The 129,076-nt window shown below is 43.5% G+C and overlaps 5 protein-coding genes across 16 annotated transcripts; 1 reads left to right on the plus strand and 4 right to left on the minus strand.

The window, feature by feature from the left end:
- Positions 1 to 14,208: 14,208 nt before the first annotated feature.
- On the minus strand, positions 14,209 to 22,621 carry LOC118374538 (protoporphyrinogen oxidase-like). Of its 4 annotated transcripts, XR_008088017.1 has the most exons (14): positions 22,470 to 22,621; positions 20,779 to 20,886; positions 20,477 to 20,611; positions 20,258 to 20,373; positions 19,986 to 20,118; positions 19,748 to 19,892; positions 19,430 to 19,623; positions 19,224 to 19,284; positions 18,964 to 19,082; positions 18,754 to 18,867; positions 16,735 to 16,884; positions 15,879 to 15,988; positions 15,713 to 15,755; positions 15,480 to 15,557 (listed from the first exon to the last, which is right to left on the minus strand). XR_008088017.1 is itself a non-coding variant. In XM_052489905.1 (13 exons), exons 2-13 carry the CDS (start codon positions 20,863 to 20,865, stop codon positions 15,424 to 15,426), a joined length of 1,431 nt encoding a protein of 476 aa, XP_052345865.1. In that variant the 5' UTR covers positions 20,866 to 20,886; positions 22,470 to 22,621; the 3' UTR covers positions 14,209 to 15,423. The 4 variants fall into 4 exon arrangements, 3 of the variants coding, with proteins under 3 accessions (XP_052345865.1, XP_052345867.1, XP_052345866.1); XM_052489905.1 differs by lacking the exon at positions 15,879 to 15,988 and having other exon boundaries at positions 14,209 to 15,557; XM_052489907.1 differs by lacking the exons at positions 15,879 to 15,988; positions 20,258 to 20,373 and having other exon boundaries at positions 14,209 to 15,557; positions 19,986 to 20,072.
- A 17,142-nt stretch (positions 22,622 to 39,763) lies between these two features.
- Positions 39,764 to 47,056, plus strand: LOC118374543 (uroplakin-1a-like). Of its 2 annotated transcripts, XM_052489916.1 has the most exons (8): positions 39,764 to 39,864; positions 40,327 to 40,433; positions 40,701 to 40,901; positions 41,066 to 41,140; positions 41,272 to 41,379; positions 41,990 to 42,166; positions 42,641 to 42,724; positions 42,910 to 47,056. In XM_052489916.1, exons 2-8 carry the CDS (start codon positions 40,368 to 40,370, stop codon positions 42,952 to 42,954), a joined length of 756 nt encoding a protein of 251 aa, XP_052345876.1. In that variant the 5' UTR covers positions 39,764 to 39,864; positions 40,327 to 40,367; the 3' UTR covers positions 42,955 to 47,056. The 2 variants fall into 2 exon arrangements, with proteins under 2 accessions (XP_052345876.1, XP_052345875.1); XM_052489915.1 differs by lacking the exon at positions 39,764 to 39,864 and having other exon boundaries at positions 40,234 to 40,433.
- A 3,077-nt stretch (positions 47,057 to 50,133) lies between these two features.
- LOC118374539 (rho GTPase-activating protein 33-like) lies at positions 50,134 to 99,452 on the minus strand. Of its 5 annotated transcripts, XM_052489898.1 has the most exons (24): positions 98,686 to 99,452; positions 88,637 to 88,705; positions 83,411 to 83,502; positions 79,359 to 79,443; positions 75,569 to 75,655; positions 75,158 to 75,295; positions 74,715 to 74,807; positions 74,091 to 74,213; positions 73,437 to 73,514; positions 72,821 to 72,887; positions 71,141 to 71,191; positions 69,690 to 69,839; positions 69,241 to 69,343; positions 68,949 to 69,093; positions 68,765 to 68,847; positions 65,243 to 65,350; positions 64,921 to 65,069; positions 60,858 to 61,014; positions 60,583 to 60,722; positions 60,325 to 60,399; positions 59,071 to 59,819; positions 58,763 to 58,949; positions 58,237 to 58,607; positions 50,134 to 57,828 (listed from the first exon to the last, which is right to left on the minus strand). In XM_052489898.1, exons 3-24 carry the CDS (start codon positions 83,419 to 83,421, stop codon positions 55,390 to 55,392), a joined length of 5,589 nt encoding a protein of 1,862 aa, XP_052345858.1. In that variant the 5' UTR covers positions 83,422 to 83,502; positions 88,637 to 88,705; positions 98,686 to 99,452; the 3' UTR covers positions 50,134 to 55,389. The 5 variants fall into 5 exon arrangements, with proteins under 5 accessions (XP_052345858.1, XP_052345857.1, XP_052345859.1 ...); XM_052489897.1 differs by lacking the exon at positions 88,637 to 88,705 and having other exon boundaries at positions 98,686 to 99,451; XM_052489899.1 differs by lacking the exons at positions 88,637 to 88,705; positions 98,686 to 99,452 and adding an exon at positions 84,194 to 84,271.
- LOC127914317 (uncharacterized) lies at positions 65,943 to 68,614 on the minus strand. Of its 2 annotated transcripts, none has more exons than XM_052489904.1 (4): positions 68,045 to 68,614; positions 67,612 to 67,899; positions 66,778 to 67,539; positions 65,943 to 66,305 (listed from the first exon to the last, which is right to left on the minus strand). In XM_052489904.1, exons 1-3 carry the CDS (start codon positions 68,601 to 68,603, stop codon positions 66,848 to 66,850), a joined length of 1,539 nt encoding a protein of 512 aa, XP_052345864.1. In that variant the 5' UTR covers positions 68,604 to 68,614; the 3' UTR covers positions 65,943 to 66,305; positions 66,778 to 66,847. The 2 variants fall into 2 exon arrangements, with proteins under 2 accessions (XP_052345864.1, XP_052345863.1); XM_052489903.1 differs by having other exon boundaries at positions 65,943 to 66,487; positions 66,740 to 67,539.
- Positions 99,453 to 100,052: 600 nt separating the features above from the next.
- On the minus strand, positions 100,053 to 107,723 carry LOC118374536 (RNA-binding protein 42-like). Of its 3 annotated transcripts, none has more exons than XM_035760967.2 (11): positions 107,584 to 107,722; positions 107,258 to 107,318; positions 106,945 to 107,080; positions 106,723 to 106,792; positions 104,596 to 104,667; positions 104,284 to 104,456; positions 102,679 to 102,855; positions 102,334 to 102,480; positions 102,032 to 102,149; positions 101,161 to 101,355; positions 100,053 to 100,751 (listed from the first exon to the last, which is right to left on the minus strand). In XM_035760967.2, exons 2-11 carry the CDS (start codon positions 107,311 to 107,313, stop codon positions 100,639 to 100,641), a joined length of 1,257 nt encoding a protein of 418 aa, XP_035616860.2. In that variant the 5' UTR covers positions 107,314 to 107,318; positions 107,584 to 107,722; the 3' UTR covers positions 100,053 to 100,638. The 3 variants fall into 3 exon arrangements, with proteins under 3 accessions (XP_035616860.2, XP_052345869.1, XP_052345871.1); XM_052489909.1 differs by having other exon boundaries at positions 107,571 to 107,712; XM_052489911.1 differs by lacking the exon at positions 100,053 to 100,751 and having other exon boundaries at positions 101,168 to 101,381; positions 107,584 to 107,723.
- Between the last annotated feature and the right edge of the window lie 21,353 nt (positions 107,724 to 129,076).

A 129,076-nucleotide genomic window follows, 5' to 3' on the forward strand; every position in this document is an offset into this window, starting at 1 on the left:
AGTATGTCCTTCCGGTATAAAAAACAAAAAAACAATCATAATAATAATTTAACTAGGCACGTATACCCTACAGTCCTTGGTTCTTACTAGGAAAAACACTGTACTGGCATTGAATGAATGCCTCTCTCAGGACCTCATAGGGACTCTCTCTGATTAGATTTTAATTTCTCTCACATCCATCCTCTCCTACCCTCTCAGTCTTCTCCATAGACTCCTGATGTGACCAGTGAGAGAGAGCAGTAAAGATCTCTGCGGTCTCGTTTATTGCCAGCCGCGTCCCAGTCACTTCAGAGAGACCCAGTTAAGTGTAAATGCCAATGACTAGTGATTACCAGGGAAAGAGCTGCTATTTATTCTTGTCAATGCCCCTCAAATGTTTAATCTCGCAATCAATGACAGACTAGTGGCAAATTATGCAAACATTTCTCCCCTTGAGTTTCTGCCCCCCCTCCCATTTCTGATTCTTTCGGATCCCCTTAGCTGATTACAAGTCCAAGTAATATATGTGATTTAACATCACCCCACTGTCACACACTACAAACTCTTCAGACCTATTTGTAAAACAGACAGATTGAGTGCAGCTCAAACAAAACATGATGCCATTCAATTGATCCATTGGTCTGAAAGCCAACAGGACACAAAGGAATTCACATAAACACAGACAACCTCTCCAGTTTGTTACCTTGCATTTGGGTACATAGTTAAATGTATTTGAAGAGGGGCTTTGGTGAGGCCCAAGTCCTCCTCGTGATTTGGCTAAGGACATGGATAGCTGTTAAGCAACTCCAGCTCTCTAAGGAAGCAGGCAGGCTGGCAACATGCTGTACTGTTACTACACTTCATCCATGAATGCCTCCTCAGAAAATGCCATCCATGGCAAAAGATACAGACCATAATATAACACGTCTTATGTTTATAACAATTCATACTCATAACAATTTTACAAAGTAATTACACGGATGAAAACACCCATAGGGCTACATTTCATTCAAACAAATTAGACAGTTGAAGAGATCATCAGGAGGCTTGGTTTGGCCTTACTTTACCCAATTATAGTACTTTGAATGAAGTAATGAAACTAGAATTGCCAGATATGAAAACAGAAAAGGTGGGTGTTTTATAAAGCCTTTAGGTCACAGTGAGTTTTATTAAAAAGCCTTGGCTGATATCAGAGGTACTTAAAGATTAAGAATAGCAATTTTAACCTCACCCGCATGCCAGACAGGAATTGAATTGAAGCCACAGAAGGGCTTAAGGAGAGGATGGGGGAGGCAGCCGCAGCACTGCACTTAAAGACTCCAGGCTAAGCACAAAGTCAACAGAAAACCCACTGCTAGCACAGCTTCTCAGGAGATACAGATTTAGGAGAGTATTTTCAGAAATGTTCTCAAAGACTTGAAAGCTAGTCACTGCTTCAACTCACAGAGGCTGTTTGATGTAGATTAGTCATGTTTGAGACGGTCCAGTTTGAGGAAAATAAAAAACAGCATTTAAATTGGACATTTTCTGACTTTTGAGTTAACATTGCAAGAAAACGTAATAATTGTTTAATCCCATAGTCATATAATGCAGCGCTCAATTGGGTGACTTGAAACAATTCTGCTGTAGTTCAAATGGAAAAGATTGATATCTACAGCACTTGGTGGATCCAACAGGGAATTAATCATACCTCCATCCCTGTGTATGTCTGCATGCACCTTTGTGTGTCTGTGCGTATACCTGTGTGTGTGCACTGCAATATGTGTCCATCTATCTTGCTCAGCCTCATTCAGGGATAAACAAGTTGATTATCCTGTTAGTGACGCACAGGGATGGTGCAAACTGTGGTAGAAAAGCATTAATAAAGCTACACAAACACCGCTCTGTTATCTGACATCACCAGTGTAGTTGGGGCTGGGGCCACGCTGCAGGGTGGGGACTCAGGTCCGCTCTGTTATCTGACATCACCAGTGTAGTTGGGGCTGGGGCCACGCTGCAGGGTGGGGACTCAGGTCCGCTCTGTTATCTGACATCACCAGTGTAGTTGGGGCTGGGGCCACAGGTCCGCTCTGTTATCTGACATCACCAGTGTAGTTGGGGCTGGGGCCACAGGTCCGCTCTGTTATCTGACATCACCAGTGTAGTTGGGGCTGGGGCCACGCTGCAGGGTGGGGACTCAGGTCCGCTCTGTTATCTGACATCACCAGTGTAGTTGGGGCTGGGGCCACGCTGCAGGGTGGGGACTCAGGTCCGCTCTGTTATCTGACATCACCAGTGTAGTTGGGGCTGGGGCCACAGGTCCGCTCTGTTATCTGACATCACCAGTGTAGTTGGGGCTGGGGCCACGCTGCAGGGTGGGGACTCAGGCCCGCTCTGTTATCTGACATCACCAGTGTAGTTGGGGCTGGGGCCACGCTGCAGGGTGGGGACTCAGGCCCGCTGTTATCTGACATCACCAGTGTAGTTGGGGCTGGGGCCACGCTGTAGCTAGGAGCACTGTTTTGAGTGTCAAGAACTGCACCGCTGCTGGGTTTCACACTCAACAGGTTCCTGTGTGTATCAAGAATGGTCCACCACCCAAAGGACATTCAGCCAACTTGACACAACTGTGGGAAGCATTGGAGTCAACATGGGCCAGCATATATTGCTCCTATATTCCAACCACACGGCTGGAGTTATTATATGGCTGTTAAAAGCACTACTCTACATGAAGACCATTACAGCCATGCTCAACAGGCGGATTGCGGACACTTTGGTCTTTTTTTTGGAACTCAGTTGAGCTTTGACCCCTGGTATATGAACATACATAAGGAATGGCAAAATGTGTAGAATTGCAGGAAATTAGCTTTAATACTGCAATTTCTTTCTGCCAACATGAGGGGTGTGAACAGTTTGAGGTTGAATGGGTTGTGAGGTGGGGGCTTGTTACTATGCTGATAAATCACTATCCATTCGGGTCTTTGCCCCTTAGGACATTTGTGTGACCAGACCTTCTCAAATAGTACTTGAATACCCCTGCCATAGAGCATTGTGGAGCACAAAGAGCATCTAATAAAAATATATTTTATAAAAAGTACTCTTGAGCCTTTCTGGAACCCCCCCATACACACACAATGGACCCTCTTACAGGCAGGATCCTGATTCAAAGGACATACAGGAGAGATACCGAGTTAGTTAGTAATGTATGGTATCACGGTCTTCACCTCTACACCAGGGTTAAACTCCATGAGTCCTGATGGGGGCTGTTGGCTAGGGTGAGTTGCAGGGCGTCTAATTGAAACTGTTCATATCTTTTCCTCTGGAAACATCCCGAATGGCTTTCCCTTCAATTAGTCTCCATTTCCATCAGTCACTTACGGCCTCTAAAATATATATAAGATAAGCGGGGGAGAAGATGAGTGGAGGAGAAGATGAGTGGAGGAGAAGATGAGTAGAGGAGAAGATGAGAAGATGAGTAGAGGAGAAGATGAGTAGGGAAGATGAGTGGAGGAGAAGAGAAGATGAGCTGAGGAGAAGAGAAGATGAGTGGAGGAGAAGAAGATGAGTGGAGGAGAAGATGAGTAGAGGAGAAGATGAGAAGATGAGTAGAGGAGAAGATGAGTAGAGAAGATGAGTGGAGGAGAAGAGAAGATGAGTGGAGGAGAAGAGAAGATGAGTGGAGGAGAAGAAGATGAGTGGAGGAGAAGAGAAGATGAGTGGAGGAGAAGAGAAGATGAGTGGAGGAGAAGATGAGTAGAGGTGAAGATGAGTAGAGGAGAAGATGCGTAGAGGAGAAGATGAGTGGAGGAGAAGAGAAGATGAGTGGAGGAGAAGAAGATGAGTGGAGGAGAAGAGAAGATGAGTGGAGGAGAAGAGAAGATGAGTGGAGGAGAAGAAGATGAGTGGAGGAGAAGAAGATGAGTGGAGGAGAAGAGAAGATGAGTGGAGGAGAAGAGAAGATGAGTAGAGGAGAAGATGAGTAGAGGAGAAGATGAGTGGAGGAGAAGAGAAGATGAGTGGAGGAGAAGAGAAGATGAGTGGAGGAGAAGAGAAAATGAGTGGAGGAGAAGAGAAAATGAGTGGAGAAGATGAGTGGAGGAGAAGATGAGTGGAGAAGAAGAGAAGATGAGTGGAGGAGAAGATGAGTGGAGGAGAAGATGAGTGGAGGAGAAGATGAGTGGAGGAGAAGATGAGTAGAGGAGAAGATGAGTGGAGGAGAAGATGAGTGGAGGAGAAGATGAGTGGAGGAGAAGATGAGTGGAGGAGAAGAGAAGATGAGTGGAGGAGAAGATGAGTAGAGGAGAAGATGAGTGGAGGAGAAGAGAAGATGAGTGGAGGAGAAGATGAGTGGAGGAGAAGAGAAGATGAGTGGAGGAGAAGATGAGTGGAGGAGAAGATGGGTGGAGAAGAAGAGAAGATGAGTGGAGAAGATGAGTAGAGGAGAAGATGAGTGGAGGAGAAGATGAGTGGGGAAGAAGAGAAGATGAGTGGAGAAGATGAGTAGTGGAGAAGATGAGTGGAGGAGAAGATGAGTGGAGGAGAAGAGAAGATGAGTGGAGGAGAAGATGAGTGGAGGAGAAGATGGGTGGAGAAGAAGAGAAGATGAGTGGAGGAGAAGATGAGTAGAGGAGAAGATGAGTGGAGGAGAAGATGAGTGGGGAAGAAGAGAAGATGAGTGGAGAAGATGAGTGGAGGAGAAGATGAGTGGAGGAGAAGAAAAGATGAGTGGAGGAGAAGATGAGTGGAGGAGGGAAAAGGAGTAATGATTAGGGACCATTAGTAACGCATGGTGGGAGGGGCGCTGGATGAGCGGGTGAAGGGTTATAACACATTCATTAACGGGACGTAAAACCACGCGTTAAAGACGAAGGAAAGTCATTATTATTTCAGATCTACCAGAGTGAGTGTAGGCAGCTTGGGTAAAAAGCAGAGAGACTGTCACACATGAATGGCACCTCCTCTCTCTCAGACAGAGATAATGCTATTAGCTGATTAATTAGACTCCTGTGGATCATGTTTATGAAGAGGTTGGATGCAAACTCGACAACAGTGTTTTTTTTATGTTCCTCGTAGACGGCCTGGTAATTGCATGCAGTGGTAATAAGTTTGTCAATATGATCCCTAACATGAAAGGAAACAGGGAGAGTGATATATAACCCCACTAAACACATACAGCCCAACAGCACTCAACGGGGGTTTGAGGGCGATGTTGATGAGTCAATTGCCTAGATACATTTACAACCGTCACAACCCACTGAGCACAGACGTCAACTCAACATCTATTGAAACAACGTTGATTCAACCAGTGTGTGCCGAGTGGGAATGGTCTTTCTCCTCCCCTCTGTCTTGATTGCATGTTAAACATGGATAAGATGGTAAGGGCTGTGGAAACGGCAACCTCTTAGCCGCATTTCAAAGGAGTGGGACATTGTCTTTGGTTTTAATTGCTGAGAAACTTCATCTCATGTGCTGCACTGCAGACCATATCCACTCTAGTGCTGCTGGGGCCCTTTTCTTCTTCCAGCAATCAGACTCGGCTGCAGTGAAGCAGTTAGCTCCCCAGTATTTTACATAATCTAGCCCTAATGAGGCTCATAGGGAATGTTCTCTCTCTCTCCTCTCCTGTCCATGGTGTGGCCTGACAGACTCTGTGTACTGCAGCAGAGCAGAGATCATTGTATAGTAATGGTCTGACTGAAACAGAAAGTGTGGGTTATGAGGGGAAGCCCAGATAAACTGGCTGTCCAGGGCACTGACAAACTAGTCCAACTGAATCCTCTTAGGAGACCCGCAGAGAGAGTTGGTTGAGCTGAAAACAAGGCTCCACACAAATGGCCATTTACAGGTTACAGCACTGATGTGTCTCTTAGACAGTTCTGATTGATTGGGAAATACAATACAATCTCGAGCTAACAGAAAACTAGCAGCCAAAATGGAAATCAAACCATCACTCAGAAAGCGAAACCTTCTGGATTATCAGCTTTATGAAAATGTGTTATGGTTCACACCACCATATTATATAATGCAATGCATCTCCCCTTTCCACTGTGGCAGCTGCAAATATTTTTTCAGCCATAATTACTGTAGTACTCAGATAATCTTAAGTGCACAACACCTGAGGGCCTTTTTATGACCTTCAACTTTCCAAAGAACACAGTGCAAATACACCAGCTATCAATCACCTACGCAGACTTCACAACGATATTAATACCAACTCGAGTGCAATAACCTGGTCGACAACCTTGGCCAACTGCTATCAATATTTGTATTCTAAATAAAAGGGAAGGAAAACTCATTTTGGATAAGGGCAGTAAATTTCAAATGTTCACCTTCACACAGGGAGTCAGAATTAAGAGCATGATGACAATCTTCATTTGTTTTCCACTCCCACAGAAAGTCAATGATTCTCTCATAATGCAGAATGTTTTACAACAGGCTTTAGTAAAGAAATAGTAAATATACAGTATATATCTCTCTCATTGAGACACAGTAAGGGAATATAGTCAGGCAAAGTGAAAGGATACATATTTGATTGGCAGTTAAAGAGGAGACAGTAAACCATTACAATTTGCTCATTTAGTCGACGCCTCAGAAGATAGAGGGTTAGCGCTAAATTAATGAAAGCAGGTGCCTAACCACCAGATTGTGATAATGAAAAACAAAACTCTTCAAAGTGATGCAAAACAACCAATTAAGTTGACTTAAAAACTTGTGCAGAGTATCTGAACCTGAAATCAACTAATAAAGTATAACCTTTCAAGTATTCTCATTTCAGTATAACCATTCAGATGAGGGAGGACAAACATTGAAGAGGCTGACGTTTCATAAGCGTAATGAAAGTTGCATTCACAGACTGATTTTATATTCCAGAGGAGAGTCTGGAGTTGGCGGCCATGCGGCTCGCCGATATTGCCGTTTCTCTTTGCCAGACACCATTAAAGGAAAACTCCACCCCAAAACAATATTTTGGTATTTGTTTCATTAGTCCCTTATTGACATTAGTCCCTTGTTGATACTCTTAGAAAAAAGGGTTCCAAAAGGGTTCTTCAGCTGTCCCCATATGAGAACCCTTTTTGGTTCCAGGTAGATCCCTTATAGATTACAGGTAGAACTCTTCTGTGTTCCATGTAGAACCCTCTGTGTAAAGGGTTCTATCTGGAACCAAAAAGAGTTGTTCAAATGGTTATCATATGGGGACAGATGAAGAACCCTTTTAGGTCCTAGATGGCACCTTTTTTTCTAAGAGTGTAGTCCCAAAATGTTTTGCTTGTCAGCAATGAAGTTTTCAAGATATGTAACTTTCAAAATACAGAAATCATCCCCGTATTTTGAAAACTTGATTGCTGACAAACAAAACATTTTGAGACCATGTCAACAATGAACTAATGAAACCAATACCAAAACATGTTCCTTTAAGAGGGTGGTGGGGAGAGAATTAACCCTGTTTATCAGTCTTGTCCCCTCTTGGCTTCCTGCTACTCCACCAACATGTGAATTACAGAGCACTCAAAGCAGGGGATGAAGAAGAGGGGTCAGAGAGGGAGAAAGAGTACAAACTTAAGACAAACACATTGGCTACAAAAATCAAACCACCAACTTTAAACTTTCTTCACAAATCTAAAATAAAATCGTACTTTCTTGACAGCCTACATAATTTTAAATGCTGACACACTGCCCTAAGACTGATGGACAGGGAACAGAAAGCGAGGAAATTACCTTCAGCCTATTCTTGGAGACAGCAATACAGTAGATAGATGGAAAAATCTCATTGTCTTTCTGACTTCCTCCTCAATAGATTTTTTAATCAAATAGAAGCACAATCACTTCTCTCCTCCTCTTCGAGACAAGGGCCATCCGCTATGGAGGAAGCCAGTGTCCGGAACCATTTTAAAGTTTTCAACAGCAGCAGCAGTTGCCACTGCTCTCCATACAGTGGATGCCAGAAGCAGTAGGATAGTTAAGCAGGTTTTGTCTGGAATCCAAGAGAGGACGGTCGGTCCGCCAAATGGCCCTGATGAAATTTGAAGATGATCAAACATCAAATGATTCAACAACAATTCTAGGGCCCTATTCATGCAGTTCCACATTCTACCCCGCCGCCATGTCACATTCCTACAATGAATCGGCTGTGGCAATATGCTTGTCTGTTTTCATTCAGAAGCCAGCGACCCGGGATGATAAACAAGCAGGAATTATGGAACTGAAAAATGTGTCACTGACCTGTAATACACTATATATACACCCCTTCAAATTAGTTGATTCGGGTATGACAGGTGTATAAAATCGAGCACACAGCCATGCAATCTCCAAAGATATATATTGGCAGTAGAATGGCCTTACTGATGAGCTCAGTGACTTTCAACGTGACACCATCATAAGATGCCACCTTTCCAACAAGTCAGTTCGTCAAATTTCTGCCCTACTAGAGCTGCCCCGTTCAACTGTAAATGCTGTTCTTGTGAAGTGGAAACGTCTAGGTGCAACGTCGTCTCAACTGCGAAGTGGTAGGCCACACAACCTCACCAGAACGGGACCGCCGAGTGCTGAAGCTCGTAAAAATTGTCTGTCCTCGGTCGCAACACTCACTATCGAGTTTCAAACTGCCTCTGGAAGCTACCTGCCCCAATGCAAATATAAATACTGATTAATTGGGGCATTAGCCTAGATAACCAACATAATGGGGCTGTCACCAAAGGGCTCGGAATGTAATTTGAGCACCAATTTCTATTCGTAGAAGCGCGTGAAAAATGTCAGCATTCAGACGTCTACAGCGCATTGAACGATTGGCAGACGAATGCTAGATCCACATTCGGTGCGATGCGATTGGCCTTGGCGAGAAGGATCGAAAGGTAAGAAGCTGATTAAAAAAAACGAGGTCAAATCATGACGTCAGTGATCTTCAGGTTGGAGTTCTAGAAAGATGCCAGAGAGCCCTAAATTATTTTCCAAGTCGGAGCTCACAATTGTCTTGAACGCACTGAAGTCGGAAGTCAGCGATGTCAGAGTTCCACGTTGTTTAGAATCAGGGGCGGACAGTACTTCAGGCCGGGAATTCCACTCCATCCCAGGCCACGCAAACCACCAGACTGTATACCCTTGGGCCTTGCTTCGGATGGCAGGTTTTATGGTCACATCCTTTCAATTCTTTCCATAGTGATGACCACATCCGTGTAAAGTGCAAAACTTCCAAATACTTTCCTCAATTCCTCGTCTTTGGACCATCAGTGTGTTTCACCAATTACATCAAGCTGTCTGTGTTTCGTGTCCTCACTGGTTTCCTCCCATAGCTTCATGCGCTTGTAGGAATCTCGAAGGAACACTGCAATGTCATTCAGTAGTGAGAAAAGGGATTCACTTGCCACAACAACCCCAGTGGTGTCAGTTAGCACAAGGTTGAGGACATGTGAGTAACACCATATGTGTACCTGATTAGGAGACTCTCCTGTGAGCAATGCAGAGAAGCCCCTGTATTGTCCCTGCATATTAGCTGCCCCATCTGTTGCATTACCAACACACTGTTTGATATCTATGTCCATCTTCTCAAGGGTCTGTTTCACAAGGTCCACTAAGTACTGTCCAGTCGATGGCTCACAGTCAATGACCAAAATGAGTCTCTTGTGGACAACATCAGTGACATATCGCAAAACTACTACACACGGGTCTTTGGATGTTAAATCCTGTGTTGTGTCCATTTGTATTGAGGACATCATAGTTACCAAGGACCCTCTTCCTTTACTTCCCATCTGCTTCTTGCTCTTCTCAATGCAATCACTAACATGCTATTGTAGGCAGACATCATATTTGCTTAACAACAATATAAGCTCAGGAAACTTGCCATGATTAACAGCGATGTTTTCCAAGTTATATGCTGCTTCGTGTCTGTGTCCTCTGTAGCTAAGCCCACATTTCCCAATAACTTTATCAACATCAATCACACGTTCCATGACCTGCCTCCTCTTTCTGACCTGGTCTTGTTGAACTGACATTTGCTTATCACTCAGAAGGGTAGAGATGTCTGCTTTGCTGGCTCTGAGGAAAAAAATATTCTGTGCTTTTTCTATGGGTCTTGCTTCTCTCATGTTCCTGTACTCTCAGATGGGCATGTTTCCAGGCCTGCATGTCTCCTTTGACAAATGTACTATCACTGGCTGGAGGTTTTGCGAATGCAAGACATACTGAGCAGAACAAGGAGTGAGTTACTTCATTGTATGTCAGCCATTTTCTGTTTGTGCCATCGTTGGAGTGGAAAACATTGGGAATTACTCTTTGAGGGGGTTGTTTTGGGTGGGACTGGAAAAATAAGTAAAAATCCTTGGACTGAGGACGGGCAAAATATACAAATGGATTTTCAGTTCTTTCGCTGTCCCTTTCTATTTTCCCTGTACTGGGCTCTGAACCTCTCTCTGCACAACTGGTTGCTCTGCAGAATGAGATTAACATGGTAAATAACCTAAACTTAAACTTGTATTACTTGTGTAGTCATCAATTGTATGCCCCAGGATTACAGTCCTACTGATAATTTCATAAATAGAGCACATATTAATCTAAAATCATAGCCTACATGTTTATGTTAACGATTATATGTTAAAGATTGGAAAGCTGCCGCAGTCCTCCCCCTCTTCAAAGTGGCTGACACTCTAGACCCAAACTGTTATAGACCTATATCCATCCTGCCCTGCCTTTCTAAAGTCTTCGAAAGCCAAGTTAATAAACAGATCACTGACCATTTCGAATCCCACCGTACCTTTTTCGCTGTGCATTCCGGTTTCCGAGCTGGTCATGGGTGCATCTCAGCCACGCTCAAGGTACTAAACAATATAATAACCGCCATCGATAAAAGACAGTACTGTGCAGCCGTCTTCATCGACCTGGCCAAGGCTTTCGACTCTGTCCATTACCACATTCTTATCGGCAGACTCAACAGCCTTGGTTTCTCAAATGACTGCCTCGCCTGGTTCACCAACTACTTCTCAGACAGAGTTCAGTGTGTCAAATCGGAGGGCCTGTTGTCTGGACCTGTGGCAGTCTCTATGGGGGTACCACAGGGTTCAATTCTCGGGCCGACTATTTTATCTGTATATATCAACGATGTCGCTCTTGCTGCGGGTGATTCCCTGATCCACCTGTACGCAGACGACACCATTCTGTATACATCTGGCCCTTCTTCAGACACTGTGTTACTAACCTCCAAACCCGCTTCAATGCCATACAACACTCCTTCCGTGGCCTCCAACTGCTTATAAATGCTAGTAAAACCAAATGCATGCTTTTCAATCATTCGCTGCCCGCACCTGCCGCCAGAATAGCATCACCACCCTGGACGGTTCTGACTTAGAATATGTGGACAACTATAAATACCTCGGTGTCTGGCTAGACTGTAAACTCTCCTTCCAGACTCATATTAAACATCTCCAATCCAAAATGACATCTAGAATCGGCTTCCTATTCCGCAACAAAGCCTCCTTCACTCACGGTGCCAAACATACCCTCGTAAAACTGACTATCCTATCCCACCGATCCTCGACAATGTCATTTACAAAATAGCTTCCAATACTCTACTCAGCAAAATGGATGCAGTCTATCATAGTGCCATCCGTTTTGCTAAATCTGCTAAATGACTTAAATGTAAATGTTTTGTCACCAAAGCCCCCTATAAAACCCACCACTGTGACCTGTATGCTCTAGTCGGCTGGCCCTCGCTACATATTCGTCACCAGACCCACTGTTTCCAGGCCATCTATACGTCTATGCTAGGTACAGCTCACTGGTCACCATAGCAACACCCACCCATAGCACACGCTCCAGCAGGTGTATCTCACTGGTCATCCCCAAAGCCAACACCTACTTTGGCAGCCTTTCCTTCCAGTTCTCTACTGCCAATGACTGGAACGAATTACAAAAATTGCTGAAGCTGGAGACTTATATTTCCCTCACTAACTTTAAACATCAGCTATCTGAGCAGCTAACTGATCGCTGCAGCTGTACATAGCCCATCTGTAAATAGCCCACCCAATCTACCTACCTCATCCCCGTATTATTTTATTTACTTTTCTGCTCTTTTGCACACCAGTATTTCTACTTGCACATCATCATCTGCTCATCTATCACTCCAGTGTTAATTTGCTAAACTGTAATTACTTCGCTACTATGGCCTATATATTGCCTTACCTCCTCACGCCATTTGCACACACTGGATATAGACTTTCTTTTTTCCCCTATTGTGTTATTGACTGTACGCTTGTTTATTCCATTGTTGTTTATGTCACACTGCTTTGCTTTATCTTGGCTAGGTCGCAGTCGGAAATGAGAACTTGTTCTCAACTATCTTACCTGCTTAAATAAAGGTGAAATAAAAATAAAAGGTTTGTGCTCTTAAGTTGTGCCTGAAGGTTCCTGCTCTGAGTATGACTCTGAACTGACCACCACCTCCAGTTCTGCAGGAGCACGTGAAGCTTTAGTGCTGCTGCTTCCTTCTCCACCTTTACAAAGAAAATACTTTATTATCATACTCACTATCATTAGTGTATCAGTAGGCTACATTAATACAGCTCGGGAAAAAATTATGAGTGGTCTCTTAGTTTTTCCCAGAGCTGCATATTATTGTAGTAACTTGTAATGCTGGTACTAATGATCTTTGTCTGTGCTGTATCACACAGGCTACTGTGTTAGGTTCAGGGATGTATTCTGGTTAGGTTAGTGTAGCCTGGTTCGCTGTACAGTGTACGTGCACTTTCCCTAGCTTATGTGGCACGAGTCATGACTGAATGCTGGCAAGTCCATAGTCTAGGTTTACTATTTTTTTTACTAGTTGAAACTTATTGCATTCAATGCCATATTATTGTAATAAAACAGACAGGGAGCAGGCCTCGAACACTCGACCTTCTAGCCCGAAGTACTGCGAGTTATCGACTGTGCCCCAAAAACATGCTCGTGTGGCAGAGTCGATATCCGCGCTTATAAACCCAGGGTCGTTACATTATGATTGTAATGTTGCACTCATTGCTATGATATAATTCCTCCACGAACACGTAAGACGCGCAAACTGTTCAGCCTACCGGCCGTTGTGTCACTATTATTAGATAGGCTACTTAGCTAGCCATGCTAGGTATCAGTGTGTGTGTTTTAGCTAGTGTTTTTGACTGACCTAACATTTAGATTATTTTGCAGCATTTATCTGCGTCAAGGGCCTTTCTCTTTTTTTTCTGCCTCTCTACTCCACCTTTCCTTTTCCGACCGTCCATTTCACCATGCGACTTGTCTAAAATGTTATCCGTAGAGAAGCAGGTAGACGGTTGTTATGTGCGTCGCGGAGAGACGCGATGTCATTTTGGGCGCGGGGACACTGCAGCGAGAGACGAGCCTGATGCGTGGATTCGCCGTCAATTCATTCCTGTTTGCTATATTATCGCTGGTCAAGTTGACTATTCACGGCAAGCCAAAACGACCCTCATGCCACCGGGAAATGTCCCGGTGCTCCCGACGGCCAGCCGCCATTGTTTAGAATGCTGCATGCGTGCCGTCTGAAACCATTTAGTGCGCCCTGTCTGATTTTTGACTATAGTTCTGCAGCCTCTGCCACTCTTTTGGTGGGGTGCTGGTGAAGCACACCTTTTTCATGCAGTGCGCCAGAGCAGTTATTCCACTTTCGATAGGAATTGTAATGAATATTAATACCTGTTAATTGCATGCAAATAAAGGTTGCTTCGCTACCACACCCACAACTGAAAAAAATAATAGTCTCGGATTCGCAGGTGGAGGACTTCTGTGAGAGGCCGCTGTTATGCCTGAATTCGACTCCAAACCAACGAGGAAGTCTGCTCCAGCGTTGAGTGGTTACATGAAACCAATTTGTATGTCAAGCAAAGCTCTTAACCGTGCCAGGGCCGCTCAACATTTATATTCATTTCGACTCGCCCTAAATTTGGCGTCTAAACTGACCGCAAGATATCTAAGGAGAGGCAGCAGAGAGAAAAGCGATCTCTCGTTTATGCGACTGACTTTCAAGGTCTCAAGTTGTTTTATTTCATTCAGTGAAGCAGATCAGAGGGAAGTGACTTGTGGCCTAAATCTGTCATCAGCTCACTGTTGTAAAGCGGTTACTCTGCAGGATCTTTCCTCGGACCCTGGCTATGGGCATTGGGTAGTAAAACATATTGGTATTAACGGTCAGTTGAAAAGGACATGATGCAGGCCAAACACTTTTTTTACAGACAATTTGTCCTTCAATGAGACAGTCCATGACAGACAAGATAAAGCATCATATTTATTGCTCTGCAACATTCTCAAAATAATAAAGTTGTGTATAAAAATACATTATCAAGCCATCCCCTTGCCACTGTACATGCACTCTATAAATTAAAGTTTCCAATATCGTAATTAGATTCCAAATACATGATAGATCACCAGATTGAGATCACCACATCAGTCTGTGTGGTTCGTTTACCGTTTATAATAATAATATATTTTTGTCTGCTATATTCACAGAGAGGATAGGGTAAAACATGGATGGCTGGAAAGGACAGTTGGAGTAGGGTTATACACACCACTGATTATCACATCTTTAACATGTCTCCCACATAAAATATGCCTGTACATTCATGAAGGGGTGGTGATTTCTGTTAGCAAAAAGGCACCATAACTAAAATATGAAATCTCATCCTGAATGTAAAATGTTACTCTACATTTTGAACTACTGCCTAGAAAATTAAATCCTTGAAGTAAGGTTACGGGGACAAATCATCCTAAAACAGTTCAGATTGTGGTTCCATTTTACATAGTGACGACATATGACTTTCATCCAGCCCTTGAGTTCAAAAACAATATTTTATTAGAATGAGAACTGTTCTGTGGGTTACCCGTGGTTTCCAGGCTAGTGGTGAGGTCTCAGACATAATATAATAATAATAAATGCCATTTAGCAGACGCTTTTATCCAAAGCGACTTACAGTCATGTGTGCATACATTCTACGTATGGGTGGTCCCGGGAAACGAACCCACTACCCTGGCGTTACAAGCGCCATGCTCTTACCAACTGAGCTACAGAAGGACATAGAATCATCTCTAGAGGACCAATCTGTAATTTGTCCAAATGAGATAGAAATGGAAAACTTCATAAATATGCTGCTTATAAATTAGGAATATTGCGCAAAAAATGACATCCCTTTGCAGAGGGCTTAAATGCAGAGGGTGACTAGTAAATTGTATGTACATTTTTATTAGTATTTGTATTTAACTTGGCAAGTCAGTTAAGAACAAATTCTTATTTACAATGACGCCCTACACCGGCCAAATCTGGACCACGCTGGGCCAATTGGGCACCGCCCTATGGGACTCCCAATCATGGCCGGTTGTGATACAGTTGTGTAAAAGCAAAACTAAATGTAGAACGCAATGCGATGAGGGAAAAAAACAAGATCTCTTTCACAATATAAGCGTATATCCATGGTTGGGAACCTGAACGTCTGGTTAGACTTTTCCCACAAGGCCCTCTGCTGCCGTCTGTCCACTGAAGATGACATCATTGACCGAGACGCCATCATAAGAGGACCCAGCCAGACTAAGTGGTAGATTGTGGTCTCTGATGCATTGTCTCATATTTTCTGTTGATAGAAAAATCAAGCCCAATTCAACAGATACACGGTAGATAGGCATATTATAAAAATTATACATTTTTTTCAGTACAGGGCACAGAGATAAGACAGAACACACAATAGAAAAAGTCAAATCTATTAAATGAAGACTGTCCCCGTCTTACCAAGTCGTTTCCAGTGTCCAAGGTAATATTGAGGAATGCAGTCCTAAAGGAGATGAATTGCATATTAAGACAATTATTTAGCTGTCCTGATCCCAGACCTGTATGAGCTAAAGCCATCGCTTAACCATCATCGTAATGCCAAGGAGTTGGCTAAGCACATACAGACCTGGAACCAGCCTACAAATGGTGGAGGACGTTAAAACTAAGAGTGACTGGACAGGAAAGCAGGCACTCAGATCACATTTATGGAAGATAGCACTGAATGATGAATCCATCCTGTCAACAAATGTAAAAAAGAAAAGAAAAAAATAGGACATTTGTTCCCCTACAGTGTCAGTTCGGAAGTGATTATCGCGTCGTCTATCTATGCAGACCATACCATTCAAATTGAACTATTTGTCTTGCTCAAAACTTCATGCTATCTCTGCTGCCTGGTTGTTGGTTGACATGGGAGCGCAGAGATAACACAAATGGAAAATTATTTGTTGGTGCTGATGAAATAAATGACAAGAACGTCTGAGCATACAACAGGGGGAATGACATGGTGCAAGGGAAACATCATGATTTGAGCTAGAAACCGGGAGATGCAGCACTATGAATACTGATGTAGCTGACTTAGGGTAGTGTGTGTCTGAGAAGATGTGTGTAGGAAAAGGGGAAGAGGATCTAACATCCCAGTGCCTCTCTCCATCTTGCCTATCCAGTTCCATAGAGGGAATAATGGGGAGAAAGACCAATACAGAAACAGAGGAGCCATCCATCCGGTGAGATAGTGATCATCAACAGGCTTGTTGATCTGTTTTCTCCAGTCTTGCTCCCCTGGGACATTGATAAGTTATGACATAGTGGAGCTCAACTGAATACATCATTGGTTGGTTTGAATATTAACTGAATACAGGGCCCAATGAGGACCTCTGTTGACACAGTGGTTAAAGAATGAAATTGAACAAGAAGAGGCTTTTCATTCAAGTCTCTTGAAACACAAATGAAGACATGTGAAACAGTTCGCTCAAACGTCTTACCTTGAGCAGTGCAACAACGCTCCAGATGGGTCGTGAGGTAACGCCCAGGTGTGATGTCACCGCCTGGGTGGCCCTGTCCAGGAGGAGCTGCTCGGTCACTTCCTCTGAATTCCCAAACACTTCCTGGAACCAGGCCCCGCCCATCATCACCTAGGGAACACAGACAGTACACAGTAAGGCCATGACACCAACCATTTAGAGCAGGGTTTCCCAAACTCTGTCCAACATTTTGGTTGTTGCCCTAGCACTACACAGCGGATTCAAATAATCAAAGCTTGATTTTTTTTTTATCAGCTGTGTACTGCTAGGGCAAAAACCAAAGCGTACACCCAGGGGAGGCACCATGACTGAGTTTAGGAAACCCTGATTTAGAGAACTGTCTGTCTGCCAGCCAGCCAGTTAAATAATAAATTAATCATCAAACATCCTTTGTCCTAAAGGACATATAAGACCGTTGCTGAAGAAATAGAACAAAACTCATTAAAAAAAAAAGGAAACGTCCCTTTTTCAGGACCCTGTCTTTCAAAGATAATTCGTAAAATCCAAATAACTTCACAGATCTTCATTGTAAACGGTTTAAACACTGTTTCCCATGTTTTTTCAATGAACCATAAACATTTAATAAACATGCACCTGTGGAACAGTCGTTAAGACAGTAACAGCTTACAGACAGTAGGCAATTAAGGTCACAGTTATGAAAACTGAAGAGGCCTTTCTACTGACTCTGAAAAACACCAAAAGAAAGATGCCCAGGGTCCCTGCTCATCTGTGTGAGCGTGCCTTAGGCATGCTGCAAGGAGGCATGAGGACTGCAGATGTGGCCAGGACAATAAATTGCAATATCTGTACTGTGAGACGCCTAAGACAGCGCTACAGGCAGACCACGTGTAACACCTGCATAGGATCGATACATCCGAAAATCACACCTGCGGGCATCCTCCTCCCTCATATGGTACCCTTCCTGCAGGCTCATCCTGACATGACCCTCCAGCATGACAATGCCACCAGCCATACTGCTCTTCTGTGTATGATTTGCCATGGCCAACAAAGAGCCCGGATTTCAATCCCATTAAGCATGTCTGGGACCTGTTGGATCGGAGGGTGAGGGCTAGGGCCATTTCCCCCAGAAATGTCCGGGAACTTGCAGGTGCCTTGGTGGAAGAGTGAGGGAACATCTCACAGCAATAACTGGCAAATCTGGTGCTGTCTATGAGGAGATGCACTGCAGTACTTAATGCAGCTGGTGGCCACACCAGATACTGAATGTTACTTTTGATTTTGACCCCCCCTTTGTTCAGGGACACATTATTCAATTTCTGTTAGTCACGTGCCTGTGGAACTTGTTCAGTTTGTGTCTCAGTTGTTGAATCTTGTTATGTTCATACAAATATTTACACATGTTACGTTTGCTGAAAATAAACACAGTTGACAGTGAGAGGAAGTTTCTTTTTTTTGCTGAGTTTACATTCCACAACAGCCTAGTTCAGGGCTACTGAGACGTAGTCCCACGGATGGCTGCACCGTATTTGCCTTGGCAGCAGCTTGTCTGTTTGCATACATGTCTAGAGAAACAGGCATCTGCCCAGTAAACAAATAATGTCTTAAAGCAGCGAGGAGGAACATCAATAATGGAGTGACATTTGTTGTAGAAGTCAAGTCACCAGAGGCTATTTGCAGTTAGTTATACGTCTTCCACACCAGGGTATTCCAAACAGAAAACTCCTACCACCACCACCTGCTTGTGACATGACCCCATAAGCCTGACTGAGGCTGGACTGTGTTTGTAAGTGACTTGGAGATCTTTCATCCTGTTGTCTAAAGCATGTATAATTTACGCTGAGCGGAACACTGTATATCTTGATGGGTTCTACTGTAGTTTATACATGGAAGGTTGGTCCCTGCCATGCTGTGCATTATTAACATAGGAAAGCATTCTTGCACGGCCTATAACACAAACATTATGTAATTGTTTGTGTATGAGAGAGAGAATATAGTACATATATATTGTGTGTCTCTTACTGTTAGTCTGGTGGTGGGTCCTCCAGTGCGGTTGTGCTGGGGGAAGGGCACAGAGTCATAGACCACCCCTAGGAGACCTCTGTCTTCTGAGGATGGCACCAGGTGGCCAAAGCCCTGAGGCCACACAAAAAAACCCACTCACATTAGATACACATGCATATCCATAGAAAATAAAGAATCTTCAAAAAAACATTGCTTCATTGTTCTCACCGTGACAGGCAGGACGGAACCCTCGTACTCCAGGTTTACCACGGCAACGGTTACTGTGGCGATCTCACGTAGCTGCTGTGACAGGGGCTGTGCAGCAGTGAGAAGTGCTGAGGCCAGAGCTAAAACAACACACACAAGCACAACTGAAGACCAAAGGCTTCCAGGTCCAGAGGCAGAACGGCAGGGACTGAATTTAAGAATCACTGTGTGAAGTTAAAAGATTTAGGCTCAGTGATCAAGTTTAGTAAAAGTTCATTTACCTTTTGCTGGTAGAGCAGCAATGATATGATCAGCTTTGATGGTGCCGTCCTCCAGTTGAATCTGTGTTAAAAAAATCAATTGCACAGACATCAGTTGATTCATTTACTGGATTTAATGAACAACTTAAAAATACACATACCACAACTCCAGTGCAATGGCAGTACACATACATGTGTCCCAACCCCCAGATGTCCAGCAGTCTCACCTCCCAGCCGGTGCCATTAGTACTTAGCCCCATCACAGGGGTGTCTTTGTGCACCTCTACACGTCCCCCATTCCTCATCCTCTCCTCCAGGGCTTCCGGAAGGTTCTGTAAGCCCCTCTTCAGTGACCACTGGGCCCAGTTCTCCTGAGCAGCCCTCTTGGTCAGGGTAGAGGGGGGTACGTCTGGTCCAGGGCCTGGGGGGACAGTCACACTTGTTATTCATCTACTCAATTAGACAGGTCAGCAATATGACTATTATGGGGACATTTAAGATTCAGAATTCCTATGTAGCTTCGGTGTGGTGGCAGACTCTCTCACCTGGGCCCAGCAACATTCCCAGGATGATGGAACCTCTGGCCTTCTCTGCGTTGTAGAGTGGCGGGAGACAAGAGCGCACACTCAGCTTCCTGCAGTCCCCTGCAAACACTCCCCTGCACAGGCTGTCGATGGCAATGTCTGCAAGCTGCAGAGAGAGAAGAGGAGAATACTGTCACTCTGAAATGATGTGGAAGTTGTGTGGACATCATGCAGGGTATTGTTTTTAATGCCATCTCACCTCAGTGCCCAGCCTTCTCGACACGAAGGAATGAACAGACTCATCCTCCTCCTTTCCTCTGCTGATCAGTATCTCCTTCAGTACGCTCTGGACCAGAGGACGAGAGAACGGAGGGACTGTACGCACTACTCCACTGGATGGAGGGAGGCAGAGGGTGACTTGGATAGACAGACTACCTACAGTTGATTCAATTCACCATGTTGTGAATGCATGAACATAGCTGTTTGTGTCTAACGTGGTACTATTTTATCATTCATCCTTACCCCCCTTACCCTAAGCCAGAAGGCATCTTGTGTAGCTGGCCTCCCACATAGAGGTAACGGTTCTTAGAGGCTACGTGATCATAGGTGACTGGGAGGACCTCGCTCTCCAGCCCCAACTCTTCCACCTGTAGAAAACAGACTTAGATTTCTACCTACTATCACACACACACACACACACACACACACACACACACACACACACACACACACACACACACACACACACACCATGTTGAGTGTGTTTCGTCCCACGGCTCCTGCAGGTCGTATCCCTCTGGGTCCATGTTCAAACACAGCTCCATCCTCCCTACGAGTTGAACTTAGCCAGCCTCCGAACCGTCCATCCCCCTCCAGCAGCACTATCTACACAGACAGATAGGGAGAGATATTAATCTAATGGTGTACCTGTGCAGGGCCTAGTGGGCATCTCAATAGTGTAATAACAGCTTAATTACAGTATGTTTGGACTTACAGTAGAGATGTAGTCTACCTGCAGCATATGTGGAGATAGTTGTGGTAATGATATTTACCTTGGAGACCTGGTGGCTCTTGCTGAGGTGGAAGCAGGCTGACAGGCCCCCGATCCCCCCTCCCAGGACAGCCACCGTCTTCTGCATTCAGCCCTAGGATGCCCAGCTCTGTGCAATGGGACAGAACAGGGCTGTAATGTTTATTCTGTACCACACAAATCCCTCAAGCATCCATGTGTAAATGGCATTAAGAGCAACTGAGCAAGCCAAGTAATGTTAATAGAAACTTCAGTGAAGTGACCAAGCTTGGCTTTGGTTAAGGTGGGGGGAAAACAAGGACAGCTGCACACTGTCAGACCAGTAACTATCAAAGGCCTGGCTAAGCCTACTTGACCCCATGATGAAGTGTTTTTGAAGATGAGCTTCCCCACGGGGTGAAGCAGTGACAAGGGTTTGTGGAATTAAGCTATGACTACATTGATTTGCTCAAGGTCAATACTTCTAAAAATTGTAATTGTGAAACACTCACTGTAGTTGCGTGCCTGTTTGCTGAAATCCATACTTTGTAATACAACGTTCGTCAAATACAACCACCGACCATTTCCTCATTTGTGTTGCTCTAAAATGTGCCAATTGAATCTCAGATTAGGCAGGGTAATGTACGTTTTTGAGCAATAGAAAAGTTGAAATGGTTGTATTTGACCAATGTTTTGTTAAAGCATGGACAAAGGCACACAACTACAGAAGACAAACATAGGTACACAGAAAGTGTTTCATAATTGACATTTTTTTAAAAGTATTGACCTTGGGTGAATCGATGTAATCAGAGACTGACTTCCACAAAGCCTGGTCCCTGCTCAACTCCGTGGGTGGAGATAATCAGAAACTTCCTTCACCACAGAGTTTAGTTTAGTTAGCTACAAGGGCCCATTACTAAAACAATATGACGGTGTCTCTCACTCATCAAACAGATAACTGACTCAGAGAGTTGTAGCCCATGTCTCCCACTAATCTTGAGTGGAGAAGGAGGATTGGGTCTGGGTGGTGGCCCCTGATAAGATGACATAATGACAGCCCCTTTCAAACTGTTTGCTGTCTGGAGACTCGGAGACAAGAGAAATGTACTTTCTTGAAACAAATACTTTCTGTACAGTCAGTGACAGTTTTCACTCTGATCCAGTTGAGCAGTAGCTGGATCCAGTTCTAGCAGTAGCTGGATACAGCAATAGCCTAAATACAGCTAGCTTGAAGATGATCTTGTGTTACTTTTTATAATTTTTTACTTTAGTTTATTTGGTCAATATTTTTTTAACTCTTCTAGAACTGCACTGTTCGTTAAGGGCTTGTAAAGTAAGCATTTCACGTTAAGGTCTACACGTTGTATTCGGCGCATGTGACAAATAAAGTTTGATTTGCTAGCTAATAACTAGTTTGATAAGTAAGGCCAGTGAACGTGCAAAGGCATGATGCCAAATTACACTAGGGGCCAAAGGCAGTCATTCGGTTGTGTGCAGTTTTACTGTAAATTACAATACACCGGCAACATATCAGGTGGAACAAAGTAACGTTCGTTTTGAAGGAGTCTTCGCTCACAACACCTGTTCTCAGGAGTTACCCGTTAGCCGGTTAGCATGCAACACAACTGGGAAAAAGGTGTAGCATACGTTGCAAAGGAAGGCACAACTTCAAGAGAGGTAAACAGACATATCGATATGCTTATTGGAATAAATGTAGAAATGTCTAGAATTTACCTTTTGCGGTCTAAAGTTGGAGTCACAACTCATATGAACCTCCGTGACATACCATTGATGACAGCGGACTTCGTCGTTGCTGCTTTGAACAACCAATTCCAATCACCAATTTCGTCTTCTTTGCTGGAAATCCTTTGCTTGTTCTTTCTGTGTGGTTGCCATCTAGTGTACGGGAAAGCAATTACAACATGGCTTTCTTTTATTGCTATGTGGAGTTCATAATCATTCAAAAATTCAATGACTCATTTGCACCGGTATTTGTATTTAGTGTTTTAAAATGTTATTTTATCAACCATAATGACCCATAACTTCAAACTAGATACAACTTCCCCATACAATGATTATTACCGACCTTCATCAACCTGGCCAAGGCTTTCGACTCTGTCAATCACCGTATTCTTATCGGCCAACTCAACAGCCTTGGTTTCTCTAATGAATGCCTCGCCTGGTTCACCAGTGTTGCCAATTTAGGAACTTTGTCACTATATTTAGCGACTATTCAGACCCCTCTAGTGACAATTATTTTTTTTAATTGACTTGCGACAAATCTAGCAACTTTTTCTGGTGTTATTGGAGACTTATGGAGACTCTGACGTGAAAGCACGTATCGTTCTTACTCTTCTGAACAAGCAGCGGGTGCTGCCGTGGGCCCCACCCTGGTCCCAGAGTACTCCCAAAGTACTCCCAAAGTACTCACACGCGGCCCAGTCCTCGCGCAGCAGTCCCTCCCAGCTGCAGTCAGAGCAGGAGATGTTCACCAAATGATTTGCGCATGCGGGAAGCCACCGCTGGCTGATCCCGCCCTGGCTTACATTCAGGGCAGGTTGTAAATGTAAAATGTTCTTTGTCTAAAATAAATCACTGCACAAAGATAAATCACTGTATTTGACTCACATAGCCTCAGTCACTTACTCACCTTGTCCACTGTGTGTGTGCCTCTCTGTGACATAAGTTAAACATCTAGCTGGCTAGCTCATCATGTCTCAGTCTAAACTGTACACTCAAAAATACAGAAAGGAGTGGGAATCAAACTCTGAATTCAAAGGCTGGTTGAAGCCATTTATTGGAGATGATAAATGGACATACTGCCTGTAACCCAAACCGGCTGCGCGCATGCGCAAACATTTATTTTGTCCCCCTACACCAAACGCGATCACCACACGCAGGTTAAAATATCAAAACAAATTCTGAACCAATGAAATTAATTTGGGGACAGGTCGAAAAGCATTAAACATGTATGGCGATTTAGCTAGTTAGCTTGCACTTGCGAGCTAATTTGTCCTATTTAGCTAGCTTGCTGTTGCTAGCTAATTTGTCCTGGGATATAAACATTGAGTTGTTATTTTACCTGAAATGCACAAGGTCCTATACTCCAACAATTAATCCACACATAGAACAGCCAACCAAATCGTTTCTAGTCATCTCTCCTCCTTCCAGACTTTTAAATCTTTGATCTTATATGGTGATGGCATCTATACTTTCATAGTATTACCACGACAACCGGCAAAACAGTTTGTCCTTCAATCACCCACGTGGGTATAACCAATGAGGAGATGGCAAATAAGTACCTGCTTCTATAAACCAATGAGGAGATGGGAGAGGCAGGACTTTGTTAAGGGATTTTTTTTAATCAATAATGACTAATTATGTATACATTTCAAATCAGGACTGACTAATCAGAATACTATTATGTTAGTGTATAGATGTATGAATTTTATTTTAATCCTAGTACTGAATATAATGTGTCTAATTATAATCAAGAATTAGAACAATGACTGTCTGTTCCTTGGTAGAAACTAATTGACATATCGTCAGACTGGCTAGAATGGTTATCTACACAGGGAGGCCTTGGCCTAATCTGATCGACAGTCAAAGCTATTGATAAGGTTTCCAAAAAGGAGAAAACACAAATAGAAATCCATACACATAGATTGTAATCATTAAAGAGACACACACATAGTCAGGCAGTAGAACAACCATAGTGACTAGGTAATGGTAAACAGCACATACATAGATCATAGAAATATATGCACATAGATAGTGATAAATTCCATAGCTACTAGGAGCGGCAAGGATTTATTAAACATGAGTAGTAAATCCTCAGAGGAGGTCCCGAAATTAACGGGAGATGAGAAATATATGCAGGAAGAAGATGAGAGGAACACCTATTTTAGCCAGACATGGAGGAGTAAGTACGAATTTGATGAACGTTTAAATAAAGAAAAACTGGAATCAATGATTAAACAAATAAATAGGGTTAGTGGAGACAAGGCAGATAAACAACAGGCAGAGGGGCTAAATATAGCTAGGATATGGTTAGCCGAGGCGAGGAAGAGAGCTGAGTACAAAGGGAAATGAAGAGAGGCGCCCAAAGTCTGACTCAGACAAAGACGATGATGAACCCTGAATGGAAACTGATACTGCTAAAATAGTCAGGAAGGGTTTAAATTAGGACTATTTTCTGGGAATTCTCGGTGCCGGAGTTTGCGACTACAGAAAATTATAATAATATGGTCATTGGCGGGGGGTTTCTGTCATTTCAAATAGTGTTGGTGGTTCAGTGGTTAAATAGCTGCCTTCCAAACTTGAGATATGAGTTCGCTTCCCGGTAAATTCTTTTGAATAAAATGTGAATTTTTTTATTGTAATTCAACTATGTATACGTTTTGCCTGGAAAAATACGGTCGCTAGTGTTTGTATAAGATATGAACTGAACGTTTTTAATAGGTTGTTTAGGTTGAATTGAGAGAATAATTCATTCAAATTTATCATAGAAGAGAAAGTTACCTAAACCTGATGAATTCTAAGGAATAACGGAGAGATACGATAAAGTTTTGTGCCATCATATATTTTTTTATGAATCGACTGACATACGATATAAATTTAGCAAAGAACATGGTACGTTTAAATTTTGGGGTATAGAAAGTTGGGAAGTTCGGTTGGTTTTACTTTTTCGATAGAATTTAAAGCAGAACTCAATCTGAATAGGGGATATATATTTGACAAGAGGCAGGCTGACTTGCTGCGTCATTACGTTGAATACACAATAACGTTCCTCAAATTATGACAGAGAAAATGGGTTGTGTCATTTACAGGGAAAATGCGTGCATTATAGCTTTGAGTCACTTTTCAAAAGTGGCTAAAAGTTCCATATACATTTTTAAAAAGTAGCTGAATATCGTCAGGATAGTCTGAAAAGATGCTACAGCTAGCAACAGAATTGCTAGGCGTTCCATTGGGCTATACTTGGCTATAAGATAGGGAGGTAAGAATAGTTGAATCGTAAAAAGTTGTGGTTGTTTCCCGGGTATTGATTTTTGGTTAGGTAACGCCAGTGAATTCGAACAAGAAGTTAACGTATTCTAAACATGATCTGTTTTCATTACGGAGAACAATGAAAGGTCTACAATAGGGTATGGCTGGCTGGTAGTGTTTTATTTTAAAGGGACAGTGCACGTTTATCACAGTTGTGTGAGTGTAATGGCAGGGTATAAAGTATTTTGGGGAGACAATTTGGAGAAAGACTGAATGAGTTACATGAAACATCGAATAAATTTAAAACGAATGATTTGAGGGTATTATCATAATTATTAGGTTTTGTTTTTGTAGTAAACGTTTGGGTTAAGGGGATTTCCATGTTCCCAGAGGCAAGATATCTTAAAGGGGTACACTCACATATGGAATTTTAGGAGTTTTATTTTCTGAGTTTGAATTAGACAAGTGAAATTTTTAAAAGATAAAGGGTTCTTTAATATGTCTAATATGGTATGGAACACGAATGTAAAGGGGTGGTGGAACTTTTTTCCAGTTTTCATGGCATTCTCAGGTGGTCTGATCAGGGGGGAGCCATTTGAATATGAATTTGTGGTCATGGGAGGTACTGGTTTTTATGGTAAATTAATTATAATGGAGTTTATAGCTCTTGGACATAATTATTAGTTCAGAACCACAATTATTAGTTTTGAAGATGGTCTTTTGAGGTTTGGACAGGACACAGTTTAAGCCAATAGGGCAGGAAAATACATGATAGAAAAGGTGATTTTATAAGCATTAAAATGATTTAGAAATAGAAATAAGTCGCAGTTCTTAGGGATGGTAAATTACGGTAGATAATGTATCTCAAACTATGCAACATATATTAAATTATTGATGTGACTGATTTTTAAGTTTAACCCATGTTATTTTTTTGATAAAATACAGTGGATTCCCGAAGGAGAGATTTCATTAACACAGGAAAGGGATATGATATGGTTAGCATTCGTTTTGGCTTTAATTAACCATTGAATATTTTTTATTTAAAAATAGATAAGACACTTGAAAGAGAAATGGTACAGGATAGATATGAATGGACGCCCAAGGGATAATTGGACAAGTGGAGAATGAAAGGGGCGTTCCTACATGATAATGTCAGAACATTGTTCAGGGTAGGCATGGCTGTTACCTGGGCATAGCCAGGTATCAAAGGGGAGATGGGTAAATTGTGGTCTAGGATAGGAAACTTAGTGGCCTATTGGATAATAAACTAATAATAAAAAAAATGTTTGCTAACAAGTAGGCATAGAAGTTAAAGATATAATCAGATAGAACATATGAGAAATTGTTTGTTAACCAAACCTGCATGTCCAAGATTTATGCACTACAGGTGAACTACAGGATAAGGAGATTCACTCAATCCAGTCCCCGAGGAGAATAGACGGGAAACAGCACATTGGAGCGGCCATACCAAGGACTCCTGGTGACAGCCTTCGCTGTGAGAATAGCTAAAATAACTACCTGGATTCATATCACACACTGCGGGAGGGTAAGATGAACTGACACTGTCGAACAATCACAGTATTCAAGAGGAGAAGTGGAATTAACAGAATTCCGGGGGCCATCTCTCGAACAAAGACTTCCTTTCCCGTCATTCCATCCCTGTGTTTGTTCATAAAAGTGGAGGTGTGTCTGGCCTCTGGCTGCTGATGTGTTTTCTGGGAAAGGGTGGGGCTTTACAGGTGTACTGATCTGTCATGAGCTGTCTGGTCATGGGAGCCATATTCCTGATACACCATGAACCTCGGGAAGGCCAAAGAGGGTAACTTGACTCGTGCTAGATGAGGAGACTGTGATATTACCATAGCATCTTAGCAGGTCACTGGAACTGAATAGTAAGGAAGGGAGAGTGAGATTGGAAAGGATGTCTCAGTGGAGTTTCATGTAGACCAACTGGGGTCATTCACTCCTTGGCAGTCTAGAACCATGGGTCTCTATGGAAGGTATTTGTGTAAATCACCGTGTAATTCATGGAATCAGGCCATAGCTCACACTGAAAGGGATGGCTATGTAAACCCATACACCCAATTTGGGACCAGATGGAGTATAGTAAGGGTTGGAGTTTCTGACTGTGTTCCCGAGCAGAGGGAGTATGGTATAAAGGTACGAATTAACTTTAAAACGGTAAAGACCCAGGACCCCGGGTTATGGTATGTTGGCTTTGACCAGTTTTCAACTGATACTATGGTACCGTTCCAGGTGGCAAAGGTTAAAGTTGGTAAGGAGAATATGGTCGCCCGGAGTTCAATCAATCTCCCTAACAACGAATAATTCAGGTTAAAGATATATAAAGCGTATTAACCAAAACCTTGAGAGAACAAAATCAAATCAAATCATGACATGTATTAAAGTGAATACTGTATGGTAAAGCTGTTCACGAAAGCAGGAATGTCAGATAATGACAGTTACATTGAGTTGCACTATTTATGTCCACAGGTTCCCTTTAAATCGAGACTACCTTCCTTTACAGTGACAGAAGGAGATAATACTCTTTGGCCGGTAAAGTACTTATGGGAAATATGTAGGGGAAGTTGTTACCTGCAATAGGACAGAGAATGTTGTTTCAATAAGGTAAAGTGGGCCAGGGCTGACATCTGGTGGTCGTGTGGAGGAATGATATTATGGGAAATAAAGAAGAAAGAAGAAAAAATCTACAGGTTGGACAGGCCCATGCGCTCTCGGGCATATGGGAATGCCTTTCACACTCATTCAACACCATGACATGAAGTTGGCCAAACTGGAGAAAAGAAGTACTCCATCTGGGTCTTTTGACGAGAGAGTATATATTGGTAACATTGGGGTTCCACGGGCGATACCAGACGAGTTCAAAGCAAGAAATCAGATCTTAGCAGGATTAGAGATTAGTATTTTCTAGTGGTCCACTCTCAAATAAGAATGTGAACTGGATCAATTATATTTAGGATAATCCACAGCGCTTCGTCAATTATACCAGAGATGTAATTAATGACTTGGCAGAATATAATTAATCTTGGATATGTTTGTTGGCAGGAAAGGGTGAGAGTGGGTCGAGGTGGTTTGTTCTCCGATGACAAAGCTCCGGACGGATCAGGGACCAAAGCCGTAGCTGGTTTGACCACCCTGGCTCACGAGTTGACAGAAAACTCTGGGGTGGATACTTCTCTGACTAATTGGTTTGATAGTATGTTTGGAAAATGGATAAATGTTATGATCACTGTGTTATGGGCTACCTTCACCTGTGTGTCTGTTTTAGTTTTGTGTGGCTATTGTCTAATTCCCTGTGTATGAGGTCTCATTTCCAGGACTCTGGAGAAGTCAATGAGAAAACAGATGGTGCGATACGGACTGATTCCAAGATCTGACCAGTGGAATGATGAATACATGCCTCAACCCTAAATAGATGAATGAATCCGGATTCTTCATATGCGATGAACTTAGGTATTGATTAGACCATTTTGATATTTAGAGATGTTAGGTTGTATCTTGTTTCGATGAAGATGTTAACGAAAATCCTCATAAGAAGAGTTATGATTCTGATGTAGGCCTAAAAACAGTCAGGGTGAATGCAAGTATTGGTTTATGTTAGAAGGTATTTTGATAACAATAAATATTTCTAATAAAAATAGATGTATGCTTTTTAATATTTTAATAAAACTGGATATGTGATTAGATGTATAATATTTAATCATTGGGTGGATATGTTAAGGGGTGTTTTTGTCAATAATGACTAATTATGTATACATTTCAATCAGGACTGACTAATCAGAATACTATTATGTTAGTGTATAGATGTATGAATTTTATTTCAATCCTAGTACTGAATATAATTTGTCTAATTATAATCAAGAATTAGAACAATGACTGGTAGAATGGTAGAAACGAATGAACTTATCGTCAGACTGGCTAGAATGCTTATCTACACAGGGAGGCCTTGGCCTAGTCATAAATTATCTAAACTAGTGAAGGATGAGGTAGGAAGGCTTGTGGAGGAGGGACGGGACAGTTTGAAACCGAATGACGTCATTTTCAGTTTATGACCTGTTGTAAATTGTAACATGTTCAGTACTCTCAAGAATAAACGCTAGTGCTTGATTTTGAGACTGGTCTCCGCCCATTTTATGCAAATAAGTTTCTTACAAATCCTTAGAAATGGGCTGAGTGTATTAATTTCATTGGGTAATAAACATATAGGAATTTAATTCCTCTAACAGACTTGCAGCGCAATCTGCATCAGAAATAGAGACAAGTTCTATTTTAGCCCTTGGCATCGCAGACAATCGTTGGTGCAATAATTGAATAACCTGGATTTCTAAATGTATTTTGCAACGCTCACGCACGCGACATGTCCGGTCTGGTCAGCATGTAAGGCTGATTTATACGCCAAACTTAGTGATGTAACAAGACACATGACAACTCATAAACATACTCAAAAGGCAAAGCCTTATAACAGTTCCACCCAAAACAAGCTGCCATTTATGGTTAAAAAAATTGACTCTGCAAAAAAGGTAAAGGCACCATGCCATTAGCTATCGCTGAACACTGTTCCATCTTGACATGTGATATTGACAGTGGCGTGCCGTGGGCCTGGGCCTTCAGTGAAGTCCTACACAGTCCCACCCGAATTAATCCACCTCTTATTACCATCATTATGATGCCATGGCTCTAGACACTATACTTTTAGACAGAAACGCAGTATAACCAGGCGTTGCGTCACCTTGAAATTGACATTTTTATTCAGAGAATTGCAGGGGAAGAGTACAAAACTTTTCATTGTGCAGCTTCGTTGCCCTGCACGCTTGTTCGTTGAGCTGTAGATCCACTAGGGTGTCCCCAAAAGTTTTCAAAAGCACCATTGCTTGTAAGTGCCCAGCTGTACTTTGGTGTCTCGTTGCTGCCTTGGTTAGACAACTCAGGTTTGCAAAGCCAGTGTGGCTCCAAACACCAAATCGATCACTTGCAAATAATAGGCATTCCCAGCAGTACAGTTTGCAGTGCTTCTCGGAGCCTGTGAGCCATTGATAGCGCTCGTAGTTGGAACTTTGAAAGTGGCGAATGAACCCCTTTCCCGCCTGTGACAAGCTTTGTAGCGTCGGCATCGACCTCTCCTGAGAATGTCTAACTTTTCTTGAAAAGTTTGTCTTGAGAATGGCGTTATAATTATATCCTTGACCAAATCGATATCTTCTCCTTCTGCCATTGTGGGTTGAAAAAAACAGCTTAGTAGTACGCAAATTAATTTGTTTATCAATTTCAGTTCCCTAGTTCTGAGACCTGCCCATATAGGACCTGCCTCTCAATATTGGTAATCCAATCAAAAGACATGCACGCACTACGCCCGCAAGCTGGCTCCTGTGTAACACTGGAGCCAGCCAGCAGGCGTACAATAGCTAACTCTAAAGCTGATTGGTTGACACTAAATTTTAAGTTCCATTCACTTTAAGCTACAAGCGCCCGCACTGTTGATTCTGAAGGCCTGAGGGCAGATTTTAGACCCCTGGCAACACATGATGGCTGAATATGATTGGATAAAAGATCTAACATAAAGACCAGCCCTCCAAATCTCAACCTGGGGCTAGAAGCAGTGCAACCAAGAGGAAAGCTATGAAATGAAGAGTGTAAGTCTTACTCTGGGGAATAATTTAATACATATTTGTGGGAAAATATATTTAAAAAAAAAGTATATTCTGATGATGTTTAGGCCAGCAGAGAAGGCCTTGCTGGCCCTGACGGCCCACCACTTGATATTGGAGATATTGGAGAAGCATGTAGACCTGCTTTCTCAGACTCCACTGCTGCTACCCACTTCAAAATGCACAGGACAAAGTGCACAGAAATTATTCATGGTGTTCTAGCACCATACTTTCGGAAAAAGTTGGTCGCAGATGTAGGTGATCAGCGTTTCAGCCTCCTCCTCGATGAGTCCACTGATGTAAGTGTTTCTAAGTACCTGGGGGTTGTGATAAGGTACTTTAGTTACACCAAGCAGACAATTGTATCAACATTTTCTGGGGCTTGTTGAGTTGGAGGGAGGAGATGCCAAATCTATAGCCCGTGCTGTTGTGGCTTTCCTCGAGAAGTGTTGTCTTAAAAAAGAGAAACTCCTGGGGATAGGGACTGACAATGCCTCTGTTATGACAGGGATTAACAATGGGGTCCATAAGGTGCTGAAGGAGGAGTATGTTCTTATTCGCTGTGTGTGCCACTCTCTGCAGCTTGCTCATTTGTAGTTCTAAACATATTTAGGGTGTTTTTTACTCACTTTTTGTCTCTCCCACGATGTTATTCCTCTCTCCTACAGCGTCCATCACAATTACATGCACATGACCAATTATGCAAATTAGGTGATGACGTTATTTAGCAACTTCTAGCAACTTTTAGGACAGCCAATAGCTACTTTCCTTACTGAGGAGTTGGCAACACTGTCACAAACTACTTCTCAGATTCAGGGTTAAATTCTCAGGCCGAATCTTTTCTCTGTATATATCAATGATTTCGCTCTTGCTGCGTGTGATTCTTTTATCCACCTCTACGCAGATGACACCATTCTGTAAACATCTGGTCCTTCTTTCTCTTTGGACACTGTTAATAACAAACCTCCAAACGAGCTTCAATGCCATACAACACTCCTTCCGTGTTCTAAAGCTGCTCATAAATGCTAGTAACACGAAATGCATGCACTTCAACCAATCGCTGCCCGCACCCACCCGTCCGACTAGCATCACTACTCTGGACGGTTCTGACTTAGAATATGTGGAAACTATAAATACCTAGGTGTCTGGTCAGACTGGAAACTCTCCTTTCAGAATCATATTAAGCATCTCCAATCCAAAATTACATCTAGAATTGGCTTCCTATTTCGCAAACAAAGCCTCCTTCACTTATGCTGCCAAACATATCCTCGTAAAACTGACCATCCTACCGATCCTTGACTTTGGCGATGTCATTTATAAAATAGCCTCCAACACACTACTCAGCAAACTGGATGCAGCCTATCACAGTGCCATCCGTTTTGTCATCAAAGCCCCATATACTACCCACCACTGTGACCTGTATGCTCTCGTTGCCTGGTACTCGCTACATATTCATCGCCAAACCCACTGGCTCCAGGTCATCTATAAGTCTTTACTAGGTAAAGCTCCGCCTTATCCCAGCTCACTGGTCACCATACCAACAACCACCCATAGCACGTGCTCCAGCAGGTATATTTCACTGGTCATCACCAAAGCCAACATCTCTTTGGCCGCATTTCCTTCCAGTTCTCTGCTGCCAATGACTGGAACGAATTGCAAAAATCACTGAAGTTGGAGACCTATATCTCCCTCACTAACTTCACACATCAGCTGTCAGAGCAGCTTACCGATTGCTGCAGCTGTACACAGCCCATCTGTCAATTGCCCATCCAACCAACTACCTACCTCATCCCATATTTGTTTTTTTCTGCTCTTTTGCACATCAGTATTTCTACTTGCACATCCTCATCTGCACATCTATCACTTCAGTGTTAATTGCTAAATTGTAATTACTTCGCCGCTATTGGCCTATTTATTGCCTTACCTCCTTACTTCATTTGCACACACTGTATACAGATTTTTCTTTTGTGTTATTGACTGTACGTTTGTTTGTCCCATGTGTAACTCTGTGTTGTTTTTGTCGCACTGCTTTCCTTTATCTTGGCGAGGTCGCAGTTGTAAATGAGAACTTGTTCTCAACTGGCCTACCTTGTCAAATAAAGGTGAAGAAAAATATATGTATATTTGTACTGTATTTGTGAGACATTCTACTGCACTGTTGGAGATACAGTTGAAGTCGGAAGTTTACATAAACCTTAGCCAAATACATTTAAACTCAGTTTTTCACAATTCCTGACATTTAATCCTAGTAAATATTCTCTTTCTTAGGTCAGTTAGGATCTCCACTTTATTTTAAGAATGTGAAATGTCAGAATAATAGTAGAGAGAATGATTTATTTCAGCTTTTATTTAATTCATCACATTCCCAGTGGGTCAGAAGTTTACATACACTCAATTAGTATTTGGTAGCATTGCCTTTAAATTGTTTAACTTGGGTCAAACATTTCGGGAAGCCTTCCACAAGCTTCCCACAATAAGTTGGGTGAATTTTGGATCATTCCTCCCGACAGAGCTGATGTAACTGAAAAGGTTTGTAGGCCTTGCTCACACACGCTTTTCAGTTCTGCCCACAAATTTTCTATGGGATTGAGGCAGGGGTTTGTGATGGCCACTCCAATACCTTGACTTTGTTGTCCTTGAGCCATTTTACCACAACTTTGGAAGTATGCTTGGGGTCATTGTCCATTTGGAAGATCCATTTGCAACCAAGCTTTAACTTCCTGACTGATGTCTTGAGATGTTGCTTCAATATATCTACATCATTTTCCTCCCTCATGATGCCATCTATTTTGTGAAATGCACCAGTCCCTCCTGCAGCAAAGCACCCCGACAACATGATGCTGCCACCCCCTGCTTCACAGTTGGGATGGTGTTCTTCGGCTTGCAAGTCTCCCCCTTTTTCCTCTGAACACAACGATGGTCATTATGGCGAAACAGTTCCATTTTTGTTTAATTTTTCCAAAAAGTACTATCTTTGTCCCCATGTGCAGTTTCAAACCGGAGTCTGGCTTTTTTTTATAGCGGTGTTGGAGCAGTGGCTTGTTCCTTGCTGAGCAGCCTTTCAGGTTATGTGGATATAGGACTCATTTTATTGTGGATATAGATACTTTTGTATCTTCACAAGGTCCTTTGCTATTGATATAGGATTTTTTTTTTTTTTACCTTTATTTTACTAGGCAAGTCAGTTAAGAACATATTCTTATTTTCAATGACGGCCTGGGAACAGTGGGTTAACTGCCTGTTCAGGGGCAGAACGACAGATTTGTACCTTATCAGCTCGGGGATTCGAACTTGCAACCTGTCGGTTACTAGTCCAACGCTCTAACCACTAGGCTACCCTGCCGCCCCTAGGATAGATTTTCACTTTTCATCTCTAGGAGACAGAACCCGTCTCCTTCCTGAGTGGTATGATGGTTATGTGGTCCCAGGGTGTTTATACTTGCGTACTATTGTTTGTACAGACGAACGTACCTCCAGGCGTTTGGAAATTGCTCCAAAAGATGAACCAGAGTTGTGGAGGTCTACAATTTTTTTCTATTGTCTTGGCTGATTTCTTTTGATTTTCCCATGATGTCAAGCAAAGAGGCACTGAGTTTGAAAGTAGGCCTTGAAATACATCCACAGGTACACCTCCAATTGACTTAAATTATGTCAATTAGCTTATCAGAAGCTACTATAGCCATCATTTTCTATATTAGAGTAATTATTTTCTGGAATTTTCCAAGCTGTTTAAAGGCACAGTCAACTTAGTGTATGTAAACTTCTGACCCACTGGAATTGTGATACAGTGAATTATAAGTGAAATAATCTGTCTGTAAATAATTGTTGGAAAATTGACTTGTGTCATGCACAAAGTAGATGTCCTAACCGACTTGCCAAAATTATAGTTTGTTGACAAGAAATTTGTGGAGTGGTTGAAAAACGATTTTTATTGACTCCAACCTAAGTGTATGTAAACTTCCGACTTCAACTATAGTAACAAGTGTTTCGATCCACCTGCCATAACACCGGCAAGTCTTGTAAGTATTTCACTGTAAAGTCTACCTACGCCTGTTGTATTCGGCACGTGACAATTAACATTTGATTTTACATCTGTGTATGCGACCAATAAACTTAGATGTTATCTAGATTTTAATATAGAACCTGGACCCAGTCATTCAGATTATCCAGAGCCTCTGACATCTCACATCATGGCTTTGATTACAACAGGAGACTAAAATAACGTATCTAGCTCCTTAAATAAAAAGGTTCAATAAAAATACAGTTTGTTGAAATGACATGTCACTAAAGCTTCCAAGGGTCTGTCTGTCTGTCTGCTTGCCCCCCTCCCTCTGATTCTAAAAGTTCTACAACATAATGAACAACGGCAGCCTTTCTGTGGGAAGCTAGTGCACTTACACAACAGCTCCTGCAGCCTGGTACCTCTTCAACAGCCCCCTCCCCCATTAAGTCAGCCTTGGAAAGGACCAGGTATCACATCCTCCCCTGAGCTGACAGACTCTGCAGCAGCTGGACACAGACCTGGCTAAGCCTGAGAGATGCGAGACCAGGATGTAGACATCACATGGTGGCTACAGAGGAGTCAGAGACATCGGAGGGTTTGGAGATTGAGGTTGCGGAGAAGATGAAGTAGCCTTCTGATCTGTCTTGGATGAGGAGGGAGCCAGATCCCCCACCCTGCCCGTGCCTGGTAGATCCCACAGCCAGACATAAGGCAGCTCAGGGTGAGAGAACGCAAAAGCCTCCATGGTGCGTGAAGGCTACGAGCAAAAGGATGCAATGATACAAATTAGTGTGATTTGGGTAAAAGAAAAATAGATATATACCTGGGAAATGTCCTTATCACACGATACTGTAAAACAAAGCATTACATCATTTGTATTATCTCCTCAATTGACAAACTTGATTATTTACTCTAAATCTGGAAAATTGCAATGTAGTTTCATCAATATTAATTATCTATACGCACACTGTTTGCACAATTAACCACAACATGAGACTAAACACACACTCACTGTTCGTCATTCCTCAGCAGTTTTGGAACTCTGTTTTCTCTGAAAACATCCACCATGAACTGACAGAAGGCTTTCTTTCTCAGCTCAGGCAGAGCTGTATTCATGGCCACTCCAATCTCTCTTAACTCTAGTAACGTTTGCTTCACATCCTCTGGGACCTCAACTCCTCCAGCTGTGGCTGCCAGCGTCTTCCTCTCAATCTCCATCTGACGCATTTTCATTCTCTCCCAGGCACCGGTCTTACAGGGTCAGGTGAGCTTCTCCTGGACCAGGTCCCACTCCTGTTCAGCTCTGACTAAGAACAGTGGTTGGTCCCTGTCTCGGAGCTCCGTGACAGTGCAGCACCAGGACAACCTCCCAGAGTCTGAGGTGAGGACCACCAACCCATCGAAGTGTTCAATAGGGTGGTTTTGGCCATCGAGGCTTGGAATTGTCCAAATCCAAATGTTGCGGATTTTAGGGTGCAAGACCATTGGTGATTTGGGGTGCAGGACGATCGGTTGGTTCTCAGTGAGAGGGTTATCTCTCTTATTGTCATCCTCCTCACCTTCCTTTACCTGTCCTTTTCCTTCTCTCAAACACTTTAGTCAGAGTCCCGGAAAACTCAATTTCATCATCTGCATCTCCATCACTAGCTTCCTCATCCTCACTTTTCTCCTAATCTCCTAACCCACACAGTGCTCTGGACAGCTGGATTCCCCCAGTAACAGCCACATCTAAAGGGAAGTGGTCATACAGTTCCAACGCCGCCACCAGCCTGCCCTCCAGTCCTGTCGCCCGTGGAGACGATCGCCATGGTGCCAGCAGCAGTTCCACCATTTCTTCACTCAGTTTCCCAGTCATGAGCTCAGTTTATCTCCCTGAGAAAAAACAAATGAGTATTAAAAAGGTATTTGTCACAATACTGTGTTCCTAAGACTTGATATTGCACACAATGCTCATTACAAAACCAATAACAAAACCAATAACTAGCCTACGAATATTGTTGCACTCTCTTTATCTAAGGGGTCCTAGGCTAACCGGAGTTAATGTACATCTATGTGAGAAATCAATGTATCTGCCTAGGTGTTGAATGTACATGTGCCCAGGGAGACAGCAATCTTACCTTGGTCCAGGGCTAGCGCTGTCTCTCTTGACCTGGGGGAATGGAGTGTGGAATGTATCATGTCAATGTGTTGCTTAACTGTGTGCTAACACTACGCTACCTACCACAAAACACTATGAAGTAAGAAACAATCAGATTTTAGGGTAGCACTACATTACAGCACTTTCTCCCGTCTACTGTAATGTAAAGTGATGCTGATTTAGTTGGACGGATAATACTTAAGCATAAATAATGACAGACTACTTACCTTGCAGAGATAAAATAAAAATGATATACAGACTTGACTTTAAGGCTAATATCACTAGAGTGGTTGTTCCTCTTGTATTGAGTAATCCTTCTCTTCTCTTCTGGAGGTTTCCCGATGTAGTAGGTTCTTTAGGAATAACATCTGAACCCCGTTCACTTCACTGTTGATCAAGTCAGTCACATGCTGCATCGTAAATACACCACAGATATAGATTTTTTTTCCAGGTGGAGCAAGGTGTGTGTCGTCTGGCTGGCCACGACCCACGGGACAATTCAATGAGCTAGAGAGGCTGGTGTTAGCAAGACTGCGGTGTGTGAATACAGAGAGACAAACTGGTGACTGTTATTGGAAACACAAGAACTGGCTGCTTTCATCACAAGAATATTACTTGGTATGAAACAAGATTATATTTGTTGTTTGATATTCAGGTCATAAGTATTACCATACAATTACAAATGCCACTTATTTTACTTTACATGTAGCTTTTTAGTGACAGAGGGCAGTATTTGTAAATTTGGATGAATGACGTGCCCAAAGTAAACTGCCTGTTACTCAGGTCCAGAAGCTAGGATATGCATATACTTGGTAGAACTGGATAGAGAACACTCGGAAGTTTCTGAAACTGTTAAAATAATGCCTGTGAGTATAACAGAACTGATATGGCAGAAGAAAAACCAAGGAAAATCCATCCAGGAAGTGGGATTTTTTTGATGTGAGTGGTTTTCCATTGAATGCCTATTGACTATGTAATTGGTTAGGGCCCAGATTGCAGTTCCTATGGTGTCCACTAGATGTCAACAGTCTTTAGACATGGTTTCAGGCTTGGTTTCTAAAAAACTACGAAGAAAAATACCTTTTGGTCAGGGGACTGGGGAAGCATGCAGTACTGGTTTGCGCACGTGACTGTGTGCACACCCTTCATTTTTCCTTTCTATTGAATACGCTGTTGTCCGGTTTAAATATGACTGATTATTTAGATAACTGGCACCCTGAGGATTAGTTATAAACATCGTTTGACATGTTTCAACAAACTTTACCGGTACTATTCGGATGTGTTCGTCTTCATGTTTTGACCACCTTTGAGCCAGTGGATTACTGAACACAATGCGCCAACAAATCAGAGTTTTAGGGATATAAAGATGGACTTTATCGAACAAAACAACTATTTATTGTGTAGCTGGGACCCTTCTGATTGCAACCAGATGAAGATCTTCAAAGGTAAGTGATTCATTTTATTGCTATTTCTGACTTTCGTGACTCATCTGCTTGGTTGGAAGATGTTTGTATGCTTTTGTGTGCGGGGCGCTGTCCTCAGATAATCACGTTATGCTTTCGCCGCAAAGCCTTTTTGAAATCTGACAAAGCGGCTGGATTAACAAGAAGTTAATATTTTAATCGATGTATAACACTTGTTTTTTCATGAATGTTTATTTTTACTATTTCTGTCATTTTAATTTGATGCTCTGCAATTTCACCGGAGGTTGTCGAGGTGGGTCACTAGCGGCACGCCTGCACCAAAGAGCTTATAAAACAATAACCTACAAGTTTCTTCATAGACCAAATGTAATGTAGAGCCTAACAAAAGCATTATTGTGACATAAAATTACTTTGTAGAGGTTTTTAATCATCCATTCATGAGAAACACCATTCTCAACAATGTAGCCTACTACCTAATGCAATTGTCCTGTATCCTGTTTGAGTGTGAACAGTTAAGAAGACCAATGGCACTTCTCCCCAGCAGATGTCATCATTGCTTTTCATCTCAACCTTCTAATAGTAACGCCACTCAGTCCACTGGAATAGTGTATTATTGAGCTATGTCAAATAGGCCTGTTGACAATCAATTCAATTCAACTACCCAATTAGTCAATATACAGTACACATATACAAAACAATGAAGATGCATGTAAATATACTGTACAAAGATTTGTATTCATTTTTAGGAACTTGGGATCAAGAGATGTGCAGACATGCCCCATGACATCATGGAAGTAGACTACATTTAACCGCAAGCTGAGACAGGTGCTGAGCACAGCAGGTGCAACAGAATGACAGGTGTTTGATCAACAGAAGACGATGCTCAGGGCCTGACATCACTGCAGGGGAGGTAATGTTTGTTGTGTGTAAAAATAGATAATGTGACGATTGCTCTAACTCTAACAGTCTTTAAACCTGCTAATTTAAGAGACTGCTGTAACCTAAAAAGGTCAAGAATGGTTAAATACCGGTTGCTATACAGCCTAGGGGTAGACTGAAGATTGATGGCTTCATGCAGAACTGCTCACTTTCTGTCTGGGCCAGATGTAGTCTAGGTTTATCATGAATCCATTTCTTTTGTCATATTTTGTAGTCAATATCTCAGTGTTTCCATTCAAAAGTACCACAATGCAATCTCTTGCTGCGCCAGACTGGTTGGACCACTTCTGTTGCTGCTAGTGTGAATAAGATCAAGCCACTCCCTGGACACATTCCCATGTCTACAATTCATTACATCCAGCCAGACCCTACATTCTCTTGGATCTGTTAGGAACACTGTTATTTCTTCACTGTCTTCTTCTTCTCTGCTCAGGAGCAGTGGGTTTAGAAGGAGCTGACAGAAGGACTGCTACCATGGCTGATGGAAAGGGATTCACCTGTCTTATGGTCATTCTCATCCTGGGGAATATATTTGGAGCTGTAAGAGTTGACCTTGATTTGATTCCTATAGTAGCTGTATTTTAAAAGTATTTGTTTAATCATATGTAATCATATAGTAGACAAATGGTGTGCAGATCTATGGTGTTGTCCTAGAAGTTTACTACAGTACATTCGATTTCTGGTCCTTTTCAGCACTATGCTATACGGGTTGTTAACACTTTAAATTGTAATGTAGGATCCTGTTATAATAATGGGTTACAATTTGTTATAACAACTCTTAATAAACCTGTTATTACCTTATTATAGGCAGCAGGTCTTGCCCTTTGCGCTCTGGCCATCTGGATTGCAGTAGATCAATTCAAGCTCTACCCTATATCTGGTGTGTCGGGGAAAGATGACATCTTTGCCGGGGCCTGGATTGCCATTTTCACAGGCTTTGCCTTCTTCTGCATGTGTGTCTTTGGTATCTTGGCTGCTGCGATGAAGAGCCGTGCCTTAATGCTAACAGTAAGACTTTGATACTAAATTCATCACAATCTCTTTGGTCACCGAAGTTCTTCATTTGTTCATCTGATAAAATATAATTCAAGTGGAATATACGGTATGCCTATATCTCTTTCTCTGTTGTTCTTTTCAAGTAAAGGAACATTTTTATTTTGTGATTTTGACAGTATCTGATCCTGATGTTGATCATCTACATATTTGAGTGTGCCTCGTGTATCACTGCAGTCACCCACAGAGACTATGTGAGTACATGGGAAATGGGCACCTTGGGGTACCTTCAGATCTTCACATTGTTTGACCAGCACAATTCTAGAAACACAACTTAAATGTATTCTCCTGTTTTGTCTCTTCCTCTGCTATGTGCTGTTTGTAGCTGGTTGGAAACAGTAATCTGGTGAAGAAGCAGATGCTGAAGTACTATGCAGCCGATGGTGACTCTGGCAGTCAGATCACACTGACATGGAACAAAGTGATGAAAGAGGTGACTGGTCACCAAATCAAAGGAATCTGTCAGGATAATCTGACTAATCAGAGCCACACCACACATTCCAAACAGATGACTAGCACGAAGACCAACTAAACCTAGGTTATTGTGTGGAATATCTGTTAGGGAAAGGTATCACATTCCACTTACACACAGTCACACACACGCACACACCCTTGGGAGTAGCAGATGAATTGTCAGCTCTGACATGACATAGCATGTCCCTCTCTCTCCATCATCAATGCCAGAGTCACGCTGCGTCTCTGCTGGGTGAACCGGTTTGGACAGCACCAATAGTGTGGGAAACACAAGGGATGGGATCAGTTTTCTGCACAGGGACAGAAACAACCACTGCAGGCTGTGTTGATGTAGCTAGGATAAAGAATGTAGAGCTGAGGGTCACAGTAGACAATTGTCACAGTAAACATGTGTATCAGTAACACGTTCTACAAATACTTATACAGTAGCTCGTTCAGTTTGAGTGAAGTGAGTTAAGTCTGTCACAACATCAGTTTGTCGACTGAACAACTAAACTATTCCTGCTTGATTGAAGAATATTCCTCACCCATGTATTGTTTCTACAACATCCTCTCCTCTCCTATTTCAGGTGGAGTGTTGTGGAACGGATGGCCCAGTGGACTGGATAGAGTACAACTCCACCTTCAGGGAGAAGTTTGGTACAGACTACCCCTGGCCCACCCACTGCTGCAAGAGGAAGAACAACTACGATGTGGTGAATGTGGAGGCCTGCAAGAACGGCCAGAACACCACCATGTTCACTAAGGTGAGAAAACACATTCCCATTGCCTAAAACCTAAGAGATTCTCTGGTTCTCTGATTTGCACTTGAAGGCTCAAGATTTAAGTAGCTCATAACCACAGATCTAGGATCTGATTATACAGTACCTGCCATGAATTATAACTGTACTGTAACTAATAACAGTATGGAAAATATCTGACCATGTACAGTATCAGTGGTTAGGGGTCATTTATACCTCCCACTTGAAAGTAAGCAGATTCTTGAAGCACAAGCACATTGGGGCGAAAGGTAGCCTAGTGGTTAGAGCGTTGGACTAGTAACTGAAAGGTTGCAAGATTGAATCCCTGAGCTGACAAGGTAAAAATCTGTTGTTCAACCCCTGAACAGGGCAGTTAACCCACTGTTTCCAGGCCGTCATTGAAAATAAGAATTTGTTCTGAACTGACTTGCCTAGTTAAATAGTGGTAAAAAAATAAAAAATGTTGCTCTTTCTACCCAGGGCTGCTTCAACCACATTGAGTCTGTGTTCAGTCGATATACATGGGCTATCAGCTGGTATGGTTTCGCTGTGCTAATGTTTATGGTGAGTTTTCAGCTGGTCTACTTAGGTTGGTAAATAGTTAAGTATTTAGTTGCAACAGTTTAATTACCTGAAAATTATTTATCAGACACTTTTGTCCGGTAGAGACATTATCATAAGATAAAGTCTAACAACATTTGTACTTTCTTGCTGTAAGTCTAATGTTCCCTTGTCTTTATTTGATTCAGTTCTTGCTGTTGATCCTGGCCATGGTGTACTACCTGATGCTGTGAGAAGTCTGGAGGTGATGTCTCTAACCCATGTTTTTGACTTTCTGCTGAAGCCACACCAACCCTCACTTCAGCCACCACAGTGCCTTGCAAAAGTATTCACCCCCTTGGCGTTATTTTGTTGCTTTACAACCTGTAATTGAATTTAAATTGATTTTTATTTGGATTTCATGTAATGAACATACACAATATAGTCCAAATTGGTGAAGTGAAATGTAAAAAATTACTTTTTACTTTTTTTACTTGTTTAATTTTTTTTTTTAAAGGTGGTGCGTGCATATATATTCAACCTCTTTGCTATGAAACACCTAAATAAGATCTGGTGCAACCAATTACCTTCATAAGTGACATAATTAGTTAAATAAAGTCCACCTATGTGCAATCTAAGTGTCACATGATCGGTCACATGATCTCAGTATATATACACCTGTTCTGAAAGGCCCCAGAGTCTGCAACATCACTAAGCGAAACCACCAAGCAAGCGGCACTATGAAGATCAAGGAGCTCTCCAAACAGGTCAGGGACAAAGTTTTGGATAAGTACAGATCAGGGTTGGGTTCTAAAAAAATATCTGAAACTTAAATCCCACGGAGCACCATTAAATCCATTATTTAAACATTTTAAGAATATGGCACCACAACAAACCTGCCAATAGAGGGCCGCCCACCAAAACTCACGGACCAGGCAAGGAGGGCATTAATCAGAGAGGCAACCAAGAGACCAACGATAAACCTGAAGGAGCTGCAAGCGGAGATTGGAGTATATGTCCATAGGACCACTCTAAGCCGTACACTCCACAGAGCTGGGCTTTTCGGAAAAAGAGTGGCCAGAAAGAAATAAGCAAACAGGTTTGGTGTTCGCCAAATGGCATGTGGGATTCTCCCCAAACATATGGAAGAAGGTACTCTGGTCAGATGAGACTAAAATTGAGGTTTTTGGCCATCAAGGAAAACACTATGTCTGGTGCAAACCCAACACCTCTCATCACCCCGAGAACCCAAGCAGGGTTGTGGCAGCATCATGCTGTGGGGATGTTAGTCATCAGCAGGGACTGGGAAACTGGTCAGAATTGAAGGAATAATGGATGGCGCTATATAGAGGGAAATTCTTGTTTCAGTCTTCCAGAGAGTTGAGACTGGGACGGAGGTTCATCTTCCAGCAGGACAATGACCCTAAGCATAGTGCTAAACCAACACTCGAGTGGTTTAAGGGGAAGCATTTAAATGTCTTAGAATGGCCTAGTCAAAGCCCAGACCTCAATCCAATTGAGAATCTGTGTTATGACTTAAAGATTGTTGTACTCCAGTGGAAACCATCCAACTTGAAGGAGCTGGAGCAGTTTTGCCTTGAAGAATGGGCAAAAATCCCATACAGACATACCCCAAGAGACTTACAGCTCTAACAGCTGTAATTGCTGCAAAAGGTGTCTCTACAAAGTATTGACTTTTTTTTTTTGGGGGGGTGTAGTTATGCACGCTAAAGTTTTCAGTTTTTTTGTTTTATTTCTTGTATGTTTCACAATAAAAAATATTTTGCATCTTCAAAAGGGTATGTTGTGGCATGTTGTGTAAATCAAATGATACAACCCCCCCCCCAAAATCAATTTCAATTCTGGGTTGTAAAGGCAAAAAAAAATGAAAAATGCCAAGGGGGGTGAATACTTTCGCAAGCCACTGCACCTAATTTCTTAAATAACAAATGTCTGTGGGAATGATGACAGAAAAGTGTTTCTGATATATAGACAATGAACACTGTGTAGTGATTTTCCATCTTTTTAGGTAAATGGTCTCAAATTTGTATATTTTATTTATGTTTTTTTTAATGGTTTATTGCACTGTAAATTCTAGATGAACAAATGGTGATTGGCCTGAAAACTTCAATGTCCTAACTGCTTTGGTAATAGGATAGATATATAGTTCTTATCATTAAATGTACAGTACCAGTCAAAAGTTCGGACACACCTACTCATTCCAAGGTGTTTCTTTATTTGGACTATAAGCTACATTGTAGAATAATAGTGAAGACATCAAAACTATGAAATAACACATATGGAGTCGTGTAGAATCTAAAATATATTTTGATTTGTTTAACAAATTTGTTTAACTTTTTTGGTTACTACATTATTCCATGTGCTATTTCATAGTTTTGATGTCTTCACTATTATTCTGCAGTGTAGAAAATAGTAAAAAATAAAGAAAAACCCTTGAATGAGTAGGTGTGTCCAAACTTTTGATTTGATACTGTAAGAGAAAATTTATATAAAAGAACATGATTTACATGGCTGTTGTACATTTCCATTTCTTGTTGAGTTGTGTTATATTATTAACAGAGATCCTTGCTCAGGGATTCTTGAAATTCAGGACAATCCTTGTTTATCCTAGCTTAAATATTTATTTGAGGTCATTTTCAAAATATTTTCAATATTATTGATTTCCATGTTGACTGTATGCCAGGAAATGCCCTTGTCCAGAGCAAACTCCCTGAAAGTGTCCCCAAAAAATGTATGGCAAAAATGAAATAACTTAAAGAATCTCATGTAGTTGCCTGACTTACAGTATCTGATATAGTTGCCTGACTTACAGTATCTGATATAGTTGCCTGACTTACAGTATCTGATATAGTTGCCTGACTTACAGTATCTGAAAACTGTGATTCCTAAAAAAATGTATCAGGTGTTTTGTTCATCTCCATCAGATTTGTCTATCTTTATTAAATGAATCAGAAATGAATGAGCAGGGTCAGCTATACCATGACAACCCTTTCTTCATCTCCTGATTGCATGTAGTGCAACAAGACAACGCATGGTCCTGAAAGTCCTCTACTTTTGATAGATTTAAACAAACAATATTGAAATCACCATGTTCACAACAATAACCTGTCAACTCCATCTCCCTTATAGGAATTATTTTGGTGCGCTATGACCCTTCACAGTTGAGCTCACTTAGTTTAGCTCAATGCTGATTGGCTATTATGTAATATATATATATATATCTCAAGAGAGGCCAAATGCTCGCTGGCTTCCCTTGTATTCAATGCTAGGGGCAGCAACAATATATTTTTTTTTTACCAGACAGCATCAAATAGATGGGCTCACATACAGTACAGAGACAGAGGGGCTTTGTTTCACTCACTCGGATGCTTTCGCCGGTGAGATACATTCAGCCTCTTGCAAATTGAAGGAAAATTATGACGCACAGAGAAAGAAAGATACATTATATATATTAAAAAAATGTCCATGTTTTGGGGAAGCCTGGCTTCTCTTGGCATTCATGACTACACGCCACTGAGACCAAGCTGAATTTAAGGGCATATAGCCCATTATTTTTCCTCAGTGCAAAATGTGATAATACACAAGCTAGAGAACAGGTGTGTCTGTTTAATGAAAATCTGGTAATATGTGGCCAATTAAATATTTCTTGTTGGTCTCAGGGAATGTAAAACAATAGGTAGACTTACATTTTAAATCATCAAATATGTTGAATGAGCAACTAATGAGCATAGAGACTGGAAAGCCTCACAAATTTGACGAAATTACCTTAGGCCTATATCTTTCATTATATTATTATTATTATTATAAACTGGGTGGTTCGAGCTCTGAATGCTGATTGGCTGACAGACCGTATACCAAGGGTATGACAAAACGCGGTACAGAGGGCCAAAACGTGGGACTGTCCTGTACAATCAGGGACATTTGGTCACCCTACTTATAGACAGAATATGAGTTATGGTTCAGATATGTTCATTTTAATTAGGTTTAAGAGTCATAAAATAACAGAGGAAAACTAAATTGCTGTTAAGTATACCACTTGAAGGTTGAAGAAAAATATGCAAATTCTCAACTCCATAAAACATCAACTCCGTCAGATTTATGTCTAATGTCAACTCTGCCAGGTTGCTGAAAGATTTGATAGAACAGTTATGTTTTTATTGGGGAATTTCTAATTAATTATTTTCCATTATTTAGAAAATGTTTGTATTGAACTTAAAAATGTCTGTTTTAAGTATCTGTACTCCATTAGAGGCATTTCAACTCTGTCACTAATGGGTAACCCCCTTAAGATCGATACTTTTGTCAATATTCTGAATAAATATTAATATGCTTAAACTGTTGAAATATTTGTATTGATATACCTAAGTGATACTTAAATGTTTTATGTTCTGCATCTATAGAAACATGCCCAAATGCTAACAAAATTAGCTCTGAAGCATTATATAGTGCAATAAATAAATAAAAAATTGGGAGATTTGAATAATCTCATGTTAGAATGAAACAAGCAAGGCCTTTAAACACTTGTTGGACAATACATGTAAAAAATAAAATGCCTTGAATTCAGTTTATTGCATTTTAAAATATATATATATATATATATATATTTACAAATGGTTGATCCTTTACAGTATTTAAAAAATATTATTTGTGAAAAAGTTGAGATTATTCCATCTTTCAAGAATCTCTAAGCTACAGTTCCTTGCAAAAAAGTATTCAAGACCCCTTGGATTTCTTCACCTTTTGTGCTACAAAATGGGATTAAAATGTATTTAATTGTCATTTTTTTGTCAACAATCGACACAACATATTCTGTACTGTCAAAGTGGAAGAAAAAGTGTATATATTTTTTTAGATTAACTAAATATAAATACCTGCTCTCTGATTAAATACATGTTAGAAACACCTTTGGCATTGATTACTGCCGTAAATCTTATTGGGTAAGTCTCTAAGAGCTTTGTACAAACCTTGATTGTAAAATATTTACACATTCTTTTAAAAATTATTCTAGCTCTGTCAAGTTGGTTGTTTATTTTTATTTATTTTATTTAACCTTTATTTAACCAGGTAGGCAAGTTGAGTACAAGTTCTCATTTACAATTGCGACCTGGCCAAAATAAAGCAAAGCAGTTCGACACATTGCTAAACATTCCTTTTTAAGTCTTGCCCTAGACTTTCAAGCCGATTTAAGTTAAAACGGTAACTAGGCCACTCAGGAACATTCAATGTCGTCTTGGTAAGCAACTCCAATCTATCTATATATGGCTTTGTGTTTTAGGTTATTGTCCTACTGAAAGGTGAATTTGTCTCCCAGTGTCTGTTTTAAAGCAGACTGAATCAGGATTTCCTCTATAATTTTGCCTGTGCTTAGCCATATTCTGTTTGTAAAAATAAATAAAAATCCCTTGCCAGTGACAAGAATACCCATAACATGATGAGCCCACCACCATACTTGAAAATATGAAGAGTGGTACTCCGTGATGTTTGGATTTGCCCAAAACATAACTCTTCGTATTCAGGACAAAGTTAATTTCTTTGCCAAATGTTTTACAGTTTTACTTCAGTGCCTTATTGCAAACAGGATGCATGTTTTGGAATAGTTTTGTTCTGTATGGGCTTCCTTTTCACTCTTTAATTTAGGTTAGTATTGTTGAATAATAACTACACTGTTGATCTATCCTCAGTTTTCTCCAGTCACAGCCATTAAACACGGGTTTAAAGTCTCCATTTAAAAAGTCCCCACTGTTTTAAAGTCACCATCGGCCTCAAGGTGAAATCCCTCCCCGGCAACAGAGTTAGGAAGGACGCCTCCATCTTTGGATAATGTATCAATACTCAGTCACGGCAAAGTGTAATTAATATATATATATTTTTTAATCCGTCTACCAAATCAGTGCCCTCCTTTACGAGGCATTGGAAAACCTCCCTGGTCTTTGTGGTTGAATCTGTGTTTGAAATTCACTGCTTAACTGAGGGACCTTACAGATAGTTTTATATGTGGGGTACAGAGATGAGGTAGTCATTCAAAAATCATGTTAAACACGGTTATTGCACACAAAGTGAGTCCATGCAACTTTTGTGACTTGGTTAGCAAATTTTTACTCCTGGACTTATTTAGGTTTGCCATAACAGAGGGGGTGAATACCTATCGACTCAAGACATTTACTTTTTTATTCATTTGTAAACATTTCTAAAAACATAATTCTACTTTGACATTATGGGGTAGTGTTTAGGCCAGTGACACAAAATCTCAATTTCAACCATTTTAAATTCACATCAAAATGTGGAAAAAGGGGTGTGAATACTTTGAAGTCATAGGAAGGGTTAATCATTCAAAAATCACACCAATCCCTATTATTTCACACAGAGTGAGTCCATATAACTTGTGATTTGTTAAGCCAAATTGCACTCCTGAAATCATAGGATCATTAGGATTTCCTGAACAAAGATTCGGAATACTTAGGCCACAACTACATTTTAGTTATGAATTTTGTATTGATCTTTAAAAAAATATACATTTTTCTTCCACTGTAAGAGTATTTTTTGTAGATTTGTACAAAAAATACAATTAAATCAATTTTAATCACACTTTATAACACAATAGAAATCCAAGGTGTCTGAATACTTTGCTAGGCACTGCATAACTGTTGTACTCAAATTATCCTAAATGGTTCAACCTTTCCTTTGGAAATTGTAATTATATATTTTTTACAGTATATGACAAAAAGGATGACAAAATATTTTAATTGTGCAATAGCAGGTATTGTTTTCTGGTTTTACCAGTATTTGCTGTCTGGGTGTGCCAAAAGCAAAAACGTGGAGAACTCCCTGCGCTGTGTTTTGTGTATGGACATGGCACACCTATAGAACCTTTTAGTTTCGGGTCTAATTTTATGAATCTTCATCAAAAAGTAGGATTGCCTTTTGGTCAGGATGTACAACCAACTTCAGGTGACATCACAGGTATAGGCAAGAGACTCCACAAACACACCCTGTACATTGAAGATAGCCCCATTGTTCACATTTCATTTGAAGAAATATCAGGACAAGGGACCAAAGACAACAAAATGGTGTCTCCTGGTATAAAGAACAACTGTTTGAAGGCCATCTATGCAGCTGAAGGTTAATGTTACCTTGGTTTTCTGCTATTCTACTCTCTGGGTTACAGCCAGAATTCAGAACCAGTTTAGTTTCAATCAAACAATGGGTAGAAGGTGAAATCCCAAGGCTGCATAATGGTAAAGTAAATATATGGATGAAGAATACATTTAATTTAACATTTCTGATGAAACTGCAACTTTAAATGTCTTAATCTTCAAAATGTCCATTGTATGTTTATACATTTAAATTGTTATTTTAGTATTCTATTCCATGACAAAATCTGTAGTTTAAGAAAAAAAAACGATTACAAATGGTTTCATCTTTGATGTAACCATCAGGTTGTTTTTAATTCACACCTTGGAAAATATTACAAAATAAGATAAACTGCCTTTTGCCAAGTGCTATAAGGCTGAAAGGGATCGTATTGGACTGAAAATGCAGGTTACACCCAAACACACACATAGGTAGTATAGCCATTTTAAGTCTTTCCAACTTGTATATGGGACTTCAATGTACTTGGTCACTGCATAGATAAAAGAGAAGAGGGAGGGAGGGATGCATGCTTGCTCACACAACAGGACCATACTCACACACATACAGTAACAGAACACATGCGTTTACACAAACAATTATCCTTCAAAAAGCCCAAGTCCAGAGTCATTAGGGAGTTCAATGAAAAATGTGCAATTTTCTTTCATCTAATCTAAGGAGTTTAGGGACAAAGAGTACCAGGTCCTGTATGCTGCCTTGTACCGTCATAGTAAAGAGCTATAGTGCACGTGGCAAGATACCATTTAATGTTACCAGCCTGGACCTAGAGAGAAAGTTACCACCTTAACATGCTTTATGAAACCAAATGATTGTTCATGAAAAAGGCACATTGAACAAAATCCAAAAAGTACATCTTAGAAGTGGTACCGTGAGGAATACCGACACCATATTTCACATTCTTACCCCCGTTACAAAACAGCTCTTCCTTCCCGTTCACTTCATTACAGTGGTATCACAGCATTACAACACAGTTGAGGAAACACCCCTGAAAAGATGTATAGTTCCCAATGTTCAATGGACAGCACTGCTAAGCTAAACAGCACTGCTAAGCTAAACTAGCCTAACACAACCTTGTCCTTTGTTTCGCTCTCCTATAATACAACTCCACTGGGACATTTGTCTATCTGCGATGGAAAAGTATCCACAAAGACATTAGTGAGACATATCAACGACTGGGAAAGGATTGAACCAGTTTTGTACCTGACACAGTCATAGCGACATTATTGAAGTGGTAAACATGTGCATGCGCGCACACAGTTTAATATAGCGGAAGTCTGTGCAAAACCCATTACAGTACAGTTAATGATCTACCAAGATGAAGTGTCTCCCCCTGCTGTCCAATACCAGTATTGCAGCCATAACGTCAGAATGGGGGAGACATGAATTAAGACATGGTGGTTTGTTCATGGAATGATATTAACACTACAGTATGTGGTTTCTGCCTATACTGAATCACCACATATTTAGTAATGTGTTGTACGTGTCAGGTATATGTTGCATAGGGGCAGGCAGTGAGTACAACTCCCAAAATGGAGGTAAGGACATGTGGGGTGCTTCTGTTGTATTCAACCAACACGGATACAGAAAAACAACAGAGGACCAGTGTGAGTGGTATTGTATTATCAGCACAGTACATTGCTTTGGATAAAAGCATCTGTTAGACTTTTTAACATGTACAAAAACATCCTTCAAGGATAAGTACATTAGATAAGACACACAGTACAAACTTTCTGCAGTCAGTCAGACAGAGACACACACACACACAGCATTCAGAATGACAGCACAAACTAGTGTAATACCACTAATCCTAAAATGACAAAGTACTGTCTGTAAAAACAGTTTCCCTAAAACAGAAGGCAATGTTTTCTTTCAGTTTTTCATTTGATGAATTATGTGCTTTTTAGCTGACCATGAGAGACCCTCGTCAGAGTAGAAATGCGTACATACATTCACACACACTCACATTCTGTCCAGGGATAAAAATTAAAACAATCAAATTCTACTTGGTTCGTTCCACGAAATAAGTGCCCTTTGCATCCCTTTGATATTTTAAGTACAACATTTAACAGCGTTATATTTGATGAAGTGCCCTTTAATATAGACCACATGGAGATTTCAATAAATATATTTTTTTATATGAATAAAGACTTACTAAATTGCCAAAATTAGAGTCAACTGCATCTCAGATTGCATTTGATGTCTCTCTGTGACTTCCAAGAAGATGAACATTTCTCCATCATTGTAAAGTCCTAGTTATTTTGTTGCTTTGAGTCATTTCTGAAGATTTTTATTCATTTAAAATGCAATGAGTCATTCAGTTTAAAGAAAAAAATAAACCTTTCCCTAATTGTAAGCTCAACCCGGTTATGAGAACTCTTGTTTTAATATGGTGAAACTTAAATAATATTGATTTTTAATAAAAACACATTGAACATGTATTAGTCCAAATAATTGAGTAAGAGCAGGTGAGCTGGTTCTTCTGAAAACATTTCTGGTGTTTTTCGGTAGAAAACTTAGCGGGCCGAGCAGAACACTTCAACCCTGTTAACCATAGATGCCCAGGCTTGACATTTTAGAAGAATTCTATTGTTTTGTGAAGCATGCATTCAATTTCCCCTCCCTGCTGCACACAACAAGCTCTGCCACAAGGGGATTTATGGCTGATTTAAGATAAAATTGTCAAGCTTGTTACTTTACTTGGCACTTACTATAGTAAAACAATTTACATTCAAACTCGAGATGGGAAAATGTGTTTTTTTAAATTAAGTTGAACATGTACTCTTTATGATAGAATGTCTAAAAGTAGGTGAAATCAACAAACAATATACAGATCAAAAGGCACCGAATTGGTGGAACGACAGACTTATTTCAATGCATTCCTCAAAACAGAATATAAAATAAATATAACATGTAAAATCAAGCTTCTGAAAACCACTAAACCAAATCAGCAGCATTTGAGGTTCTTCTTTTTAAAAAGGAGAAAGACTGCGGATATTTCCCTGTGTAGTCCTTTCTCAGTACCACAACCTTGTAAAAAACAACAAGGCAAACCCAATCAAACCACTGTGCAGAACACCAAATAATCTGTTAAAAAGTACAGCAGCCAGGGTTTTTTCTACATAGAAAAGTCTTGGGTAGGCTGCCTAAGTGCTTTTCTGGGCTGCTTATGTAAAACATAAAAATGACTATATATTATGATATATACAGTACCAGTCAACAGTTTGGACACATCTACTCATTCAAGGGTTTTTACATTTACATTACATTTAAGTCATTTAGCAGACGCTCTTATCCAGAGCGACTTAATTTGTACTTTTTCTACATTGTAGAATAATACTTAAGACATCCAAACTATGAAATAACATATGGAACCATGTAGTAACCAAAAAGGTGTTAAACAAATCAAAACATTTTATATTTGAGATTCTTCAAAGTAGCCACCCTTTGCCTTGATGACAGCTTTGCAGTGTCTTGGTATTCTATTAACCAGCTTCATGAGGTAGTCACCTGGAATGCATTTCAATTAACAGGTGTGCCTTGTTAAAAGTCAATTTGTGGAATTTCTTTCCTTCTTAATGCATTTGAGACAATCAGTTGTGTTGTGACAAGGTAGGGGTGGGATACAGAAGATGGTCTTTTACCAAATAGGGCTAAATCCATATTATGGCAAAAACAGCTCAAATAAGCAAAGAGAAACAACAGTCGATCATTACTTTAAGACATGAAGGTCAGTCAATACGGAACATTTCAAGAACTTTTAAAGTTTCTTCAAGTGCAGTCACAAAAACCATCAAACGCTATGATGAAACTGGCTGTCATGAGGACCGCCATAGAAGACCCAGAGTTACCTCTGCTGCAGAGGATAAGTTCATTAGAGTCAACTGCATCTCAGATTGCAGCCCAAATAAATGCTACACAGAGTTCAAGTAACAGACAAATCTCAACATCAACTGTTCAGAGTAGACTGTGTGAATCAGGCCTTCATGGTCGAATTGCTGCAAAGAAACCACTACTAAAAGGACACCGATAAGAAAAAGAGACTTGCTTGGGCCAAGAAACACAAGACATGGACATTAGACCAGTGGAAATCTGTCCTTTGGTCTGATGAGTCCAAATTTGAGATTTTTGGTTCCAACCGCCATGTCTTTGTGAGATGAAGAATAAAGTGAATAGATGGATCTCCACATGTGTGGTTCCCACAGTGAAGCATGGAGGAGGGCGTGTGATGGTGACACTGTCAGTGATTTATTTAGAATTCAAGGCACAATTAACCAGCATGGCTACCACAGCATTCTGCAGCAATACGCCATCCCATCTGGTTTTTGCTAAGACTATCCTTTGTTTTTCAACAGGACAATGACCCAACACACCTACAGGCTGTATAAGGGCTAATTGACCAAGAAGGAGAGTGATGGTGCTGCATCAGATGACCTGGCTGCCACAATCACCCAACCTCAACCCAATTGAGATGGTTTGGGATGATTTGGACCGCAGAGTGAAGGAAAAGCAGCCAACAAGTGCTCAGCATGTTGGAACTCCTTCAAGACAGTTGAAAAGGCATTCCAGGTGAAGCTGGTTGAGAGAATGCCAAGAGTGTGCAAAGCTGTCATCAAGGCAAAGGGTGGCTACTTTGAAGAATCTAAAATCTGTTTAACACTTTTTTGGTTCCTACATGATTCCATGTGATATTTCATATTTTTGATGTCTTCACTATTATTCCACAATGTAGAAAATAAGAAAAACCCTTGCTTGAGTAGCGGTGTCAAAACCTTTGACTGGTACTGTATGTATATATATTTAATTTTTATATAATAAATAGTTGTCGGGATAAAACATTTTCAGTGTAAACTTAAATTACTAAAAAGAGATAATGGACCTATATATTTTTTAATAAGATCATATTTGAGAACTAACCATAACTAAAATAAAAGCTAGACTCAGGGAGAATCTACAATTCATAAAATTATGCATTCAGGAGTTTTTGTCATGGCATGGGGCCACAATAGTTTTTTTGAATTGGAGAAAATGTGCTTTAAAACTGCTACATTCTGTCACAGAAGGGCCTCTAAAATGGTTGCTCGTCCACCGCACCATTGGCCACGCCCACCACCTAAGCACATTTTGATCCAGAAAAGACCCTGGCAGCCATTTGCCTTTCTTTCTCAACACTCACAACAACAGTCTGCTCTGGAATGTTTTCAAATCTAAGCCACTTTTCGGTTCATCTCTTTGATCTCTTCTTCCTCATGGGTCCAGTGGTTGCAGGTGTGAAATGGTGATAGGCCCCAGGGAATGTTCAAACAGGAAACTGGACTTTATGCTACCCCAGAATACCTTGCCCATGGTCCCATTTCTAAACATGACTGGTTGTCTCATGCTTCCAGGAAGGCTTTCTATCGTCCTGTTCCCTTTCTCTGTGGACCATGAGTGTTTTACACGGTCACTTCCTAGCTCTTTCTTTCTCTTTCACATTCAGTCTGATAGGGTACAGTGTGTAAAAGTCTACTTTGCGCTCCTCCTCAGCAGTAGCTGCGTGTCTGACCCTCAGTATGGATAGTCCAGTTGGGTGATGGTCCAGGTAAGCTGCCCTGCCGTGCCAGCCCTCTCTGGTTCCTCAGACCCTGCGGCCGCAGCACCGGCTCGTGGACCACATCTCTGCGGGGGGGAGGGTTGGGGTATTGGCCCAGCATCGGGCCAGGATGGAATGGGTACTGGCTGTACTGGGGGCCTCCTGGCTGGCCGGGGTAGGGCCTGGGGGCTCCCAGCATCAGGTTGGAGAAGGCTGCAGACGGGGAGTCTGAGGACTCCAAGAGCAGCTGGCTGGGGTAGCTGGAGGAGCAGGGGTCCTGGGGGCTCTGGATGGGGTAGGGGGGCTCTTGATAGTGCTGCCGAGGGGGGTAGGGGTTAGCGCCAGAGCTCTGATGCTCTCCCAGGGGCCCAGGGGTAAAGTCTTGGGTCCGGTAGTATTTGAGCACCTGATCGCCTGAGGGCATGACGTCAAAGGCCTGCCTGTACTGGCCCCCCGGCGAGGACCTCCGGAGCGGGTCTTGGCGTTGGAAGACTCCTGCCCCGGCCCTCTGAGGAGCCCTGATCAGTGAGGGGCCCGGTGTGTAGACATTATAGGCAGGCGGGGGCTGGTTGTGCTGCTGGCTGGGGTAGGGGTTGGCAGGGTGCTCCATGGCAGGGGAGGAGCTGGTGGAGGCAGAGGAGGAGGTGACTGTGGAGGGACCCTCAGCCCTCTCCTCCTCAGCCAGCTTCTCTATCAGCAGGGAGGCGATCTCCTTCCCCGACAGGCCCGGGATGGGCTCCGTACTGCAGCTGGAGCTCTGGGGGTCTGAGCGGCTGCGGTAGTGAATCCCTGTCGATGTAGACGCTGTGGGAGCTGGGAGGAAGTCGCTCTCCTGGATGCTCCCTGGGGTTGTTGCAGCCGAGTCGTTGTGGGCGGCTGGGCTGTCTGGGGTGGAGGGGGTAAGGCTAACACTGGTGGAGCCTCCCTGGTCAGGGGCCAGGCGGGGGGAAGATTGTCTCTGGTCCTCTGGTGGAGGGGGGTCGTTTGGCGTGGCAAGAGGTTCAGAATCCTGTGTAGAGTCTCCATCCAGGTCTGTGCTGGTCCAGTTCTTCGTGTTTTGGGCCCCAGTAGAGGGGCTGGGGAAAGGGAAGTTGACGTAGATGGGCTCAGACAGGTCCTTGGAGGTTGGTCTGTGGGCCTGGGGAGGGGAGGGCTGGGATGGCTGACCCTGGAGAGAGATGTCCTGGGGAGGCTGGCTCAGAGGAGCCTCCTCTGGCTTACGATAGCACACCTTCCCGTTTTCAAAATAGGGGTGTAGCTGGGAGGAGGTGAGGTCTGTGGAGGCTGACCTGTTGGAGCGGTGGAGGTTGCGTTGGTGCTGGTGGAGCGCCAGGGGAACCATGGAGGAGGAGGGGAGGGGGTGCATCTCACTACGGGCCAGCCGGACTGAGGAGAAGGTCTGGCGCTGGGGCCGGGAGTGAGAGGGGTGATGGTGGTGGGTGGAGCCGTCCTGGGAGTGGGAGTGTCCGTGGAAGAATGAGTGGGACTGGGAGTGGGCAGCTGCCCAAGCCCGCGTGGCTTCTTTGGACCAGAGCTGGGGCCCCCTCTCCCCTCTGGGTCCACCCTGGTTGTGGTGGAGAGGCTGGGGTTGGTGTTGGTGATGCCCCCGGGAGATGGGCCTTTTGTTGGCCTCTGGGTGGGGGGCCGGGCGGAAGTTACCCTCCAGGTCCAGCCTCATGTTCTGGTAGCTGTGGCGGGCATAGCTGGGGGGGCCCTGCGGGTTCTCAGGCCCGGCGATCTCGTAGTAGAAGTTCTCCATCTTTCCCTGGTCCTCTGAGGTGGAGGAGAGGGGAACGGGCCGGATCTGAGTCTGCTGAGGGGGCTGCTGACCCGGGGATGGTTGGCTGGCTGCGTGGTAGCGGGCGAGGTGGTCTGGAGCTCCACTCAGACGCTCTGAGAAGGCCCTGGCCAGAGGAGGGTTCCCCTGCTGACCAAAGATCCGCCTGATGCGCCCTGAGTCCAGGGAGCGACGCATCTCAGTCTGGGCCAGTGGTGCTCTGTGGGGACGCTCCAGATCCAGGGGCTTAGGGGGTACTTTGGGGCGGGTGGGCTGGAAGGCACGGACCTGAGTCAGAGGGGACTCTGACTTGGAGTGCAGGAGCTGGGGGTGGGCTGAGGACGGCTTGGACTGGGTGGAGGTTGATTTCTGTTGGAGGTGAGGGGCAGAGAACTGGCGTGAGTAGGCTGGGGGCCTCCTCTGAGACTGGGACTCAGTGGGGCTAGGTCTCTCCCCAGACTGGCCTGGTTTGGGGGGCTGTGACTGGGGCAGCTGCTTCTGGTTCTTGTAGATGGGGCTGGGGGTCTGGTCGTCTCCAGAGGCGCTCCCACCAGACAGCTCCGAGTTGGACGCCACAGAGTCAGACGTCTCAGAGGACAGGGTGTCCGTATCCTACAATAAAAATTTTTAGAAGTATAACTTTTTTTACCGCCATACATTAAGTTACAGTACTGGTTAGTCATGCATGCTGTAGCTACGTGCGGCCGGACATACTTTACTGTACTGTTCTCTAAGCCTGATTAACCAGCTGGGAACATGGGCTTTGTCAGTCTCATAACAACGACAGTTAAAAAAAAGAAATCAAATTTTGCCCAGGCAACTGTAAACATCTTGCTTGTTATGGTCAGGAAATGAAGGCTCTGCTGAAAATGACCTGACAGCACTGTTGTCGCTCTTCATATGGAGCCCAAAACTAGAACATCTCCAGCACAGTCAAAACAACATATCCACCACATAGAATTTACTACAGTACAAATGGACACAGTTTACACAAAGGTACACCTAAACAGTGCCACTTACAGACATGTGCACACTCCCACACACCTGTCCTGGAGTCCTCTCTCCCTGGCCGTGTCCTGTATCTGCTGCAGTCTCTGTCGCGTTTTCCTCTCCCTCGGTCATCCACACAGACAGGGGGCGCACTGTGGAGTAGAGCGGATTGGGGTCAGAGGACAGCAGCTCTCCTGCGTTGGCAGACAGGGACCTCTGGTAGTGGGTGTCGGCTACGTCCTGGGACCGGGACTGAGGGGGGCGGTAGGGGGGCGAGGCGCCCTGTCTCAGGGCCTTGTTGGCACTCTCAGCCAGGGCCAGAGCCATGAGGCGTGCTGGGTTTTTAGGAGGGGGAGGGGGAGGCTGGGAGAGCAGGGGGGCACCGGTGGGTTCCGTTATACCTGTAGAGGGGAGAGGAGGGTTAAATTACATGACTATGGTCTGCAGTAAAACCTTGAATCATTGAAAACAAACTCATTTTTGATGACTATAAATCAATCAACTAATACATTCAATCAATCAAACGTGTTGGCCGAGTCCATTCCTGTCTACTCACCCTGTCCTCTGATCTTGGCCTCGGGGCCCAGTTTGCTGCAGATCTCCTGCTGGCAGCTCTCCGTCAGCTGGAAGTCACATGACCTCAGCAGCATGGAGATCATCTGAGGAGGCTGTGACTGGGAGGGTCCACTGCTTGGGATGCCAGGCTGTAATTCACCAGCTCGGCCGCCAATCATGTCCAACACCTACGAGGGAGAAAGTCAAGTTTGGGGAGGCAAATTTATCATACAGAGTATATAGGAAAGTAATCTCCAATCATGAGAGACAGAAATACAGGGACAGGAGTGACAGAGAGGGAGGAATTACCTTAGCAGGGACGCTGATGGATACAGGGTCAGAGATGTCCAGTGTAGGGGACTTGGGGGCTTTTTGTGAGAAGGCATTCACCATCTTCCGGGTGAAAGATCTTCTCTCTGTTGGGGGCTGAGCAGAGGGGGCAGAGGTCACAGGTGTAGTGGGCTGGCCCTGGCTGTTTGAGGTACTCCGGTTGGAGCCATCCCCTGATTGGCCGGCAGATGGGCTGGTATTGGCCGGTCTGTGTTGACAGAACACCTGAAGGGGCGGGGCTGTGGCGGCGATGATCAGACTCCTCCTGACGGCCGCATCCGATTGGTTGAGCACCGAGTCGGGGTCCTCTGTGATTGAGCGCTGGCTGCTGGAGTGAGAGTGTCCTTGGTGGTTGAGGCAGCGGTAGGGAGGGGGCGTGGCAGTTGGCGGGGACTCCCTGCCGCCCGCGGTGACTGTGCTGCTGCCCAAGCCGATTGGTCCGTCCTCCAGGAAGGTGGGGCTGAAGTCAATGACGTCCTCGGCCATCCAGGAAGCAGCCGGGTCCTGGTTGGAGAAGTCAGGCAGCATGTAGATGCCTTCCTCGTCTTCATCCTGCTCATCGTCTCCATCATCCCTGGGCCGGTGGTCCTCAGGCAGCAGGCTGTCATATGAGCGGCTGGAAGGCAGGCGGGACGGGGGGCGCTGGGGCAGGTGCTGGGGGTCCATGGAGGCAGACAAAGACAGACCATCACTGCTGGAGCGGGGCCGCCGCAGACGGCTAGACTGTCCTGAGAGAGAGAGGAGGAGAGGTCGAAAGAAAAAGGAATAGTCAGGGTTTAAAATAAGCGTCTCTGTAGTGCTCGTCTTAGTGCTCCAACCACCTCCTAAACGATCCATTCTACTCCGACTGTCCCAAAATCAACTATCATCACTGCTTCCAGACACATTACTTCTCTTCCACAGCGTCCCCTGACAGAGACCTCTCATACTCTATACTTAACGGACGAGAAGAGAGAGGTTCTGCTATCGATCAGTCAATGGACTTAACCTGCTGTGGATGGGGCAGCATTGTTTTTAAGCTGTCCCATAAGGTAGACGTTGATGGCAGTACTGTTGTTTTTTGTTCCGGAATTCACTTGTAAATAAACACCTTTGCACAGAAGAACTTTTGCGGTTCCGCCATCTTTTTATTTTGATAGAGGTTAGGTTATCCAGTTTAGCCTTCTGGCCTACTCTACGTGACAGATGAGTATCAGTATTAGCGTCAGTGAGTTATGGCCTACTGTGGTGTACCTGCTCCACTGTGCTGGGACGATAAGGATTCCTCACTCTTAGCTGAACGCAGGGTCACACTGTCCACACGACAACCTGCAGGAGAAACCAAGGAGAGGGAGAGAAAATAGGGAGAAAGAGACAGCCAGAGAGAGAGAAAGGGAGATCTGTCATACAAAGAGAGAAGGGGATCAAAAAGGTTGACAAACTGTGGAGTTGGCATTTATTTTTCTTTCCACCTGCATCCAGGTGGTGGTCCAAATCAGACATGATATCTACCTGCGTGTGAGGTGGCGGGCTGGAACAGGGAGCTAATCCTCATTGGTTTACGTCTCCCCGCCCCCGGGGGCTTCCCGATCGCAAAGAATGTCTTCCAGCTCCCTCCAGCTGCCTTCCGTACCTTCATCCCCCTCTTCCTCCTGTAGGGGGAGGAGAGAGAGCAAGACAGAGAAGGAGAGAGAGATTTAGGTGGGTAAGACTGCTAAATCAACTGCATGTGATAGCAAAACTACAGAAACTTGCATGGTCTGGAATAAGCCTGGCCTCCCACTCACCTGTCGACAGGGTGGTCCAGCACGGTGTGGAACTGGCCCTGGAACTGGACTGGCGCCCCCTGGAGGAGCAGAGGAGCCTGTGTCCTGGCCTGGGCCTCTTCTAGGGAGAGCAGCCTGGCGGACACAAAGGACTTGGGCCTGGTCAGAGAGTGCCGCCCTACAGGCAGAGAGAGGACAGTTAGTAATAGGTAGAGGGTGGGAGAGTGAGGAAGCTTTGTTGACGGAGGCCAAAAGCTTTGTTCCAAATGAGATCCTATTCCCTGTATAGTAGTGTACTACCTTTGGCCAAAGCCCCTAAGTGGCACACTATGTGGCAAAAAAGATGTATATATATATATATAAAACATTTAAAGAGTACTATACGGGAAATAGGGTGTCATTACAGATTTGCCCAACGAGAGCGAATAAGAAATGGACACACTTGCAAATCAGAAATCACATGGAGTAAACAACACAAAGGGAGGGGAGGCTGAGGTATGCAGAGGATGTTGGACCTTTTCATTTGAAACTACAAATCAAAGAGCAACCAAAGTAACCTCAATGGCAAAGTTTGCTGAGGTTTGCTAAACAGGACACCCGTCAGGGGAGAGCAGAGCATGGGTCATCAGACAGGATTAACATCTAAACAAATATGTATTATTATAATGCAATTAACAGAGTACTGTAACAGAGTCTTATAGGGCAAGTACATGCCAGGAAAGCCCCAAAATATTTTTTCCACATTAATTTACTGCAATACAATTTTTCACATTAAATGTATTCAACATAAAAGTATTTATATTAATATTTCAAAAGTATTTATATTAATATTTCAAAAGTACCCTTTTTGATTTAGCATATTTTTGGGACAAATTGTTGGAACAACAAGTCAAACACTCTTCAAATGCGTCAAATTGTGCTCTGCTACTTTTAAACATAAAAATTGATCTAAGTCATTAAGCAATTACATTCAGCAAATCACCAGCAGAGGGAGGTCCATTTGAATCCATTTCCCCATTCACTGGTGGTGCTCACAATTTATCATAACTTCAAAAGTAGCAGAATGTTGAAAAGTTTGTGTACTTGTACAGTATATAGTTTAAAACAATGTCTAAAAATGTACAAAATCGAAATGGTACGAGATATTCACTAATATGTTATGTTGAATAAATGTGTTACAAAATCATAATCTAGACATAATCCATATTTTAGAGCACACTATCATGTACAGTTCACAGATCATAGGGTCTTAGAGGATTTTCTCACAAATGGTTTGTGATACAAATGTAAAAACCATATCAAACATTCATCCTGCCAATTAAGTTTCTGTGAGAAAAGCCAGAACAATCGGACACCCAAAATATGTTTGGGACTTTCCTGGCGTGGAGTCTGAGACACAAAGCAAAGCATCTAACTGAGCCCTGGCTGGGACGCTGACAGAAACTCTTCAGCGGGAGAAGCACACAGATACTGCTGATCTGTAGACAATACTGAGGTTAAACATTTTAGCTATAGGGCCTATTGATTATTTAGCTAGCTGACAAGACAAAACAGATCACGGAAGCTGGGAATAATCAATGCAACATGGTTGTTTTACCTGCTGGTTCTGGCTCAATGTAATCCTCTTAAAAGAAACATCCACAGCATTTGTGGCACATTGATCAAAACAACATCTATTCTTTAATAGTTTGAGCATTAAAACTGTTCATCATATATGCATCGTCACTTTAACGATACCTACATGTACATACTACCTCAATAAGCCTGACTAACAGGTGTCTGTCTGTATGTAGCCTTGCTACTCTTATTTTCAAATGTCTTTTTACTGTTGTTTTATTTCATTACTTACCTACACACACACACACTTTTTGGTTAGAGCCTGTAAGTAAGCATTTCACCTGTTGTATTCAGAACACATGACAAATAAACTTTGATTTGATTACAGCGCAAAACAACCTAAAAGTTACTTGAATAACTATTTAAAATGTCAAAAACAAATATTGGAGTAAACACAAAATGTAACCGACCACATTTACTTCAAGATGGGATGAATTTGAACCAGGATGGAAGTTTATTGCCTATTCAACTGTCAATATAGTAGAAAAATCATGTGAGAGTTTACAGCTGACCAGTGACTAAAATCATGAAGAGACACTGGGTTTATAGAAACACATGTCAGCATGTGCACACAAAACTTATATTAAATGTTGTTATATTAAATGTTGTTGATTGGTAGTTACAGTCTTGTCTCATCGCTGCAACTCCCGTAAGGACTCGGGAGAGGCGAAGGTGGAGAACCGTGCGTCCTCCAAAACACGACCCAACCAAGCCGCACTGCTTCTTGACACAATGCCCACTTAACCCGGAAGCCAGCCGCACCAATGTGTTGGAGGAAACACCATACACCTGGACAACCTGGTCAGTGTGCACTGCGCCCAGCCCGCCACAGGAGCTGCTAGTGCACGATGGGACAAGGACATCCCTACCGGCCAAACCCTCCCCTTACCCGGACGACGCTGGGCCAATTGTGCGCCGCCCCATGGGTCTCCCGGTCGCAGCCGGCTGCGGCAGAGCCTGGACACGAACCCAGAATCTCTAGTGGGTTTATACATGCCTTAGACCACTGCGCCACTCGAGAGGCCAACTTGGCTATACTTACTATCTACTGGAAAACAACAGACAAAAGCCCAATAGGATGAGACACATTCATCATGAACTCTTTCTTGTGCACATCGTACAGAGATCTCAGGACAAATGGGTCACACAGAAGCCAAAAGTAGACCAAGCCTAAACTAAACCAATCAACGCTAGAGCGCTTGTAAGCATCCAGCATAAAGAGATAGAGAGAGCGATAAAGAGAGCAAGAGAGGGAGAGATAGAGAGCGAGAGAGAGCGATAGAGATAGAGAGAGCAATAGAGAGAGCAATAGAGAGAGAGAGAGAGATAGAGAGAGATAGCGAGAGAGGACGGTCAGAACATGGAGTAGCGTCGCCTTTCTACGGTGACTTCCAGAAGAGGAGCAGATAGTGTAGGGGGCCTGGGGGCCTTAGGGACCTCCTCACCCCTGGTCTCCCCCACCTCCTCCTCACCCCTGGCCTCCTGCAGACTCACCAGCCTGGTTCTCTGGTGCTGCCGAGAGACCTTACACTCCAGCTTGCCCGTTGCTACGGAGACACACAGCTCTCGCTCACTATCTGCTGCTTCAATCACACTTGGCATACACTGATTGAATCAACGTGGTTTCCACGTCATTTCAATGAAATTACATTGAATCAACGTGGAATAGACGTTGAATTGAAGTCTGTGCCCAGTGGGATGGCTACATCATCAGTGTGGCAGAGGGCTCACTTTATGGCAAGTTTTCAGTTTTATTCCATATTTAATACGGATGTTTATCGAGAGTAAAGAACAAAATGTTGCCAAATATTGTACTACTTTTTGGAAAATCAATTATGAAGAAAATGGATGCAGTGGAGAAATCACTTATATTACTGCCATTTTAGACTCTTCATACACATGTTCTACTGTGCTGCGAGGCAAGACAAAGAGTGCTATTAAATAATATATCACAGTCATTCAAGTAGAGTTGCTTTCATAGATTTACAGCATTTGCGGGGTAAACAGAGGAGGACAGCGGGCGGTGGTGACAGTTGTAATGGAGGTAGAAGTGTCATCCATTATATACAGGGCTTTAACCAAAGCTCTCTGTTTAACCAGACAACTAAAAGCATTAAGTAGAGGATAGAGGAAGCCTGGCTGGCTGAGTAGTAAACCTAGTTACTGTAGGTACTAAAAAGAGGCTTTGAGGCTCTGAGGTAAATGCTCTGTGTGTGGCATTGATAACACAAAACCACAGAGCTGATATAGGGAGAGAGGACAGACAGAGGGAGCACTCTGAAGGAGAGAAGACATTTTCAGTCGAATCCTAACTTGAAATCCACACGTCGCTGACGATTGCCGACTGATGCAAATAATGCATTGATTTCAATGGGAAATGTGTGTATCCACACAAATGGAACTTAAGTTCGGAGGATTGTGTCCAGTGAGCGTTAGAGAAGCCAGTGTTGGGGTTATGGTGATGTACCTGTGCCTGTGAAGCGTCCTACTGAGGTGAAGGAGTCACTGAAGAGCACGTCCACGTGACCGAGGAGAAATTCCACCACCACAGACTGGATCCGCACCTCCTTAAACGGGTCAGCACCACTCAGACCCACCGCCTCGATCTCCATAGATCTGCCACGGAGACAACACACAGCCACACCAGGAAGGTGTTGCAGACAGAAATGCCATGAATAGAGCTGACATGATTCCTTACTGTACATGTCAGAGGCACACCTGTTCTAAACAATATATTTATATAGGAACGATCCACAACGCAGGTACAATAGGTAGGCAGAGGCACACACCTGAGCAGGTTGGGGGCCCAGACAATGGCCAGGTTCTTGATGTGCATGTTGGTCTCTCCACTGCAGGTGGCCAGACCAGCCAGGTGTCTAACGAGGTACTCCAGGGTCCTGACAGAGAGACAACATCAGTCCACAATCTGTCTCCATGGCTGTGTTGTGTGTGTATACCTGTAGTCTCTGTCTCCATGGCTGTGTTGTGTCTGTATACCTGTAGTCTCTGTCTCCATGGCTCTGTTGTGTGTGTATACCTGGAGTCTCTGTCTCCATGGCTGTGTTGTGTGTGTATACACCTGTAGTCTCTGTCTCCATGGCTGTGTTGTGTGTGTATACCTGGAGTCTCTGTCTCCATGGCTGTGTTGTGTCTGTATACCTGTAGTCTCTGTGTCCATGGCTCTGTTGTGTGTGTATACCTGGAGTCTCTGTCTCCATGGCTGTGTTGTGTGTGTATACACCTGTTGTCTCTGTCTACATGGCTGTGTTGTGTGTGTATACACCTGTAGTCTCTGTCTCCATGGCTGTGTGTGTATACACCTGTAGTATCAGTCTCCATGGCTGTGTTGTGTGTGTATACACCTGTAGTCTCAGTCTCCATGGCTGTGTTGTGTCTATACCTGTAGTCTTGGTCTCCATGGCTGTGTTGTGTCTATACCTGTAGTCTCGGTCTCCATGGCTGTGTTGTGTCTATACCTGTAGTCTCGGTCTCCATGGCTGTGTTGTGTCAATACCTGTAGTCTCGGTCTCCATGGCTGTGTTGTGTCAATACCTGTAGTCTCGGTCTCCATGGCTGTGTTGTGTCTATACCTGTAGTCTCAGTCTCCATGGCTGTGTTGTGTCAATACCTGTAGTCTCGGTCTCCATGGCTGTGTTGTGTCTATACCTGTAGTCTCGGTCTCCATGGCTGTGTTGTGTGTACCTGTAGTCTCTGTCTCCATGGCTGTGGTGTGTCTATACCTGTAGTCTCTGTCTCCATGGCTGTGTTGTGTCTATACCTGTAGTCTCGGTCTCCATGGCTGTGTTGTGTCTATACCTGTAGTCTCGGTCTCCATGGCTGTGTTGTGTGTACCTGTAGTCTCGGTCTCCATGGCTGTGTTGTGTGTACCTGTAGTCTCGGTCTCCATGGCTGTGTTGTCTATACCTGTAGTCTCTGTCTCCATGGCTGTGTTGTGTGTACCTGTAGTCTCTGTCTCCATGGCTGTGTTGTGTATACCTGTAGTCTCGGTCTCCATGGCTGTGTTGTGTCTATACCTGTAGTCTCTGTCTCCATGGCTGTGTTGTGTGTACCTGTAGTCTCGGTCTCCATGGCTGTGTTGTGTGTACCTGTAGTCTCGGTCTCCATGGCTGTGTTGTGTGTACCTGTAGTCTCGGTCTCCATGGCTGTGTTGTCTATACCTGTAGTCTCTGTCTCCATGGCTGTGTTGTGTGTACCTGTAGTCTCTGTCTCCATGGCTGTGTTGTGTATACCTGTAGTCTCGGTCTCCATGGCTGTGTTGTCTATACCTGTAGTCTCTGTCTCCATGGCTGTGTTGTGTCTATACCTGTAGTCTCGGTCTCCATGGCTGTGTTGTGTCTATACCTGTAGTCTTGGTCTCCATGGCTGTGTTGTGTCTATACCTGTAGTCTCTGTCTCCATGGCTGTGTTGTGTGTACCTGTAGTCTCGGTCTCCATGGCTGTGTTGTGTCTATACCTGTAGTCTCTGTCTCCATGGCTGTTTTGTGTGTACCTGTAGTCTCTGTCTCCATGGCTGTGTTGTGTGTACCTGTAGTCTCGGTCTCCATGGCTGTGTTGTGTGTACCTGTAGTCTCGGTCTCCATGGCTGTGTTGTCTATACCTGTAGTCTCTGTCTCCATGGCTGTGTTGTGTGTACCTGTAGTCTCTGTCTCCATGGCTGTGTTGTGTATACCTGTAGTCTCGGTCTCCATGGCTGTGTTGTGTGTACCTGTAGTCTCGGTCTCCATGGCTGTGTTGTCTATACCTGTAGTCTCTGTCTCCATGGCTGTGTTGTGTGTACCTGTAGTCTCGGTCTCCATGGCTGTGTTGTGTGTACCTGTAGTCTCGGTCTCCATGGCTGTGTTGTGTATACCTGTAGTCTCTGTCTCCATGGCTGTGTTGTGTGTACCTGTAGTCTCGGTCTCCATGGCTGTGTTGTGTATACCTGTAGTCTCTGTCTCCATGGCTGTGTTGTGTGTACCTGTAGTCTCGGTCTCCATGGCTGTGTTGTGTATACCTGTAGTCTCTGTCTCCATGGCTGTGTTGTGTGTACCTGTAGTCTCGGTCTCCATGGCTGTGTTGTGTATACCTGTAGTCTCTGTCTCCATGGCTGTGTTGTGTATACCTGTAGTCTCTGTCTCCATGGCTGTGTTGTGTGTACCTGTAGTCTCTGTCTCCATGGCTGTGTTGTGTGTACCTGTAGTCTCGGTCTCCATGGCTGTGTTGTGTATACCTGTAGTCTCTGTCTCCATGGCTGTGTTGTGTGTACCTGTAGTCTCGGTCTCCATGGCTGTGTTGTGTATACCTGTAGTCTCTGTCTCCATGGCTGTGTTGTGTGTACCTGTAGTCTCGGTCTCCATGGCTGTGTTGTGTATACCTGTAGTCTCTGTCTCCATGGCTGTGTTGTGTGTACCTGTAGTCTCGGTCTCCATGGCTGTGTTGTGTATACCTGTAGTCTCTGTCTCCATGGCTGTGTGTGTGTGTACCTGTAGTCTCGGTCTCCATGGCTGTGTTGTGTATACCTGTAGTCTCTGTCTCCATGGCTGTGTTGTGTATACCTGTAGTCTCTGTCTCCATGGCTGTGTTGTGTGTACCTGTAGTCTCTGTCTCCATGGCTGTGTTGTGTGTACCTGTAGTCTCGGTCTCCATGGCTGTGTTGTGTATACCTGTAGTCTCTGTCTCCATGGCTGTGTTGTGTGTACCTGTAGTCTCGGTCTCCATGGCTGTGTTGTGTATACCTGTAGTCTCTGTCTCCATGGCTGTGTTGTGTGTACCTGTAGTCTCGGTCTCCATGGCTGTGTTGTGTATACCTGTAGTCTCTGTCTCCATGGCTGTGTTGTGTGTACCTGTAGTCTCGGTCTCCATGGCTGTGTTGTGTATACCTGTAGTCTCTGTCTCCATGGCTGTGTTGTGTATACCTGTAGTCTCTGTCTCCATGGCTGTGTTGTGTATACCTGTAGTCTCTGTCTCCATGGCTGTGTTGTGTATACCTGTAGTCTCTGTCTCCATGGCTGTGTTGTGTATACCTGTAGTCTCTGTCTCCATGGCTGTGTTGTGTGTACCTGTAGTCTCTGTCTCCATGGCTGTGTTGTGTATACCTGTAGTCTCTGTCTCCATGGCTGTGTTGTGTGTACCTGTAGTCTCTGTCTCCATGGCTGTGTTGTGTGTACCTGTAGTCTCTGTCTCCATGGCTGTGTTGTGTGTACCTGTAGTCTCTGTCTCCATGGCTGTGTTGTGTGTACCTGTAGTCTCTGTCTCCATGGCTGTGTTGTGTATACCTGTAGTCTCTGTCTCCATGGCTGTGTTGTGTATACCTGTAGTGCGGTGGTGGAAGCTGCTGGATGACATCATGTACTTTCACCATGCGCTCGTCGTCCGTCATCTCTCCCATACAGTCCTACGGAGGAAGACCAGGGAAAAAACAGATGGTTTAGCCTCTGACAATGGACAGTACTTTCAGTTGGAGGGAGTTGTGTTGGGTTATGGCCATGTACTCACAGCAAACTTGTCATAGAGCTGGTAGGTGAGCAGGGGGTTGGGCAGCTCTCTGAAGTAAAGCTTACACAGGGACCCCACACAGTGGATGTCCTGCATGTACATATCCTTGGTCAGGTCTGGAACATTTTCACTGTCAAACTCATGTCTGGTGGAGAGAGTGTCAAATAGGGTTGAATGCCCAAAAAAATATTGCATATATGCATTTTATTAATGCAGTCAATGATCTATGTAGTTATTCTAAGACTTTACAGGTTCAGGGCCTGGCATGCAGGGTTAGCATGAGGAGTGGTACCGGAGTTTCTGAATGTTGGAGGAGACTCCAGAGTGCCTGTAGATGCCGTCCACCACACCATGCTTCTCTATAAACTCTGAGCAGCTCTTTAGAACCTGTGGAACTGGAGAAGCACACAAAGATCCATGTCACATGTTACAGTAGTACACCAAACCAGACCAGGCTCTCAAGGACACACAGAGATGACTCCCTGAGACTCTAGAATTAGAACTGTAGAACTCTAACTAGGGCAATGGGCCCATTTCATCAACTCCGAAGCACTAATGTGATCCTAAAATGGCATGATTGACTTAAATATTGTTCCGAGTTCACTTGACACACCAAAACCGCTCACTCTCTGCAGCCAGCAACTCAACTCTCATGTTACTATAAAAATCACAAGCCCAAAGATTCTGACAACTTCTATACATCCCCAAAAGGTTACGTGAGGATAAGTGAGTTTTATGTACCGTCCAGTCCTGAGTTGAGGAGGTGCTCTCCCAGGTCGCAGCCGAACACCCTCTCCTTAAGAATGCCTCTCTGTTTGAGCTTCTGCTTGGTGGGCCTGGACTTCATAAAGGTGCGCAGGAATCCTATCAGCTTGCCGTGCTTCTTAGAAACTGTCAGAGGGGGGCGACAGAGAGCTGCTGAGTAATGACACTACAGTGGGAAAGAGAGACTATTGTGGTGGACGAGGGGTCCATCTTTGTGAGGGGCGTGTCTTTGTGTGTACAGAGAAGTGCCTGCAAACGTGTGTATCCACATGTGAATGTTTAACATAAATGTCATCATCGTCATCGAATATAAAACGTGTGAAAAGACATCAGAAAATGGGAGAGTTTAGTGGGAGCTGGAGCATGGACACTAGTAGGAGGCTGGGTCGTGTTCTGGACCAATGAGCCACGACCATCAACATCATTAGAACAATAAGCAGCAGCAGATTACTTGGACGCATGATGAAGATTAGGATTAAGGAAATAATGATTGTCATTGGTCATAATAAACCTGTATCGTCTTCCTCTAAAACAACAACTTGCTTCTCATTTATACAACAAGCTACATTGTGTTCCTATGATTTATGGGTGACTCTAAAATACATGTACACTAATTCTAGTCTAAAAACATCCTCACCACTCCTGCCATGCTGCATGTGAACAGCCCTAGGCTTGGCTAGTTGTATAAATGGCTATTGAACGTTTCCTGGTTGGCTTAAGGGGAAATGTGTTATACAGGCCCTGCATTAAGGGGAGAGATGGGGCATTAGGAAAGATAAGGACGGTGGAAGGACTCTGATTAGATGACAAATAGATTAATGAGAGAGAGAAATTCAATTTCAGTTGTTGTTACCAGCAAGTCTTAGGTACCAAGGCTGAGGAACTGAGAGAGAGAGAGAGAGAGAGAGAAAGAGAGAAAGGAAATAGATACAACAGGAAGGCGGTTGGAACACCAGCTAAATACACTGTTGTTCTGTACTTCACACTCCCAAAACAGAGATATACTGTGGTCGGAGATACAAATATGAAGATAGCAAAGATGTTGTGGTGACCACATTAGGCAAGCAAAATTACCTATGGGCTGAGTAATTGTGAAACTATGTGATCCGCTGTGTGTTTCTGGTTATAACACGAGGTCATGGATCCTTTAATAAAAAAATTGTCTCGAGAGAGATATCATTTTATAATGTTTACCTAGAAGACTTACAAGGCGAAGATACAAGAGAGGGAGGAAAAGTGGCCGTTATATACAGTTCAATTAAATATAAGCAATATATGCTGCATGCCAGAAAGAAAACATAGTAACCATGACAACTAGTACTGCATGTTGTCAAACTCATTTCAAGCCAGCCCCTGCAAAACCGTCGACACGCTCTGTGGAGACTGAATACTCATACAGTAGTGAATGATTGATTGCCTCTGTTTACCGGATGTAGGAGAGGGAGGTTCTGGTGCGCTGGAGTTGGCTGGATCTCCATCTGGAAACACAAATGTCACTCAATACATTTGACATTGATCTGACACAGTGCAGGTGTACAGTGCATTCGGAAAGTATTCTTACCCCCTGACTTTTCCCACATTGTTACGTTACAGCCTTATTATAAAATGTATTAAGTTGTTTCCCCCCCTCAAATTACACACAGTACCCCATAATGACAAAGCAAAAAACAGTTCATAAATGTTTGCAAATTTACTTTAAAAAACTGAAATTTTACATTTACATAAGTATTCAGACCGTTTACTCAGTACTTTGTTAAAGCATCTTTGGCAGCGATTACAGCCTCGAGAATTCTTGGGTATGACGCTACAAGCTTGGCACACCTGTATTTGGGGAGTTTCTCCCATTCTTCTCTGCAGATCCTCTCAAGCTCTGGCAGATTGGATGGGGAGCATCGCTGCACAGCTATTTTCAGGTCTCTCCAGAGATGTTCGATCAGGTTCAAGTTCAGGCTCTGGCTGGGCCACTCAGAGACTTGTCCCGAAGCCCCTCCTGCATTATCTTGGCTGTGTGCTTAGGGTCATTATCCTGATGGAATGTGAACCTTCACCTCAGTCTGAGATCCCAAATGCTCTGGAGCAGGTTTTCATCAAGGATCTCTCTGTACTTTGCTCCGTTCATCTTTCCCCTCGATCCTGACTAGTCTCCCAGTCCGCACCGCTGAACAACATCCCCACAGCAAGATGCTGTCACCACCATTCTTCACCGTAGGGGTGGTGCCAGGTTTTCTCCAGACATGATGCTTGGCATTTAGGCCAAAATGCTCAGTCTTGGTTTTATCAGACCAGAGAATCTTGTTTCTCATGTTCTGAGAGTCTTTAGGCAAACTTCAAGCGGGCTGTCATGTGCATTTTACTGAAGAGTGGCTTCCATCTGGCCACTTTACAATAAAGGCCTGATTGGTGGAGTGCTGCAGAAATGGTTGTCTTTCTGGAATGTTCTCCCATCTCCACAGAGGAACACTAGAGCCCAGTCAAGGTGACCATCAGGTTCTTGGTCACCTCCCTGACCAAGGCCCTTCTCCCCCTAATTGCTCAGTTTGGCTGGGCGGGCCAGCTCTAGGAAGAGTCTTGGTGGTGACAAACTTCTTCCATGGTACCCTTCCCCAGATCTGTGCCTTCAAAACAATCCTGTCTCAGAGCTCTACGGACCATTCCTTCGACCTCATGGTTTGGTTTTTGCTGACATGCACTGTCAACTGTGGGACCTTTATATAGACAGGTGTGTGTCTTTCCAAATCATGTCCAATCAATAGAATTTACCACAGGTGGACTCCAATCAAGTTGTAGAAACATGATGATCAATGGAAACAGGATGCACCTGCACTCAATTTCAAGTCTCATAGCAAAGGGTCTGAATACTTATGTAAATAAGGTATTCCTGTTTTTTTATTTTTTTATACTTGTTTTCGCTTTGTCATTATGGGGTTTCGTCTGTAGAGTTATGAGGAAAAACATGTATTTAAACCATTTCTGATTAAGTCTAACGCAACAAAATGTTTGAGTACTTTTCGAAGGCACTGTATGTGATAATGTACAGTAAGTGGGATTCAGTATGGTGGTGTCATAACATGTGTGTGTGTGTGTGTGTGTGTGTGTGTGTAAGCTACCTATTTTAGCGGTGGACTGAGGCTTCTCGTTGATGAGCTCCACACACTCACTGGGGAAGAAGCCCACCTAAAGTGGGGAAAGACCATCAAAGTAACTGAGGATAACAAGCACGGACACACAAAAACTTGGGCACACACACACAATAGCTTACACATGACATAGGTTAAAAAACAAGAGGAAATGAGTTAAAAGTAGAAGCTTAGTGAAAATAGAGAACAGTGAAAGAAAGAAATATAAAGAAATAGAGGAAACAAAATGAGAAGGGAAAAGAAAGTACAAAAACATGGAGACGTGAGATAATGAACGTAGCCATCATCTGGAGAACTGTTGTTCTGCAGCGGGACTCTTCAGGGTAGGTGGGGAAGACAGGCGTGTGTGTGAGGGAGACAGGCGTGTGTGTGAGGGAGACAGGCGTGTGTGTGAGGGAGACAGGCGTGTGTGTGAGGGAGACAGGCGTGTGTGTGAGGGAGACAGGCGTGTGTGTGAGGGAGACAGGCGTGTGTGTGAGGGAGACAGGCGTGTGTGTGAGGGAGACAGGCGTGTGTGTGAGGGAGACAGGCGTGTGTGTGAGGGAGACAGCCAGCGGCAGAAGTCTCCAGTGATTGTGTTGTGTACCTGGAAGCCATGTTTCCCCCTCCACCAGTTGGAGTCCTCTTTGGGTGGCATATCAATTACAGACAGGATATCTCCCACCTGGAGAGAGAGACACAGACAAAGACATTAAACAACCTCCGACTTCAGACAAAGTCTATAGGCAAACGAGCCAGATGACTTCATTTATCACCTCCACCATCTGAGCCAAAAGTACATCAACACACATAATACAGCCTTGGCAGTCAAAACACCAGCCCCAAAACTAAACATTATCCAGACACAACAAGCTGGATCAGGGCATAATATAGTCCTGCCTGAACCTATTTCAGAGAACAGATGAGAAACAGTTGCCATTCCTCACTTTGAGGAGGACAGGACAGAGAGGAGATGAGACAGAGAGCGACACAAAGAAAGAGCTAAAATGTGCCTCAGTGTTTGGGTAACCCCATTCCAGGGTGCTCTGGCCCAGAAACAGAAAGAGGAGCAGTAGGAGGAGGAGAGGACAGGAATAGACAGAACATGAAGATGTAGGAGGAAAAAAGAGAAGGAAAAGGAAGGTGACAGCCAAACAGAGATACCAAGGCCCAGACAGAGGTGACACAGACATCTGAAAACTATGACTGCCACTAATGTACATCTCATTTGGTTCTGTGTATCCCTGTAGCAGCTCCATACCTCAATGGAGATCTCGTCGCTGGCCTGCGCCGTGTAGCGCTTGATGACATGAGCAGCGGCGATGGCGGGAACGTTGAGCGAAGCTTCCTCTTTCAGGAGGAACCGATTCCCACGGTTGTCAATCTGGGAGGAACAGCAAACACAAACCTCTGTTGTTTAAGGAATAGACAGGCAAATAATTACACCACTTTCTCAATATCCCTTAATTATAGTAGTAGGGCTAATGCACAGGTGGTAAGACAAAGCCTGTCTCTCTAGCAGTCTTTCTCTCTCCTACACTTCTTTGGTCTTCCCCAACAATTGTCTTCTTTCTCTGGCCAACTTTCTATGTTTCCATGTTTTTACAGCTTATTCTCACCTTCACTCTTTCTTTCAACGTCTTCAGGGGGAGGGGCAGCCCCAGTCCCCCCCCCCAAAAAAGCAGTCCCACTATGTTTTGTTTTTTATCTTTATTGAAGAGATCGTACTACCGTGTGAAAGATGGGGGAGGGAGAATCAAAAGGCAGTGGGCCAGATTCGAACCCATGCTGACTCTGGCTTATATGTGAGCCGGGGTCAGCGGCTGTAACCACTGGACCACACAGTCCACGCTCTTATGTTTTCTAAAGATACTTATAGTCTCACCTCCATCCAGGTGAGCACAGGCCCACAGTTGAGCTTGTTGTCCACGATCATGGAGAGGCGGCTCAGGTACTCCGACAGCAGCGGGGTGAAGATCTGATAAACAACAAAAACAACTGACACAGGACTTTTAACACACAGCTGCTGTAGGAGCCGACAGCCAATTACATACATCTACTCCCAGATACCATAGATTAAGACAGGTGACCCAAATATCAACACCTGCTAGAATCAGAGAACAAATGTGCAGAGACAGACAGGTCACAGACAACCATGACTACATCACCTCGATGAAGGTAATTTCATGTCATTCTCAGAGGTCTTCATGCTGACCTACAGCGGTACCATCGACCTCCATACAGTACAGAAAAACATTCTACAGCGAATTCAGACAGAATGCTACATAACCACCTCAACAAATAAACTCTCCCACAGTCCAAACTCACCTCTACCCTGTCCCCGATCTCACTGAGGGGTGGCAGGGGCAGCAGCTGAGAGTAACGCCGGTCGTAGATACACTGGTGGAGGTGAGCGTCCAGAGTACGGAACTCCTCATAGGAGCGCCGAACCATCCACATCTTAGCCTACATCACATAGAGACAGAGAGAAGGAAAGAAGAGGGGACATAAATATTAATGTGAGGAGGATAGAAAGGAAGGATATAAGTCAGACAGGAGGAGAGGGAGGGGGAAATATATTCCCACACAAATACAAAATATATACAAAATATAGTCCCACTCTGTCCCACTCATACGTGTTGGTATGAATGTGTCTGGGTTAGATATAGCCCTGGCAAGGAGATGTGCGAGTGTGTGTGCACTCGTGTTGGGCGAGGGTATGTGGTCATGCCCACTCACCTGGCAGGACACCTGCACCAGGAAAACCAGGTTTTTGGCAGAGACCGAGTTCCAGCTAGCAACGCTCTGCTCATTCGCAAACTGCAACTGAGGAACAGAAACACACACACACTCAAGCATGGGTCAGAGGAACAGGAGGAGCAACTATACAAAACATATAGCCTACTGTACACCGAATAAGCAAACACACATACAAGGATACTGCAAAGCACCCTCCTATACCTACACACACCATCAGGATACATTATATCCAGGGAAATGGCAATCCTTGCCTGGTACCTTTTACACAACCTCCCTCCTAGTCGCCCAGATTCTGCATCTTCTAATAAAGTAGCCAACTAAATCAGAGGAGATCTTTCAAAATGGCCGACAAACAGCCAACAAACAGTATTAAAGTATAATGGACTTAACAATGCAGAGAAAGCTGTGAAAAGACAAGCCTGCTAAACTAGTGACAAATAGAAAGCCTCGGGTGGAGCCGTAGGACACCCATGGGGTTCTGGTGGCCCGGATTTACAAACAAGTGGGCTTCTACAAACAAGCACAAAATGAAGACAGTTTTTTTCCCGTGTCTATTCTCTTTTTTTGGGGAAGAGGAGGAAGAAGTGAGGGCAGTGTGGAGGCTCCAGGTGAATTAAAATAGAAAATACTTTCATCTGAAATGAGACCGGCGGTGTTGTGGACTTCGGAGCGTTTGTCTGAAGGACCTTCACATCAAATCCACTATGACTAATGCAGAGAGAGATACAGAGAGAGCAGCAGAAGGACAGAAAGAGAGATGCAGAGAGAGGGAGAGAGAGAGACTCAGTGGAGGGTGGTAGGAAGAGAGAGGGAGAGGTAAAGAGAAAGGAACCAGAGAGACTTAAGAAAGAGGAAGAAAAGGAGGCGCTTTGGCGTGTGTTTGTTTCTGACTCAGAGAGCAAGGACAGTGAGATGAGAATGGCCTCTTTCAGATCTCTTTTCTTCAGGGGCTTCAGACACTAATGAGCAGTGCTCCCTCAGCTCAACACACACACACACACACTCCAGCACAGAGAACGAGAGCACTAACAGCTGTGCTGGGCGGGAAGAGACGTGGAGGTAATAATGTCGCTCACGACATCAGGTGTATGGTGTCCATCATCATGAATATGTTTAAAATGGCATTAAGTTACCTAATCCTTGTAATAGGATTAGATAACGTCGGAGCAAGGAGAGAGTACTGCTGCTCTTCCACTACGATGCCCATGGACTGGAAATCAGAGTGAGTTTGTTTGCGCATGAGTGAGTGAGTTTGTGTAGGTCAGGTACAAAGAAAGAGAGCCAGCCTCAGCCCTGGAGATGTTGCTGCTCTCATCTCTCCACTGTGCCCACCCCCTTCCGCCCATAGCCCTGATGTATTCTGACAGGAACACACACAGTACAGACATGCGGTACACACACCCACCCACAGTAACCCACAGTGAGACCTGTACTGTGAGGTCCTTAGTAGTGTGTCAGTCCTGTTCACATGTGATCATTACGACAGCAACACTACAGGCATGAGGCTGGGGTTGTCGTCAAAACAGCAACATTACATCATGAGGCTGGGGTTGTCATCACTACAGTAACATTACAGCATGAGGCTGGGGTTGTCATCACTACAGCAACATTACAGCAAGAGGCTGGGGTTGTCATCACTACAGTAACATTACAGCAAGAGGCTGGGGTTGTCATCACTACAGTAACATTACAGCATGAGGCTGGGGTTGTCATCACTACAATAACATTACAGCATGAGGCTGGGGTTGTCATCACTACAGTAACATTACAGCATGAGGCTGGGGTTGTCATCACTACAATAACATTACAGCATGAGGCTGGGGTTGTCATCACTACAGTAACATTACAGCATGAGGCTGGGGTTGTCATCACTACAGTAACATTACATCATGAGGCTGGGGTTGTCATCACTACAATAACATTACAGCATGAGGCTGGGGTTGTCATCACTACAGTAACATTACATCATGAGGCTGGGGTTGTCATCACTACAGTAACATTACAGCATGAGGCTGGGGTTGTCATCACTACAATAACATTACAGCATGAGGCTGGGGTTGTCATCACTACAATAACATTACAGCATGAGGCTGGGGTTGTCATCACTACAGTAACATTACATCATGAGGCTGGGGTTGTCATCACTACAGTAAAATTACAGCATGAGGCTGGGGTTGTCGTCAAAACAGCAACATTACAGCATGAGGCTGGGGTTGTCATCACTACAGTAACATTACAGCATGAGGCTGGGGTTGTCATCACTACAATAACATTACAGCATGAGGCTGGGGTTGTCATCACTACAATAACATTACAGCATGAGGCTGGGGTTGTCATCACTACAATAACATTACAGCATGAGGCTGGGGTTGTCATCACTACAGTAACATTACATCATGAGGCTGGGGTTGTCATCACTACAATAACATTACAGCATGAGGCTGGGGTTGTCATCACTACAATAACATTACAGCATGAGGCTGGGGTTGTCATCACTACAGTAACATTACATCATGAGGCTGGGGTTGTCATCACTACAATAACATTACAGCATGAGGCTGGGGTTGTCATCACTACAGTAACATTACATCATGAGGCTGGGGTTGTCATCACTACAGTAAAATTACAGCATGAGGCTGGGGTTGTCATCACTACAATAACATTACAGCATGAGGCTGGGGTTGTCATCACTACAATAACATTACAGCATGAGGCTGGGGTTGTCGTCAAAACAGCAACATTACAGCATGAGGCTGGGGTTGTCATCACTACAGTAACATTACAGCATGAGGCTGGGGTTGTCATCACTACAGTAACATTACAGCATGAGGCTGGGGTTGTCATCACTACAATAACATTACAGCATGAGGCTGTCATCACTACAGTAACATTACAACATGAGGCTGGGGTTGTCGTCACGACAGTAACATTACAGCATGAGGCTGGGGTTGTCGTCACTACAGTAACATTACAGCATGAGTCTGGGGTTGTCGTCACTACAGTAACATTACAGCATGAGTCTGGGGTTGTCGTCACTACAATAACATTACAGCATGAGGCTGGGGTTGTCGTCACTACAATAACATTACAGCATGAGGCTGGGGTTGTCGTCACTACAGTAACATTACAACATGAGGCTGGGGTTGTCATCACTACAGTAACATTACAACATGAGGCTGGGGTTGTCGTCACGACAGTAACATTACAGCATGAGGCTGGGGTTGTCATCACTACAATAACATTACAGCATGAGGCTGGGGTTGTCATCACTACAGTAACATTACAACATGAGGCTGGGGTTGTCATCACTACAGTAACATTACAACATGAGGCTGGGGTTGTCATCACTACAGTAACATTACAACATGAGGCTGGGGTTGTCGTCACGACAGTAACATTACAGCATGAGGCTGGGGTTGTCATCACTACAATAACATTACAGCATGAGGCTGGGGTTGTCATCACTACAATAACATTACAGCATGAGGCTGGGGTTGTCATCACTACAATAACATTACAGCATGAGGCTGGGGTTGTCATCACTACAGTAACATTACAACATGAGACTGGGGTTGTCATCACTACAGTAACATTACAACATGAGGCTGGGGTTCTAATGCAGGCCACTGGAACATCCAAAAGGACCTAAAACGTTAGTAATAGACATAGCTAAAACACACTTCATTTACAGTCAGCCAGACATTTTTGTAGTTTACATTTCTAAAATGGGCATTTTAGCCCGCACGCACAGTCTCGTGTCAAAACCTACCTCGATGGAGCCAAACTCCACATTGTCATAGTGGAAGTGGGCACAGTCAACGAGCTTAGGGAAGTGACCTTTCACAACAGACAGCCTGAGATAGAAACACACACAGCAGTCAGATTAGATTAAATAACAGCATTATACAGTCACAGAGTGAGAGTCACAATACAGAGATTGTATTTGTCTTGAACAGCAGCAGACAACTGATCTAACGTTAATGCAGCAGTAGAAGCCCTGTATACAGTCTGTCTATGTTTGGGTGAATTAGTAGACCTAAACTTAGGTTAGAAGAAGCTCCAGGACAAACAAAACTGTAGCTATGGGACAAACTGTAGCCAGGACAAACAAAACTGTAGCTATGGGATAAACTGTAGCCAGGACAAACAAAACTGTAGCTATGGGATAAACTGTAGCCAGGACAAACAAAAAACTGTAGCTATGGGACAAACTGTAGCCAGGACAAACAAAAAACTGTAGCTATGGGACAAACTGTAGCCAGGACAAACAAAAAACTGTAGCTATGGGATAAACTGTAGCTAGGACAAACAAAACTGTTGCTATGGGATAAACTGTAGCCAGGACAAACAAAACTGTAGCTATGGGATAAACTGTAGCTAGGACAAACAAAACTGTAGCTATGGGACAAACTGTAGCCAGGACAAACAAAACTGTAGCTATGGGACAAACTGTAGCCAGGACAAACAAAACTGTAGCTATGGGATAAACTGTAGCCAGGACAAACAAAAAAAACTGTAGCCATGGGACAAACTGTAGCCAGGACAAACAAAAAAAACTGTAGCTATGGGACAAACTGTAGCCAGGACAAACAAAACTGTAGCTATGGGACAAACTGTAGCCAGGACAAACAAAAAACTGTAGCTATGAGACAAACTGTAGCCAGGACAAACAAAACTGTAGCTATGGGACAAACTGTAGCCAGGACAAACAAAAAACTGTAGCTATGGGACAAACTGTAGCTAGGACAAACAAAAAACTGTAGATATGAGACAAACTGTAGCCAGGACAAACAAAACTGTAGCTATGGGACAAACTGTAGCCAGGACAAACAAAAAACTGTAGCTATGGGACAAACTGTAGCCAGGACAAACAAAAAACTGTAGCTATGGGACAAACTGTAGCCAGGACAAACAAAAAACTGTAGCTATGGGACAAACTGTAGCCAGGACAAACAAAAAACTGTAGCTATGGGACAAACTGTAGCCAGGACAAACAAAAAACTGTAGCTATGGGATAAACTGTAGCTAGGACAAACAAAACTGTAGCTATGGGATAAACTGTAGCCAGGACAAACAAAACTGTAGCTATGGGATAAACTGTAGCCAGGACAAACAAAACTGTAGCTATGGGACAAACTGTAGCCAGGACAAACAAAACTGTAGCTATGGGATAAACTGTAGCCAGGACAAACAAAACTGTAGCTATGGGACAAACTGTAGCCAGGACAAACAAAAAAAACTGTAGCTATGGGACAAACTGTAGCCAGGACAAAAAAAAAAACTGTAGCTATGGGACAAACTGTAGCTAGGACAAACAAAACTGTAGCTATGGGACAAACTGTAGCCAGGACAAACAAAAAACTGTAGCTATGAGACAAACTGTAGCCAGGACAAACAAAACTGTAGCTATGGGACAAACTGTAGCCAGGACAAACAAAAAACTGTAGCTATGGGACAAACTGTAGCTAGGACAAACAAAAAACTGTAGATATGAGACAAACTGTAGCCAGGACAAACAAAACTGTAGCTATGGGACAAACTGTAGCCAGGACAAACAAAAAACTGTAGCTATGGGACAAACTGTAGCCAGGACAAACAAAAAACTGTAGCTATGGGACAAACTGTAGCCAGGACAAACAAAAAACTGTAGCTATGGGACAAACTGTAGCCAGGACAAACAAAAAACTGTAGCTATGGGATAAACTGTAGCTAGGACAAACAAAACTGTAGCTATGGGATAAACTGTAGCCAGGACAAACAAAACTGTAGCTATGGGATAAACTGTAGCCAGGACAAACAAAACTGTAGCTATGGGACAAACTGTAGCCAGGACAAACAAAACTGTAGCTATGGGATAAACTGTAGCCAGGACAAACAAAACTGTAGCTATGGGACAAACTGTAGCCAGGACAAACAAAAAAAACTGTAGCTATGGGACAAACTGTAGCCAGGACAAACAAAAAACTGTAGCTATGGGACAAACTGTAGCTAGGACAAACAAAAAACTGTAGCTATGAGACAAACTGTAGCTAGGACAAACAAAAAACTGTAGCTATGAGACAAACTGTAGCCAGGACAAACAAAACTGTAGCTATGGGACAAACTGTAGCCAGGACAAACAAAACTGTAGCTATGGGATAAACTGTAGCCAGGACAAACAAAACTGTAGCTATGGGAGCTTGACAGTGACATTGGTTCTCGTATGAACAGAAACCACACTGGGCAGACTGCTTTGCATGTCCCTACTCCTAAATGCACACACTGACTGCGGCAGTTCCATGGCATGGTGATTTTTGCAGCTCAACGTTTATTGTCATGAATCTTGCCCTGCAGGCAGATATGAGCGATTTCTGCTAGATGGGCCAGCTGCAAAGTCAAAATTGGCTATATTGTAAAAATGTATGAAAACAAAAACGTGTTTTTGGTCTTAAATTTAAGGTTAGGGTTAGACATTAGGTTTAGCGGTGTGGTTAAGGTTAGGTTTTATGCTAACCTGCAGTTATTTAGTGGCAATACGGTGACCAGGGCCAAACTTGATCAGTGACATCCCTCATCTCCTCTAAGCTTCACATTACATCAACCTCCCACTGTCAACTACCACATAACCTCACAGCAGCCAGGGGGAAATGAAACTGGGGACCTTCCTGTTTCACAGCACTGCGTGGGCCGTAAGGGGAGTTCTGAGGTTCTCTGTATGCTTTTAAACTTCTCTCTGTCCCGTGTCTCTACAGAAGTGGTTTAAGACCTGACAGGGATGTCCATACAAGGGCATTCATCACAGAGCACAGCTACAAAGTATAGCGGACCTGAAATACTACAGTCTATATAATATACACCCTTCCTCTCAGTCTATGCTTGGCATCCCTTGTCTGGCACCAAAGTTCCATCGGTGCCTCAGGTTTTACATTTCACACCACTTCTGCGTCCTGTAACTACACTGCAGTCACATTTCACACCACTTCTACGTCCTGTAACTACACTGCAGTCACATTTCACACCACTTCTGCATCCTGGAAACTACACTGCAGTCACATTTCACACCACTTCTGCGTCCTGTAACTACACTGCAGTCACATTTCACACCACTACTGCGTCCTGTAACTACACTGCAGTCACATTTCACACCACTACTGAGTCCTGTAACTACACTGCAGTCACATTTCACACCACTACTGCGTCCTGTAACTACACTGCAGTCACATTTCACACCACTACTGCATCCTGTAACTACACTGCAGTCACATTTCACATCACTTCTGCAACTACACTGCAGTCACATTTCACACCACTTCTACGTCCTGTAACTACACTGCAGTCACATTTCACACCACTTCTGCATCCTGGAAACTACACTGCAGTCACATTTCACACCACTTCTGCGTCCTGTAACTACACTGCAGTCACATTTCACACCACTACTGCGTCCTGTAACTACACTGCAGTCACATTTCACACCACTACTGAGTCCTGTAACTACACTGCAGTCACATTTCACACCACTACTGCGTCCTGTAACTACACTGCAGTCACATTTCACACCACTACTGCGTCCTGTAACTACACTGCAGTCACATTTCACACCACTACTGCATCCTGTAACTACACTGCAGTCACATTTCACATCACTTCTGCAACTACACTGCAGTCACATTTCACACCACTACTGCGTCCTGTAACTACACTGCAGTCACATTTCCCTTGTGCAGGTCAGCAGTGTACTTGTTCCACCCGCTTTAAAATTATCTTTAACTGTTCCAATTGACCCTCAGTGAAATGATTAAGACCTGGAGGGCAGTGTGCCAGTCTTAGTGGCAGTATCACCTCTTGCTCATCTTCCCCTTCAAGTTGGCAGTGGTGCCCACGGAGCGGGTAGTAGGCTCCCCGGAAGTGTCCAGATTATCGGTGCTCCAAGCCTTTGGGAGGTAGATTTGGAAAGAGGAAAAAGACACATAGTTAGTAAAACACGACAGTCAACAGGCCACGTTACATGGTGTCTGTCTCTCTCCAGGGGTGGTGGTCAAGACTGTACCTCAAAGGGAGATAGGGAGGACACGAATCTCAAGAAGACATCAGATATATCTAGATTGACTGTAGTAACTAAGTATGGTTTATAGGCTACACCATCTACAAAATCTGTATACAGCATGGCTCTTCCTTCTTGACGGTGATTTGACTCTGTCAAAGCAACTTCCTCAGCCCCACGATGCCACTCCTGACTACAGTACATAACATGCAGAAGATACTTACAAACACAGCACAACTAACACCACTGCAGAGGACAGAGTAAACTGTAGTAGTGGTATCTGTGTCTGATTCTACTTCTAATTGTGTAGCATATATAAGCTGTTAGTTAGTAAATCCCTGTCCCCCTGAGCGTATCCAGTCCTTCCTGTCAGGATCTGCATTGACTCAACAGCAGGTGGAAACACAGCTCTAACCATCACACGGTTCACACCTTCACAGGCCCTACGGCAAGCCAGACACACACCCCTCCTCTCCCTCTGGCTTTAGGTTTACCTTCACTCATCTCTAAATCAGCATACAGCCATGTAATCATCATCACAAATGAAAGAAAGACAAATATGTCCATCTTTTCATTCTTACCTCTCTCCCGCAATGTCAATATTCACCTCCTTTCCATATTATCCAGCTGATGAATGCAAACCAACACACCCACACAAACAGGTAGCAGCACAGATGAGCTGTCAACCACCAGAGGGAATGAACATCAATCACTCACTGTGTGCGCACACACACACACACACACACACACACACACACACACACACACACACACACACACACACACACACACACACACACACACACACACACACACACACACACACACACACACACACACACACACACACACACCTTTGGTAGAGGCTAACTGAGGTCATTTGTCTGATGTCAGGAAAATATGTCCCAAATAGACTAAGGGTTGTAATATACACAGGGTTGTCACCTCCAAGAGATGAATTGGTGACAACCATCTCCATTCACAAGAAAGACAGTGAGAAATGGTTTTGCCCAGATGGGGGGAGGAAGCGATGGAAGTTTGGCTAAAAGTATGTGGATGAGTGATTCCCGATTCTCCTTCAAATAAAAAATGGGATCAAATATCAAAACCCCACCTGAACAAGTGTAGGATAATCTACCGCTTTCTCAGAGAGTTGGCCTGTATTACAATGTCTCACTCTCACATGCCAACAGCAGTGACAATAACAGGCTGGATACAGTTTGGAAAAGTGCAAGCCAGGTTGAAGATCAGATTCTCCACTACTCGGCCTTTCATGGGCTCCTGAAACACCTTTAAAGGATACAGCAATGAAAAGACCTGGGCTTTTAAAACATTCCCAGTTGTGATTCACTTGTGATTGGGGACAGCGCGTCTGTTCACAGGTTATTCCTCAGCAGAGGATGCAGAGGTTGATAGAGTACTGCATATCCAGGGAAAAACATTACTCCTCAGAGCATTGGCCTAGGATCAGTAATATTACTCCTGGGACGGACCTTACCCACACAAACTGGTCCTGGTCAATCGCTTAGGGACAACTGACACCCTCACCATTCCTGGGTCAGTGAGTGGGAGAGTGGACGAGCGAGCAGCTGGCATAGGCTTGCTGTGGTAAATTGACTGTTAACAGTAAGCCTGGACAAACCTGCCTCCACCTGGTGTGTGTGTGTGTGTGTGTGTGTGTACACGCTCAGCGGGGCCCTTAGAGGCTGAAAGCACTGGGGCTAAACTGGGCACAGCTAGGCTTCATCAGAATACATCAGAGCTGCATCACTCCAGCATTGAGTGTATCACACACCAAGATGTGTCTTTTCAGCCCTCAGTACAGCCCGGCCCCTTAGAGGGACTGAGTCGAGGCTGACAACGTGGCAACAGCAGAGAAACTCAACGAGCTGAGAGTCCATCATTACAAAGCAGGGGATGAGGTATTTATAGACAAGAACCCTGGCCTGTATCCAGTCTGCACTGACTGTCTGCAACATGCATTCATTCCATCTCCAACATTGTAAAACCTTAGTACACCACCCGACTGGTACATTAATGGATGCCAAAGGTCATTAGCGGACCACGTAGAGAACCACGTCATGTCGTTGCTCTTCAAGCAACTCCCTCTTCACTCTACACCAGGCTAGAGTTTCACGGGCAGCCAGTATGGAACAACAGGCACCTGAAACTGGATCTGACATGGAAGCCACCGCTCCCAAACAACAGTTAGCTAGACGGTCAGAGACACAGGCAGGCGGTCAGAGCAGGGCAGTATCCACACACAACTGTCAGGGACAATACCAGCCGTTAATCCTAAGAGACTAGGCTCTAGTAGATATTGTTGTACAGCAACAACGCAGACAGGTCTTCTTCAGACCAAAACCAAAAACATGAGAAACCTAATGGTATTCAGGCAGGGTAATAAACCCTGCAGTCACTCACTCACACCCCCTCATTGATTCCACAGCATCCCTCTTTCTCTCCACTTCTCCTGTTCTCTACCTTCCGCATCCTCCTCTTCTTGAACATATTGAGAGACCCTTCCCAACCCTTTCAAGGGGAGCGGGGGTTCTTTTTAGATGTTGGTGTAGTCCATCTCCAGTGCTATGCATCTCCTCTATCTATCCGTCTGTCACCATCGGTCTCCCATGGTTACTTCCGCCCAGCCATCACCATCACCCCTGTCCCCTCTCAGTGCATTCTGTTCAGAGGGACAGGTAAGTGGACCTAGCGGTTACGTCTGCGCGCGTGTGCACAGACACATACTTGAATGTTGAACATTTCACAGTGTGAACACACACAGCGATCTGAACCCTGGGCAATTGCCATAGCTCAGGCTTCTCAGCTGTTCTGTGAGAGGGGCAGGAGACGGACTGACGGGCGCTTTATATAAACGCTTGGTTTCCTTCCTAATCTATCCAGCGACAACTGGCAGTTATACAGGGCAACACAACCTCCACATCATAGCAAAACCACATAAGGGGGCTATAAAAAGGTGTCACGTTTAATGCTTCGACAAGACCAAGAGGAGGGAGTCTTGGTGGTACAGAGAAAAACTGTATAGTAGGCTGACCTAGAAACCGTGTTCTGTTGAGTCTAGAGGATCCAGCATGCTATATAAACCCCCTCTCAGTTTAGACATCTTTAAATGATAAGCCCTGGTTCTCTCAGTAAGGCCGCTGTCATCAGATCTCACCCACATAGTTTGAATGTTTGTGCCCTGATCCAACAGTCCATGTAATGCATGCCTGGTATTCCAGCCTCTTTAGGGACCAGGAAAAAAGGAATTCAAAGCCTGTTTGGGAAGAGCGGCTGCAGTTGTTCAGCACCAGCTCTACCCAGTACCAAGCAGGGTACCCAGTGTCTACCCAGTACCAAGCAGGGTACCCAGTGTCTACCCAGTACCAAGCAGGGTACCCAGTGTCTACCCAGTACCAAGCAGGGTACCCAGTGTCTACCCAGTACCAAGCAGGGTACCCAGTGTCTACCCAGTACCAAGCAGGGTACCCAGTGTCTACCCAGTACCAAGCAGGGTACCCAGTGTCTACCCAGTACCAAGCAGGGTACCCAGTGTCTACCCAGTACCAAGCAGGGTACCCAGTGTCTACCCAGTACCAAGCAGGGTACCCAGTGTCTACCCAGTACCAAGCAGGGTACCCAGTGTCTACCCAGTACCAAGCAGGGTACCCAGTGTCTACCAGTACCAAGCAGGGTACCCAGTGTCTACCCAGTACCAAGCAGGGTACCCAGTGTCTACCCAGTACCAAGCAGGGTACCCAGTGTCTACCCAGTACCAAGCAGGGTACCCAGTGTCTACCCAGTACCAAGCAGGGTACCCAGTGTCTACCCAGTACCAAGCAGGGTACCCAGTGTCTACCCAGTACCAAGCAGGGTACCCAGTGTCTACCCAGTACCAAGCAGGGTACCCAGTGTCTACCCAGTACCAAGCAGTGTTGGGGGAGTAGTGAACTACATGTAGTTCAACAAGTAACTTAACTACATTTTGAAGTTGGTGGTAGTTGAACTAAATTCCAATCTTGGTAGTGTTTTAGTACTTAGTTAATTACTTTCTTTGCCATGTAGCGTTGTAGCTAACTACTGGAACTACACACTACTGTTCTCGCAAATAGAAAAGATGATATGGCTGAAGTAAACAAGAATTTCCTTTCTTTTTTAGCATCAGCCCTTCCCCCGAATTCTCATTTGAAACACCGTTTTTGTGTTTAATATGCACATTCTGTTATCTTACAGCAGAGTGGTCTGTTTTAACAATTTGTAGTATATGACATTTCAGATTTAGATAGAATTGATCTAGAAGTAGTTTGGATCTAGTGAACTAGTTTTTCAAATGAATTTGGTGTAGTTTAACTTCTTCCAGTGTGAAGTAATTGGTAGCTTGGTAATCAATATTAACAGAGGAGCTTCCCCAACACTGGTACAAAGTCCTCCATTGCCGGGTAGTGTTAGGTCCATAACAATGTGCCATAATGAACAGTGCCAGAGAACAGTGGGAAACCAGTGCCAGAGAACAGTGGGAAACCAGTGCCAGAGAACAGTGGGAAACCAGTGCCAGAGAACAGTGGGAAACCAGTGCCACAGAACAGTGGGAAACCAGTGCCACAGAACAGTGGGAAACCAGTGCAACAGAACAGTGGGAAACCAGTGCCACAGAACAGTGGGAAACCAGTGCCACAGAACAGTGGGAAACCAGTGCCACAGAACAGTGGGAAACCAGTGCCACAGAACAGTGGGAAACCAGTGCCACAGAACAGTGGGAAACCAGTGCCACAGAGAGACATGTCCACCATGGAGACATTCAGGGAAATAAGACAAAACAAGCATGCATAGAATATCTACCAGAATAGCAGATCACTCACACCACACTGGGTAAAGGCACACACACAGACACTATTGTGCTGATGACATAGTGGTTGACAATACTTGGAATAATTGTTGACCGCATGTACATTCACACACACACACACACACACACACACACACACACACACACACACACACACTTTGGGTAGACGGAGACTTACCAGACATGACTGTCCGGCTCATAGCACGTATGAACATGGTGCATTTCCCAACCCACTGGGGTCACGACACTTCACATAGAAAAAGAAAACGAAGGAAGCACATTTAATTTCCGTCCCTTCATACAAGAGGCTTATTGTGTGTAGACAAGAGACAATACACTCTAGACTGCTTCCTTGAGGGATTTGATTAAGTACACAGTTGATTCAGGAGAGAAAGTCAGACTTTTGTTTAGCCTAATTGTTTGAGGGTAAAATGTAGTATTTTTTTTAACATTGAGGATTTAATCCAGAATGTTATTAAGCTTTGCTGTAACACCAAGTGGCCTGTGTTGAGAGCTGGAGCGAGAGGACTTGGCTGACTGTTCACGCTCCATCATAAAGAGCCAAATCCTAACCAACCAGCCCTTAATCTAATGTAACAAGGCCATGCATCAACACCACTGCTCTGAAAGCCTTCTCCACTCTGACACAATTAAAAGATCACTTGATTCCCATACAGAACCATCCCTATAATAGTGCCATCTAACCCATAACCCACAGAGAAAAATGTATCTCAAATGCCTATGCTGGTTTTGAATACTCCTCTTTGTTGACAACAACCCTTGGTATTTCGATAAGTCAGTCGCATACCATTTCTAACAGTCTAACCTGTCAGGTTGTCAACACGGACAGCATCATTGTGCTTGGGCTTCCCAGTATTACAGCAGAGTGAAGTGTTGTCACACTGTCTGTCTGTCTGAGGGGAGTTGACTGGAGTTAGTTGGAGGTGGGAGAGGAGCAGACAGAGATGGGTCACACACAGGGGTCAACACACTAAGGAAATGGTTTAAATGTGACCGTTTTGTTCCTTCTTTAGTAGGCCTAAGTCAGTGTGTGTATAAAATATTTGGTGTGGCTATGTGGTGTGTGGGGGGGTTAGGCTGAGTGAATGTAGGGAGTTCGGCTAGGATTACTCTACCCTATGAGGCTGTTCCATGAACCTTACTAAGTCTCAGGCATTGAATGTGTTTAAAATGTTGACTAGAGTCAGTGGGCAGCAAGTTGGTCTGTGCAGTCAGACGTTGGTGTTTGTGATGTGGGAGTGAGGCTCCATGCTTTGTAGTCAGCCAGAGCCTTACCAACAGTTGCCGAGATCTTCCATCATGTGGGCAGCATCGCTATGGTAACGCAGCGTGTTTTTGCATGTCAGGCCGTGAGAGGGAGATTGTGTGCTTGCTTGCACTTATAAAGGACTGCATGGATAAGATTTGGGTGGACAGGATGTCAGAGTAGGATAAGAGAGTGTGTGGATGTGCATACTAGAGTGTGTGTGTGTGTCCCTCTCACAGGGAAAGAAAAAGAATGGTGAGAGCCCGATTCAACTACTTATATCTTTGTGCGATTGAGAGGATTTAAGCAGGATCAAATGTGCTTGACTCTGTGTGGGGTGAACTGGACGGTGTGTGTGCAGGGATGAGTGAGCACCATGAGTGTGTGTTCCTCTCATTCCTCTACTAACGCTGGACTTGACACAGAAGTTGGTGTAGCGACAGTGGCCAGCAACTCTCTCATGCCTGTAGGTGTATTGAGTGAAGTGGGTCTCACACAGATTTAACACACATATGACGACTAAAAAACAACAAGCTCAAAACCACTCTGCGTAAATGAATCCTGACAAATCTCTCATAACTAAATCCCTGGCTGGCTATTATTACGATGATTGTTTTGTCTCTGCCTCTCTGCTCTCTGAGGCTCAGCAGGTGTCCTGGATCTTGACCCCAAAAGAAGACAATAGGATATAGGGTCAGTCAAGCAGAAGAAGAGCCATTTGTTATTGTCCCCTTTCTCCCACAGTCAGTAACCCCCCCCACTCCAAGCATCACTGTCTTCACAGTCAAGAAGTCTTGGGTCTGTCCTCTTCAGGTCACAGCACAACGCTGGCTTGGGTTGGTTGGCTGGGTCTGGCTTGGGTCCGGCTTGGGTTGGTTGGGCGGGTCTGGCTTGGCTTGGGTCTGGCTTGGGTTGAATGGGATGATGATAATGGAAAAACCCAGAAGAGGAAGCCTGGCTGCATGTGCCATCAAACATAGATAAGAGGAAGACTTTACTTCTTCTTCTGTCTTCTGAGTGACAACCTTGCAAACAGAGAATACTACAGCCCAAAAGTTGAATGTCTGTTTGCGTAACCCAACTGCTCCAACAGTTTTGCTCGTTGTCTAGAACTCCCCCTGCTACCTCCCCATGCCCTGCTTCTCTCACTCCTCCTCCATTTCACTCACTTTCTGTATGAAAGAGGACAATGAGTATCCCCCACACTTTTCCACCCTTCTTTCCTTCCTTCCTTCTCCAGGGGGAAGAAAAGATTCAAAGAGTGTCCTTTCATGCTCACTCTCCCTCCTCCTCTCTTTCGTAGCAACCCAGTGTAATAGAAGTGTCAGCCCCTCTTTCTCCGAGGACTGAATAAGTGAGTAATGTTGGGAGACGGGTCTTGAGAGAATTCAGGGGAGGCGGGGTGAGGAGGATGGGCATCACAAATCTGCTCTTTTCGTTATTGTCATCATCTGCAAGTGGTCGCGGCTGGGCTAATGTGACGTGAATGGGCCAGTGTGGGCCAAGTACAGTCGTGGCTACAAGTGTTGATCTGTCACGCCGGACACACTGCACACGTGGGGGAAGGGGTTGATGGAGACAGACAGGGACTGTTGTTCAAATCCAGGGGCTACTACGGTGACAGGAGCTTGGGGACTGGACATGGGGGAGAAGCTTCAGCCTGGATCCAGACACGAGAGGCCAGGGGTCAAGTCATTCAGCAGGTTGACAGCCCAATGGCACATGTAAACACACTCAGTGAGGTATAGCTAGATAGTCACAATAACACTAGACTGCACATGATTACTTTCACGCAACATTAGGCCCCTTGGTTATTGATGTAGTATGCCATCACTAACACTGTAGAGGTGTACCAGAGGGGTGCTTCCTCTGTCTCTCAGCCTCAATACAACTGTACTGGGAGTGTGTTTCTAATGCATGAGCTCCGTTTGCCCCTGCCCCCCCCCCACCACTGCCCTCTGACCTTTCATAGAACAAAACAGGCCTTGGCCTTCCCATGGGAAGTTGACATGGGAAGCCATAGGGAATGCTAGCTGAGATGGAAGGCTGGGGAGGGTCAGGGTAGAGTAAGAAAGGAGCAAGGTGGGCTCTATCACTGACATTCCAGAAGAGGGTCCCTGGGAAACAGACAGTCCTCTTACAGTCCCCCTGTCACCCCCCACGTTACCCAAAAAGAGGCTCTCTGGAAGCCCCGTCCTCTTACTTCCACGCGACAGGAAAGACACAGAGCCACCGGCAGCATACTAAACACCAAACACTGCCCTCATTCCAGCTGCAGCCACGTGAGATACAGAGACACAAGAGTGGGAGAAGAGACTAAAAAGTAGTAAAAAAGAGATGTGGGTGAAGAAAGAAGGGGAGGAAAGAAAGAGGGTGAATTCATCAGAAGACTGACTGTTGTGAGCAAGTGTGTGGTGTGTGTGGCTGTGTGTAGCAAGACATGAGGGACAGTGGACGAGGGGGCCGTTTGTGTTGGTACGGAACAATGTGGGCATGGCTTCAGAACAGATGTTTCTATAGGGGCAGGCAGCTGGCATCCAGAGCATCTGACTGCAGCGGAGAGAGAGAAAAACCATAAAGGAAAGAGAGAATGACTGAATGAAAACACTAACAGAAAACAAATGATCCATATGTGGAGGTCTGGTGGGGGAAACAAGGTCCCAGCCATGGTAAAAGGGAGGGAAGGGGTTCTGAAGACATGCTTCAGCAGTGTGTGGAGGATGTCCAGGCAACATGAAAGATTTTAAACTATAGGAGCTAGCATGTCTAGTGGCTGAGTATATGGACGGACAGAGGGCTGCACTCCAAGATAGTGACTTTGTGTCTGTACTGCATAGGTAGGCATGCTGTCTGTTTAGTCAGTGTCTCTTCAAGCTGCTGTATAAGGGCTTGGACAACCAGGATATGAATCATAATGCAAAACCGGTTTATAGGCACTGACTGTAAGTCAAGGATAGAAGGGTGATCCATGAGGCAAACAGATATTGGCATTGCACACATTCCAGCCTCCAGGCCAAAACAGACAGAGAGAGAGGAGTAGTGAGAGGGGGAAGGGATGAAAGTCGTAGGTTTGTATACAGGTTAATGTACAGTAAATAAACCATATATGATTGTACACAGTATTAGCACAGAGATCTAATGTTAAGCACCCATTAAAGAGTATTTTTCCACTTCCAGGGTGAGTAGTGTGTGCGCACGCGTTGGGTGTGGCTGGCTTCTCCTCTGAGGGCGTTAGAGCAGATGATGGGTGACAAGGCGTGAGGCAGTGCCCTCGCCCAGATCAGACCAGCCCTTCTCCAGCCTGAGGCGGGACTCTGACACCCCTTGGCCCCAAGCTGTGAGAGGCAGCCCTGTGAGCCCAGCTACAGCTCTCTAGCTCCAGCCGTTCAGGCTTTAGGCCCTAGGAACGGGGTCAGGTGTCCCCAGTCATGCCTCTTTATCTCAGCTTCCAGCTCACCTCTCTCGACCTATCAGGGATCGAAGATCCCTTTACTATTCACATGACATGAGGTACAGCAGTTAAGTGCCTGGTAATAACATAGTAATGGCTCACATGAGACGGAGCACCTCTCTGAAGGGCCTGCTGTGAAAGCAGCTTGAAAGATACTCAACATGTTAACATGCTCAGCAAAACATTAGCTAGCGGTAATTCAATTCACCATTATCACTGTAGGAAAAAAGCCTTTTCATTTAATAACTAAAAACTAACAGACAGCTAGTTGAGGTGATGATCTGTGTTGTGTGTTGTTTGGGGTTATGAGTAAATAACATAGCATACACTAGGCTTTTACTTATTTAACCTTTGTTTTAGAGGTCGAACGATTATGATTTTTCAACACCGATACCGATTATTGGAGGACCAAAAAAAGCCGATACCAATTAATAGGACGATTTTTTTATTATCTTTTATTTGTAATAATGACAATTACAACAATACTGAAGGAACACTTATTTTAACTTAATATAATACATCAATAAAATCAATTTAGCCTCAAGTAAATAATGAAACATGTTCAATTTGGTTTAAATAATGCAAAAACAAAGTGTTGGAGAAGAAAGTAAAAGTGCAATATGTGCTAAGCTAACATTTCAGTTCCTTGCTCAGAACATCACATATGAAAGCTGGTGGTTCCTTTTAACATGAGTCTTCAATATTCCCAGGTAATAAATTTTAAGTTGTGGTTATTATAGGAATTATAGGACTATTCCCCTCTATACCATTTGTATTTCATTAACCTTCGACTATTGGATGTTCTTATAGGCACTTTAGTATTGCCAGGGTAACAGTATAGCTTCCGTCTCTCTCCTCGCTCCTCCCTGGGCTCGAATCAGTAACACAACGACAACAGCCACCATCGAAGCAGTGTTACCCATGCAGAGCAAGGGGAACAACCACTCAAAGGCTCAGAGCGAGTGACGTTTGAAACGCTATTAGCGCACGCTAACTAGCTAGCCATTTCACTTCGGTTACACCAGCCTCATCTCGGGAGTTGATAGGCTTGAAGTCATAAACAGCGCAATGCTTGACGCACAACGAAGAGCTGCTGGCAAAATGCACAAAAGTGCTGTTTGAATGAATGTTTACGCGCCTGTTTCTGCCTACCGCCGCTCAGTCAGATACTTGTATGCTCAGTCAAATTATATGCAATGCGGGACACGCTAGATAATATCTAGTAATATCATTAACCATGTGTAGTTATCTAGTGATTATGATTTGTTTTTTATAAGATAAGTTTAATGCTAGCTAGCAACTTACCTTGGCTTACTGATTCGCGTTACAGGCAGTCTCCTTGTGGAGTGCAACGAGAGAGAGAGGCAGGTCGTTATTGCATTGGACTAGTTAACTGTAAGGTTGCAAGATTGAATCCCCCGAGCTGACAAGGTGAAAATCTGTCGTTCTGCCCCTGAACAAGGCAGTTAACACACCGTTCTTAGGCCGTCATTGAAAATAAGAATGTGTTCTTAACCGACTTGCCTAGTTAAATAAAGGTATATAAAAAATAAAACATTTAAATGAGCAAATCGGCGCCCAAAAATACCTATTTCCAATTGTTGACTTGAAACTTGAAATCGGCCATTCCGAGTAATCGGTCGACCTCTACTTTGTTTAACTAGTGAAGTCAGTTAAGAACAAATTCTTATTTACAATGACGGCCGTGGAGCAGGTTAACTGCCTTGTTCAGAGGCAGAACGACAAGAGTTTTACCTTGTCAGCTTGGGGATTCGATCTAGCAACCTTTTGGTTACTGGCCCAACACTAACCACTAGGCTACATGCAGCACCACATTTTGGCGAGCTACTTGAATAATATGCCACAGAATAAGCACACAGGACAAACAATAGGCGTAGTAGTGCTCTGAGGTTGTCAAACTAGATCTTTCTAAAAAATCTGTCCTCACGGTGAGTCCACATGCAGGGGGAAGTAGAGAGGAGCAGAGAGCAGTACTGAGCACACAGGAGGACTGTCTGACCGTCACCCCTGAAAACAAGCTGTGCGCTGCCTAAACAAGTCCCCCCTGCCTCTCTCCACATTCTAATTTTTAGCTCAAACATAAACCGCTTGCTTTGTGACTGAATGTTGTTGTTGTTAATGCAGCTGTGTTTGTTTCCTTTCTTAGTATACGGTATGTGATAAAATAATTGTCTGTCAGTGAGGAACCAAACCAGTGGCCAATGACAGAGGTGTGGCCAGAACAGCTAGTGTTACAGAGTCTGTAAGCAGCCATTGATTTGTGTGTGTGTATTCTGTGTTTATGCTCCATTACAGGCAGATCCACACAGGTAAGTAGGTCTGTCTGTCTGTCTGTCTGTCTGTCTGTCTGTCTGTCTGGAGCGAGAGAGAAAAGCAAGAATTCAGGGTAGAGAGAGGAAGGGAGTAGGATTGCCTCACAGTAAACAGGAAGCTGGGAGAGATGGAGAGGATTATTGGTGGGCGTGCCCGTGCTGTGACATGTCTCTGTTTTCTACCTTTCTCTCCATCTTCCTGTCTAGGTTCTCTTTCTACCTTATTTGCCCATTGAGGACATATTTATGTAATTTGTGCAGCCCAAGTGGCAGAGGGGGAAGGGAATAGTGAAATAGAATGTGAGGTTACGTAACAGCAGTGCTGATTCTGACGAAGATCAAAATCAACCATTCCTCTCATGTTTACTTGTTATAATAATGCTGGTGTGCCGAGGACAGGGAAGGTGTGTGTGTAGTGAGGCACTTCCCTTACCACTAACTCCTCAGGTCATCAATGGTTGCAAGAAGGGACAACAGCTGGGCACAATCTTCAATAGGATTAAATTAGTCAGAGCACACCAGAGCGACACAACTAACATGGGACCGGATGCATAAATAAAAAGGATGTATTATTAGAGAGTTCCTTTCTGTACAGTAAGAGCCCCCTATCATTCAGCTGTTGGCAGCTACAGGCCAAGCATTTAATTCTCCTGTTGGCAAGTGAGCAACCCTGGGGAGCATTTACATTTAATCAAGCATGTTGAAAACAACTAGCATTTGGGTTCAGTTGGGGCTGGGATAGGCTAATTTGTGATGCAACGGAAGCCTAATCTTTATAATAGTCTCACTACAAATACGTAAATAAAAACTACACACACATTGAACTGCAGCCGACTACACAGTGTGCCAACAATGCGAAGGAAGCAGAATAACTTTTGCTCAGCAAATGTAATGTCCAAGCGTAAAAGGCTCTTAACACAACATTACCATCAGTCTGCATTGATTTTCCTCTTACTGAACATTGCAAGTGACCGTACATGAGACAATTAAATGGAAATAAATGAGGTATGTAGCCAGTGAGTCCATCCAACAGCTGTAAATAAACAGTCTGTCCAAAACAAAGACATACACACACAGTATTTTTCTGTCTCTGTTGCTCAGTCTCTGTATGGTATACACACACACTGTCTCAGTCTCTGTATGGTATACACACACAGACACACACACTGTCTCAGTCTCAGAACCTCAGTCTTAGTCTCATTAAATCTCTGAAACACACAGCTCCTGCCAGACAGAGTTATGAAGATGCTGGGTTTGTAATTAAACACCTTGATCGCCCACTGCTGCTCACATTGGAGGCAGAGCTAATCCTCAAACTGACTATTGGGGAGAGCAGGTAAACTACACCAGCTGGACATGGAATCAGAATGACAACATTCTTGGATACTGGAAAGGGTTCAGAATAGGGAGGTCAAAGTAAACAATGGTTCTTGAGATTGTGAGATGGAGGCTAAACTATAGCCTTGAGCGAAGCATTAAACTCAGGACTGACAACACAGTAATGCTTCTCTAGACCATGGAAGCCAGTGAGTCTATCCAACAGAGCCACAATGATGACCATAAGATTTAGTTCCATAAAGGAAAAAGCAGTAATGACACACATGCCTTGTTTTAACAGGCATTAGAGAATACAAAAACATAAAATAGGCCTGGCTATTCCTAGTTTTCCAAGGGAAAAGTAATGTACAGTCTGAGAATAAACATAGGTGACATAATCTGAAGCTAAGCACCAGTTCAGCCTGTTTCAACTGTAACATACTGGGTCCACTGCGGTTGGGTAGATTAATGACGGACTGATCATTAATGACAGAAATACCCTGTGCTGCGGCTAAGAGCCAGTCTTGGGACCTAACCCAAATTACTAATTGTCAGTCTTGAGAGCAGGAGACTCATGGATAGAGAGGGATTTGTGTCCTCTGACCATAAACCACCATATTCTCTGCTAGAACAACCTCAATGTCTATTGAAAACACTGCTGTATGTAAGAATAATGCCACGTTCGCGTGCTAGTCAAATATAGGAAGTCAGAAATGTCAGAGTTGCCTAGTTCTGACTGGCACGTCAACGCGGCATAACTCGAGGGGAGTAGACAAGATATCAACATTGAGTTGGCAGGCCAATCGCTCCATTCAATCAAAAACAATATTTCAAGTTGCACAGCACATTCATGACTAACCATAAGGTCTAATGCGCCTGTACCTTAGGAAAACACGAAGTCAATGAAGTGATGTTAAAGTGCAAGACGACGGACGGCACAGCGTTGAAACGGTCTGAAGTGATACTTCATCCCGCTGATGCAGTTAGCTGGAATCAATTGTTTTCCCATTGGACTAATTGTATCCACAAGCGAAGGATAGGGACATTAACAAGCTTCTACCTGAAAACGTTGCAGCCCGACAATGGGAAACAGTCATTGTAATGTGTTGAGCATAACATTCGTTTCTTTAGTACGAACTTAAAAATCATATTAGCTACATTAGTGTCTCTTTGTTGTGTGGCTAACTTGAGCGCAATTAATGAAATGGAAGCCGCGGCCGGAGTAGACAAAAGACGCGTCAGTTTTCAGAACTGTTTGAGCTGGCAACCAGTAACAAGGCAATCATAATAATATTAGCTAGCCTTGCTAGATTGTGTTAAACGGTGACACGTTGTAGACCGCACATAAATACTAATATTAAGCCAAGTGATGAATGCCCAGTAAAACCGAATCACCCTGTCTGGCTGACAGACAACACCGCCATTCATGCTTGCATTTCAAGGGAGGGGCGCGCGATGTGGCTAACTGGAGTTAGCTAGCACACTAGATGAAATAACGTAACTAGTTAGTTAGCTAAAATGAGCTAAAAAAAACGGAACAGCCACGTGGGATCTGGCTGAATTACATTAGCTATATGGTTTAGTTAGTTGATCAGATAAAGACAATAACCATGTCAAATGACTTGAGCGAAGCAGTGACAGGCCAGGGTTCAGCAGTGTCCCTGTAACTAATGGCAACAACGGACTGGACAGCATCTTCTGTTTCAGTTTGCCACACAGACTAGCCATATGACAGACATGGTACGACAAACTAGCTAGCACATGTTTTGTGGCCAAACTAAACATTTTTTTTTTAAATCCCACTTGCCTCATGTCTACGGACACATATGCAGCCTGAAATAAAAAACAAAATGACTTACCACCATTCCGATATCCAGGTTCGGGGGAAAGGGTCGGAGGGTCTCCTTCTTCAAATTCCAATCTCACTGGTTTAAATTAATGTTCGATTGATGCATTCGTTAAAGTGGCCCTCTTTTTCTTACATTGATACGTAACGTTAGCAAACTATGCCAACAGTTTACCTCACATTTAGAAAATGTCGAAGCATCATTCCTAGTTGATGTGAATCTAACACGAAAAAGGACCAAACCACTCGTCACTAGCCCTTCCAAGACAGGACTGGGAGGAGGGACGGGGACCACGAGGGGGTGGCGAAATCGAGTTATTTGCTTTGGCAAAAACACTTATTTTCAGCGAGATCCTTATGAAAATGTAGACAAATGTCCGCATATTATCGACGACATAATTTGCTAGTTAGAAATCTGAAGATAAATTCTCGGTTCATGCAAAGTCGGCCTTCCTACATTGTCAGTATACTGCATTCTTTGCCTCAATTCAGGCAATGATGGGACGTTTCAACACACATATGTGGTTGAAATGTGGATAAGCAGTGTCTATCCGCCAATACCAAAAACTCAAAGGGATATACGTATTTTACGGAAACGCAGATAGCGTGAAATGCTCTAGCTAACCGTAAATAAGATAACATTTTAACGACGCCAACAATGATACATCAACCATTTTTTTTATATATTCAATGATCAGACAATAATAAACTTTTAGATTGAGGCGATAGAGCTCCCCAGCTTTGTGTGAATGCTGAGGTCCAGTTGATGCCCCCGGCCAGACAAAGCCGTAAGAAGCAGACTGGCGATCTATCCTTTTTTATGCTTTCAAGTTACAACAAAATCAATTCAGCTAGCTCACCGTCTTTTTCCTCGAATTATATTTAAATTGGTGAGACTTGATACAATCATTTATCATCCAATTACTTTCCTAGACAGACATCCTAATCTGCTTTAACACATTGCTATTTCCTAGAAATGGTGCACTGTGAGGGTAAAAGGTTTTAGTTCCACTATACTTTCCTAGTCTCAAATCAAATCCGCAACAGTGTTATCCTATATTCCCCCATTGTATAGCACACTTGAGAATGCCTTACCCTCTGGCTATGGTAACATTGAATACTCCAAATCGTAGTTGGCCATAATTATTAATATTCAACATGAGTTATCTTAAAAGCTGACATTATCTTCTATTTTGTATACCATTACAATTTAAAGCAAGGTATGTATATTAAGGTTACTTTTCAATAGTCAGTTGATTAAATAATCAATAGATGATATTGGAGCCCCATCTTGTGCCCAATTTCCAAACTATCCCACCTCACCAAATGCTATCATTGCCTGGGCTGGAGGAGACATGAAAGGTGAGTGCCAGGCAAATATGTCAAGCCGGTTAAGACATTTGGTTTTATTTTTAAAAAACTTTGCATTATTTTAAATTCACTGCTTCTTCAAAATAACCCACTTTAATGTACAAATATTTAGATTTTTGTTTTTCTTTTAATCCCTGTGTGAATAACAGAGGCTCTCCAGAAATACATAATTGCCATTGGAAGTAGTTTCCACAATAGCATATACATAAACAAGATCACCAAACTCACATTTCAGACAAAAATCATGAGATGCATGGGAGCCATACCAACTAAGAAATTCTGAGTGATGTTGAGAATTTTTTTACAAACTAAAATGTAAGAAAACAACAAAAACAGGAGTACATTCTAAACTTCAGAAGGGCATGGTTCATGTCGAACCATTACAACCAGGACCATGTACAGTGTTTTGTAGCCTAGTTTAACCATGTTCCATGAGTAAAATGACATCCCTGTGGTAATGGAAAACATGTCAGATAGCTGGATGAGTGGCCTTCCAACTGGGCAATGGCAACAGTGTTCTGCCATCAGTGTGATTTTCACACACTCCCAGTCAAAAAACAAACACTCGCACATACATACACAAGGGAAATACCATCTATCTCAGTCCCAGTTTCTTTTTCTCCTTCTGTTTCTTGCGTACAACTTCCATGTTCCTGTCCTTCCACATGCTCTTTCTCAGTTTGATGGGTCTGCTGCCGACATACTTCCCTGTGGACAAAAAAAGTCTACGATCAGTTGAGAATTGGACTGGCACCACCACACAGGTAGCTGTTAGGAATGGAGAAGAGTAAGTCATTCCCCTCACAAACAATTGCTCACCGTTCATCTCTCATGGTGCGGATATAATCGTTAGGGTCCTTGAAGCAGACAAAGCTGTAGCCCTTGGCCGTGCATTTGTCACCTTCATTAGCTTTCTAACTATGATTTCTTGCTAATTATGCAGAAAATCCTGTTATTGCATGAAAAAAGAAAAGTCCATGTTCCCGTGAGATATTACTCACTACTACAGAGCCTCAGAATGAAAATATCCAGATCAGGAGTTACTCCCCATTTTAAAATGACATATTGGGGTTGGATACAAAACTTTTTGGGCCATATTACACACACTATTGCTCACCGTTCATCTCCCTCATGGCTCGGACGTAGTCATTGGGGTCCTTGAAGCTGACAAAGCCGTAGCCCTTGGTCTTGCCTGTGCGTTTGTCCCGCACCACCTTGGCTTTCAGGTAGGAGGGGTAGCGGCTGAATGCCCTTGCCAGGATGTCGTCGTTCACCTCATTGCCAAGGTCTCCACAGAAGATTCTGAAATCATCTGGATGGAGAAGATGAGGTGTGAGGCTGAGCAAAGAGGGAGGGACAAAAAGGGAATGGGACAGTGGCCTATTGTAGTGAAAACTATTCTCAATACAGGCAAGTAGGTAGCTGCTTTAAGCAACGCTAGAATTTACACACTAGTGTTGCTGGGAATTAGCTTGCAAAATAATTTTAAAATTATATTTACTCTGTTAATTGTCCTTATGCAGGGGGAATAAAAATGTATATTAAAAAAGTCCTGCACGTGTGCCATAACTAACAAAAATAAAAATCAGGGCTTTTGACATGAGATAAGCAGAAGAACTGATCTCTCTCAGGAACTGCATGTCTACAACAGACCCACCTGAAATTCTGTTTAACTATGCATTCCTTTTAGATGTTCCTCTGCTAACCTCATCAAAATAAGTCCCCCACAATATCGTGCTTTTTCTTTTTTGCATGTATAGTGCACGTGCAGGACTTTTATTTTGACATGAGGTAAGCTGAGGAAAGACCCACTTTTGGAAAGTCTAATTTATGTTCTATTAGATGTTTTTTCTCAATTTCCCCCCTGCATAAGGACCAACCCTATGGACAATTGGCAGAGTAAGTGGAAATTTAATTTGATTGAACTTCTGGCATCCGGCGGGCTATATAATCGTGTCAATGTAATCTGAAGTCATTTGCTAGTTTACCTGAGTCCCACTCCAGTAGACTCTGGTCCTCCCAGCTGGTGCCTGCGGCTGTACGAATACACTTCTTCGCCTTCTCTTGCTTACCCTTCTTCTTCTCCTCTGTTGTGCTATCCGCTGGCTGCAGAGAAACAAGATTCTCGAGTCAGACATATTTTCGAGATTGCTGCAATACTGATCCTTTGTAGGGTTTGGGGTCAAGTCTATTTCAATCCACCAATTGAATTGTACAAACATTTTGAATAAATAAAGGTTTAAACCCTTTAATTAGGGCCAGGGCTGATAAACAAGGCAGTGTTCTGTACCTCAGTGTGGACGGGCTCGGGCTCTGGCATGCTGGGTCCGATAACGTTGTCATCTGAGGCGGCTAGGCTGGCCTCCTTCTTAGCCTCCAGCAGTCCGGCGGCCATCACCGCTGCCTGCTGCTCTGCTACAGACGCTGCCAGCTCCTCCTGATGAAGTCAGAGGGAGAACCGAGAGAGGAAAAAAAACAAATCAGAGATATGATGATAGATGAGATTCAGTGTGAATTTGCAACAAACAGCAGCAAACTTGGCAAGTATGTAGAATGCAAATTTGAAGTATTCGCTGAACATTTTTTTTGAATGCAAAGGCAATGAAAACTAAAGAGTAGAATTGAGTGTACTTACCATGCGAGCCTTTCTCTGGGCATGGATGTCTGGTATCTTGGGTCCGGAGGGAGCCGTGTAGACAGTGGGGGCTGCAGAGATGATCGAGGGGGTGAGCTTGGGAGGGGCCTGGGTCACAGACCTGGAGGGTGCAGACACCATGGAGTGTCCCATGGGTGTACCATGTGTCGATCCCACCTGTAGATGATAAGATATGGTAAGAGCATATAGAGAAATGGAGATAATGACTCACAACAGAACGGGGTAAGATTGACCAAGCTTGTTCACATTCCTAATTGAAGACACAGTTAATGCCGAATTTCCTTAAAAAGGCCTTCAACACTGAATGTCAGAATCAGTCTTTTACGATTATTACATGTCACACTGTGCGATCTAATCTAATTTAAATCTATCAACCCGGCCAGATCGTACGATTTGCTTCAGTACGGTCGACACATTCTGTGATTGGCTTGTGAGGCTACGTCAGCCGATGTATGCTACGTCAACTGCAGCGGTGCATCTGATTTCAGATGTCAAAAATGTCAGATGTAGCCAAAACAAGATTAGGGAAATTGTTCTTCTTGCAAAGCATTTAAATGTTTAAATCAAACTATTACAGGGACAGTGAAGCATGTTTTCTTCTTTTGGTTCCATACTCCAAAAGTTTGGATTTGAAATTAAACAATGACTATGGAGGTTAAAGCGCAGACTGGCAGCTTTAATTTGAGGGTATTGGGTGAAACATTTAGAAATTACACCACTTTTTGTACATAGTCACCCCATTTTAGGGGAGCTAAAGTATTGGGACATTCACTTGTGTATTAAAGTAGTAAAAAGATAAGTATTTGTTCCCATATTCATAGCACAAAATGACTACATCAAGCTTCTGGCTAAAATTTGTTGGATGCATTTGCTCTTTGTTTTGGTTGTTTCAGATTAGGTTGTGCCCAATAGAAATGAATGGTAAATAATGTATTGTGTGATTTTAGAGTCACGTTTATTATAAATAAGAATGGAACGTTTCTAAATACTTCTACATTAATGTGGATGCTACCATGATTACGAATCATCCTGACTGAATCGTAAATAATGAGTGAGAAAGTTAGACGCACAAATACCATACCTCCAAGACTAACCTCTTATCTTTACAATAACGGGAGGTTAGCATTTTATTTCTCACTTATTATTCACAATTCAGGATTATCTGTAATCATGGTAGCATCCACATTCATGGAAACTCACTGTATATTAATCTGACTATTCACAATAATCGTACTGTTGTGTGCATACTCAGTGCCGGCCGTGTTCCTATTGGTAAGTCACCGGAATCAGCTCGTGAGAGCAGCCACACTACACGATAAAGGCTCAACATTTCTGACACTGCTAGAACTTACGACTGCATGTACTGGTACTCAAAATCAGCAGACCAAGACCATTTCACTGAACGAACCAAGAAAATAGTTTATGACCTAAGAATTTCCAACAACGTAGAAATGTTGTCTGGGAGGGCCAAATCATGGCATAAGATGGCTAAAATCGTAGAGTCTGCATGGGTCTTTAGGGAGGCCATTGAGATCAGTCGTCCAAGGAGCCTCGGGGTAGAAAAAAGGCACTGAAGCAACTAACCGGAGGTCCTACTGAGCTCATATGCCCCATTGGGTCCATGGGATGCTGAGGATGCTGAGGGGGTCCTTGCATGGGGGGTGCCATCATCATGGGCGGGGGAGGAGGGGGGCGTGGCAGTGGGGGAGCCATCATACCCTGTGGAGGGGGACCACTCATCACAGGCATCCTCGGACCTGCTGACAGAGATTTCAAATTAGCCTCCCAACACCTTGTTTTTAATTTGAAGACTGAATCGCTGTAGAGATTTGACACTCCTTCTTATTTCATTTAGCTAGCACTGAGGTGAAGTCAGCAACAGTAGAGATAAATGACCTGGTCTCTGCAGGATGTGCGGCATAAACGCTGGTCTCATCATTGGCGGTGGTCTGACACCTGGGGTTATAGCTGAAGAGCAGAAGGGAAAAAAAGAACAGCATAAACTGAAGAGACCTGTAGACATGGTGGTGTAAATAATGAACACTGTTTTTGAGTAAAATATGCATTTTAAGTATGTCATGTAATAATAAGTAGTCCTCTGTAGCTCAGTTGGTAGAGTATGGTGCTTGCAATGCCAGGATAGTGGGTTTGATTCCTGGGACCCCCCCATCATAAAAAAATGTATTCATGCATGACTAAGTCGCTTTGGATAAACGTGTCTGCTAAATGGCATATACAGCGCATTCGGAAAGTATTCAGATCCCTTCACCTTTTCCACATTTTGGTACAGTAGTCTTATTCTAAAATAGATTTAAAAAGAAATCCTCAATCTACACATAATACCCCATAATGACAAAGGTAAAACAGGTTACATATTTTTTGCTGAAATATCACATTTTCATATGTTTTTATTTATTTATTTTTTATTTCACCTTTATTTAACCTGGTAGTCTAGTTGAGAACAAGTTCTCATTTACAACTGCGACCTGGCCAGGATAAAGCAAAGCAGTGTGACACAGACAACACAGAGTTACACATGGAATAAACAAACAAGCCAATAACACAATAAACAAGTCAATGACATAGTAGGGAAAAAAAGAAAGTCTATATACAGTGTGTGCAAAAGGCATGAGGAGGTAGGCAGTAAATAGGCCATAGGAACAAATAGTTACAATTTAGCAGATTAACACTGGAGTGATAAATAAGCAGATGATGATGTGCAAGTGGAGATACTGGTGGGCAAAAGAGCAGAAAATTAATTAAAAACAATATGGAGATAAGGTAGGTAGATTGGGCGGGCTATTTACAGATGGACTATGTACAGCTGCAGCGGTCGGTTGATGTTTGATCGGGTTCAAGTCCGGGCTCTGGCTGGGCCCCTCAAGGACATTGAGACTTGTCCCGAAGCCACTCCTGCATTGTTTTGGCTGTGTGCTTAGGGTCGTTGTCCTGTTGGAAGGTGAACCTTCTCCCAAGTCTGAGGTCTTGAGCGCTCTGGAGCAGGTTTTCATCAAGGATCTCTACTTTGCTCGAGTCATCTTTTCTCGATCCCAGACTATATTCCAGGCCCTGCTGCTGAAAAGCATCACAGCAAAATGCTGCCACCACTATGCTTCACCGTAGGGATGATGCCAGGTTTCCTCCAGACGTGACACTTGGCATTCAGGCCAAAGAGTTCAATCTTGGTTTCATCAGATCCGAGAATCTTTTTTTCTTATTACATTTACATTTAAGTCATTTAGCAGACGCTCTTATGGTCTGAAAGTCCTTCAGGTGCCTTTTGGCAAACTCCAAGTGGGCGGACTGGGGAAGATTGGCTTCCGTCTGGCCACTCTACTACAAAGGCCTGATTTGTGGAGTGTTGCAGAGATGGTTGTTATTCTGGAAGGTCCTCCCATCTACACAGAGGAACTCTGGAGCTCTGTCAGAGTGACCATCGGGTTCTTGGTCACCTCCCTGACTAAGGCCCTTCTCCCCCGATTTAAGAATGATGGAGGCCACGGTGTTCTTGGGGCCCTTCAATGTTGCAGAGATTTTTTTGCACCTTTCCCCAGATCTGTGCCTCGACACAATCAAGTCTCGGAGCTCTACATACAATTCCGTCAACCTCATGGCTTGGTTTTTTCTCTGACATGCACTGTGGTCAACTGTGGGACCTTTTATAGACAAGTGTGTACCTTTCCAAATCATGTCCAATCAATTGAATTTACCACAGGTGAACTCCAATCAAGTTGTAGAAACATCAAGGACGATCAATGGAAACAGAATGCACCTGAGCTCAATTTTGAGTCTCAAAGCAAAGGGTTTAAATTCTTATGTATATAAGGTACCAGTTTTTTTTTCTTACAAAACTTACAAAAACCTGATATTCATTTTGTTATTATCATGTATATTGATGAGGGGGGGAAAGTATTACATCTATTTTAGAATAAGGCTGTAACAAAATGTGGAAAAATGGAAGGGGTCTGAATACATTCCAAATGCAAAGTATTATGTTAATAAACGTGAATCAAACCATGTCACCTGGGCCTACAAATGCAGGGGGTGGAGGTCCCACGAAAGTGGCAGCCCTTGCATCCAAAGTTTGCTGGACCTGAGAGAGAAAGGGGATTTGAAGGAGTTGGATGCATCCGGCTAACACCACATTCTGTTTGCTTTTAGCAGAAGATAGGTTTGAGTTCGTTCATTCTACTATTGATCTTTCCTATATAATGTTCAATCATTCTTCCTTCAAGAGCTCAGTACCTGTCGGTAGGTGTTGGTGCCGATGATGGGTCGGATCATAGGAACAGTCATAGGAACACCCATTGGGAGCAACTCCATCACTACAGGGTCTCCTGCAGTCATTGCCACTTGGCCCCCCAGGACCTCCTGCTCAAACCTGGTTCAGAACCAACACAAGAGTTACCAACAGATGACGATTGTCGTGATATATTGTTTGCCTGTCCTGATAGAGAAGTAAGACCATTCAGTAGGGGTTCTTTTGGAAGTCACCACACACGGCATTGCAATCTTATGGAAGGTAACCGAAGTGTCATGCCTCAACTCTTGTACTCACAGAGCCATTTCAGCCTCCATCTCCTTCAACCGCTCCTCTCCTGATTTCATCGCCATACTTACTGCAAAGACAAACGTTTTGTTGGTAGTCCATTCTTTGGTGGTAAACACATCTAGGTAGCTACTGAAAATGTGTACAGTTAACGTTTGGCTAACACCAAAGGCATTGATAGTTAGCTTGTTTACGTTATAGCTACTGTATTGGCTAGTAATTTTAACTGTTTGCTAACAGTTATCGCTAGTTGTCTGGCTAACGTTAACCAGGATGCCATAATTTAAAAAAAACAGCAAGTTAGTACAGCACGTATACGTACAAAACGTTATTACCCTAAATCGTGACGTTCCAAAACTCTTTTAATCTTAACTAGCTATTTAAATAAAGCATGAATTTTTGTATTTATCCGTCCCTACAAACCGAGTCCAACGTTGTCCAAAATGGCCCGTCGCATTATTATGACGTAGGAGTCGTGGTTTTGTTCCATCACGACTGTGTGGTTGGGTCCGTTCCAGGGGATCTGTTCTTCTTCTTCGCGTAGTTTTCCGACAGACAATACATTTTGTTGAATATTGTTGCCTTTCACAGTTCAGAAAGTGCAATGCACATTTGTTCACAAAAAAAATGGAAATTGCACCACCAACTAACCCTATTTATAAACTGGGCGGTTCAAGCCCTGAATGCTGATTGGCTGACAGCCGTGGTATATCAGACCATATTCCACAGGTATGACAAAAATTGTATTTTCACTGCTCCAGGAACGTTACTAAACAGTTTATAACAGCAATATCCTCAACACACCCCACTACCCCTTCCCACTACTTTGGCTCTCACAGATCCTACACCAGGCCGTTGGCCAGGGAGCCTGTGTCCCCTTCTCTCAAAACCCACTATAGTTGTTCTGCAGTAAAATATCTGACACCCAAAAACGTCTCTGCTGGTGTAGAGAACTGTTCAAGTCACTCTGTACTGGCCTACTACTCACAGGGATCCTTTCCCTCACACTTTGTCCACCATCCTCTACTTTCTCAATGCCTCAGCATATGACGCTTTCTGCACTGCTCTCATCCTGGAAACTTCAAGCTGTCTCACTCGCACAGAACATTTCTGATTCCCAGCAACATGCCCCCCCCCCCCACAATTGAAACACTCCACTTTTCCCACCGAAAGAACACACTCCTTTGTACCATGTCCTCTTGCACACTTCTCACACCTCGGAATCTCCCTCCTACATACTCCTTCAACATGACCATAAACTTGGTACCTGAAACACTGTAGTGGGTTCTGAATAAAAGCTCTCATGGGATAACTTATATACCCTTGCATGACTTTATCCAACAAACACTGCATCTAAACTCAGAAGGACAGAGAGGGTGTCCTCAGTCTAGGGGCATGCATCACAGACATCGGGGATCCTCAACATAATTCGATCTACCTCAACACTACCCCAGTTATCACGCCTTTCAGCAGCATTTTGTTCCTGAGAGCAAAGCAGGACACAGCTCTCATTCCGAGTTGCAAAACGCGCAGCGCCCTCTCCCCCTGGGCAGCAGACACACATAAAAATCTACATAAGTCCACTTCTGAATATTTTCACTTCTTCACCCAGCAAACTAATCAGTCAAAAGGCATAGATCCACTTTCTAAATGAATCATACTCCCACTGGGCCAGAGTAATCTTAGGCATTTTCCTGATCATTGGGGTGAGGCTCAAAAGCCTTCACCTAAGTGTTCAGGTTCTTCCTCTTCACTTCTGTCAGGTCCAATTTCAAGTTCACTATCTGTCGACTGCTCAGGGTTTCAGGAGTGTAACGTAATTATCTCTCCTGTACTTGAGTCAAAGGAGAAAGTACTCGACTTGTATTTAGCAAATGTCGTCTTGGGTTTGAACCTCGCCCCCTTCTTTCTGCCTCACGTCATTTCGCTCTTTTTTCTGCCTTGTGTCATCTCGCCATCCTCCATCTTGCCGCAAGTCCACTAGCTAGCTTGCTCCAACTCCACCTCAAGCTGTCCACATCTAGGCAAAACTTTTTCCAGGTGGTCTGATAATCACACAGAAAGCGGTCAAGTTCAAGATTTATTGATATCCACATGGTAATCAATGCAACATAAAACTCAAATACATGTTGCCGGTGTTTACATACACTAACATTGCTTCCTATTGTATTGGGTTGCACAAAAAACAGTCCATGGGAAGCCAGAAGTTAAATACATTCCTACACAGACTCCGGTGCCTGTGAGGACAGAGCATTCATTGCCACAATTCCTTCTGTAAAATCCCTGAGTCCCACAAAACGTTCAGCCGCACTCACAACAATGCCTATTTCCTCAGATTTCCTCTCTGTTTACGCTGTGAGTGTTATGATAACCAATGCAATCAACGTTACTAAGTCCATCATCTTAACATGCAACATGTCAGGATCCCTCTGTTGACAATAAATATTCTCTGGTGTCTCTGCTCCTACTACCATTATTTCTTCAACATCACTCCTTTCTTCTACTTTTCTCACCACCTCCGGATAGGAGACATGCTGGACAGCCCTTATTCTTGCCACCTCCATTGCCTTCACACTAACAGGGAACTTGATCATCACCGCATGATCATCACCACAATTGCAGCATTTAGGCTCAGCTGGCATACGATAGTCCTCCTGTCTACATACACTTGACACACGGGCAAATATTTTGCATTCATCACACTGTATGGGTTTGGGTACAAAAGCTCTCACAGGCTATCTCATAAAACCCAAATACATGTGATAAGGGAGAGAATGGATGGAGTGGGCTACCTTTCTCCTTCCACCATGCGGGTCAGTCGGTTTGCACCAACCACTTGATCCAATTTTTCACATATATCCTTTGCATTCACTTCTAGCGTCACCCAGAGATAACACCATTGATAGGCGCTCTGCTTCGAAAATAAACACGACACACTCCAATCCGATATCTTCTTGAGGTGCAAAGCACGCTACTTCTGTTACATAGATACACCGAAAACCAAAATAAGCCCACTTCTCATTACTCTCACCGACACCACCTTATCCAACACATCCACAATTGTTATAGAGACAGACAGGTCTCCCAGTTAACATCTATCCAAAACCGTTACTCTTTTTTTCCCCCAGAACTAGGCTTGGATTTACTAGATTCCACAACCACGTATCTTATTTCCTTTTGTATTTCACACTGTAATCCAATTGTTCTCCTTCTCATCTCCAGTCGACACACCATCTGATTCAAACAGAACATCCACTTCCGCCATCTTTCCCTCCGTTCAAAGAGCCGAGTGGAACTGAGACAAAATATATAAAAAGTATTATTATTATTATTGTTGTTGTAGACCCACTTCCTCATGTCAAAATAAAGGTCCTGCACGTGTGCCATGGGTGGACAAAAAAGTAATCACTTTTGGGAAACTTTTATATTGACATAAGGTAGGCAGAGAAGAAGTGGGTCTACAACAGACCAAATAAAATCAAATCAAATGTATTTATATAGCCCTTTGTACATCAGCTGATATCTCAAAGTGCTGTACAGAAACCCAGCCTAAAACCCCAAACAGCAAGCAATGCAGGTGTAGAAGCAGGGTGGCTAGGAAAAACTCCCTAGAAAGGCCAAAACCTAGGAAGAAACCTAGAGAGGAACCAGGCTATGTGGGGTGGCCAGTCCTCTTTTGGCTGTGCCGGGTGGAGATTATAACAGAACATGGCCAAGATGTTCAAATGTTCATAAATGACCAGCATGGTCCAATAATAATAAGGCAGAACAGTTGAAACTGGAGGAGCAGCACGGCCAGGTGGACTGGGGACAGCAAGGAGTCATCATGTCAGGTAGTCCTGAGGCATGGTCCTAGGGCTCAGGTCCTCCGAGAGAGAGAAAGAAAGAGAGAAGGAAAGAATTAGAGAGAGCACACTTAAATTCACACAGGACACCGAATAGGACAGGAGAAGTACTCCAGATATAACAAACTGACCCTAGCCCCCCGACACATAAACTACTGCAGCATAAATACTGGAGGCTGAGACAGGAGGGGTCAGGAGACACCGTGGCCCCATCCGAGGACACCCCAGGACAGGGCCAAACAGGAAGGATATAACCCCACCCACTTTGCCAAAGCACAGCCCCCACACCACTAGAGGGACAGCTTCAACCACCAACTTACCATCCTGAGACAAGGCAGAGTATAGCCCACAAAGATCTCCGCCACGGCACAACCCAAGGGGGGGGGGGGTCGCCAACCCAGACAGGAAGATCACATCAGTGACTCAACCCACTCAAGTGACGCACCCCTCCTAGGGATGGTATGAAAGAGCCCCAGTAAGCCAGTGACTCAGCTCCTGTAATAGGGTTAGAGGCAGAGAATCCCAGTGGAAAGAGGGGAACCGGCCAGGCAGAGACAGCAAGGGCAGTTCGTTGCTCCAGAACCTTTCCGTTCACCTTCCCACTCCTGGGCCAGACTACACTCAATCATATAACCCACTGAAGAGATGAGTCTTCAGTAAAGACTTAAAGGTTGAGACCGAGTTTGCGTCTCTTACATAAAAATGGAGCTCTATAGGAGAAAGCCTTGCCTCCAGCTGTTTGCTTAGAAATTCTAGGGACAATTAGGAGCGTCTTGTAACCGTAGCGTACGTGTAGGTACAGTGCCTTGCGAAAGTATTCGGCCCCCTTGAACTTTGCGACCAAATAATTTTGCACGCCCAATTTTTCAGTTTTTGATTTGTTAAAAAAGTTTTAAATATCCAATAAATGTCGTTCCACTTCATGATTGTGTCCCACTTGTTGTTGATTCTTCACAAAAAAATACAGTTTTATATCTTTATGTTTGAAGCCTGAAATGTGGCAAAAGGTCGCAAAGTTCAAGGGGGCCGAATACTTTCGCAAGACACTGTATGTACGGCAGGACCAAATCAGAGAGATAGGTAGGAGCAAGCCCATGTAATGCTTTGTAGGTTAGCAGTAAAACCTTGAAATCAGCCCTTGCCTTGACAGGAAGCCAGTGTAGGGAGGCTAGCACTGGAGTAATATGATCACATTTTTTGGTTCTAGTCAGGATTCTAGCAGCCATATTTAGCACTAACTGAAGTTTATTTAGTGCTTTATCCGGGTAGCCGGAAAGTAGAGCATTACAGTAGTCTAACCTAGAAGTGACAAACAGCATAGATTCATTTTTCTGCATCATTTTTGGACAGAAAGTTTCTGATTTTTGCAATGTTACGTAGATGGAAAAAAGCTGTCCTTGAAATGGTCTTGATATGTTCTTCAAAAGAGAGATCAGGGTCCAGAGTAACGCCGAGGTCCTTCACAGTTTTATTTGAGACGACTGTACAACCATTAAGATTAATTGTCAGATTCAACAGAAGATCTCTTTGTTTCTTGGGACCTAGAACAAGTATCTCTGTTTTGTCCGAGTTTAAAAGTAGAAAGTTTGCAGCCATCTACTTCCTTATGTCTGAAACACAGGCTTCTAGCGAGGGCAATTTTGGGGCTTCACCATGTTTCATTGAAATGTACAGCTTTGTGTCATCCGCATAGCAGTGAAAGTTAACATTATGTTTTCGAATGACATCCCCAAGAGGTAAAATATATAGTGAAAACAATAGTGGTCCTAAAACGGAACCTTGAGGGACACCGAAATTTACAGTTGATTTGTCAGAGGACAAACCATTCACAGAGACACACTGATATCTTTCCGACAGATAAGATCTAAACCAGGCCAGAACTTGTCCGTGTAGACCAATTTGGGTTTCCAATCTCTCCAAAAGAATGTGGTGATCGATGGTATCAAAAGCAGCACTTAAGGTCTAGGAGAATGAGGACAGATGCAGAGCCTTGGTCTGATGCCATTAAAAGGTAATTTACCACCTTCACAAGTGCAGTCTCAGTGCTATGATGGGGTCTAAAACCAGACTGAAGCATTTCGTATACATTGTTTGTCTTCAGGAAGGCAGTGAGTTGCTGCGCAACAGCCTTTTCTAAAATTTTTGAGAGGAATGGAAGATTCGATATAGGCCGATAGTTTTTATATTTTCTGGGTCAAGGTTTGGCTTTTTCAAGAGAGGCTTTATTACTGCCACTTTTAGTGAGTTTGGTACACATCCGGTGGATAGAGAGCCATTTATTATGTTCAACATAGGAGGGCCAAGCACAGGAAGCAGCTCTTTCAGTAGTTTAGTTGGAATAGGGTCCAGTATGCAGCTTGAAGGTTTAGAGGCCATGATTATTTTCATCATTGTGTCAAGAGATATAGTACTAAAACACTTGAGCGTCTCTCTTGATCCTAGGTCCTGGCAGAGTTGTGCAGACTCAGGACAACTGAGCTTTGAAGGAATACGCAGATTTAAAGTGGAGTCCGTAATTTGCTTTTTAATAATCATGATCTTTTCCTCAAAGAAGTTCATGAATTTATCACTGCTGAAGTGAAAGCCATCCTCTCTTGGGGAATGCTGCTTTTTAGTTAGCTTTGTGACAGTATCAAAAAGGAATTTCGGATTGTTCTTATTTTCCTCAATTAAGTTAGAAAAATAGGATGATCGAGCAGCAGTAAGGGCTCTTCGGTACTGCACGGTACTGTCTTTCCAAGCTAGTCGGAAGACTTCCAGCTTGGTGTGGCGCCATTTCCGTTCCAATTTTCTGGAAGCTTGCTTCAGAGCTCGGGTATTTTCTGTATACCAGGGAGCTAGTTTCTTATGAGAAATGGTTTTAGTTTTTAGGGGTGCAACTGCATCTAGGGTATTGCACAAGGTTAAATTGAGTTCCTCAGTTAGGTGGTTAACTGATTTTTGTCCTCTGGCGTCCTTGGGTCGACAGAGGGAATCTGGAAGGACATCAAGGAATCTTTGTGTTGTCTGTGAATTTATAACACAACTTTTGATGTTCCTTGGTTGGGGTCTGAGCAGATTATTTGTTGCAATTGCAAACGTAATAAAATGGTGGTCCGATAGTCCAGGATTATGAGGAAAAACATTGAGATCCACAACATTTATTCCATGGGACAAAACTAGGTCCAGAGTATGACTGTGACAGTGAGTGGGTCCAGAGACATGTTGGACAAAACCCACTGAGTCGATGATGGCTCCGAAAGCCTTTTGGAGTGGGTCTGTGGACTTTTCCATGTGAATATTAAAGTCACCAAAGATTAGAATATTATCTGCTATGACTACAAGGTCCGATAGGAATTCAGGGAACTCAATGAGGAACGCTGTATATGGCCTGTAAACAGTAGCTATAAAAAGTGATTGAGTAGGCTGCATAGATTTCATGACTAGAAGCTCAAAAGATGAAAACGTCATTGTTTTTGCTATCGTAAATGTTAGCAACACCTCCGCCTTTGCGGGATGCACGGGGGATATGGTCACTAGTGTAGCCAGGAGGTGAGGCCTCATTTAACACAGTAAATTCATCAGGCTTAAGCCATGCTTCAGTCAGGCCAATCACATCAAGATTATGATCAGTGATTAGTTCATTGACTATAATTGCCTTTGAAGTAAGGGATCTAACATTAAGTAGCCCTATTTTGAGATGTGAGGTATCATGATCTCTTTCAATAATGACAGGAATGGAGGTCTTTATCCTAGTGAGATTGCTAAGGCGAACACCGCCATGTTTAGTTTTGCCCAACCTAGGTCGAGGCACAGACACGGTCTCAATGGGGATAGCTGAGCTGACTACACTGACTGTGCTAGTGGCAGACTCCAATAAGCTGGCAGGCTGGCTAACAGCCTGCTGCCTGGCCTGCACCGTATTTCATTGTGGAGCTAGAGGAGTTAGATCCCTGTCTATGTTGGTAGATAAGATGAGAGCACCCCTCCAGCTAGGATGGAGTCCGTCACTCCTCAGCAGGTCAGGCTTGGTCCTGTTTGTGGGTGAGTCCCAGAAAGAGGGCCAGACCCACATTTGCAAAGTCTGTTTAATAATAAGTTCCTTTAGATATTTTGTCTAATTCGCCCCCATCTTAATGATGAACTGTCCTGCCAACCAGCACAGTGTGTTGAACTTGAATTTGATTTAACTTCCTGCTAACTGTTTTTTAGTGCAACCCAATAGGGAACAATTTTAGTGTATGTAAATACACCCCTGTTACTAAAAGCATCTATCGAGGGAGGAGCATCAGTTACTGCATTACTTGGTACAATATTATATATATATATCTTTGATTTACAGATAGCCAGGGGCACACAGTTGTTTTTCATTTTTTTGTTATTTTAGTCTATATATAAATGTTTTTTTTATATTGCGGATAGATTGTTGCTTCTATCAATGTAATTGTCTGCATAATTTCCAATCCTCCTGTAACGGTTGTCCTCGGTGGAAGAAGGTGAAGAGGACCACGGTGCAGCGTGGTACGTGTTCATGGTGGATTTAATAAAGAAACTGAACACTAGAACAAAAAACACAACAACGCGGCACAAACGAAACAGTTCTGTCTGGTGCAGACACACAAAGACAGAAAACAATCACCCACAACTCAAGTGGGAAAAACAGGCTGCCTAAGTATGGTTCTCAATCAGAGTCAACGATTGACAGCTGCCTCTGATTGAGAACCATACCAGGCCATACCATAGAAAACCAAAACTAGAACAATACATAGAATGCCCACACCAACTCACGCCCGACCAACCTACAATAGAAACAAAAACAAGGAACTAAGGTCAGGACGTGACACCCCCATATATTTTTGGGGTAAATATATACACTACCGTTCAAAAGTTTGGGGTCACTTAGAAATGTCCTTGTTTTGAAAGAAAAGCACATTTTTTTGTCCATTAAAATAACATCAAATTGATCAGAAATACAGTGTAGACATTGCTAATGTTGTAAATGATTATTGTAGCTGGAAACGGCTGAATATCTACATAGAATATCTACATTATTAATCCCACCATATATTTATAACTGTGCTCTTTCACAAAGTTCTGATCGTATATACATTTTACAGACCCCAGATGTTTTACATTTGCTATATTGCTGTTATTAGTTCCACCCTTCAGCATATGGACAGTACCAAAATAAACAACCTAATGACTCTGCCTCCTCGCCGAAAAATCTGCAGAGCATGGGGACACTATGTCACCGCTAAGTGTAAGGGGAGACCTTGAAAATTCTAGCCCTTTTGCTTCTGATATAGTTACATTAGAAGTGCACATCCAAGAAGGCTCAAGGTCATTGGCTACAGATAAAATGATGTCAAATCACATTAAATGTACAGTAGCTTTCAAAATCTTAGCTAGCAGTCATCATCATGAATCAAGTCGACAATCCTTTTCAATCCTTGTCATATGAAGATAAATTATAGATAAAACGTATCAGTGCTCATCGGCCATTGGACAAAAACATTACACAACAAGTTGGAAATCGCAAATTCAACAATGAGTGGTTTGGAAGGAAGTGAGCACACCACAACAATCTTAGTCCAAAAATGTATTGTATGCCGCTGCATAAATGATTGTAAGAGCATTCATTGTCTGCTTATATGCCCCTGTTATTTATCCTACGCTTGGTCTACAGGGAGAATACTGTAAGGACTGCCCATGTTCGGAATTCTGTTGCTGTACATTCCAAAAGTGCTGAACAAATAGTTATATTGACAACGTCTGTCCTAGCTCGCTCATAAATGTCTTAATTGAAATTACTGATTGCCTCTTATTCGCCTGTCGTCCCCTTATGCCATAGTTTGTACATCTCAATTGTCAGTAGAAACCACATTTGTTAAAGCAAGTCAGCCATATCAGCTACGTTTTTTTTAAAGGTAGTAAATGAGGCTAAATGAACTGTTTCACTGCCAGACAAGGCTCTGCTGATAGCAATGTATGGCAGTGGTAAGGTGTTGGGACTGCTGTTGGGATAGCTTTATGTACGCCCTAACACTTTGTGGGCACCGTTTGTCACCGTTAAAATGCAATTAATGTATTGTGTAGTGTTGTGTAGTGGCTTTTCTGGCATGCATATATTTTTTTGCCACACCAAGATTCACATGCTAAAATCGCCATTGGTGTAAATTTATGGAAAGGATGATAACAGAAGGGCTCACTTACTTCCTGGAAAGCAGAGGACTATTGTCACCAGACCAAAGTGGGTTTAGAAAAGGCAGTGTACTGTGCCTAGAGTCAGACATATGGAAGGACTGTGATATGATGTGGGAGGAAGGTCTGCTTATCAAACTGGAAATCATGAGGGTTGGAGGAAGTGTTTTAACTGGATAAAGGTCTTTCTTTTTGGACAATCAACACAAGTGAGGGTAGGGAGCTCTATGTCAGAAAGGTATGAGGGGGATAATGGTATCCCCCAGGGAAGTGTCATTAGCCCTTTGTTGATCTCCATTATGATAGATAATGTATTCTCCAAGGTGAGACCAAATATTGGGAGGTCATTGTTTTCCGATGACGGGGCACTGTGGAAGAGAGGGAGAAATATTCCCGATACAGCCAGGAGAGTTCAAGGAGACAAGTTGCTCAGTGGTCACTCAGGTGGGTCTTCAAGGTCTCCATTGATAAAATACAGAATGTTTTTTACTAGAAGGAAGTTTGGGGAGAAAATATGCCTGAAGGTGTACTGTCGTTTTGGTTCCTGGGGGTCTGATTTGACTCTTGAATGACGTGGGTGGAGCATATTATCAGAGTAGTTGTCAAAGGAAATAAAATATTGAATGTGATGTATTGCCTATCAGGAATGGAGTGGGGGCTGCATAGAATGGTGTTGAAAATGCTATATATAGCGCTGAATACAATTTTGGTTGGATAGGTAGTTATGGCGAGAGAGATGGGACTGTTTGAGAAGGAGTTCTGCTTGAGAGGGTAAAGGTTGGTGAGGAAGGAGTAGATACAGTAAATATTGTAAGTGAACACTTTAGAACACAGTACTATGCTTTCTTGAATATACTGTATTCACTGATGGATCTAAGGACCCTAAAACAGGGTGGATAGGTGCAGCTTTTAGTGTTCCTGGGTTTATGGTTGCAGTGACAATAAGAGCAATGGATCATTTATCTGTTTACACAATGGAGTTGCTGGCCATACTCTTGGCTGCAGAGGGGATGGAGGATGTGAAGACAGACAGGGTAGTCATATGTTTTGACTTCTGTGCTGCACTGAATGAGCTTAAAATTAGATTGTGACATATGGGGCATTTGTGAGGTTCCTCTGGGTGCCAGCTCATGTGGGAGTAGAGGGGAATGAGGAGTCGGATGTTCTTGCCAAGCAGGCTCTTAAATATCCTAATGTTAACATTGTGGCGTACAGCAAGTCAGCCACTAGGGGAAGACTCGTCGAGGCCTGGTGACAGACGGTGTATAAATCAACAAGGCGATGGCTCCATCTGCTGGACGTGCCAGGTCTTGACGGGTTCTCCGGCCAGGACTAATTGTGGCTGATTGGGAGTTGGTGAGTAATCAAGGCCCATAAAGCTGCCCATAAAGCTGCCAGAAGGGCAGCACACAGGGAGAGTGGGGGAAATAAAGGAATCCTGTATAGTTGGAGACGGTTACAGCGGTAACAGGAGTGAGTGCAGTTTTGATCCCGACAGCGAGACCAGAAGACGGTATCCGAGAGAGGGTCTCATGGGGGAGACCTATCATTTTATTTTTGATTTATTATTTAAATAAACACCCTTGAAACCGAGCTAATCATACTCTGTCCGTGTCTGATCTGTGTAAACGTCTTGACCAAACCCCCTGGTCTGCCACAACAGGGAAATTACAATAGGAAAAGCAGAAGCCAATGGACTAGTAATAACAGTAGTTAATTACAAATGGCAGCAAATGTGGAACAGGGAGGGAAAGGGAAGATACAGGAAAAGGTAGGGGCACGGAGGTCCTCAGGTTGAGAGAGAAGGGTGGAACAGGGAGGGAAAGGGAAGATACAGGAAAAGGTAGGGGCACGGAGGTCCTCAGGTTGAGAGAGAAGGGTGGAACAGGGAGGGAAAGGGAAGATACAGGAAAAGGTAGGGGCACGGAGGTCCTCAGGTTGAGAGAGAAGGGTGGAACAGGGAGGGAAAGGGAAGATCCAGGAAAAGGTAGGGGCACGGAGGTCCTCAGGTTGAGAGAGAAGGGTGGAACAGGGAGGGAAAGGGAAGATCCAGGAAAAGGTAGGGGCACGGAGGTCCTCAGGTTGAGAGAGAAGGGTGGAACAGGGAGGGAAAGGGAAGATCCAGGAAAAGGTAGGGGCACGGAGGTCCTCAGGTTGAGAGAGAAGGGTGGAACAGGGAGGGAAAGGGAAGATCCAGGAAAAGGTAGGGGCACGGAGGTCCTCAGGTTGAGAGAGAAGGGTGGAACAGGGAGGGAAAGGGAAGATCCAGGAAAAGGTAGGGGCACGGAGGTCCTCAGGTTGAGAGAGAAGGGTGGAACAGGGAGGGAAAGGGAAGATCCAGGAAAAGGTAGGGGCACGGAGGTCCTCAGGTTGAGAGAGAAGGGTGGAACAGGGAGGGAAAGGGAAGATCCAGGAAAAGGTAGGGGCACGGAGGTCCTCAGGTTGAGAGAGAAGGGTGGAACAGGGAGGGAAAGGGAAGATCCAGGAAAAGGTAGGGGCACGGAGGTCCTCAGGTTGAGAGAGAAGGGTGGAACAGGGAGGGAAAGGGAAGATCCAGGAAAAGGTAGGGGCACGGAGGTCCTCAGGTTGAGAGAGAAGGGTGGAACAGGGAGGGAAAGGGAAGATCCAGGAAAAGGTAGGGGCACGGAGGTCCTCAGGTTGAGAGAGAAGGGTGGAACAGGGAGGGAAAGGGAAGATCCAGGAAAAGGTAGGGGCACGGAGGTCCTCAGGTTGAGAGAGAAGGGTGGAACGTGTAATAAGGCTGGGACTGGGACATACAAGGCTGAAACACACATTTGAAATTGGTAGGAAAACATCCAACTGGGAAGTGTGATCACTTTCAGGAGGAGATGGAGACAGTGGAACATGTTTTATTTCAGTGCCAGCACTATGAGAGGGAAAGGGAGAGATTATTATTAGATTCAAGGAATAATGGTGTTGAAGAGACAAGTTTAATTGTCCTGTTAAGGAAAACCTCACGTGATGTATTTCTTTGCATATTTAGTTTCCTTAGGGAGACAAGATTAATGGATAGGATTTATACCTTTTCTGTCTCTGGTCCACACTCCAGTCCAGTTGGTGGCGGTAATGCACATTTAAAGTTGGCCATCTACACCCTGTGCAGCACTTTCTTTGTTCCCTCTGCACATGGGGTAAGTGCTAACATTTCATTAATTAATTCAAATGTTTAACAAAGTTTAGAAACTAAGGGGTATATTTATAATTGGATCCCCATGCTTAATAGACTCTATAATGCATTATATAGGATAAAGAAAATGCAGGATAAAGTTAGTCCATGGATTATTAGAAGCAGTATTATTACTGCATTGTCCAAACTAGAAGCACAAGCATTTCGCTACACTCGCATTAACATCTGCTAACCATGTGTATGTGACAAATAAAATGTGATTTGATTTGAGAATTCAAAGAGTATGTGTCTCTCTTTGTCTTTCAGGTTGTGTGTGGTCTCTGTGCTGTTTGTTATCAGTAAGTAAAAATGTAGTATTTTCATATGGTGTGTATGGACGAGTAGTAGGGCAAATATCAAACCTTTACAAATACCTTTTTTAGTAATTCATAAATAAATGGGATCCCTCATCAATGATCATGTGAACATTGATTAGTGTATATTTGTGCAGCACTCAAATCAAAGTTTATTTGTCTCGTGCGTCGAATACAACAGTGAAATGCTTACATACAGGCCCTAACCAACAGTGCAATTTTTAAGTAAAAAATAGGTACACCTTTGGCAGCTGTGATTCTTCTCGGGTAGGTCTCCTAAGAGTACATTTAAGTCAAAGCTGTAATTTGGCCACTCAGGAACATTCACTGTCTTCTTGGTAAGCAACTCCAGTTTAGATGTGGCTTTGTGTTGTGGGTTATAGTCCTGCTGAAAGGTGAATTCCTCTCCCAGTGTCTGCTGTGAAGCGGACTTAAGCAGGTTTTCCTCTAGGATTTTGCCTGTGCTTAGCTCCATAACGTTTATTTTCATCCTGAAAAACTCCCCAGCCTTTGCTGATGTCAAGCATACCCGTACCATTCTTCTACATATCTACATTGCTTGCAGTTTGAAGTTTTAGGCTGGGTTTCTGTATAGCACCCTGTGACATCTGCTGACGTAAAAAGGTCTTCATAAATACATTTGATTGTTTGATGATGCAGCCACCACCATGCCTGGAAAAAAGGAGGCAGTTACTCAGTGATGAGTTGTTAGATTTACCCCAAACATAAGGCTTTGCATTTAGGCCAAAAAGTGTATTCCTTTGCAGTGTTTTTTTTCTTCAGTATTACTTTAGTGCCTTGTTGAATACTGGATGCATGTTTTGGAATACTTTTATTCTGTATATTTGTATTCTTCTTTTCACTGACATCCATCAGCAGTTTCCTTCCTGTCCTGCAGCTCAGTTCAGAAGGGCGACAGTATCTTTGATGTGTCTGGGTGGTTTAATACATCATCCACAGCATAATTATTAACTTGACCATACTTAAATATATATTCAATGTCTGATTTGTTACTGTTACCCATCCAATCACTGCCCTTCTTTACGAGGCTTACAAAAAGCTCCCTGGTCTTTGTAGTTGAATCTGTGCTTGAAATGTAATACTTGACGGAGGGACCATACAGATTTTCTATGTACTGTATATGAGACAGAGGAAGGGGTAGTCATTCAAAAATCATGTCAACCTCTATTATTTCATACAGTGAGTCCATATAACTTGTGTGATTTGTTATGCCAAATTTGACTTCTGAACTAATTTAGGCTAGTCTAAACAAAGGGGTGAATTCATATGCAATGACTATTCAAGTTATTACAGTTTTATTCATTTGTAAAAATGTGTAGAATTTTCTTTATACTTGGACATTATGGGATATTTTGTGTAAATCAATGACAAATTAATATAAATATATTTCAATTCCACTTTGTAATGCAACAAAATGTGAAAAAAGTTTGTGAAAATTGCGTATTTACCCGATTTATTTTATATTAATGGTTAACGATTAAGATTGAACTAATAGCAAGACATGTCTGTCCTACTATTGCTCTGTGTTTATGATCTCCACTCTAGTTCCCTGCAGCCAATCTGGGCGTATGGTCAGTAGAGATGGCTTGAGCTGACAAATTAGTTAAAAACTGCATTACATAGACAAAATGTGGTGGGTGTAACCGAGATAGAGGTAGCCTGGAAGAGTTTAGAACAATCCCTCATTGTCTCATAATCATCATGGCATCTGGGAAACTAAGCCAAGGTGAGATTAAGACAACAACACTGTACAGCTAATGACCGGATGAACCCAGAGTGGCTTATGATGCCCATTGGGGTGGAACCAGCCATGACTAAGCATTCTTAGTGTCAGCTATATATAGAACTCTGCATTCTGTAAAGGTTAGTTAACTCGGTCCAACACTCAAGGGTGTTGGGTCGAACCTGTCACGCCTTGGTCTTAGTATTTTGTGTTTTCTTTAATTATTTGTTCAGGCCAGGGTGTGACATGGGTTTATTGTATTGTCGTATTGGGGTTTTTGTAGGCATTGGGATTGTGGTTGATTAGGGGTGTGTCTAGTATAGGCTTGGCTGCCTGAGGCGGTTCTCAATCAGAGTCAGGTGATTCTTGTTGTCTCTGATGGGGAACCGTATTTAGGTAGCCGGGGTTTCACTTTGTATTTTGTGGGTGATTGTTCCTGTCTCTGTGTAGTGTTCAACAGCTGTAATTAGTTTTCACGTTCCGTTTGTTGTTTTGTATTTGTATCAGTTATTTTCATGTTTCGTGATTCATTCATTAAAGACACGAGTAACCACCACGCTGCATTTCGGTCTCTTTCAACAAACGAAGAACGCCGTTACAGAACCAGCCTCATTATTGCAATAATTAATCGATATTGAATAAAGATGATTGTTTGAAGAAATGACAAGGTCTCTCTCACTTGATTATAATATTCCACTACAAGTTCAAGCGGGTGTAGACTTTCTATAGGAACTGTATGGATTATGTCATTTCATCCATTCCGCCCTTTCATGGTTAGACAGCAAAGACGTAGAGATACAGTTGATGTCTAAAGTTTACATACACTTAGGTTGGAGTCATTAAAACTTGTTTTTCAACCACTCCACAAATTTCTTGTTAACAAACTATAATTTTGGCAAGTTGGTTAGGGCATCTACTTTGTGCATGACGCAAGTCATTTTTCCAACAATTGTTTACAAACAGGTTATTTAACTTAGAATTCACTGTATCACAATTCCAGTGGGTCAGCAGTTTACATAAACGCATTTGACTGTGCCTTTAAGCAGCTTGGAAAATTCCAGAAAATTATGTCATGGCTTTAGAAGCTTCTGATAGGCTAATTGACATCATTTGAGTCAATTGGAGGTGTACCTGTAGATGTATTTCAAGGCCTACCTTCAAACTCAGTGCCTCCTTGCTTGACATCATGGGAAAATCAAAATAAATCATCCAAGACCTCAGAAAACAAATTGTAGACCTCCACAAGTCTGGTTCATCCTTGGGAGCAATTTCCAAACGCCTGAAGGTACCACGTTCATCTGTACAAACAATAGTACGCAAGTATAAACACCATGGGACCATGCAGCCGTCATACCGGAAGGTGACACGTTCTGTCTCCTAGAGATGAACGTAATTTGGTGCGAAATGTGAAAATCAATCCCAGAACAACAGCAAAGGACCTTGTGAAGATGCTGGAGGAAACAGGTACAAAAGTATCTATACCCACAGTAAAACGAGTCCTATATCGACATAACCTGAAAGGCCACTCAGCAAGGAAGAAGCCACTGCTCCAAAACCGCCATAAAAAAAGCCAGACTATGGTTTGCAACTGCACATGGGGACAAAGATCGTACTTTTTGGAGAAATGTCCTCTGGTCTGATGAAACAAAAATATAACTGTTTCGCCATAATGACCATTATTATGTTTGGAGGAAAAAGGGGGAGGCTTTCAAGCTGAAGAACACCATCCCAAACGTGAAACACAGGTGTGGCAGCATCATGTCGTGGGGGTGCTTTGCTGCAGGAGGGACTGGTGCACTTCATAAAATAGATGGCTTCATAAGGAAGGAAAATTATGTGGATATATTGAAGCAACGTCTCGAGACATCAGTCAGGAAATTAAAGCTTGGTTGCAAATGGGTCTTCCAAATGGAGTTATGGCTTAAGCCAAAGTTACGGTTTAAGGACAACAACGTCAGGGTATTGGAGTGGCCATTACAAAGCTCTGACCTCAATCCTATAGAAAATTTGTGGGCAGAACTGAAAAAGCGTGTGCGAGCAAGGAGGCCTACAAACCTGACTCAGTTACACCAGCTTTGTCAGGAGGAATGGGCCAAAGTTAAACAATTTAAAGGCAATGCTGCCAAATACTAATATACTGTATGTAAACTTCTGACCCACTGGGAATGTGATGAAAGAAATAAAAGCTGAAATAAATCATTCTCTCTACTATTATTCTGACATTTCACATTGTTAAAATAAAGTGGTGATCCTAACTGCCCTAAAACAGGGAATTTTTACTAGGATTAAATGTCAGGAATTGTGGAAAAACTTAGTTTAAATGTAGTTGGCTAAGGTGTATGTAAACTTCTGACTTCAACTGTACAATAACATGTTAGAACAATGCTTGATTTGCTGTAATTATTACCAATACCACTCTCTCTCCCACATCATCCTTCTCTCATTCCACCTATTCCATTTATCAGTGATATCATCAGTGGTAACTACAACCAGTCTACAACAAAGAGAAGTGGCAGCTCCGGGCAGTGACATCACCCTTAGCTGCTCTTTGTCTAAAAACCTGAACCTCAACAACCTGGTCGTCAACTGGCAGCGTGGGGAGTCAGAGGTGGTCCACAGCTATTACCATGGGAGAGATCAGCTGGAAAGACAGAGTGTTGTTTACAAGGGACAAACTCATCTGTTTGAAGACCAGCTCACTGTGGGAAATGCCTCACTTAGACTGAGTGGTGTGCAGCCGAGTGACCAGGGCCCATACACCTGTGATGTGACAGATGAACAGGGAAGCACCAAGGAAAGCTACAACTTTTAGTGGCAGGTTAGAGACTATTTATTTTTGTCCATTCAGATGTTTTTTTAAAAATCTTGCATCTATGAAGGATTAAGAGACTTAAAAGTATTAAGCTATCTGCACAAAATCAGCTTATTGTCATCTACTTGCCTAAAGCCCTCTGCAGTCAGAATTCTAATTTGGTAAGAGCTGAATAAGAGTATTGTTGTTGTTGTTGTTGTTTTTGTTTACCCCTAACCCCCTGCAAGGAGCCCCAGCTCTCTTTACAGTCATCCTGTGACAGCTTCATCATCGCCCTCCACTCCTCTCAGGGTTTCTCCCAGCCTGATGTGTGGTGGACGGACTCCATTGGAGGAGACATCTCCAATCAGAGCCACAGCCGTATTGGCCTGGACAGCAGGGGGGCGCTATGATGTCCACAGCTCCATGGAGGTCAGTCCAAACAGTACTCACCATCATTGTTGAAATGAGACTAGAGGTTCTCAATCAAACCTTCACCCGCTCACTCACCCTCCACCCACTTCCAGGTAAAGGTGCGACCTACTAACAGGTTTAGGGGTAGAGCAATGTGACCAAGTATGGATCACTGATTTACTGATGAAATATTAAACCATTACATAATCACTAATGGCTAAAACCTGACAGTGTGTTACTCCTACAAAAATTCCACAATGTATGAATTTAGACAAAATTTCTAGTCAAAAACCCCCATCCTAAATATGGATTTGACATTTCACTCCATGAGGGAAAATGAGTCATAAGAACATTTTGTATAGATGTACTGCATGCAAGAATAACACCATTGCAGAGTGAAACTTCCCATGAGAGGAACTGTTTACAATGACCTCAATGAAAGGTTCAGTGACCAGGCAGTACTACTAGAGGAACAAGCCTTTGGGAGGGGAAGCTGAAAGCCTGTCTTCCTCTCATCTCTTCCTCTTCTACAGAATGCTGTGAGGTGCCTCTTGCAACCAGGGGCAGACCGGCTTTGGTGTTATTAGGGATAGTTCTCTTAGCAGCATTAGCAATGCCACTCATTTTGTACTTCAGACACAAGCCTGAAGCACACCGACACCAGATGGTCCCACATGACGATACAACAGGACAAGACGAGGCTCATGAAACAGAAATTTGATAAAAGTCTAAGCTTACAGGACTGTGTTTCAATGTCACAAATATAGGTGTGTGTGTGTGTTGTTGCCTTATGAAATATTTCCAATCCCTCTTGGTAAAGTATTATAGAGTACTGCTGGAAGGAGACTTTGCTACTCTCTGCAACCCTACGTAATCCAGCCTACTTAGATTTTTTTGGGATGCAAAGCTGTCAAGGCAAAGGGTGGCTACTTTGAAGAATCTAAAATATATAAATATATTTTGATTTCTTTAACACTTTTTTTGTGGTTCTACATGATTCCATATGTGTTATGTCATAGTTTTGATGTCTTCACTATTATTCTACAATATAGAAAATAGTAAAAATAAAGAAAACCCCTGAATGAGTAAGTGTGTCCAAACTTTTGACTGGTACTGTACATTTTGTCCAATGTCAAAGGTGGCCTGGTAACAACAACTGTGGGAAAAGTACTATCCACCTTATAGTTGGACTGGTTGAAAACTTGATCCTACACCACGAGGTGGATGTAACGTCTGGGGCATATTACAGAAATATTTCAAATTTCATTACATGAGTCACTCTGTGAGACAGTTCATTACATTAACTATTTACCGTTGCTGCAATACAAACATTTTGAAAACAAGAATGTGCATTGTCACTTAGATAAAGAATGACATACAACCCTAGTGATAGCAGTTAAAAAAGGTGCCCTCTGACACCATCACCCTCAGAGCTAGAGTGTGAAACTTTACTTATATTGATGACAGGGATGAGGCCAGCCTTTGCCCATCCATTCAAAGTGTCAAAGAAACTAAGCAAGAGGAGTGTTTTGTCTGTGAGCTGCAATGCCCCCGCACCCCCCACAGCTACTTGCCCAAGCCTCCCCAGCTTCTCCTTCACCCAAATCCAGATAGCAGATGTTCTGAAAGAGCTGCAAAACCTGGAACCGTACAAATCAGCTGGGCTAGACAATCTGGACCCTCTCTTTCTAAAATGATCCGCCTCCATGGCTGCAACCCCGATTACCAGTCTGTTCAACCTCTCTTTCATATCGTCCAAGATTCCTAAAGATTGGAAAGCTGCCGCGGTCATCCCCCTCTTCATCCCCCTCTTCAAAGGGGGTGACACTCTAGACCCAAACTGATACAGACCTTTATACATCCTGCCCTGCCTTTGTAAAGTCTTCGAAAGCCAAGTTAACAAACAGATTAACGACCATTTTGAATCCCACCGTACCTTCTCCGCTGTGCAATCCGGTTTCCTAGCTGGTCACGGGTTCACCTCAGCCACGCTCAAGGTACTAAACAATATCATAACCGTCATTGATAAAAGACAGTACTGTGCAGCCGTCTTCATCGACCTGGCCAAGGCTTTCGACTCTGTCAATCACCGTATTCTTATCGGCATAATCAACAGCCTTGGTTTCTCAAATGACTGCCTCACCTGGTTCACCAGCTACATCTTAGATAGAGGGCCTGTTGTCCGGACCTCTGGCAGTCTCTATGGGGGTACCACAGGGTTTATTCTCGGGCCGATTCTTTTCTCTGTATATATCAACGATGTCACTCTTGCTGCGTGTGATTCTTTGATCCACCTCTACGCAGACGACACCATTCTGTACACATCTAGCCCTTCTTTCGACACTGTGTTAACAAACCTCCAAACGAGATTAATGCCACACAACACCCCTTCCATTGCCTCCAACTGCTCTGAAGCGCTAGTAAAACTAAATGCATGCTCTTCAACCGATCGCTGGATTAGCATCACTACTCTGGATGGTCCTGACTTAGAATGTATGGACAACTACAAATACATAGGTGTCTGGCTAGACTGTAAACTCTCCTTCCAGACTCATATTAAACATCTCCAATTCAAAATAAAATCTAGAATCGGCTTCCTATTTCGCAACAAAGCCTCCTTCACTCACGGGAGCCAAACATACCCTCGTAAAACTGACTATCCTACCAATCCTCGAGTTCAGCGATGTAATTTACAAAATAGCCTCCAACACTCTTCTCAGCAAACTGGATGCAGTCTATCACAGTGCCATTAGTTTCGTCACCAAAGCCCCATATACCACCCACCACTGCGACCTGTAGGCTCTCGTCGGCTGGCCCTCCGCTACATATTCGTCGCCAGACCCACTGGCTCCAGGTCATCTATATGTCTTTGCTAGGTAAATCTCCGCCTTATCTCAGCTCGCTGGTCACCATAACAACACCAACCCGTAGCACGTGCTCCAACAGGTATATCTGACTGGTCATCACCAAAGCCAACACCTCCTTTAGCCACATTTCCTTACAGTTCTCTGCTGCCAATGACTGGAACGAATTGCAAAAATCACTGAAGTTGGAGACTTATTAGAGTTATATCTCCCTCACTACCTTTAAGCATCAGCTATCTGAGCAGCTTACCGATCACTGCAGCTGTACAAAGCCCATCTGTAAATAGCCCATCCAAGTACCTACCTCATCCCCGTTTTTATTTACTTGATTTGCTCTTTTGCACATCAATATCTCTACTTGCACATCATCATCTGCACATCTATCACTCCAGTGTAAATTGTTAAGTTGTAATTACTTCACTACTATGGCTTATTTATTGCCTTACCTCCTTACGCAATTTGCACACACTGTATATAGACTTTTTATAT

Source organism: Oncorhynchus keta, chromosome 31, assembly GCF_023373465.1.
Source record: "Oncorhynchus keta strain PuntledgeMale-10-30-2019 chromosome 31, Oket_V2, whole genome shotgun sequence".
Taxonomy (NCBI): domain Eukaryota; kingdom Metazoa; phylum Chordata; class Actinopteri; order Salmoniformes; family Salmonidae; genus Oncorhynchus; species Oncorhynchus keta.

Bases quoted from the DNA above. Each gene is read 5' to 3' on its own strand.
- LOC118374538 (XM_052489905.1), bottom strand. From the start codon at position 20,865: ATGCAGAAGACGGTGGCTGTCCTGGGAGGGGGGATCGGGGGCCTGTCA. The intron at 20,612-20,778 runs GTAAATATCATT...CTGTCTGTGTAG, and splicing joins AGAGCCACCAGGTCTCCAAG to ATAGTGCTGCTGGAGGGGGA. The intron at 18,868-18,963 runs GTGAGAACAATG...GTGTGGCCTCAG, and splicing joins GTTCCGTCCTGCCTGTCACG to GGCTTTGGCCACCTGGTGCC.
- LOC118374543 (XM_052489916.1), top strand. From the start codon at position 40,368: ATGGCTGATGGAAAGGGATTCACCTGTCTTATGGTCATTCTCATCCTG. The intron at 41,141-41,271 runs GTGAGTACATGG...TGCTGTTTGTAG, and splicing joins CAGTCACCCACAGAGACTAT to CTGGTTGGAAACAGTAATCT. The intron at 42,725-42,909 runs GTGAGTTTTCAG...TATTTGATTCAG, and splicing joins TCGCTGTGCTAATGTTTATG to TTCTTGCTGTTGATCCTGGC.
- LOC127914317 (XM_052489904.1), bottom strand. From the start codon at position 68,603: ATGGAGACAGAGACTACAGGTACACACAACACAGCCATGGAGACAGAG. The intron at 67,900-68,044 runs GTACACACAACA...CAGAGACTACAG, and splicing joins CATGGAGACAGAGACTACAG to GTATACACAACACAGCCATG. The intron at 67,540-67,611 runs GTACACACAACA...CAGAGACTACAG, and splicing joins CATGGAGACAGAGACTACAG to GTATACACAACACAGCCATG.
- LOC118374539 (XM_052489895.1), bottom strand. From the start codon at position 83,735: ATGCTGTATACAGATTTTGTAGATGGTGTAGCCTATAAACCATACTTA. The intron at 75,296-75,568 runs GTGAGTGGGCAT...TATGTGATGTAG, and splicing joins TGGTGCAGGTGTCCTGCCAG to GCTAAGATGTGGATGGTTCG. The intron at 59,820-60,324 runs GTACACCACAGT...TCTCTCTCTCAG, and splicing joins GTCCCAGCACAGTGGAGCAG to GACAGTCTAGCCGTCTGCGG.
- LOC118374536 (XM_035760967.2), bottom strand. From the start codon at position 107,313: ATGGCGATGAAATCAGGAGAGGAGCGGTTGAAGGAGATGGAGGCTGAA. The intron at 102,856-104,283 runs GTTAGTTGCTTC...TATCATCTACAG, and splicing joins TGAGCTCAGTAGGACCTCCG to GTGGGATCGACACATGGTAC. The intron at 101,356-102,031 runs GTAAACTAGCAA...TTCTCCATCCAG, and splicing joins TCTACTGGAGTGGGACTCAG to ATGATTTCAGAATCTTCTGT.